The 144,179-nt window shown below is 40.0% G+C and overlaps 5 protein-coding genes across 11 annotated transcripts in view; 2 read left to right on the top strand and 3 right to left on the bottom strand.

Moving 5' to 3' along the window:
- Window positions 1-22,442: 22,442 nt before the first annotated feature.
- Window positions 22,443-31,902, bottom strand: sirt5 (sirtuin 5). 3 transcript variants are annotated; one of them, XM_012872162.3, is made up of 9 exons: window positions 31,796-31,902; window positions 29,941-30,052; window positions 29,724-29,857; window positions 26,809-27,034; window positions 26,542-26,629; window positions 25,708-25,761; window positions 25,485-25,608; window positions 23,052-23,167; window positions 22,443-22,947 (listed from the first exon to the last, which is right to left on the bottom strand). In XM_012872162.3, exons 2-9 carry the CDS (start codon window positions 30,038-30,040, stop codon window positions 22,875-22,877), a joined length of 915 nt encoding a protein of 304 aa, XP_012727616.2. In that variant the 5' UTR covers window positions 30,041-30,052; window positions 31,796-31,902; the 3' UTR covers window positions 22,443-22,874. The 3 variants fall into 3 exon arrangements, with proteins under 3 accessions (XP_012727616.2, XP_035990135.1, XP_021176980.2); XM_036134242.1 differs by lacking the exon at window positions 31,796-31,902 and adding an exon at window positions 31,503-31,736; XM_021321305.2 differs by lacking the exons at window positions 25,485-25,608; window positions 25,708-25,761.
- A 4,737-nt stretch (window positions 31,903-36,639) lies between these two features.
- Window positions 36,640-80,427, top strand: phactr1 (phosphatase and actin regulator 1). 2 transcript variants are annotated; one of them, XM_012872160.3, is made up of 13 exons: window positions 36,640-36,891; window positions 65,409-65,573; window positions 69,383-69,463; window positions 70,297-70,422; window positions 70,509-70,715; window positions 70,810-71,071; window positions 71,435-71,652; window positions 71,976-72,132; window positions 73,985-74,040; window positions 74,117-74,178; window positions 75,854-75,994; window positions 77,167-77,243; window positions 79,519-80,427. In XM_012872160.3, exons 1-13 carry the CDS (start codon window positions 36,780-36,782, stop codon window positions 79,532-79,534), a joined length of 1,680 nt encoding a protein of 559 aa, XP_012727614.2. In that variant the 5' UTR covers window positions 36,640-36,779; the 3' UTR covers window positions 79,535-80,427. The 2 variants fall into 2 exon arrangements, with proteins under 2 accessions (XP_012727614.2, XP_012727613.2); XM_012872159.3 differs by lacking the exon at window positions 36,640-36,891 and adding an exon at window positions 59,837-60,152.
- Window positions 80,428-80,456: 29 nt separating this feature from the next.
- On the bottom strand, window positions 80,457-89,907 carry tbc1d7 (TBC1 domain family, member 7). Of its 2 annotated transcripts, none has more exons than XM_012872163.3 (8): window positions 89,575-89,907; window positions 88,108-88,227; window positions 85,879-85,959; window positions 85,314-85,504; window positions 82,577-82,714; window positions 82,091-82,236; window positions 81,219-81,348; window positions 80,457-80,828 (listed from the first exon to the last, which is right to left on the bottom strand). In XM_012872163.3, exons 2-8 carry the CDS (start codon window positions 88,217-88,219, stop codon window positions 80,742-80,744), a joined length of 885 nt encoding a protein of 294 aa, XP_012727617.1. In that variant the 5' UTR covers window positions 88,220-88,227; window positions 89,575-89,907; the 3' UTR covers window positions 80,457-80,741. The 2 variants fall into 2 exon arrangements, with proteins under 2 accessions (XP_012727617.1, XP_021176979.1); XM_021321304.2 differs by lacking the exon at window positions 89,575-89,907 and adding an exon at window positions 89,113-89,551.
- Window positions 89,908-92,025: 2,118 nt separating this feature from the next.
- LOC105932861 (desmoplakin) lies at window positions 92,026-121,362 on the bottom strand. Of its 2 annotated transcripts, none has more exons than XM_021321307.2 (24): window positions 121,009-121,362; window positions 117,182-117,269; window positions 116,678-116,793; window positions 116,440-116,593; window positions 114,780-114,905; window positions 114,532-114,591; window positions 114,244-114,411; window positions 113,881-113,985; window positions 113,692-113,787; window positions 111,675-111,800; window positions 111,368-111,520; window positions 111,019-111,173; window positions 110,773-110,899; window positions 109,861-110,047; window positions 108,972-109,660; window positions 108,688-108,866; window positions 107,257-107,395; window positions 106,509-106,702; window positions 106,238-106,400; window positions 106,050-106,133; window positions 105,869-105,976; window positions 105,679-105,777; window positions 105,090-105,587; window positions 92,026-102,621 (listed from the first exon to the last, which is right to left on the bottom strand). In XM_021321307.2, the coding sequence occupies exons 1-24, from the start codon at window positions 121,242-121,244 to the stop codon at window positions 92,644-92,646; spliced, it is 14,028 nt and encodes a 4,675-aa protein (XP_021176982.2). In that variant the 5' UTR covers window positions 121,245-121,362; the 3' UTR covers window positions 92,026-92,643. The 2 variants fall into 2 exon arrangements, with proteins under 2 accessions (XP_021176982.2, XP_021176981.2); XM_021321306.2 differs by having other exon boundaries at window positions 103,761-105,587.
- Window positions 121,363-140,171: 18,809 nt separating this feature from the next.
- LOC105932854 (solute carrier family 22 member 23) overlaps window positions 140,172-144,179 on the top strand; it is a 49,445-nt gene continuing 45,437 nt past the window's right edge. For both annotated transcript variants that reach the window (XR_004930415.1, XM_036134249.1), the window contains exons 1-2: window positions 140,172-140,750; window positions 143,104-143,207. Coding sequence is in view for 1 of the 2 variants with exons in the window: in XM_036134249.1 (XP_035990142.1) it covers window positions 140,331-140,750; window positions 143,104-143,207 (524 nt within the window). In the remaining variant the exon portion in view is untranslated. The remainder of the gene's footprint in view (window positions 140,751-143,103; window positions 143,208-144,179) is intronic.

Below are 144,179 nucleotides of genomic sequence, written 5' to 3' on the forward strand. Positions count from 1 at the left end.
CGCTTACTACCAGGTTTATTTTACCCTAAAGCACTTTAGTAATGAAACAAAATGCTGTGTTTCCATAAGCCCAAAGTAGCCGCTTGTATAATTAAAAAAGAAGATGAACAACAACGAAGCCTTGTTGAATGCCTCAGGTGACCAGAGGTGGAGATATTTCAAAATCGATGAGGTGTAATGAAATAATTTCCTAGACAGGCATTTATTGAACCATAAATTTATTTATCTGCCCCTCCCTCCTCAGACTTTCCAGAAAACACAAGTGTTTATTGATTTGTGTTTAAGCGTCTCTTTTATCTGCCTTTTAGGCCTTGGAGTCTAAGTCAGATCATATTCTCTGAAAGATCACAATTACCTTGACCATTAAATAAACAAATTATAAATCATGGAGCTGTATTTCAACTGTCACCCAGAGACATGTTAAGAAAAATAAGTCCTTTAGTGGCTTTTGCTCTGTAAAGTCATCTGTGTAGTCAGATGATAGAAGAACCCTCCATCAACACATACTTTAAAATGTATTCAACCATCAGATCAGACATAAGGGAAATCAAAGGTTTTAAAAATCTACAAATCTCTCATCTTTCCAAGACAAATGTAGCGGTTTCGATGGCCACACTATTGACCTTGTTTACCTTTGCACATGTGCTTTAGATTGCTTGGATGGCTGAAGAAATCAATGAGCAGCCTCATTGATGCTTCCAGTGAGTCGATGCAAGGCATTCTGGGACTGCTGTGATGAAACATCTCGTCATGCACACACTCAATTACTACATGGTCAATATCCAATATTTTTCCGCTCACCTTCAATGACTGTGAAGCAAACTTCAAAATCAATAGATCAGAGACAATTTGACATCTAACTGAACAGGCCTAATTGCATTTAGTCACGTTATTACCCCTTTTAAACTCATTTAAAATGTATAAAATGTCCAAATTCTATCACAAACACACAGTATTTCCGATAAATGGTGCCTTTTTGCTGCACAACAAGGCATCCGGCGCTAAAGTTGCAACAAATGTCCATGGTAAAACTTATCATTAATAAATGACATGAAGGTAAAAACAAAAAGCCTAATTTGCAAAGCATATTATTAACGCTGAAAGGCAACTTAAACCGGGAGCAAAATAGAAATAAATCGAATGATTAAAATGTTCTGCTGAAGAGATGGAAAAAAGGCTGCAGACTACACTTCAGATCTCCAGAGATGATTTACTGATGAAGTCACATGCAGGAAATAAAAAAAACAACATTGCTGCACATCATTGATTGTATATTTAGATTACAGTGTATGGAGTTGCTTTTTCATTGTAATGTGTTCATGATTGCAACAAAGCTCAGTGATGCTTTTTGCTTTAATTATATCAGAATGTCTGGAGTACTGTCTGGGAAAGCCAGGAAAACTTTGGCAGCAGAATCTGGGTTTCACTTCTGCAACCAAGTTTTCCGAAAACATGTGATGCTCCATTCTTGACAATCCGTCTGTGCTCTTCTCTGCTGTGAAAGATTTTTTTTTTTTTTGCAACAAACTGTATCAATGATTGTCAAGACAGGGAATGTTTTAAAAGTTCCTGTGTTCAGCTCTCCTCTATTAATTTTTGTCCCATAAATACAGTTACCCCACACACACACACACACACACACACACACACACACACACACACACACACACACACACACACACACACACACACACACACACACACACACATACAATGAAACACTGGCAGGGTTATACACAATACATGTTTTAGAAATGAAACATGAAAGAAAATCTTTAGAAAAGCAAAACCAGATATTTTGTTTTCATAGAAAAATTGTTCAGAAGAAAAAGTGAAAAGACCAAAATACAACCAGATATTCTTTTGATAAGCTGCTACTACAGTGGTGCAAGACCCGCCAGGATCAGGTTTCTTCAGCGCAGCTCTTTAACCTAGCAGGGTTGCTTCCAGATCAATTCTTCCCTCCATCCCCTTCAAAGCGTCTCCCTTACCCGTGAAGGTGACTACGCGTCAGGCCGGTTTCTCTTTAAGTTTTAGATTGGCTTCATTTCTGTCTCTGCAAAAGTGACAGATGCAGATTTATTTATTTATTTATTTTGATTTTTTTTTTTTTTTGGGAGCACCCCTCCCTTCAGGATGCCTGACAATCCCCCCATTACCATGGCAACAGAGGCAGTAAGTTGAGGCTGATACGCTGCTGAGGTGTTTCCCAATCTGACAGCCCAGCTCTCAGTCTCTGTTGCTGTTACTGCTTCTCCCCTCGCTCTGTCTCGCTTTCTCTCTCTCTCTCCCTTTCAGGTGGATTTTTAATTTTTTTTTTTTTTATTCTTTGGGAGGAGATGAGTGATTGTATCTGTCATTGGTGCCACAGAGACACGGGCACCCTGCCCGGCCCTGCTGCCTCATTGTGCTCACTGACATTTTCTCCAAATTGAGCCTCTGACATGAAGGAAAGCGAAGTGAAGATGATGCTTTCGGAGGTGACCAGACCACACAAACCCTCTCATGTTCACTAGCAGGCGGAAAGCGGGGTGTGGGCGAGCAAATCTATGAGTTCACACAACGAGCTTGGACTTGTGTTGTCCACTCAACCACAGTCCTCAATAAATAACTTTTTGTATTTTTTTGTATTTTTTTGTATAATCTTTTATTAATACACACTAGACTAAAAACCCCTTAAGTGACTCATCCATTCTCCGCTGTACCAGCCAACCAACACATTAGGAAAACTGAACGAAAACCTTATTTAAAACTACTACTTTTCAAGATGTCAAATTTCGTTTGTAAGTTATACAGCACAAGAAGGAAGCTGCAATATTTATCGTGCTAAAGCCAGAATATGATGCCAAGAATCTGCATTAGCTGGACTTTTGAACTCGACCTTTTCAACAGGTGAGGGCAGAGGTTTATACTGGTAAGATTAAGCGTTGCTTTGAGCTGCCGCCACATGCTCTGAATGAGGGATTGCTGCAAATATGAGCCGATGCAGCAAATTGTTCACCGGTTCTCTATAGAGGGGTTGACTCAAAGCAATCGAAAACATAACAACTGGCATTAGAAACAGATAGAGTGTATCTAAACGAATTTGAATATGTGAAAATTATTTGAGCATATATTTTGTACATGAATTGTTTTGTTTTTGTCAAGTACCTTAATGTGACAGTTGTTGTCAATTGCTGCTTCACAAATACTCTCACCCGAACTGAACTGTGACAACATTTCTTGTGTGTTAAGTATTCCTGCTTGCGTGTGTTCTTTTATTTTGTATTTTATTGCAGAACTGATAGAAACCAAGCTAAACAACACAAAATTTCACACGCACTACTGATACACGTAAAAAATAAAAAAATAAAAATGTGATTGATGAAACCCGCCGCCTCAAACCATGCAACCTAGTGATTGCGCCTCTGATTAATCAGCAGAGTTATTGCAGTCGGGTGATTTCCTGGCCGTGGACCCCGTAACGTGCATTTGGTGTGCAACGTGAGCCAGCTGGCGGAGAGATAAATGGAAACTGGTCTCTTCAGTACATTCATGAATAAAAGCTCTCCAACAGAGCTAAGGATGCTGCTGCAGCCGCGCTGTTGTTTGCATTCATGAATAAACCTGCTCCTTGCCATTCATGCACACACAATTAGCTCCATGCTTCACCTGTGAGAAACTGAAACAGATGAACACAGAAACCTCCTCGTATATGCATAAATGCTAATGCGATCCCCTCTGAAAACCCTCATTAACTCTATTGTGTTCATAACTGCTCTGAAACACCAATTGCATTTATTGTCTTTATAGTTGGAGAAAAATACACTTTACATAAAAGCAAAATCGGAAAAGTTTTGAAATAATCGAACTTGAGAACTCTATCCATCATTGTTTATTATATCTCTTTAAAGCATCACATCTGCAGGCAGATTATATGTTTATTCTGATGCACAGGAAGGGGGATAAAAAAAAACATGGAGAAAATGAACTCAGCAGTTTCAACTTCAACAATGCTGAAGTATGAAGCAGACTTGAAGTATGTCTTTTTGAGCGTTGAAGTATGTCTTTTTGAGCGTGTGTGTGTGTGTGTTTGTGTGTAGAGGGGGGGGTTCTTGGGTTGCAGTGTGTGTGTGGGAGTGCTATTGAGAGATATTTTTAATTCTGTATGTCAGCGCCTCTCATCTCCCTTAGCTAAAGACGTCGACGTCGGAAGGAAGCTGGAAACCTTTCCACCGCTGCTATTATTTAAATACACACACACACACACACAAATCTAATCGTGTGCACATACACACATTTGCACACATTACACACAGTTTCAGGGGCCTTTCATATGACACCAGTTGCGTCTTTGAAAGTAAAAAAAGAAAAGAAAAAAAGCCAGTTGGATTGTCTGCGGTATTTTCGGTGTCTTTTGGAATCTGGAGTGCTTGAGAGTGAAGTTCCACTTGACGAAAACCTGAACGTGATCCTGAATTGATATAATTACAGGTTAATTCACTTTTCTTAAAAAATCAATTCACCGCGAAACACAAAAATCGAGATAATTGTCCCCATCCAAACAAAATGAAATGGAAGCGTTTTAGCTCTACTGACACTGCCAAGTCACATTGACCGAATTATACCAAACCACAAGGTAGAGAATGACAATATGAATTCCCTGTGGAGCAACTGTCGTCAATCTAATGACTTTCTATTATCCTGTTGCTTTTAGGAGTCTGCAGAGTCACTGTGGACTACAAAGCACGATTACTTTTTTTCTCTCAAGAGGCAGGTAAATGGATTTAGCTTTCAGTCGTCTTCACAGTGAAGTCTGTGGCGAGCACAAATGTCTCAATCACGTCCCACAGCACATATACGATGATGTTCTGTACCCTCACCATCAAGCTGAAAAACACAGTCAGCTGGCTGCGACTATCCTGATAAACTATCAAATTTACAGAAATATGCCGATGCTGAAAGACAACAGAATAGACGTTTTCTTGGTCTTTATACTAAGGCAAAAATAACAGAAAATATGTTTGGTCTGACCATTTGCTATAAGATCATCCTGAGAGTATATGTTTAGAGAGTATCTGTTTAGACTCCCTTGTCATTTTGAATGTACACAGCGGGGGGAAAAAATATTTGTCCCTTTAAATGTTGTCTCTGTTTCAGTTTTTGTTTTTGTTTGTTTGTTTTTTTGGTCAGATTTAAATGTCTCAGATAATGACACAAATTTTAATAACTTACAAAGGTATCAAGAATCATTACAAAGTGCAAACGATAAGAATTAGTTTATTGTCCCACAACGGGGAAATATAATATTTGAATTAATGAAAGCATTAATTTAGCGCATAAAACTTGAAAAAAGTATGCCCTATGTGAAAAACATTATTTCTCTGCTTGCTGAACCTTATATTACTGTGTTATTAACCACATTTATTTGGTTAAATTCCCCAGGCCATATTCAGTATTGCCAGACCTGTAGAATTAGGAAATGACTGAAAATAGATCCAACATAAAGCAGGCTAACCGATCCCAAAAACCAACATCATGTTGTAATCTAAACAAATTCAAGAACAGATGAAAAACAATTAGAAAGCAATTTCTATGCCTTTGTGACTCCAACTAACCACAGTGAGAGTCATCATCTGCAAATGGAGAAAACCTGGACCAGTGGGAAACCTTCTCAGGAGTTACTCAAGCAGCACTGCCACAAACTACTATTACAAATAGTCATTATTAGCAGGAGCTTTCTGCGCCTCAACCTAAATGGTAGCTCTTATACTTGACAGTCTGTAGCTCCACTGATCAAATATTAAAGAGGTGGTGTGAATTATTGATCCCAATCAATGGCTGCAGATCAGAGCTCACAGTAGAAGAACTAATGTGTGGGCGTACACGAACAGCTCAGCTAAACTGTTGTTTTCCAGGTAAACTACAACTCTGCAGCGGTGGATAATCAGACAACTATGATTACAAGGAAATGCCGCTGATATGTGTGTCCTTACAGATGTCAGATTTTCTATATTCATATCACTGTTTCCGCATATGAAGCTTTTAAATCATGAAGGAAGTTGCTATTTCCCCTAATGTTAAATTCACTAGATTAAATTATTTGAGGATTAGAGGTGAACATTTTAAAAGGGTAAATCTCACTTATCGCAAAATAACTTTTCCAGATCATACACTTCAAGTTTTAGCTGAAACTCTGAAAACTAACCTGTAAGCTCTGGGAACATCACCAGCGCATTTTGCAAAGTAACAGGTGAAATGTCGCCTCAAAGTGTTTCTGTCAGGATTTTGGCTCCATCCGAATACCTCTCTATGTGGCCCACTTTAGCATAGGAACCTCGCGATGTCCCTTACCGGAGCTATGGAGCTAAATTGTGCTTCTGGACACGTGGTCTTGTTAAGGTAACTGTGCACAATAGTGTGTTGTTTACTAACACATAGAGCAGAAACAAAGTGTAAAACACACAAAAATAAAATATAATAAGCCAACAGGGCGCAATAATTTGATTGAAAAACCTTTGTATGCGACCAGAGGGAAATACTGGCGTAGAGATTCATAAAGTCATAGTATGTGACAAGGCCCCTTTGAAGTTTAACAAAACAAACTATTTTTTTTTGTCCATTCCCTATTGATTGAAATTAAGTAAGTTGCCATCCAGGTCAACCTATTACAATTAATTTCTGATGTATGCTCTGAATTAGTTATATATTGTAGTTATGAGGTTTCCTGCAAAAAAAGTATAGAACATAACAGCAACATGCCGGTGGTGTGGAACGGAGATAACAGAAGGACATTCAGTACTGTAATAAATATGATATAACAGAATGTTTTGTCCGGTAAATAGACTGATCAGCCGACTAGAGGACTCTATACTTTATCTGAACCTCTCTCAAGGAAGTCAGTGATGATTAGTGGCCTTTCTTTTGGGTGGCCACAATTTCCCTTAAGACTGTCGGAACAAGAAACCAACTCGTCAAGTCTGTAATTAACGATGGGGGAGAGACTCATTGTTTCAAAAAGCAGATTACGGCGGACTGGAGATGATGTTATACTAAATACTAAATAAACTGATGTGTGCTATAAGCTTCACTCAAAAACAAGATTTAGGGGAGTCCTAATCAATGTCGTTCTTAGTAATCTATAAAAACCTTATTACATTCAAAGATTAAAGGGTTTATTTTTAAATGCTTTATGCTGATGAGGTTCTTTTTTTCCCACCTGGAACATACACAAGTAGACGGAGAAATGCTTGCAGGTAGAGCAGCTGTGAACACCACATCTGATTATGTTATTGACACCGGGCAGGAAGCACAAGTGGAAACGTGCCTCGGCTGAGAGGGAAAATACACGGAGGACAAGACTGCTCCATCACGTTTAATGACATTACTAGTTTACATGGCTGCTGCTTTACTACATGCTGCAAAAAATAAAACTATTTAGAAATGTGCATCATCCCAGCCCATTAATCAGTTTATGTATTAGAATTGTTAATTCTGCTCACTGCTTTGCTTTGCCAGCCTTGGTTATGTCTGAGCGCCTCCAAAGCCCCCGGGTCTGTGCTACAACTAATGATTAGCATTTACATAATGAGCTAAATGTTAGCTGCTGCCTCAAAGTGCTGCTCCTCAGCTGAAAGGGGCAAGCTGACCTCCACACGAGCGAAAAACCCACAAGCTCTGGAAGAAGCAAAGACATAATGTACAGCATGCTGTTACTCAGGTTTTGAGCTGGTGTGTTTCCTGAGGGTATTCTATTTTTAGCTTCAACTTTTGAGGGGATTTCTAATACTGATTTAACAGGACTGTGAACAAATCACAATAAGTGCAAACATCCAAATCCCAATATTTAGCAGCGAGAAACAGGTTGTCTGTTTTATTATGATGACAAAGACAGTTTTAGAATACAGCATTAAAACCCATTGAAACAGCATGCCATGATTTCCATTTTGTTTTTTTTTATTACTGACTTGCATTCTCCTTTATACTGTATATTTCAAAAGGAAAATGTCCCTGCTTTTAAACCTAGAAGTTACTGTTTTAGAAAAGAACAGAATTGCATCAGATCTATTCAAGAATGCATGGCATTTGTCTAATGTGAGATTATATATGTTTGTTTTTTTGTGTTTTGTTTTAGAGAAACGCTGATCAAGCAAGTTAATTCTGCAATAAGCTTGCAATTATTGTTGTCAGACACATTAACTCTCATGTTTCAGTACAGGGTTGCTGACGTTTGTTTGAAAAACTTAAAAAAGATAGGTGGCACCAGTATCCAAGTCTTAAATGAGAAGGGATTTTATTTAAAGTGAGAGCAGTTCTACTTTTCCTGAAACTTACAGGTTACTTTTAAAAAAAACTTGCAGACTATAAGTCAGAGCAGAAAAAACTTATCTGAAGAGTGCTAGTAATTTCCAGGTGTTTTGGAGGATTCTGAAGTTCCTGCCCTACAGAGTTATGGGTTAGTCTGTGAAATTTAAGGGTTGCTTTTCAGGAATTCACAAAATTCTCTGTAATATTCTGGAACTACAGGTAACATCCTGAAATTCAAGTGATAATTCATAGTGTGTTGTTGAATTATGAGGTAATTTACCCAGGACCTTACAGGTTACTTTTCCTGGAAGATACAGGTTCATTTGCCAGGGTAATTTACAAGTAACATTCATCTAAATTACAGGTTACAGTTACAACTACTACCTTGCTACTACTTCATGCTTCCAGAAAGTTCTGACACAGGTAAATTCTAGACATGTAGGTTATGTGTGCATTAGAAAAGTTCAAGGAAGTGAACTGCAATTTCCTGAAACCTATGAAATCTGCAAAAATCAGATTTGACACTGAAATGTACGATTCCACGGAAAGTAACCTGTGTGTTTTCATGGAAATAAGCTGTGAGGCCTGCACAATTCTTGAAAGCAAACTTTAAATCGGAGAAAGTGTCCTGTAAGTTCGAAAGAGAGTAGACTATAAGCTTCAGGGAACGCTCTGCAAGTTATGTGAAAGTAACCTTTAACTTCCAAGAAAAGTAACCCGCAGGAATGAGAGAGCAGATACAGTACATTTCCAGAGAACCCAGAATATCTAAAGAAGTAACCTGGAAGCTTCAGGAATTGGACTCTTGCATGTAAAAAAAGAAGAAGAAATGTATACCAGTGAGAATTGTATGATGCCCTTTTTGAAAAGTTTGAGTTACCGGACAACATTTACTGACTTTTATATTGCTAATGAAAAACTGTTTCAGTTTTGTGATTTCGTATTTTTGTTACCGGCAATTGTCTTCATTGTCATGTAAGTTGGACAATGGGGCAACGTGGCACAGAGGTTAGGGAGTTTGTCTTGCAATTGGAGGGTTGCCGGTTTGATCCCCTGCACTGACTGTCTCTGTCATTGTGTCCTTAGGCAAGACACTTCACCCGCATTGCCTGCTGACGCTGGTCAGAGGGGCCCGGTGGCGCCAGTGTCTGGCAGCCTCGCCTCTGTCAGTCTGCCCCAGGGCAGCTGTAGCTACTAACATAGCTCACCACCGTCAGGGTGTGAATGTGTGTGAATGGGTGAATGACTGAACTGTAGTGTAAAGCGCTTTGGAGGTTGTCAAGACTAGTTAAAGCGCTATACAAGTACAAGCCATTTACCATTTGGATCAGTGATGTTTTAACTATTTTCTCTGAAGCAAGAAAAACATATAAATCATTGCTCCCCAACCATAGTCGTTAGGGCAAAGTATCCATGCCCCAATACGCCTGACTTAAAATATTTATTAACCTCCTCAATGTGTCTTAAGGTTTTGCAGAGGCCTTTTGATGATAATGTTTTTATTATTATTATTTCAGTGAGCTTAAACGGTAATCATCTGAATCATGGAGTGGAACTGGAGAATTCAATTCAATTAAATTTTATTTATATAGCGCCAAATCATGAAACATGTCATCTCAAGGCACTTTACAAAGTCAAGTTCAATCATATTATACAGATTGGGTCAGATTATATAGATTGGTCAAAAATGTCCTATATAAGGAAACCAGTTGATTGCATCAAAGTCCCGACAAGCAGCATTCACTCCTGGGGAACCATAGAGCCACGGGGAGAGTCGTCTGCATTGTACATGGCTTTGCAGCAATCCCTGATACTGAGCAAGCATGAAGCGACAGTGGGAAGAAAAACTCCCCATCAACAGGAAGGAAAAACCTCCGGCAGAACCGGGCTCAGTATGAACGGTCATCTGCCTCGACCGACTGGGGTTACAGAAGACAGAGCAGAGACACAACAAGACAGACAAAAAAAGCACAGAAGCACACATTGATCTAGTAATCTGTTCTACATTAGATGGTAATAGCGGGTGAGCCGTCTTCTCTGGATGATGTCACAGTGACAGAACGCCAGACCAGGTGTACCTACTATGAAGAAAAAGAGATAGAACAGAGAGTTAAAGCAGAAATGACAACACATAATGCATAATTGAAGAACAGTAGAACTCTATAGAGTGAGAAAACTAGTCTAAGTTTCTGTGACTTAAGCTACAACTTTCTGTGAAAAATCAAGATATCAGAGGTCATGTTGAACTTTTAAATTCTATTTGAAATACACGACATTTTGTAATATTCTGAGTTCTGTTATGGTTTGTTAGTTTTAGTTTTCCTTCTCTTTCCTGTCTTTTATTATCTGGCTGTTTTGAGTTCTGTCTAGTCTGGATTCTTGTTTAGGTTCGTGCTTACTGTTTTAGTTATGTCTTCAGAAGCTTCTTAGTTTTGGTTTTGAATTTGTGATCTGTTCCTGTTTTTAACCTCAGCACTGATGTCTGGTCTAATTACTTACTCTGCACACCTGCCTAACTCCACCCCTGCTGCAATCACCTTTCACCGGTTTCACCTGATTCCACCTCCATATAAACTGCTGAGACCAGACATCAGTGCCAGGTTGTCTTGTTGAGTTATGGGTGAGTCTCCTTCTGCAAGATTCTGTTTTTGAGTTGCTTTTGGATTTTTGACCCCCTTTGTCTCCAGTTACCTGAGCCATCCTGTTCTGTCTGTTCCTGCCCTGCCCTGCCTGCACAACTGGACTGTTTGTTTTTCTGCCATTTTTGTTACAACAGGTTTTTTTGGATTTTGTCTTTGTTTTTTGATTTCTGTTATTAAAATCCTTCGTTTTAAAGAAACCTCTGCTGGTCTGGCTGGATTCTGGGTCCCCTGCCTCTGATCATTACACATTTGCATCATGATAAACCTGTTTTGCCAAACTTCTCTGCACCCCTTTTGCCATTCAAACCTCTTTCTATTACGGTCTGTTTTTTTTATACAGACAGCATGCCTGAGTGCCTGGAATAGTCATTTGGATCTGCTTGTCACTTCAAATATTTCTTGTCTTTGTCTGTCTTCCACTTTCTTTCACTTCCACTTACCTCTACCCGTTCACTTCGTCCTCCACCGTGTGATCACCATGTTTGTCGGTCTTTACCTCATGTGTGAGCATGCCATTGTCTAGAGGTATCTCAGTTTTTATCCTTTTTTTAGGAAAACTAAAGGGTAGTTGGAAGTGAAAAGATGTGGTGAAAGGGAGGGCTTGGGGGTCTAAACCTAAAGACTGGAGGGGTTCTAAATGTAAACTGTGGAACGCAGATCAGCTTAAGAGGGCTATAAATAGAGCGATGGAGCATGAGAGGAAGCAAGAGAGAGAGAGAGAGAGAGAGATAGAGATGGAGAGCGAAAGCTTTGCTTACGGAATAGAAATTGCTCCCGACAGTCGGGGATTAGTGCTTCCCTGGAGGATTTTCACTCCAAAAACCCAATCTGGGGCGATTGGGAAGAGCACCAGCCTCAGTCATCTTAATTCAGTTAAACCCTGCCGAGCACACAGAAATAGCATATATCTATATGTGTTTGCACGCAAATACATTCAGCAGACATAAATGCGCGCACCACGGCAGAAGGTACGGGAATATTAATAGAAATGAAATGAAAATGAGAACACAAACAGAACACAAACACACCACTGAGAGCCTGATTACCAACATATTACTCAGCACCAATCAGTGACATGCCTGCTGTGTGGTGAATCTTAAAAAAAAAATAGCTAAAAATGTCGAGAACTCTTCACACGTCCTGGTTCTGATGCCGTTTTATACAGCAAGCAGAAATCAAGGGACTACAACATTGCACTGCTAGTGGTGTCAGCTTCAGTATCCCCCCACCTTTTACACTTTACTTCATCTAGACTTCTGATATTTAAAGCAAACAGCATTAAGGATACCCCGGTACTTACAAGCCCTTCATCTTTTTGGTGTCACATCCCAATTCTTATATACTGTTCTTCACATGTTTGTCTTAGTATATGAGAGAAACGTGGGATGCACAAAAGTGACAGAAAGAAATAGAAAAATGTTTATTCAGTGTGCACCTGGCCTTTGTGGATGATGTGCTGAAGACTTCATCTATAGTGTAGGTATAGTATAGTTTATATTGTTCCCCTGTCAGTAAGGGAACAGCAGCTCGGGGGGGCAGAGATTCCTCAGTGGATGCAAGATGGGTTACAGGGTGATGATAAATCTTACAACACTACCGGTAATCATGTCATTTAGGTTAGGTTCACTGACCACTGCGAAGGCCTGTCTGTCATCACATTCTACCGCCATAAGGTTTGCATTTTGTACATAAAACAGCAACAGCGGATTTTGGCAAAAAAAAAAAAAAAAAAAAAAAACGTTTTTCAATGATTTTGAATTTATTTGTGGTTTCACGATTTAAAAATTCAACTAACGTAAAATCTACATTATCAGGATTTACTTAAACTTTCTGGAGACGATAAAACCATTTCAGCCAAACCGTGTCTCACAAGAAGCACGGTTGTTTGACAATTGAAGGTCTTCTGCCACCGCTGTGATTTTCATAAACAATCAAAATGGCAGATTTATTTTCCACGAATACATCCATGATGTATCATTTTAATATAGACAATGGGTGACTTGCATTGATAGCACAATCTGAGGATGTGACATGGATTATAATTTATTAATTTGAAATACATGAGCAATAATGCTGTGAAAAGATGTTCATTCACATGGCTTCCCTCAGCATCTGCACGAGTTTTCTAATAATTTAATCAAAGGTTTGTGACCTAGTCTCCAGGGAATACATGTTGATGGGCAGGAGGTGCTTCAATTCAAAGACAAGTAACAGCTTTGTTGTAAAATGTTTGTGAACACATTATTGTACGTTCATATTTTAGGGATAAATTTACAGCTTGATCCATAAAATATGCATATCTGCACTGTAAGATTGCTGATTTAAAAAAGAGATTTGGTAATGTGATGCTACTCCAACGACCTTCTGACAACAATATAGAAATTGAAGTTAGACAAATTCAAATTTAGGTGAGGAATTCCTCCAATAATGTGGGAAGAAAGTAACTGCGCTCACATCCTTAATCTGAGTTTAAAAATGAAGAAAAAAAACTCAGGTTACTCAAAGAAAACCTGTTACATAGCATGCTATCTTTTCAGACTCTAGAGACCTACCTGGATATATCTGGAAACAAAAACTTAAAGTTTTCCAAACTCAAGGTTTTCTTACTCAAGAGTTTTCAGACAAACCACTTCTCTGAAATCCAGATAAGACTTTTCAACACAGCTTCAGATCCTGTTAATGCAGGTAAAATAACAGTATTGTAACAAAACTTAAAAACGATATATGGGATTTTAACTATTTTTTACAAAACTTAAAAACGATATATGGGATTTTAACTATTTTTTACAAAACTGATGACCTTTGAGTTTGTCGAATGACTTTCAAAGAATCTGAAGTTAGACCACAAAAACTCAGTTTAGGTTTGACTTCTTGAAATTTTGCAATTTTCAAGCAACATCCTATCTAACAGGGTCCTGATGCAAAAATTGGACATGGTTGTGACTTTGCTTTCACAAATGTAATAAAAGTTACACAGATCATAAAATGATAAATTGTGCCGCAAAGTCCTTGGAAAGCATGGAAATTGCACTTGAGTCTTGAGTTCAGTTGAAAGCTGTAATTCAATTCAACAATCAAAATGTAAATGTCATTAAACTGAATTGAATTTATGCATTTTTTGCTGTTAAATGCAATTTATCAGACCAATAAAATCACATTTGTCATCCAGAAATGGATGAAAAGCATGTAATACTGGCATAAAAGGTTTTTTTTTTTTTCCCAAAGGTTCTTTTATTCTGACAAACAAGCCTCTTAGAAATGCATATTCTAATTTATTCAATATGATTATACATGACCCTTGGGTAAAGTTAAGTGAAATTTAAGTGTGGTTTATCAAAGTAGTTATCAACAGTTGGTCTCTAAATGTTTTAGGATTACTATTTGTCTAAAAGGCTCAACAGTAACCGGTTTTCAACCAAATGCCTGCAGATGTTACTTTTAAATGCCCCAGTGTTTTAAAAAGTATATGATGCTATGCACGATAATTAGGCCTAAAGGACCTTTGGAAGAAAAACAGTCCCACAGCATCACAAGTCCTCAGCCACACCAAGGAGTGAGGCGCATAAGGTGAGTTTCTACTAATTCATCCCTTTGTTTTATGTCAGACCCAGCAGAAGTGTTTTGTTACAGAAAAGCTCAGTATTTTCCCTTCTGACCAAAGCACACCAGTTTAAGTTCAAGCGGAGCTGAGCACACCTCCCATACTTTTGTGAAAGTAGAACAGAATTTTTAATTTTTTTTTTTATTGCATCCCTTATCAAATAAACCGGTCGCGATGTAGAAACTGTCTGATGGTTGTTATGGAGACTTGCTTACCATCCTCCTCAACGTGTATGGAGGCGAGATAAACCTCAGTCCTCATCAAGCCTTTTTCAGCCTCTTCAAGCCCCTCAAAATGTAATTGGCAATTTAACCCGGTGTTGTGTTATAAAAAAAAAAAAAAACTTTTACTTTTTTTTTATTATCTAACCTTTATTTAACCAGGAAAATATCTCATTGAGATTAAAAACCTCTTTTTCAAGTGAGTCCTGGCCAAAAGGCAGCAAAGTTACATATTAAACAGAGATGCAATAAATTAAATGACAGGGCAAAAGAGGCCATGTTTTTTTTTTTTTTGAGAATGTTGTGTTTTACCTCATTGGATTTACAATGTAATTTCTATGTATAAAATTTTCACAATGAGATAAACTCAGATTGGGTTAAAATATGTGGCTGTGATTCATGCGATTTAAACATTAACAAACATAAAAATAACCATGCTATAATGATAATCTTTATTATGTTTAAATACAACATTTAAAGGAAACAGAGCTATCTGCCTTAATGACTTGATTACACGTTCTATGTGCACACCTCCAGGGTCCTCATAGAAATATGCGGGAAACAACTCCTCCTCTGTACCTACATTAGTCTGAATAAATCCTGCACGTAAGACCACAGGCGATCTTGCTTTCGTTTTGTTTTCGGCACAGAATGAATAAAGTATATGTCCTTCTGGGTGTGAATGAAAAATCGATGGCACTGAGAGCAGCAGGTATGTTTGCTGAAGCTGGAGCAGGCAAGTTTGGACTCTGGGCTCAAAGTAAATTCACTTTCACACTTTGCCAAATGGATAAATAAAATATGCGGCCCAAGTTTGCACGGAAAACAGTCTCTAATTGGAATTGCTGTTGGCTTGCAGAGAATTTACAGGGAGACAAATTATTTATACGCACAATCATGGACACTGTGCATTTAATGTAGCCAGACTATTCGGTCAACCTGAGATGTTTGCATTAGCTTCATCCTTTGGGAAGTTGTAAAACCGGGATCTGCACTGATCAAAATAGCACAAACAATCCTTGTAAAGTTATTTGCTTTAATGATTGTATTTTATATCTCCGCAACGTAATTCTTGGTCTATGACTAGTGTGCATCCTATTTATTCTTCTCCTAATGGCAATTACATCTACATGAATACAGAAAGTCAAACATGCATCTCCAGGTGATAATCCTAAACAAACACTTATTTATTATTTGCAAATGTTTGTGCAAAATGAAGCAGACACACTTCTGGGAAAAAAGCCATACCCGCGTCCTTCTCATAAGACCCACCACCACCCAGACATACGTAAGCCTGTGTCTATTAGAAGTAACATGTGGGTGCACGGATCATAAAACTGGAGTCGAAGACGGGCTGCAGCAGGGAAGAATATAATCATACCGCCGCTGTGGCTGGAGACACGGTGACACTGACGGGGATATTTACTGCAACCTTGATCCAGCCTTGGCCCAGGAGGACAAGGTTCTGTAATCCTTCTTTTCACTGCGACACTTGTTCAGCTCTCAGCGCCTTTAACTTCCATCTCTGACTGCATGAACTGTGAAGGAGCAATTTTAGAGTTTGTATTTGTCCTTTTTTGCATCATGTACATATATACAATATTGTATATCGGATCTGGATTGTTTGGTTCCAAACAACCAGGTTTTTTTTTTGTTGTTGTTGGATTTTAAGGTGGCCTTAAGCAGTGAATATAGAGTAATAGAGTAAGTAACACAATTCTACTGAATACACCATTCTCGTAGTTCTGGCTACATCATGCTGTGGAGTACGAATGTTTCACTGTTTGTTCCAATGATTTTTATTTTTTTTACTGATAGTGTTTGAGTGTCAATAATTTGATTTTACTTTTCACATAGACAAGGGCCTCAAGACATATCTTCAAAATATTCCATAACCCAATTTTAAAAATGTACAAACACGCTTGAAGAAACACTTGTTGACCACTGTTTAACACTTTTGGCAGTTTTCCATGTACTAAATCTGATTTACCATGCAGAGCTGTTCTGCGCTCTCTTGTTGGAACATAAAATACTCATACACATCTAAGCTGAGATTTAAATACAGTGGCAGTACAATTAAACTGGAATTAGAAAAAGCACAGCAGAACAGACAAGTGCACCCTGTGGCTCTTTCAGTTCAGCCACATTTGCTTGCGCTATGTTGCAAAATTGGGTCAATTGCATCAACTTAGCATCGTGATGTGACAGCCTCCCGACCCAACGGTGCGCTACCAGCGTGAGCTGACACCCGTCAAATGATAAGAAAGTGCATGTGTGTCTGGTTAGAGTTCAGAATTTGTGTAGCTATGCAACGCTATTCATAAACATTTTGCTGCCATCCTTGCATTTACTGCTGCAAAAAATAGCATCTTTTCACGTATGTTCTACATTAGCTCAGAAAGACTCCGTTTACTCCTACTTTCTCAGTTTAAAATACCAAACAACTATATCAGTCTAATGCGGCACTGCTAGCTCCCCCTACTGAGGTATTCAGAACAGCTAAAGGACTTCAGCTGTAGCCTTCTAACATCTGGGAAGCATATTTTAGCAGCTTCTTCCTACTTTACACCTACTGAACTGCCTTATTTTTAAAAAACACAAGAGAAACATGTCTAACTAATTCTAAGTCTTCAGGTCTTAAGGTCACCAACAGGAGTAGGACAGTATAGGTGGTTGAAATTAACCAGCATGAAATTGTTTTGACTTTTTTCCCCAACGTACTGTTCTTCAGTCTACTGTTCTCCAGTTTTGCATTGTATTATATTGCATTGTATTACATTGAAATGACTGTCGTCATTTCAGCTTTTACCTTTTTGCTCTCTCTCTTTTTCTTCATAGTAGGTACACCTGGTCTGGCGTTCTGTTAACTGTGACATCATTCAGAGAAGACGGCTCACCCGCTACTACCATCTAATGTAGAACAGATTACTAGATCAATGTGTGCTTCTGTGCTTTTTTGTCTCTCTTGTTGTGTCTCTGTTCTGTCTTCTGTAACCCCCAGTCGGTCGAGGCAGTTAACCGTTCATACTGAGCCCGGTTCTGCTGGAGGTTTTCCTTCCCGTTAATGGGTGGTTTTTCTTCCCACTGTCGCTTCATGCTTGCTCAGTATGAGGGATTGCAGCAAAGCCATGTACAATGCAGACGACTCTCCCTGTGGCTCTACGGTTCCCCAGGAGTGAATGCTGCTTGTCGGGACTTTGATGCAATCAACTGGTTTCCTTATATAGGAAATTTTTGACCAATCTGTATAATCTGACCCAATCTGTATAATATGATTGAACTTGACTTTGTAAAGTGCCTTGAGATGACATGTTTCATGATTTGGCGCTATATAAATAACATTGAATTGAATTGAATTGAACGTTAAAACCCAAAACACACAAAAGATTACACTACTTAAGACCTCAAGTAATTTCCAACTTGGAATGGGCAGTACCCTGACTGACGACCATAGTCCTGTGGTACCAAACCAGAAGGACCCCCACCCATTGACTGAAGATAGTTGAAATAGTTGGGGCCTGCATAACAAAAACTGTTACTGGTCTGAATGTACAGTTGTATCTAGACTAATATATATATATATATATATATATATATATATATATATATATATATATATATATATATATATATATATATATATATGTGTGTGTGTGTGTGTGTTTGGGTGTGTGTATGTGTGTGTATGTGTGTGCGTGAAGTGCAAGTGGCAACATCAAGATGTCAGATAACGTTTGATCCAATACATATCGTTTGGTTCTACCAAGTAAAGAAAAAGTATGTAAACTTGTGAATTTGAAGAAAGTGAAAGCAAAACCTTCTCTCAGTATTGTGGCATATAGCGTGAGAAAATAACATGAGTGATTCTAACTGACCTAAACAGGTGATGTTCAATCTGATTTAATTTGAGACAGGAGAAAGACAAGCGTATATATTTATCCAAGGTAAACTTCTGGGTTCACCTCGATGTATGATGATGACTTTGTAAAATGTTGACTTACAAGTTCTTCAATGTTGTGCAGTGATTGATGGAAATTTACTGACAAAGGCAACGTGTTAATAGAACGAAGAGCTTGTTTGGGTATGACCCGTGTTTTTGCCTGCCCTTGCTTTCTTTACTTTTGCACCTTTTTTTTCTTTTTCGTCTCTGACAGGCCATGCTGGGCAGTACATCTCAGATTGGTGTGAAATCGCCGCCTAACAGGCGGGAAATTGGCTCTGTTATTTTTGGAGCGGAGTCATGGGGGACCATCGGACCATCATCCTCTCTCTAATGAGCAGGTGATGGAGGCGTAGCTAGAGAGGGAGGGAGGGATGATTGGTGTCTCAAACACAGCGCTCTGGCAGATGTACAGATGAGAGGGAACACAGCACTGTGAGAGCTAGGCAAGTAAAAGCAGTGGAAAAACAACACAGTGAGAGTTATAGAAACTGCCTGGAATACCACAATAACGATAAGGCAGATTTGAATAATATCCGTTGTCAGTGCTGAACTCAGCCTGAGCTTTGTGCTCATGTTCACATTGTGAACCTGGAAGTGAAGCGGAGTGCATTGTTTGTGCCCACACACAGAAGTGCCACAAATAATCAGAATTTTACTTAGAAACCAAGAATCTATCTGATATTCTCCCCTCAGCACTGACGCAACGCTCCACAAAAGTATGGCATGATTTCTCAGAGAGGATGCTTAGTCAGTCTGCTTTGTGGAAAAATAAATACTAATATAATGCAATAGATAGTACACCTAGTACTGTTGCATAAATGTCACAAATTAAAAACAGGATTTTTTAACGTTGTTTTGCAGATGACAGATCAGCTCTTAAGGAATGGAGCCTTGAAATGCATCATTTTCTAAACCATTTTATTATCTACAATTTTCAGCTGTATTGAGATCTAGAATGTTTGCTATATATATATATATATATATATATATATATATATATATATATATATATATATATATATATATATATATATAAACTTTAAGGCTGTCTGTGGAGCCCTCAGGTGGTCGTGCAAAACGCTGCAGAGAAGATCCGGTCACTCATCGTCTGTAATGAAGTGAGAGGTGGGTGGAGAAGGTTGACGTTGAGTGAAGAGGGAGAGCGGATCGATGAGTGGGGTATGAGGGGGTCCTTTACATATTCTGGAGCATTGCCATGAGTTCACTAGTGGGTGGTGAGAGCAATTTTGTAATGGATTCTGTAGGAAATGGGGAGCCAGTGAAGTTTATAGAGAATCGGAGTGATGTGTTCTGCAAACTTTCATCAGGATTCTTGCTGCAGGATTCTGGGTGTATTGCAGCCTCTGAATATTCTTTTCAGGAATCCCCAAGAACAAGGCTTTACAGAAAGCCTGGAGTAGACAAAGGCATGTGCCAGTTTTTCAGCATTAGTGAAGATGAGAGAAGGACGAGGTTTGGAGATTTCCTTAAGGTGGAAGAAATACGTTTTAAACAGATCATTGGTGTGATTACAAAACTGTCATTGAGAGAGTGATGACTTGACCAGAAAAAAGAGATGGTGGTTATGGACCGTGAGCTGACATAATGAGGAGTGTCAACCAATATAGCTTTGGTTTCGGAGAAGTTCTGGCATCCATACCCCCCCCCCCCCCCCCCTCCTTTTTATGGCAGGTGATGAGGGTGGTGGATAAGGATGAAGATATAAGTCCTGATGAAGATCCTGAAGAAAGAGGTTTGGATCTGTCTTTAAGTATAGCTGAGTGTCATCAGCATATGGAAGTAGAGCCTATGCCAACTAATGGCATGGCCCAGAGGAAGCATGTATACAATGAAGAGAAGAGGCCTGAGGACAGAATCTTGTGGAACACCACAGGTTACAGGGATTTGGTATTGCCAAGGCTGACAAAAGTATTTACAGAACAGTATCAGTCAGTCTAATCAGTGTGAAGGCTGTTGAATTGGATGTTGTAGTTAAAAGCTGTATGTCAAAAGCTGCTGTTGGATCAGGGCTAATGAGCAGGGTGGGGAAGCCAGTGTCAGCTGTTATACAGAGGTCATAGCAGCTGAGCAGCAGGAACTTTTCCAGCCCCTTGGACAAAAACAGGAAGTGGGAGATGGGCTGATAGTTGGAATGCAGTTTACCTTTTTCAGAAGGGGTTTGATGATGGTGGTTTCAAGTGAGAATGAGAAGAGAAGAACACCCGTCTCAATTTGAGAGGGGCGAAATAACCCAGAAGGCAGCGAAGAGAACACCTTTTGCGAAAGGCTGTAGAAGCTGCAGCGACACTAAAGTGAGAGGCACCTTGGTCTTCGTCAGCATGAAGACCAAGGACCTCACCTAACAAGTCAGGGATAAAGTTGCAGAGAAGTCAAAGTGAGGTTACAAAAAGTATAAAAATCTTTGATGTTCCCAAGAGCACCATCAAATCCATCATTTTCAAATGAAAAACACATGGTACCGCAACAAACAAAGGAGGGCATTAATCAGAGAGGTAGCACAGGGACCAAAGGTAACCCTGAGGGAGCTGCAGAGCTCCACAACAGAGGTAGCTCGGTCCATAGGACCACAATAAGCTGTACTCACCATAGAGATGGGCTTTATGGAAGAGTGGCCAGAAAAAGAATAAAAAAACATTATTTGTGCTAAAAATAAGAAGGACTGTTTCAAGTTTGCCAAAAACCTCATGGGAGTGGCTGATTTGACTCATGGGTGATTACCCAAATGTACAAAGGAAGGTGTTCAGGTCAAGTGAAACTTAAAATTTAACTTTTCAGCCACCAAGGAAATAGCAATGTGTGGCGCAAACCCAACACATCCCATCTCCCTAAGAACATTGTCCCCACAGTTAAACATGATGTTGGCAGCATCGTCCTGTGAGGATATTTCTCAGCAGCATGGATTGGGAAACTGGTCTGAGTCGAGGAAAAGGCGGACGATGCTTTATACAGGGATATTTTTGTGCAAAACCTATGCGGTCTACCTGTGACTTGATACTGGGACAGAGGTTCACCCTTCCAGCAGGACAATGACCCGAAGCATACTGCTAAACCATAACTCAAGTGGTTTAAGGAGAAACATTTAAATGTGTGGAAATGGCCTAGTCAAAGCCCCAGCCTCAATCCAATTGAGATTCTGTGGTTAGACTTGAATTTTACTGTTCAAAAGCGAAAAGCATCTTACCTGAAGGAGTTGAAGCAGTCTTGCCTTGAGGAACGGGCAAAAAAAATCCCAGTGGTCAGATCGGAGACTTATCCAGTGACTCGCAGCTTCAAAAAGTGCCGCCTTAAGCAGGGTGAATAATTATGTACACTAAAGCTTTTTGTTATTTTTTATCCTATTTGTCGCATTTGTCACAATAAAAAAAAAAAAAAAAAAACATCTTCAAAGTTGTAGGCATGTTCTGTAAATGAAACTCTCAAACAATCCGTTTTAAATCCAGGTTGTCAGTCAACAAAACATGAAAAATGCCAAGAGGGTAAATATTTTTGTAAGACACTATATGAACTCCACAGTTCAGCTCTGGACTTGGCTACTCTACAATGTATTCATGCTCAGATTATAGAAGAGAGTGGCACCAGTTGAGGCCCAGCAGTGAAGTGTCAGGGCGGATATCATCTTCAGTAAGCAGAACATTGCCTATAACAGAGACCCTCTACAGGTGTTTGCTTGCACCGGAGCCTACTGCTTTTTCTTCAGCTTGTTCACACATATGCACAGGCACGTTAAAGACGTTCAGCAATTTTTTATTAAATATTCTTCATTTAGTAACTCTACAGAAAAAATAAACAGGACACGTGGAAATCCAAATCTAAACATTCAGAAAACAGTCTCTGCACGTTTAGCAGTCACACGGACCTCTAAAAGGCAGCAGCAAGCTAAACACTGCCACCTGCTGTCACAAAAGCAAGAGTCATTGCTCTTGAATGAGGTTTTTGACTTGAATCCACTTAAAAACCTGTTTCACAAGTCAGAGCCGACAAGGCAGAGGTGTAATGCAGCTTTACAAAACAATATTTTTTTAAAAACAGCGCTCCACAGTGAAGTTCACTGATCAGTGTGCACACCGCTTCTGCTATTAAGACTCCCTTTTTGTCCTGCTCCAGATTCTTCCCATCACCACCGTTATGTCCGAGTATTTTGGCGATACAGTTCTGTGTTTTCAGTTCGGCTCGCTCTCGTGGCGGGCCAGCGCAGGCGGTAAGGTGGTCCCACACGGGCCGTGAAAGTGGAACCTGCAACCAGAAGGAAACATCAGCGGCAGGCCGCTGTTCATTGTGATGCACATGAAGGGAAATAAAGCATGCGATTGGTGCGAAAGTGTAAAATAAAAACTTGCTTGAAGCGCTCGGTGGCTGGGGTGTTCTCCATGTTGAATTCAGCCACAGGAACACCTCTGGCTGCCACCTGAGGAGCAAACATGGCTGCAGGATACACGACTGACGAGGTGCCCACCTGCAGGAATAGATAAAAAAAATAAATGTAAAAGGCTTTGTGGAAAACTTTTAAGTTGCTTTCCAATTTCTTTATGCAGTGGAACCTAAACATAGCGGCACCTAAAACTTTTTTTTGTTCCAAATAAGAAAGATAAATGTCCCAAGTAGGAATTTTCTTCCATACAGAAATGCGGTAATCTTGCTATCCTGGCTTTGTTTTGCTAACAGGCTCAACCTGTTGCTGCCATACACACCGTGACTCCAATGGTATGTTTTTTTTTTCCTGCTTTTCCTCTGCATTCTCCAACCGTAGCAACCCTCAGTGGCAGTTTTTGATACGGGCCATATGGCTCACCGCCCAGGGCTGCACAAGTAACCAAATAAAGAAACTCTCTGTCAGTAATACGCCGGAACAATGTTTTATTTATCGCTTATGACATCCGTACAGGATTCCCAAGAATGAAAAAGTCAAGAAAGGTTTGTTATTTGATGGAAGTCTGTTCCAGATCAGGATAAGTATGTACAAAAAAAAAAGAAAAGATAAAACCATGGAAAAGATTTGTATTTCCAAATTTGCTGGCCCATTCTCACACCCATCCATCCCTGACATTTTTTTTTAATATGCTTAATAGATTCATTGTAATATTTTGTAGTTAAACCTTTAAAACTGTCTAAGCAAGGCACTGATAAATCTGGGAATTGAGTCTGAAGAAGGAACTCAGACTCCATTTGATCTTCTCTGGTTCATTATCTAAAGTACTTAGGCTGGACAAACAAGGACTGACTTGTTCTACACCAAAAGGATTATTAAAAAAAAAAAAAGAACAGCTTGAAATAACAAAGAAGGGCAGGGCAGGATATTGGGGCTGGGATGGTGAACAAGTTGGGGAACACCCAGAACCCCATTCAACTAAGAACTGCTTCCTCCAGAGCTGCTAAAGAGAAGCATTGTAATTCTGTATGTTATGGTGCTTCTCCTGACATTTTGAACATAGAGAGGCTAAGGTGCAATTACTTTTTAATCCCAAGTTTGGTGGCAATAATACTCATTTAAAAATTTTAAAATAATAGATGCCTGTTTAAATTAACCAATTTGGCATTCAGGTGTTCATCTTATGCTAAGCAGCCATTTCTCAAATCCTTCCAAAGTGATCTTTACCTATAATTCGCTAGGTAATCTAACACAGACACTAAGTTTTCTTTTTTTTTTTTAGTCCTTAAACTTTGGCTGCAACTAAAAATAAAAATACAAAAAAAAACATCTGGCTCCTTGGACACAACATGTAAATAAAAGCATTGAGGAAACGTATGTTTTTCCACAATTATGTACAGATGTGTCTTTTAATATTATTTTGCATAAAGTAACAACTGGGACCCTTTGTGCTCAAATTAATATTGAGGTGTAGAATATAAAAAGTCTAATAGAGAAAAAAAAGCTTTCCAAACTTGTTCGTGGTGATAAAATGTAACCTAACCTTGCTGGTTTGGTTGTGGCAGCTGCACGGAAACAGATTTTAGTTGATTTTGTGACTAAGTTCAACAACGTGTAAATATCTTTTAACCAAATAAAACAGGATGTTCTCTGACCCTCAGGTGTAATATACCTAACTTTCTGGTCATCTGTAATTTTGGTATTAGAAGTATTGCTGAAGTTTCTGCAAATCAGGACAGACAATAGATGCAGCCCACTCCACATTCACTGCATTTAACTGGCATCACAGTTGTTGTTAAACTATCTTTAATGGCAGATAGGAGGAAATAGTTTCATGAATCTGCAGCTTTACCCACACATTTCTATTTTTTGTTCCCCCTTGAGAATGAGTAGACTTGTAGGGGAAAACTTGATTCTGACCAAACATAATGATTTTTACTTAACCTTAAAATTACTGAAATTATGTCAAACCGGACAATAATAATCACTGACATTTAATCAGCATCTAAATTTGCTAAACTGCTACCAGGGATGGTATTGATTTCTTCATGGTTGCTCATTAATTTGTTGTTTTGTTGATTTCCATCCGTGTCTTCTAAATCACTTATAGAGTCTGGCATCAGCACCACTTTCAGACTGATTTTTCAATCTGGGATAAAAAACAACAAGTTGAACTTCTTACATATAATTCATTTTAAGGGTCTAAAAAGAAACTTTGAAGTCCAGTATATGTTATACTGAAAAATCAGTCCCTTTTGGCTTTGATTAATGATATTCAAAATGTATTGTAGGTGAACAAAGCTGAATAGGATTTTCGTTCTTGCTTTAAAAAAAAATACTGATAAAATAAAGTTAAAATGTTTAGAAGAAATTATTTACAGGACAAAACATCTCAAACACCTACCACGAGACATAAGTCACAACTGTCCAATGCTTTCTCTGCGTGAGTGAGGATGTCTGAGTCCAGGGTCTCTCCGAACCAAACCACAGCCGGTCTCAGAAGGCCGTTACAGCCCCTGTGCTCACATCTGGGGAAAAAAAAAGAAAAATCAAGCACAGTTTTTATCAAAACAACACTCGTATTGAAGAAAAATCAACCGAGGTAGACGTGTCTGAGTGTGTTGTACCGAGGAAGCTGCTCAACAGGGATCTGGGCGTCATGCGTTTCTGGGTCAGGAGCTCTGAGGAGACAGGAAGATTGCTCTCAGAACCTGGACTATATTACAGATCACTGGGCATTAACATTAACAAGCCTCTTGAAGCAAAAACTAATAATTATCTATCTATATCTATATAAATATAAATATATATCTATATGTGTGTGTGTGTGTGTCAGACAACACCGTGTCTGACACTTGCTTTGATGTGTTTGTTCCGAAATGTTGTTTTTTTCAAACATGATACATTAGTCTAAAAGACAATGTTCCAGAAGTCTTGTGCTTAATTCATAGTGAGCTTTATAAACCTTTAGCTGCTTTTTTTTATTTTCAGTGAGAGGGGAGTTTCACCTTTAGCTCTTTCAAACAAGCAGTACTGGTTTAGTCTTTTTTTCCGACAGTCCTGTCATGAGCTTCAACATCTTAACATGCCAACTTAGGCCTGTAGAGCTTGTCCTAAAATAAGTCATTTCTGGTATTAGTCGTGGCAACACGGTGCGATTCTGCAGCCGAGAAGGAATTTTCACAATAGGGATCATGTTTGCAATCACAGACATCCATTTTAAAATGTCAGATAAAAAGGACAAAGTGGCTTTCAGAGTGACATTTGTTTTGAGTCAAATTTCTGCTTTCCACCGTGTCATCGGGCGTTATTTAGCTCGCTGACATTCGACCGACTGAGACGGCCCCGTTTTCTCTGGCATTTCAAGCTCAAACGACCGCGATCGATATCTCTTAAAAGACATTTTCACACCGTCTGGGAAAACGGTCGAGATTACCAAACAAGACCAGATGAGCACTTACCCTCTGCCCTCTAGAGCGGCACAAATGGGGCTCTTGTAATTGGCCTCCTCGTGACCGCACATCATGCAGCGGGTTTTAAACAAGCTGCCTGCGTTCACACAGAGAGAGACAAATGCTGATTAACACCAGGAAGATAACCGTCAGGCCATTTAAGCTTAAGATCACCAAGTTATTCAATCCAGTTTGGTCTAAAAGAAGCCGATCGCTGAGGGTCGTTGCACGTGCTAAATAAAACACAAAAGGTTTAAAAACAAAAAGACCTCACACCGTGGATTTCCAGCAGGTTTTTGGACCCAGCGCGGCGGTGCAGCTCGTCGATGTTCTGCGTGATGACGGTAACTTTCCGGCCCTGCTTGCCAAGACGTTCCTCGCACTCTGCGAGGGCCAGGTGGGCCGGGTTGGGGTTCTTGGTGAGCATGACCTCGCGGCGGTAGTGGTAGAACTCCCAAACACGAGAGGGATTGTGGGCGAAGGCCGTCGGAGTGGCCAGATCCTGAAAGCCAGCGAACAGAATAGTTCTGTCTTCAGCACCGTCATAAACACAACCAAAACTGAACCGAACTATAACAGCGTTAAGAAGGGAAGCCCTTCCAAACAGATCCTATAACTAAATATGTTTCTCAGACGCTGGAAACATATTTGTTGCATGAAACATGATCCATACGCAGTACCAACTTTTATTCAAATAAATGAAACTAAACAATTTGAACACAAAATTTTAGTTGTACTATTTAGTAGGACTGCAAAGTATATGGTGACTGTACCGTAATCCCAATATTAGAGTGTACAGTATTAATAACGCAGAGGATCGTATGGACAATTCTTGGTCATTTATATTTCAAGCATATATTTTTTTGCTTTTATTTTATTACCTGACTTATGTCTTTGATTCTGTGTTTTAGTTTGTATTATTTTCACCCTGTCGTTTACTGTACAGCACTTTGGTCCTTGGGAAATGTTAAAGTGCTTTACACATAAAGTTGGATTGGATTGGATAATATCACAAAGTCTTCATACTTTGTGTTTGCAAATATGTCATATAAATCATTTAAGGTCATTTGATATGAATGTTTCCAAAAAAAACCTACTTTTCAAATGGCTTTTAAAGAAAACTAAAAACAAGCACATCACATTGTTATTTTAAAACTTTACATCGTATGTCTCCTGCCTTTGCCTGTTTTGTTTGTTTTATTTATCCTTACTAGGACTGCAGACTTGAATCAGTTGGGGGGGAAAAAATGAAATCCGAACAACCGCAGCTATAATAAGGCAACAACTATTTCAGAATGTATTTCAGGTTGTTATTAAAAGCACAAAAAATTGACTTAATGAGGAAAGACTGTGCGAAAAAAAAAAAGAAGGAAGCCGATACATTTTTTTTATTTTCAAATTAAACTACTCTATTAAAACATCCTAAATGGGGCGCGTAACCCATATGTACACAGGCCTCAGTCCTCGACGCGGCTGTCCGGGGTCCACTCCCGGCCCGTAGACCTTTGCTATAAGTCTTCCCTTTCTCTCTCTCGCTCTCTTCACTCTGTTTCCTGTCAGTCTGCTTTGAAATAAAGACCATTAGTGCAACGAAAGTGAAGAAAAAATAAAATACTTTCTAAGTTAAAGTTGAAACCAGACTTTAACCTATATCCAATTAAGACGCAATCTTTTTTTTTCTCCCAGTCTGCCACTAAATCACACACAACATTCCCTTGTGTGACGTGATAGGAAACCAAATCTAAAGCGCTGCAGTGCAGTAAGAGAAGACACGAAGACAACTGTGAACCGACACAAGTCTGGTTCATCCTTGGGTGCAATTTCCAGATGCTAAAAGAGGTAATGTTGATCTGTTCAAACAATTATAAGCATGTACAAATGCTGTAGGAACCTTTAACCGTCACACGAACATTAAAACAATAGCTCAATACATCAGCCAGAGCGACGCAGGGAAAACCAAAACAGAACAGCTGGCATCTTGTATATAGCGCGATGTCAGTAAATGACTGATGACGGTGTTCTTTTTAAAAAATTACACCTGTTTTTCAGACAATAAGGTGCACCGGATTATAAGGCACATTAAATATTCTCCCTCTATCACTCCACCCCTCATTCACACACGTACTACCAGATATGAATAGGAGAGCTATCCGTCTCTGTCGGGAGGACAGAGTTGTTGGACTACACTGCCCTGTTTCTAACATAAGGCCAAAATAAACTTAACTTCTATATTGAATTAACTTACTAAGTTTATTGTTGCTAGCGTGTACCCTGGATGCAGGCTGCCTTACATGAACGCACTTCTAGTTTAGACATTACAGTCAGGCAGTCTTTGTAGACACCTCAGGGGGTCCTGTTACAGGGCCAATTAGGTAGCACAGTGTACCATAGTGCTCTGAATATCCATTGAGCAGAGCGACGTTGTTGCTTACCAAAGTTGTAGTTACACATTTTAACAGATTTTTGAGCGCATTGTACCACATAAAATCGGTCAGTAAGCACAACTGTAATCATATAGAAGGCGCACCACCAGTTTTTGAGAAAATGTAAGGATTTTATGTGCACTTTATAGTACGAAGAATACAGTAAGCAGCAAGCCACCATTGTTGTCTGAATCCAAACAGTTGCTTCTTTGATACGTCACATCTATAAAAATCCCACCCGGCGATCCTGATTGGCTCGCCCATTTTATGTGGTATTGAAATCCCCCCCAATGGCAGCGATTCCAGGTGGATGTGTGGAGCCGTGTGGAGTTCGGCAGAACCACATCCGTCTGGACTTGCAGCCTTATTCTGGTTCAGTCTCTCCAGCTGATTCGTCACCTGACTGCTAGAGACAGAAAAGTGGAAGAGGAGGGGGAGCCAAAGGGAGCAGCACCATCTTCTGATTTGAAGATGATCTTCTGATTTAAGCACACACTCCGCAGTACAGTATTATGGCCAGACATGAGAACTAAACAGAAAAGTATTTAAATTAGCAGTAGAAGTCCAAAAAAAACCACAGGTAGACCTTGAAAAAGCCTTAAACTATTGTTCAAAATACACTGATCAAAAATGCAGATGGAAAATCTATGTGTAGAATAGATGCTTGGCCAACACTCCTAACATAAATGATTAAAAAATGGGTTTAAGGAGTTAAAAACCACCCCTTGACTTAGTTCTGTAGAAGTAGACGCACTAATAAGTGCCCACCTGTGATTGCCATTTTCTCCAGTAGCCTCCTGCTCCTCTGAAAGTTGGGACTCCACTCTCAGCACTCACTCCTGCTCCTGTGATGATGGCGATGTTGTTGGACTTGGAGAAAATCTCCCTGAACGCTGCCAGGTCTGAATATGAACACAAAAACGACAACCAAGTTTCAAAAAGAGAATATGCAGTTACTCAAAATGAAAATAACAACGAGGTTTACCTGAACTGGGTCTGGTCATGGCCTTGATTCTCCACGGCTTTCTCAGCCAGGCAAAAAGGTGAGTGTTTGTGACGCCACAGGTCAAACGGTGTCCAATCATCAGGTTTTAGATCTAGTGGGGAAGAAAAACATCACAATACTCACTGCCTGGACATTGTCATGGGCTGGAAGTCCACTCCAGAGCATAACCCACACCTCTTGCCTACTGACCTCCACCCAATATTCCTGAAGGATAGGTTGTCCCTTTTCTGTGCAGTAAGGGGACTTTGTAGCCCTTGAAAACTCAAATTTTAAGGGACACCAACGCAAATAAAGAAGTAGGTGTAGTGCCAGCAAACTAGGGCTGGGCTTTATCGAGATTTTTTAAATATTGAGATTTTTTTTAAAAGAGATATGAGATGAAACTATATTGTTTATATCGAGACGATCTATGTTGTGTTTTAATTTTACTTTTATGTATTCCAGCAGGTTATTTTTCAGCTCATATTTAGCTACAGCGGTTTGTAAAAAAAAAAAAAAAAAAAAAAAAAAAAAAAACACCCCTGTGAGACATTTGGGATAAAGCTTTGATTCAAAGATGCCTTTTTATAATTCCTTTATAAAAAGAAAAAACATATGGAGATATATATCGTATATCTGTATTCGGTCTAAAAATATTGAGATATTTTTTTTGCTCCTCATCGCCCAGCCCTACTGCAAACACTGACAAATGTAAATATTTTTCCTCATTTAACATACTTTGAACAGCATAATAATTGTTAATTAATTTAATATCCCTGTTATTCCATTTTAAATGAAGGAACAATCAAATATTTTCGATTTTAATTTTTTTTTTTTTACTGAAATCATAATTAGAATGTCTAGTTTATGCATTAATGCGATACGTTCATAACATTTTGACAAACCGTAGGGTAATTGCATTCACACTAATCTGGTGGGCATGTTTGGAAATGTGTACATTTGACCTAATCTGCTTTTTCAGAACATATGTATACCATTTAGAAATCTAAACAAACTTCAGGTAAATTATAAGTAGATTTATTTGTTAATGCTCTACATTTGGCAATGTATGTTATCCTTTTTATTAATCATGTGGGTGGGTGTTTATGCACATATGATAATAACACTATATGGCGTAGGGATGACAGGAAATTTTAATTCAACTTTGTGTCTGTTCTGGACTACAGGAAGCTAGTGTGCAGAAATGGAATGCAGCCCTGTTAAGCACGACCTAGTCCTACTAGTTTTTTTTATCCAAACGCTGTGATGACTAAGGTCTGTTAACTGCTCACTAGCTAAAAGTTATGCTGCGTTCAAAACCACCTCGTAACTGGGAATGTTGGGCTTCAAACAAGAAAAATCGACCTAAACATATGCAGAAGTAGAACATCGTAGTCACAAACGTGTTAACCCGAAATATACCGTTTTGTCTCAGTTTCCGGTATCATGTGTTACGCTTTAATTACGTCAAATATATATTTTTTTTCTTTTCACCGTTACAAAACTACCTTATGTACCCACCTTAGATATTTTGACTAAAACAAGTACACGATTTAAATTACCCATGAAGATTTGTTGTTCAATACACCGGAGGAACGTCTTTTCTCTCGCACAACAAAGAAAGATCCAAAGTTGTCGCCATTCCGAGACCTGAAGTTTCCTTTTCTCGCTACACCAAATGCAGCATAGACCTGCGCTAGCTAAGCTAACAACCTTGGAGTCGGCACGAGAACAAAACAAAACCCGTAACCAAGGCAACCGCTAACAGCGTAGCGTAAGGAAGAGCGCTGATTCTAGTCTCACAGGAATACAACGAGTCTTTTATCAGACGTGGAGTTTACAGCTGCTGACCTACCTGTCAGACCGAAATCAGGACAACCATTCGTATTCAGCCCCGGAAGTCAGTATACGTCTTTCCTCCTCTGTTTTGGATTGGATCAGCTGGGAGGACATGAACCCAGTACCGTGAACCTATCATGGTACAAATCAAGTGACCAGCAGAGGGCGCGGTTACACTACTTATCCACTGAGCAATTTCTGCGTCCACAGTCATCGAGCGGGGAAAAAAAATCGCCTCATTGGTATTAACCTCTCGGTATTGATCTTGGCGCACTGCAGTTCGTCTTGTTTGACAGCACTCACTCGGTTGGCCAATAGACAGAAGAATTGGGAAACTCGGCGAAGGTCTAAGAAGAAGATGCAGAAATGTACAATTTAGGAAAGATAGTTTGACTGCCAGATCATTTTTACTTTGAAACTAAATGACCATGCACATTATAGACATCCACTTTTCAGAATACAGTTGACTATATTTATTGGTATTGGTAGCCAATCATATCAATGTATAGACATATCCTATAAGTAAATTGAGAAAAAAATAATTGGACCTATTACTGGAACCGAAAGTGTAAATATTCCAAAATGCATAGAACTCAGAGATTGTTAAAAAAAAATGGCTTTGTGAGCGAAAGCCTAAGGAGGTTTTCAAATGTTTGATCCAACTGGCTTGTCTTTGAAGCCTTTGGCCTGTCGTGTACGCACATACAAATTATTCAGGTGTGTTACATGTTTACCAAGGTCTAGAAGAATACCTATCCTGCAACACCCTTATGAAAGAATAAGATGGCTAGGATGTGCAGAAACAACCAGGGAATCCCCAAGGCTCAAACACAGTAGTGGCTTAACAATCCTGGAGGGATTTCGCTTCCAGTGGTATTAGGCAGAATAATAAAGGAGGACTACCCTCATGATCTTCCACCTCACCTGCACATCTAGATGGTTGTAATATGGACACAGTTGGTTGTTGCAACAGGAACATTATATATATATACATATATATATATATATATATATATATATATATATATATATATATATATATATATATATATATATAACCATTGCCATGCTCAGTTCCTTTCTGAAATCGTCTGTATATTCTAAATGCAGGATTTAACCAACAACAGAGTTTAAATCAACTAAAACTACTCAGAAAACACAACTGTTATGATTCTTGTAACTATATTCATAATTTTTGTTGGTAGTAGTAGTTGTTAAAGTAGTAGTTTTTTTTAGCTCTAGACAGAAACAGTGATGTGCTTGTGGTCTATTAAATGGTGACAGTGTACTTCTCAAACCGTTACATCACTGAAGGGCATCACAATAATGTCCACAATAACTAAAAGTCAGATTAAAACACAGCCATTATTGGTGAAAGCTATTTTTAAGCTTGTAAAAAGTCATGTGACTGACAAGATTCACCAGGGGACTCATGGATGCAATTTTACTTATAATGAAAACCAAGTGAGCATTATAACGAATGTAAATTTTTTACTAAGTCTTGTTGTTATCTTGGAAGACAACAGGTTTTTTTTTTATATACCCATGTGTTTCTCTGAATTACAGAAGTATCAGATTGATCAGTAAAGCATATAAAATGTATTCTTTAACGCTTAATCAAAGATTAGTTAGTAATTTATAGAGATACAAAGTACTGGTGGTTGAGCAGAATGCAGCCTGTATTGATCACATTTATGTGTTGGCCACGGTAATCACTTTTATGTTTACAGTTAAATCACTTTGCCATGGGGTTTCTGTTCCTTTGGTGGAACAGAAACAGAAAATGTACTTTCCTCAACATTATTTCCTCTTTGTATCGGTGGCCTAGCAGAAGTTAAGCAGGCTAATTTAGGCATTTGTAATGATGGTTTTAATTTTAAGATTTTTTGTTATATGCTGATGATACAGGGTGGGTTGTAGCAAATTAGATTAAGTTACAGAAAATGTTAGACATTTTGAGTTTATGGTGCTCTAAATGGGACTTGACAGTTTATAGTGATAAAACCCAGGTATACATTTTAGGAGGTGCAAGAATGTTATACATGTAAGTTTGTATCAGTGGCTTTATGTTTCACTTATATCTTGGTTTTATTTTTAATTAAAATATTTACTAAGAGAATGAAAGTTAATTCAGACACAGCAGGAAGTGTCAGGAACCCCAGAGGTATGATTTCTTATTGTAGCTCCCCGGGGATCCTGTAGTCTGTTTACACTTTTAGTATTGTTCATCCTTAGAGCCTTGTTCCTGTCATTAGTTTGGTTTTCTGTTCAGTATTAATACTGTATTCTGGTATCTGTTAGATCCAGTTCCTGTTTTAGCTAGATCCTTATTTTCTGCTTCCTAAGTTTAGTTAGGGGTTTTCCTGATGTCTGGCTATTCTGATGTATCCCTGTTAGATTTTGTTATCCCGTTACATTGCCAGCTCATTGCCATCCTTTTCCTCGCGCTTAAATGCCCTTTACTCATCTCACCTGTGTAATTGGCTTCACCTGCTGCTCCTCCCGTCTCCCTTCCTACATATATTGTCAGCTCAGCCATCTCTAGCGGTTAGGTCCTCTGTCTATGTACTTTGTTCTGAGTGTATCCTTCCTTATTCCTTCCCCTGTCGTCCTGTAAGGTCTGTTTCTTTATTTAATAAACACTACTATTCAACGTGCAAATGCCAAGATCTTGTCTGTGCTTTGGTCCATGTCTAACAAATTTAACAGGAATAGCTTTGGGACCCAAGCTGAACATAATGAAATTAGGTCTTGACCTAAGTTTTTAACTTTAAACTGGTTGACTGTATGGTATGTCTAGTTTCACTATATGCTGCATGGGTGTGGGGTTTTCAGGATGGTGATGATGCTTTCCTCTTTCGACCTATGAGGTGTTGTTTTGCTGTTGTTTTTGTTTTGTTTTGGGGTTTGTTTGTTTTTGGGGTTTGGGGGGGGACACAACTTTGCTACTAAGTGAGCTGTAGAATGGGAATATGTGTTGGGAGCCATGTCTTATAAAACAAAGATGTGAAATAGCGAGATTATGGAATTGTCTTGTATGCTAGAGGAAAGTAACCTGACAACAGCCAGCTGTATGTATCGCTCCGCCTAGCTCCACTCACATACATCTGGGACACGGCTCATTGAAAATGATTTCCCCAACCAAATTTTTGGTCTGGCCAATCAGGACGCAGGGCGGGTGTTTCATGGATGTGACGTAGTGGAGAAGCCACCGTGAGATTCCAACAACAATGGCGGCTCGCATCGAGGAAGCAAGCGTTAGCATTGATGCTGCTATTTCCTCCGTGTTGTCCAATCTATCTGATATTGTTTCATTAAAAGAACATCAGAGAACGGCTCTGAAGGCTTTTGTTGGTGGAAACCATGTTTTCGCCCTTCTCCCGACCGGATTTGGCAAGTTTTGTTTTCCGGGGCGCGTACGCGGACGCGCCCCGGAGCGGTTAGCGGCTAGCGCTAACCATATTGGGAGGCCTATTAGTCCTCGACGCGGTCGGCCCGGGATCGACTCCGACCCGCGGCGCTTTGCCGCCTGTCTTCCCCCCTCTTCCTGTCAGCTCACTGTCAATAAAAGGTGTGCCACTACAGTGTTTCCCGCATGGATTTGCTTATGCGAGGCGGATCGACTCGCGGACCGGGGGTGGGGGGGGGGGGGTGGTTGACTTTTTCTCCGCGGGGTGGACGACACGTTTTCCGCGGCCGCCTCGCCAAGATAGCGCTGCGGGAAACCCTGCACTAGAGCCGCAAACACATAAAAAAAAAAAAAAAAGTTTTTTTTTCCGGCGTCGGTCTCATCAGCGTCACGGGTTAGCTTCGGTGTGAGTGGTTGAAATAGCACGTTGATAAAGATGACAGACAAGTGGCTTATCCAATCATATGCAAGGAGTTTTGATAAGGCCCAGCCTTCAGTAAAGGCAATGCCTATGGCGGTGTCCCAGATGTATGTGAGTGGAGCTAGGCGGAGTGATACATACAGCTGGCTGTTGTCAGGTTAAGAGGAAAGACTCACTGGGAAGATTTTTAATTGGGTCTGAGTCCATAGTTACCCTTGGTCTGAAGAGGTTGCTACAATATTTTATCTTTGTGAATTAGATATTGCTTGCAGGTGTAATTTATTTTTTGATCCAAATGCAGTTAAATATGTTTAAGAAGTAAACATTTCAGTGGTTGCAGGAAATTTGTAGCACACCCAAACTTAGAACCTTTGTTGAAATGTACATCTTCCAAATCAGGTTATTAGTAAAATGGAATATGACAAAAGTCACTGTGTTCACAGGTACCCCTCCTTTAGCAGTTGAAGTTGTCAGATTCAAAGAGGGTTCCTGAAGACCAACAACATTTAGTTTAGTTGTGTGAATGTAGTGTGGTTGAGGATAACTTTCCTCTCACATTCCACTGTCCTATATATTGCGATCTGAGAACCAATTTGTTCAAAAAGATGCAAAAGAAAAATCTTGATTTGTTTTGGTTGATTGAAGCAGATATGTTAAGTTGGGATGGTAATGAAGAGACATTGATTTTAGCAAATATTTCAATAAATAAATTATTGTTGAATGGTCATAAAATGTGATATTTTTTAAATGACAACAAAGAGACTTGGAAGCAATGAGATTATTTAGGCTATCAGTTACTCCCACTATAAATCAGTTTTTGGATCATGTAAATGAATTGCTAATTTTGCTCCTCTGGAGGTCTTTCCGGTGTGTTAATTATATCACTTTAAGGTCCACAGGACCCTCACAGGCCAGTTCCCGTGATGTGATTGTAGTGAGTCGCTGATTTGTCGGAACCTGAGCTGAACTACAAGGGAAAGAAATATCCCATCAAGCCTCTCGTTTATTCCTCATCTCTCTACCCCCCTCTTTACGCCCCCCCCCCCTCCCCGCCGTCTCTCCGGTCGGGCGCACTGCTGGCTGCTGCTACCGCTGCGGCACCGACTCTCTGCCTCTCTCCTTCTGCCAGCCCCGCCGGTCGCCTGTGGACTCTAGCCGGCTCGGCCGAACATGGCGGCGGCGCCGGACGAGGAGGTAGACCGCAGACCGATCCGGAGGGTCCGGTCCAAGAGCGACACGCCTTACATCAACGAGGCGCGGATCTCGCTGCACCTGGAGACAGGTAGGCAGCCACCATGTCCATGCAGTCGGGGACACTGGGTGGTTTGCCAGCTCGGCACGCTGGTTCTGATGGGAGATTAATTGCTGTATTGGTTCGTGGCGGTTCCCACGGACGCACCGTGACTTGGGGGTTTTCATTGTGCAGGGTGGACTGTAATCCACGGTGCAGCAGCACACAGGGCTGGCTGTCATTTTAACAGTATACCGCTACATGTGAGGTGCGGGAGAGCCAATTGTCCGCGGAAGACGGCGGAATTGTCTCTGCTGGCAGCATGACTCCGCCTTCATTGTTGGCAGCAGTGACATTTTGGTGAACTTGACAGACACGGGTTTGCTAATTTTACAAATAAGACAATTTCATACATTTATACCGGAATTCGGCGAAAGCGGGGGATCTAGCCTCCCGTGTTGTTTCCTTTGTTACCATGGTCACTATACTGTTTTTTTTCTGCGTCTCCATACTGGTTTCTGCTCATCTTCCTCATGTAAAAGCACGCGTGGCTGAGGTTCTGTGGGCGGCTGTAGTGTCACAGCGGAGCGGAGCTGTCCACTGCCCCATGGTGCTGAAACGGCCACGAATGGCCGCGGTATCATTTTCCACAAAATACACATATTGTTATTTATCCTAACTGGACCTCAGTGTGTTCCACATTCCCTTCCCCCCCAAATCGGCTGCCGATGAGACAAATCTCACTCACATGGCATGTAAAGGCCAGTCCATACTTTCCATTTCAGACGAAACTCTGGAAATGTCCCTGCTCCTGGCTGTTGACTAGAACAGGCACTGCCACTCTAATAGATGCAGCTTTAATGAGAAATAAACCCAGAGGAATGCTTTGAAGTAATTATGAATTAGTCAGATTATGGTTCTGTTATGTGCCCCCTCTTGGCTTGCTCAGACCTTCATGACTCATGATGTCCAGGCATACCTACTCGTGATCTCTCCCTACGGTCCTCTCTCTGGCCCATAACAGCCTCTCTCCATTGTATGCCCTATTAAAAGCAGTGCCTCCTCTCAGGCAAATTAGTCGAGCCTCTACAGTTTAAATTACGGCATATTTCTTTCCTTGGAGGCCTGTGTCAGACGTTCTATAGGCTTAAATATGTCCTGAAGGGACAGAGAGAGGCCACTGTATCTTCTCCAGGGTGTGAAGCGGGCTGCAGCTGCATGAGGAAATATGTCTATATAGGAACATTCTATATTCTTCGAGTCTAATTGTATTTATTTAGTATAATCACTTAAGCCAACTGCACACCCACTCGTATGATTTCCAGCTATGCTTTTTTGGCTGCTGTCGTCCAAAATCCAGCCCACTCCTCCCTTTGATGTGTGTCACCCTTCACATGTGACAAATTTTCATCAAGCAAGTGTGTCTTTGTTTGCACACTCCTCTTGTGTGTGTGGGAGGGTGGGTGTATCTGTGAGTAATTCAGTGTAGTAAACAACAGTTTATCCCCAGACGATTTGTTGTTGCTCTCTTAAGTTCAGCTGTCTTCTGCTTCATTAGGCTTTTTAGCAACCAGATATGTTTATTAAAGGAAGCTTTTGGAGATCAGTTTAATTTTTACTGTTTAAACTCATCTGGTATGTCACTGAACATTATATAAAGCAAGTCTGATAGTAGTTTTATTCATTAACATCTTTAAGTATTGTACCTTGAAGAAATACTCACACCGAATTAACTTTTTCTTTCAGATTTTGCTATATCACAATTAGAAATTTTGTGTATCCTAATTTTCATGTGATATACTTGATAAGAGTGATAAGAAGTTGATACGTGCTTTTCAAGTGTTTTTTTTTTAGTTAAAACTGGCTTCCAGAGCTCTGCTAACTCTAAATAAAATACAATACCTCTAATTAATTTCAGAGGTCAACCAATTAGTAAATAGAGTTTACCCATTCATAATTTAACCTCAGTATACTGAGATTAAACTGAATAAAACTGCTCAGTTTTGGTCCACATAGGTTGGTTAGAGAACATTATGGAACAAACATCATCACTAAGACCAAAGAACATGACATTCAGGTCAATGACTAAGTTGTGTAGCAATTCAGGGCATGTTTAGGTTAGAACAGAGTGTTTTATGGAGCACTGTTAAACCCATCATCTAAAAATGTAAAGTGTATGCCACAACCTAAAACTTAATAAGAAATAGCTGTCAACCTAAACTGACCAACTGGGCAAGAGGAGCACCATTTAAAGAAGCAGCATTGATTATCATGGTCACAGAGGAGGAACTCAGGAAAGGGCGTCTGTTGACAGGACAACTGTTGGTCAAGCACTCCCCAAATCTGTCCTCTAGAGCGCCAAGAAGAAAGCTATTGTTAAAAGGAAGCCACAAGACATGTATATGGCATGGCAAATATATGGAAGAAAGTGCTGTGGACAGACGAGGCCAACAATACACTTTTCCACATGCAAAATGTCATCAGGTGAAAAAGAGAGACTACATGTAACTTGAACACATTATTCCCACAGTGAAACATGTCAGTGGCAGCATCATGCTGTGGGAATGCTTTAAATCAACATGGACTGGGAAGCTTATCAGAGCTAAAAGGAAGAGGGATGAAGCTAAATACAGAGCGATCCTGGAAGAAAACTTTTAGAGGCTACAAAAGACGTAAGTCTGGAGCAGAATTTTAATGTTCAGCAGGACATAGACCCTAAATATGCTGCCCTATGCTGAGCCTCCTGTCTCTGGCTCTCATTCAGTTTTAAGATCAGCATATATATTAAAGTCTCTTTTTTTTACCTCTCAGCATGTTTTTATTTGACTTTAGTATCATAGAAACATGCACTGTTACTGGAGACCAATTATTTAGTTAATCCTTTATACTAAAAAAAAATTCTGGTTGATCAAACATTGAACAAATAATTAAATTCTGCTCCAGTTTATGGGTATCTACGTATATTTTCAGTCTGGTATTTTAGGATTCTGGCTCATTTCAGTCACATGAAGTCACTCCAGGTTGTACACAGAGCCCATGGGAATTCAGGGCATCTCAGTTGGAGCTCAGAAAGAGATGCTGGCATTATTGTACTCCTATTCAAAGCACTAACACCATCCTGAAAGAGGAGCGAAGACAGAGAGTCTTTAAATAAGAGGCGGTAGAGGAGAGGGAGAAGCTTTGAGGATGAGAACGGAATGAAGCCTTTCACATTGTAAAACCATGAATACCGACAGATTAAAAAAAGGAGAAACCAAGCTGGCTGCCATCCATAGAATACTGTGAGAAAAGGGCTTGTGTCTTTTATCATCAGCTGTCTATGAACATCAGGCAGTCCTGGATCAACACAGAGCTAAACATACCTAAGCAAGAATAAAAAATAAAAAAAACACACCCAAGCCAGGAGTGTGAGAGGTTTGAAATCAAAACAGTGCCTCCCCTCCTTTCCTCTGAGTCTTTCCATTCAGCTCACACAAGCCGGCCTTTGTGCTGAGTTAGGAATCCTGAGCCGAGGAAGGCAAATGAGTCAAAGCTGAGCTCTTACCGAAGACAGTAAGAATTATGTCTCCCATCTGGATGATGTCAGAGTGCAGGAACAAATAAGAGGTGTGTCATAACAGAAAATACCCTGGAGTAGAATACAGTCGGTGGTGCTATGCATAATAGTGTGACTAATGTAAAAGTCTGGACCCTGGGACTTACAGCCATTCAAAGAACATGACAAAAAGACCACTGCTTAAATTTCACAAAGTAAAGAGAAAAATAATTTAATTTGCCTTTTTCTTTTTTGGCTCCTCATTGATCAGTCATATTGGCATGGGGATTTATCTAAGGGCATTTATGATTTGCTTTGATATTTTTGTTATTGTATAGTTCCTCGTAAATAATTTAGGGTTAGACTCATTATTTTTAAGAGTGGCTACAAATCTTTTATAAATCACCCATAAACAATTAATGGGCTCAACTGTTCACTTGGCATCAGTAAGTGTCATTTAAAAGGCTGCAAAAATGTACTCAAGTTGCAGTTTATACAATAATTATGAGCTGCATATGATCCACTTCATCTGAATTTAACAGAAACCTTCACTTACATTCGGGGAAATAAGTATTTTATCTTCTAGTAATTTTGCATATTTGCTCTCTTAATTAAATGTACATAGTGAAACAGTGTCTTTTGTGGTAGTACAACTTTAATGTGTAGAAGCAGAAAACTGGTCAGAAAAGAAGAATAAAATGCATTAAAGAGAAACTACAAATAGATTAGCATAGCACTGACTAGAACACATGTTTGCTCTTCAAAAAAGCACTTGGAACTTGTTGGAAACGTCTTTGATAGAAAGAACAGTGCTAAGACATTTCCTGTCGTTGCTCACAATGTTGACACACATCTCAGAGGAGGTTTTGTCCAGCTTCGCTGCACATAAAATCTCAGAGTCCTTTAGGTTTCTTGGCTTCCATGTTGTACATCAAAGTTGAGCCTTTTCACAGATTTGCACTAGGATTGGGACCTTATATGGGTTTTCTTTAGCCAGTCTTTTGTTGCCTAAGTGTTTGTCTCGAGTTGTTATATTGAGAGACCCATTAAGGTCAACATTCAATTTTCTGACTGGAGGGAAAACGTTTTTTGTCAAAAAGTTCATGGCACATGGCCCCACCTATGGTCCTCTTAGAAATTATGCTTTAAACAAACTCCTCAAAGCATAATGTTTTCTACTCTGTACTTTACTGTGGAGATGGTGTAGCTGTAGACTGATCCCGCACCTTTCTCGTGGGTATCGTCACCTAATAACGTAAGATCTGTCATGGAGCTCCAGCTGACTAGTGGTTATTTAATATTTCTTTCATTTCCCAACAACCACATCTGTCTCCAACTCAGCAAGCTTCTTGCTGATGATCTTGTTGTCCACTCCAGACTTATTCAACAATAAGGTATATTTACTGTCACCATGCGTTACATGTTACCGTAGCAAATTTTTTAAGACATACACCAGGGCAGGATTCACACAGATCGCATATAACACACAGACACAACACATAATATTTCCACACATTTCTTTGTTATATAAATGAAATCAGTTGATTGCACTGGCCAACATTCTTCCTGAGAAGCAGTGTGAAAATAGTCTTTAGGGTCTGATAAGATAAGATAACTCTGATATTAGTCCCCTTTCGAACAGTATGAATTACTGTGTTGTTTGCTGAATTAATCACTCAATGCTCCTGCGATGATGCCCGCAGTGAATACTTTGCAATAATTTTCAGTCTTCATTTACAAGACTGTGCAATCAGACATTCCCTGATAAATTAGAGTGTGCAAATAGGCATTATCAGTGGTCTGAAACGTTTACCTGCTATAAATGGGTCAAACTGTGCACTGTGCAGGTGGGTGGGATCAGTGGCAATGCCACAGATCTATGGGCTTGTTTCTGACAGCTCCTTGGTCTTGAACGTGGTGATAAAGGTGGTGGTGAAAAAGAGCATGGAATAAATGATTCTGCGGATATGTGTGCCTTTTTACACACAATGAGTTACTTCCAGGAGTATCTGCATTTAATAATTTAATTGCACCACACAGAGATTTAAGATGGAGATCTAAGGGAGTTAGAATTCTGGCTGGGCTGTCGGGGGATAAAGCACGGAAATAAATGTGAACCTATATATGTAAACGTGTCTGCCCTCAAGAATTTTAAAAACACTAACATAAAAATTAAAGGCAGTTAATTTCTTTGTAAACGAGCAAATCTAAACAATACATATCTACTTTTCCCACTGCATGTCAACTGTGTGTAGTTGTGATGCGTCATTAAAACAAACTTATCAACTTTTTGCTTGTGTCCTCAGTTGTTTCTTGTAGGACCTATACCTGTATGCATTTCCAATTTACTCCTTCCTTCTCCTTGCACATCAGCAATAAACCTCAGCAAATGAGAAATGTGAGAAGCCATGCAGTCACTCTGCCTCCCATTTGTTTCACTGATGATGTCACCGACTGGATTCGAGACTTGTTCCAAGCTCTCTCAATCAGCATGTCTGTCAGCAGGTCTCTGCTCACCATGGACTTGTTTGTCGAAAAAGGTGTTGCTGGAGGCTTTGGGCCAATTTTACTGCAAATGCTTTTAAGTCTTTGCTTGACAGTAGTGGTGTGCTCCTGAGGATGTTTAGTGTGCTTAGCTTTTGCGTGGATGATGATCCTGTAATAATATTTACTGCTGCTGTCTTCTGCTGGTGCGTGCCCTTTTATTTTGCTGTGACCACGAAGTATTTTCCTCAAAATGTTAAATTACCCACCTCTGATAGTCCCTTTAAATGTTTGCTTTGCTTTTTGTAGGCCAAGAACTATTTGTCTTGCAATGAACATCGCTTTTAATTTATTTAATGCTTTCAACGCAGCAGTTCCCAAAGCCAAATTAAACACCTGGAAGTTACTTTAAACCCACTTTCTACCTGGTTTACTGAAGACGTTTTTAGCCTTTGATTTGTTTACTTGTCCAATCAGAGTTGGATCAAAACGGGCTTCTATATATATGAGGCACTTTGGATCTGAATGTCTTTGGCACCTTAAGCCCTTATGTACACTCAGAAAAGTGGATCAGGGTAGTTGTCCACTTTATGTTAAAATTTAACTTCCTGTTAACACATTAAAAAAGTGTTTGATCTGTTTAAATAGATTTTTTTATAGTAAACATCACATAATTGTTTGTTTTTAATCCAACAAACACCTTTTTAATGTGTTAACTGGTACTGAAATATTTACATAACGTGGGAAAACTGCCCAGGTTCACCTTTTTCAGTGTGCTTCTGAAATTATTTCAGTTTTATCTGTCTGTGGATGTACTGCCTTTGATTTTATTCACCCTAAAATCTTCCTTGACAACCTTCAGACTGCATGTCTAAACTAACGCATCAGTGAGGATGAAGCCTGCGGCACATTGCAGCAAAAGAGGTGGACGTGTTTGGAGTCAAAGCAGAAGGTGTCAAACACAATGTTGGGTTGTGGACACATTTTTAAACTTGGTACAACAATGCAGGCCCCTTCTAAATTGCATGATCTTTATTGCATGTAGCAGCAAAAAAGGTTGGTGTCTCACTGCACTGAAATTTATGGCTATGTAATGTAGAGGACTTTGGATTTAGAGTGGTGTTGCCCTAAAGATAAACTGGCAACCTGTCCAGAGAGAAACCCTCGTCTTGCTTAAATTTAAATAATAAGCAGATAAGACATGAAAACCAAACACCATCACAGCCAGTAAAAGGCTGACTGGTGCAACTCTGATTTTCTGCAGATGTTCAGGGACCCTACCATCTTAGAGATGGCTCTGTTTCCTATGAGGGGACTCCATCTGTGCTGACCAGGCCAATACATCATCAGTAGCAGACCGTGATATTTAGAGGTCCAGACGGATATTCCCGGATGGACACGAGCTGTAGATGTAACTTGTTCCGATGGAGGCCCATCACTGTTTGCTTGGTCTTGTAAGAATATAACTTGGAAAATGTACCTGCACCGTGTTACAGAGTTCTCAAACAGGATTCCTGTCAGTCCCTGTCCTCAAGAATTATACTGGAAGTCAAAAATGTTCTAGGTAAACAAGACTGTCCCCGGTGGTGTTCGGATACGAGATGTCTGGTGTCTACCGTCCCCGATTATACCGGGCACTTTCTGGCACAGGTAACAGGTCAGAAAATCCAGACATTTTATCTTGTAGTGATTCCTGCCATCTCCTCATGTAGGATCCTTGAAGGTCATAACAGACATCTAAAGCCCTCCAGGAAGATTAGGGTCTACTCTTGGGTCTACAGTTGAAGAGATGTGTCCAAAAACCTTTATTATGGAGGTGACTAAATCATATAGCTGAGCCACTTGTCATTTAAAGATGTCTTTAACTAGAACATCATATACTGTGAAAATTCCAATAGTTTTTGCCGGTTTTAACTGTCCAAACTCACTCTAGGATTACGTTTACATAATTCTATGACAGAAATACCGGATATTTTTAGTGGGGTCGGCTCATGGCCTCCTCACATCCGGATGCGCCGTGAATTCAGACAAGTCTGTTGTGGGTCTTCATCCCTCATCGCCTGCCTGCTGTGATGAACACCTCCTGCTCTGCAGTCTCTCTGTATTGTTCTCTTTCATATCCCCACTCCCTGTAGCAGATAGATGGGCAGCCCCACTAAGCTACTGTAAGAAGAACACACATCTAACCGTTTGTTTTTTTCTGTCTGTATTCACGAAGGCCACAGATCATGCAGGAGACAAAGAGGATGAAGAAAGGGATGACTCATATATCTGTGATATGCCAAGTCGTCACACATTTACAGTGATATTCACACATAAACAGAAAAGCACGCACACTCTCCTAGAGGCCCTGCCGAACTGTCACTTTATATTAGTTCAGCGCAGAGAGGGGAGGAGGGGTGTTTAAGGCTGTTGAACGGTGAATGGCAGTGAGCGAGAAGAATAAAGAAAATGTAAAACCCAAAAGGAAACCCTGAACTTTGGGTTGCCTTTGAACTTGCAGACTTATTTTGTTCTTCTCTATCTTCTCTATCATCACACCTCATTTAAGACTGCTCCCATTGTTCAGTGGCTTAACATGTTTCTACTTATTTGGACAAAAATAAAATCAGACACAAGAAAATCTAAAACTGTGCATTTAAACAATTCAGTAGTAAGGTTACAGAAATTGTTTTATCTAACTAATTACCCGATCTGACAGTTCAGTTCATTTATTTTTTTTAATTCAGTCTATCTATATAAAGGCAAGCCACATGAAACGTCATCTCAGGACACTACAAGACAAACAGGCCTGTCTATACTAATATCACCCAATCGCAATTTCAGTTTAAGAATTATAATATAAAAAGATGTAAGAGCAGCTAGAAATACATACACACACACACCATATATATATATCACCTGGCATATATATATAGCATATACCTACTAGAAGTCTATATAATATAATAATATATAATATATCTAATCCTTATATATCTTATATAAGATTATATGTCATGTATGATTTATGTATGATGTAGATAGCTATATATCTATATATTATAGTATATATATATCATCTCCTATGGTATATATATCTCTCTATATATATCTGTATCTATCATTGTGTGTATATCTTATTCTCCTCTCTATATATTATCTATTCTCTATATATCTCTCCTTATATCTCTCACTCGTCTATATCTCTCTCTCTATCTATATATCTATATCTGCACCCTACGGCATTACATGCTTTATAAGAAATGTGCCGGTTGAATCTCCAAGGCAATAAGGATAATGGCAAAAAAGATATTTCCTGCTTAATGATTTCTCACAAGCTTTGCTATTCTGCCAAGGAATCAAATTCACATAAAGTTAGAGAGAAGAAATGTTAAGCTAATATTTCAAAGCTGTTTAAAAGATTTACAAAGAAACCTTTTGTGGTTCAGTAAATTAATTTTGGTGTAGTATGTTTTCTTATTGTGGGCTACGACACCAGCTGGCATTAATAGATTCAGCCAATAGCCACAGATCTGTTCTGACACTTTAGACGTGCTTTAAAGGTATAATTTGACACACACGAGGGAAAAATGTGGATGTGCATTCCCCTTTACTCTTGCTCTCTCCCAACTTGATCCTGAACTTGAAATTGTCACAGCATGCTTAAGAACATAGTTTGTTTTTACATGGTTTCTTACATCTCTGTGCTTCCTCTGACTTTACATTCAAAACACCTCACTGGTACTAAAAAAAAAAAACCTGACATTTTGTCTTCTTCCCACTAAGGGAACTTCAACACAGAAGAGTGTTTTTAGTGATTAAATACATTTAATTTTACTGATCAGGAAATATTGTATTTTGGGGTTTGCAATTGGCCAATACATTTGTACACAGTGTACAGAGCTGATAGCAGCAATAGTCTTGTCAGTATATTTTTTTCCATTAAAGGTATGGAACTAAACAAACCTATGGGGAACACAAAGCTAATGTCATGATTAAACAAGTTATTTATTTTGAGAGAACTTTGTTAAAACAAAAATCCATTCAGATTATCAATGTTCTTCCTTCTTAAGATTATTGCAGTCTTGCTTTATGATGGCTTATTTTCCATTTAAAGCCTCTTCATTGTTATTTGTATCTTTTTATGTCCGGTACATATTGTCTATATAGTGATTATTTATCCTATTATTCAATATTTCTGTATATCTCTTCTTGTAAATTGTAGAGATATACAATTGTATATTGTACAATATTGTAAATTCTTTGAATAACAATATTGTAAAACATTTTAATTTCTGCATTATTTAACTGGACGGTTCACATTTAATACAACTACATATGATATAACCCACAACTGTGACTATAACAGGTGTTAGCAACTGAGCGGCCTTTTGTAATACATTCCTTTTCTTTTCCTTTTGTTGTTTGTCACTGATATTTCTGTTTGCATTTTTTTCAATGTATGTAAACATCTAAGGCTTGGAGAGACAGAAAATTTCTGCTATTTGAGCCTGCTTGACAAAAAAATGCTTTCTTATTTGTATTCTTATACACCAAAAAAAAAAATTTAAATTCAACATTTTTATTTTCATAAAGGTTGTTTTTTTTTACTGAATATATTATGATGATATATTCTAATATACACGTATAATTCTATTCACAAATAAATTCCCCTATTCTCTTTATTGTTTCTATATTTGCGCTGAGTGTAGCATTGGGCAGTATCTATTGTTTATTAAACCTTCGAATTAAACCACAGCATACATTATTACTGTCTACTAGGAAAGCCGTGGGATATTGTTGTCTCGGGAGAGGTAATTACAGGCATTTTAATTGTTTGTAAGATATTCCTAAGCCTGCCCTCTAATATTAAAGGTGGAAGTGATCATTGTTTTGTGATCTGAAACCAATAGAAAGAATAATGCATGTGATTAAAAAAATAACTGCATGAATAAGAAGGTCGATTGTGTTATAGGATACTTACACACTCAGGATGTCATCTTTAAAGAGCTTTTGTTGAAATAAGTTGATCAGAATACTTGCCTTGTTGGAGCAAGCTGTGGCATCAAATCTTGAATCGTTTTTAAATAGACTGTGCTCCCTGCGATTACCGCCTGAAACTGCAGTTTGGCAAACATATCAAATGTATGTGTCAGTATCTGAAGTGTTGATAACTTCTGTAATTCCCTCTGGTGTGCTGGATGCTGGATGTCAACGTCTGGGTCAAATTCTGACTGATTATTGCTCGGAGTTGATTCTGGTTTGTTGTCTTCTGTTCATCCACCTACTTTTTAAAAACATATCACAGAATCTCAACGGGGTTAAGATCTAGAGAGTTTCTTAACTGCACCATTAGTTTTTGAGCTGCTTTTTTTTTTTAGACTGGGCTTTTTTTAACCAGCAGCCTGTCACAATTTGTTTCATTTTGTTAGCTTTCAATAAAAAGACACTAAAACTAACAGACTTGATAAAAAGGAAACTGGAATTTTAAATTCAACGAGATGATTCCCAAAGCACTATGAGCTGAAATCTTGGCATATAGTGGAGGGGTTATGCGTCTCTCAGGATCTTTGCTTGATTTCTTTTGCTGTTTCTCTAGATCTATAGTTTCATACAGGCCCGTATTAAGACAATGTGGTGCCCCAGGGCACTATACCTCAAACCCCCCCCCCCCCCCCCCCCCTTACCCGTGCTACTACATGTAGGCATCTGAGCAGTGAGCTATATTCAAATATCTCATTTTAAAATGTTGAAATCAAAAAAATCTTGATTTATTTATCATTTATTATTATTGTGACATCAGTGTTCACAAAACGAATAATGCATGGTCTTTCAACAATTTCAAGTAAATAATATAACAATTTATGAAAAATATATTTTTAAAGCATATGTCATGTGGTGCCCCCCCCCCTCCCCCTCCCCATGTTTGGTGCCCATGGGCACTGGCCCACTGGCCCTTATGGATAATCCGGTCCTGGTTTCATATATGGTTGCAGTTTTTATGACAAAAACTCACATGACAAAAGGTTCACCTTTTGTCCTCGATTGGTCACAGTAAAGTCCAATGGCTGAACATAAAAAAGGTCACAAATACCTAAGGAAAAAAATTGAAAGATCTATTGAAAACCAGGAATACTTTGGACGATCAAAGTTACATAAAAGTGTGGCTGCTCGGATGGAAGATCTCAAGATTTTAGACGTGATTGAAATTTTTGCACAGCACAACTCAGTTACACTTATTTTACATATGTTGCTACCAGTAATGTATGACCTCAGTCTGATTTTCCAGTCTAGAGTATAATAAAACTGACCTATGAGTGCTGCGCTACACCAGGAGTAAAGCTGTGAAGTTTAGCCGAGCAGTGCATCGTACCTCTCCTGCTGTGAAGCCAATTATCTGCAAAACATAGCACATTAAACTGCTGTCGGCGTGCGTCCAGACAACACACCCAGAGAGTTGTGTACCTGTGTTCTAACGCTACAACACTTCAGCCGCCCTTCAGCCAGCAAACATCTTAATCAGGGATGGAGCTGCTGGTGAAAGGGAGATGGAGAGCGATGCAGATTAAAGTCAGAAGGACTGCACCCTACAGTCTATCGGGGCACAGCAGCACATTAATCTTGCTTACATTGCAAGGATCTTAGTCGCAGATTGAAACCCAAAGTGAGAAACAGCGCCATCAAAGGCTGCAAGATGATTACTTTTATTAATTTATTAATTGATTTATTTATTTGTTTGTTTTTGCTTGTTGGAGACAGATGCTCTGATTGGATTTGAGGATATGTAAGGTAATTATTAATTATCATCCTAAACAGTGGCGAGGGGGCGGGAGGAGTTCGGTTTATGGGTCATGTCAGTAAAACGATGCCAGAAGGTTTAGAAACTTTAGATGTTTATAGTTCTGTTTATGATACAGCACTGTCAGGAAAAAAGGTATCTGATTGTTCTGAATACAAATTGCATCATGATAACAAACCCAGACAGAGAAAGGAAGAAAAAAAATAGCAGGGATCCACTGAACTGGTGTCTGTACAAACACTTGTGGTGTAGAGTTTGTAAAGTTGGTGCCTTTGACAGGGGGGACCTGGGTTTGAATCCCGGTTGTGTCAGGAAAGGCAGCCGGTGTAAAAACTCTGTCAAGTCTGTATGCATGTTTCTGAATAAGCTGCCAATGACTATCTCAGCTGTAGTATTCCGTGTCCTTTGTTTCTGTTGTGCACACAACACAATTGCCTTGCAGCAAGAAAGTCCAGGGGTTCGAATCCTGACCTGGGGTCTCTCTGTATGGAGTTTGCATGTTCTCTCTGTGCATGCGTGAGTTCTCTAACGGTACTCTGGCTTCCTAAGCACTTTACGTTGTCCTTACACTGAAACGTGCTATACAAATAATTTTGCCTTGCCTTACCTCCTCCCACAGTCCAAAACCATGACTCTGAGGTTAATTGGTCTCTCTTAATTGCCTTTATTAGTGTGTGTGTGTGTGTATGTGTGTGTGTGTGTGTGTGTGTGTGTGTGTGTGTGTGTGTGTGTGTGTGTGTGTTTGTTTAACATGCTTTAAGAAGGGGGCAATCTTTGGTTATGTTTTATTTTGTGGTGTTCAATTAAGACCAATTAAGACAAAAGGTCTAAAATAAATGAAAACTATAAATGGCCAAAATAGATATTAGCATGAAAATATGTGGTTTACATCAACTAATTATAATAATTTGCTGAAATTGTACAAATAATACTGATATTATATTAATACTGATATTAATACTTATATTAATGATACTGAATTTTTTTTTACAAAAGTAAGTGACATATGTATCTGAATGTTGCGTCAACAAATACAAAAGCTTGGCAAATAATCCATTTTTTTTCAATTCAATTTTATTTATATAGCGCCAATTCATGGACCATGTCATCTCAAGGCGTTTTCCAAAGTCAAATTCATTCAGATTATACAGACTGGGTCAGATTATACAGATTGGTCAAAAATTTACTATATAAGGGAACCAGTTCATTGCATCAAAGACGCAGAATGAATGCTGCTTGACAGGCAGCATTCACTCCTCCTGAAGAAGCGTAGAGCCACAGGGACAGTCGTCTACTCTGCATTGTCCATGGCTTTGCAGCAATCCCTCATACCGAGCAAGCATGAAGCGATAGTTGAAAGAAAAACTCCCCATTAACGGGAAGGAAAAACCTCCCATTAAGGAGAAAGAAAAACGGTCATCTGCCTCGACTGACTGGGGGTTAGAGAACATAGAGCAGAGACAGAGACAAAAAAGCACAGAAGCACACATTGATCCAGGAATCTGTTCTACGTTAGATGGTAGTAGCGGGTGATCTGCCTCTCCTAAATGATATCACAGCTAACAGAATGCCAGACTAGGTGTACCTACTATGAAGAAAAAAAGGAGAGAGAACAAAAAGTTAAAAGCTGAAATGATGACAAGCAATGCATAATTGGAGAACAGTAGAGCTTAGTAGAGTGAGAAAAATAGACCCTGATGTCCTCCAGTAGCCGATTCCTTTTTTTTTTTTTTTACTCTAAGCAGTGTTTTATTTGCAACCTTTCCTAAGCCTTTTTTTCCCGTTGCATCAAGAACAACAAAAATTTATCAAGTTCAAAAAGACTAACGTTGTAGCTTGAAAAGGGGGATTTTCAAAGACCTGCTGTCTGAAGCTATCACACAATGCTTTGCAAACTGTTAGTAATTACAGTGCCTGGACCATTTTAGGAGGAAAGAAAATCTCCGTCTTTTTTTAAGTGGTTAGTATCTCAGGCCATACCCTTTACTGAAATGATCCACATTTGATGAGACTATGTTGGAGGAAAGAAGGCTGGGTAAATTAAGAGCTTTGCATTTTGGCTCAGCTCTATTCTGTGACACGAGAGAGTGGAGTCACACCTTTCTTACTGCAGATAATCTCCAGCTCCATGCTCCCACATATGTAAACAAGATATCAAGATACTTAAACGGCTCCTTTTTTGCCTTTTTTACCAGACAATGAAAAAGTAACAGATCTCTACTGTAAATCAGGTCATTGATAGCTACACAGCTTTAAACCAGTGTATGGAGAAAAACATATTTAAACCTATTTTTTTTTTAGAATCTCAATTTAAATTTATATCAATCGTTTTAAAAAGCTTGCTCAGATCGCAAGTTTATTTCTGAGGGTTTTCTACTTTAAATCCCTGTCTTCAACTCAAGGGATGCCCTCAAAAATCAAGATGTTTCTATGAGGAACAATAAATGAAGCTGAATCTAGATTGGAGACTGATGTTAACTGTTTTAAATCAGAAGACACAAAGGAAAATTACAGCATATCAACATCTGAATGCCATCTACAGAGGGCTTTATGTGAAACATGATGCAACTCTCTCAGTTTTATCAATTTGTATCAGATTATACTTAGTAAAAAAAAAAAAAAAAGCTATATTACACTCTGTTAAAGTTGGCAGTGTTTACCTTAAAGGCTTTGGTTAAACCGTCTGACCTGATGTCATTTAGGGTCGGAGTCCGTCTGATTGGTAACCGCGCCATTATTGATCGGGGCATTTTCATCTGGCAGTAAGTGCATAGCTTGTCACAGCCAGATTCATGCCTTCTCATCAATAACCTTTTTGATTGTTTTGCTTTTTAAACACACTTTCCAATAAATGTCTCCAAGGTTTTTCCATTGCATCATGAAACAACGCCTGCACTTCAACTTTTTTTTACCACTCTGTGCTCTTCTGCTCACCTAACCGATTCTCTACTCATGTTGACATTGGGGGTGGGCTGCGCCGGGTGCCCCCTTTCAGCCACCCCAGTTTTAAATGCATTTGAGAACAACATGCAACAACACTATATTTGAGCAGAAAAAGGCAGGCTTGGGGTCTTTTCACAGCCATGGTCTCCGATTGCCATCCGGAGTTTGAGGCCAGGATGAGGAGCGGGCCACCTAGCGGAGGGCTGGTCTGGGCGTTGGGTCCTGGGGGTTGGCCGGGGCTGGCACTTCTGCTCTCCCCGGGAACAGGGTGTGGGGTTGTGGCATGGAGGGTTGGATTGGGTGGCGTGAGGTCTTGGTGGGGACGCTTTCGTGCTGTGTGGAGGCGGCATAACCGGCTGGTCTAGGCACCTCTGGATTCATAGGCTGGGCTGTGGTTGGTTGGCTCATTCGTTTGTGTTGGCTCCATCATCAGATGGATGGGCTCAGGGGTCGTTGGGGCTTGGATCGCGGCGGGGGGGTGGTAGCTGGAGTATGGACCGGGTATGCCCAGGTTGGGGCGGTCCTCTGCCCTGCTCCCCCTCACCCTCATGATAGGGATCGCCTCCCTGGTCTGGGGGCTAGATGCCCATCTGGGAGCTGGAAATAGGCCCTAGTCCCCCACATGTCCATACGTGGATGGATGGATAGATGGATGGATGGATGGATGGATGGATGGATGGATGGATGGATGGATGGATGGATGGATGGATACTTCTAAAAACAACATCGAGAAGAATATCAATGACTGTAGCTGCAGCCCTTCCAAGACATTTAGCAGAGATAGTCCACAATGCTTTAAAACTTATAACCTATAGTATATTAATTATGGCTCAATTCAAAACCTTACCAAGTTATAAACAACATAATTAATCTCTTTAAGAAAGTTCAGCCATATATTCACAGGTATCTTAAACTGTTCATCAAAACAGCTCTGGGGTCATCAACATTGCGTTTTCTGACTCTCAGGCACACAACAGGGGATGAATTTGCCTGAGTCAATATGTATGACGAAGTTATACTTCTGATTCCCCATAACACTGGCAATAAATTATGATTCTTGTTTGATTTTGGATAACCAGTTAAACTGATTAATTTATGGACAAAAATATTTAAAAAGACTAACAACTAGATTCACATAGTAAGAAGATGGTTTATGAAACTGAGCTGAATCAAAGCCAGAGCAAGAGAGGAAACAAAAAAACATGTTTTTAGGATGTTTGATTAGTATTTCTCACAGCTGGATGCTGTTGACAGAAATTATTCAAACATGACAAAACCTGGACAGAAAACCTAGAAACAGCAATGAGATGAAGAAAACTTAGACAGCAATTATTCTCTGCGGCAGCGTTAAAAACAAAACACATGCAAAATTCTGACATGCCAACGGCCTGTCAGTGACAATGACAATCAGACATCCTTTGAGCTATTTTTACACCCTTTATGCTCTCAGACGTCGTTAAAAGGCCTCGATCTCTGAGTCTCGTTAGAGTTGTCAAGGCTGACGCAGCTCCGTGGAAATCAGAGCTCAGGCAGGTCAAGGTGAGATTGATCTGGCTAATGTGGATCTCTAATGCAGCACAGAGATGTGAGAGGCTTCAGAGGGAGGATCGGGTACGCTGCCAGCTGGTAAAGTTAGAAAACCTATTCTGGGTTGAAATAGATGCTGTTGGACGGGAGGGTTTACAATCTGACAGACGTGGCAAGCTCAGTGTCTCACAGACGGCAGTTGAACTGACGGCTCTGAGGTGACAGGAACACCTGTGGTCTGAGAGCAAAGACTGCTGTGGTTCGGAGAAATGTCTGAATATCTGAAAGCTCCTCATTACTCTATTAGTGCCTGCAGCATATTGAACCGCAACCTGCCAAACATTTGAGTCCCCTCTGATTGGTGGCCTGTCAGAGGCCTCGAGCAGATTTACAACACCTACACAATTCTCTGCTGCAGCCCAGCTTTCCCAAATTGGAAAGAAACTGGATGTGCCAAAGGGATTGTAAAAGAAAAAGAAAAGATTGTGGTTAAAAATAAGAGGTCATTCCACTAACGTAGCAACACAGAGGGCTTTGTAAATATTCCCCGACGATGGAGCTGGGATATTCCTTTCAGGATGCAAGTAAACACGCTGTTACCTCACTTCCAGTTGCAGACTGCTGCTTATGTCAGAGGTGCTTATTTACAGCTGCCAATAACTTAAACTGCATTGGTAAAGAATTATTTCTGTCTATGTGGCAAATAAGGAGTACTTTTGTTTTTACTTAACATGTTTACACTTAAATACTATATTTATGTTTTACATATACATATTTCATCAGTAAAAGAAAAACTATGACATGGTTTACCAGTTATTGGTTTAGGTGTCATTTCTTTTCTGATGAAAAACAAACTGGAAAAAAAACAAAAAACTTTTCCACTACATTTTATATCTCCTCATGTTGGAGCAGCATGATTTTTTGTTTGACTGATAATGTAAAAATATATTAGTTTGTGTACATAATGATGTCATCAGCCGACTCCTTTATACAACGAAGGTTCCAGGTAAAAATATAAAAAATGCTTGAAAATAATAACAATCCAAAATGACAAATCCAACCTGACAATTCCAAAAATTAAATCTGACAAAAGCAATTTTGTAATTTCTGCTTTACTTATTGATGATCAGAGTTTGTAGGGACTATGTTCTCAGTAATCAGTTAGCAACCAATGACATCGTTGTTCCACTCACATGCTGTGGCACAGAGGTCCATTTCTAGCTCTCTAATAAATGGAGACCAAAATGCCATTCAAGTAATGCAGATGTATGCTGAGAAAAGGAAAGTCAGGAAATGGCTACAAGAAAACAGCTACCAGCCTACCCTTTCTCATCTCTACAGTCATAAAAAATTATTTATGAAAAAGTTTAAAGTTTAAAGACACGACAATGACCCAGGTCTATCTTGTGATTACGTACACTGAGCAGGATGATGAAAGACACACAAAAATGTCCAAAGCTGCAGCATAGAATGAGACCTTGAAGCTAGGAGGTGGCTATAGAAACATTAGACGATACCTATATATGCCAGCTGGTTGATTGGGAGACATCCTGGGAGAAATGATTTGGTAGCATCTGCAGCCCACTGTTAGGTATGGTGAAGAATCTGATGAGGTGGGCCAGTTTCACTTCCAGCTTTTCAGGGAACCTTCTCAGATCGCATGGCATTCATCTGCTGTTTCTCTTCTTTTTTAACGTGAGAATTTTATTATTATCTGAATATGCCCTGTTATCTATTAATATTTGCACAGTATGTTTCCCCTTCTGATAAGTCTCTCTTCTGCTGCACAGCTGAACTTTAAATATAGCTATTTTCATATTGTGTATTGTCTTTTTTTTGAAGATCTTCTCTAGTAATGTGTTATGTGTGGATTTTGAGCCGACATCTCACCAATGTTTCATTATGGTGACCTAATGGCAATAAAGACTCTTGATTCTTAATCGTTTGTTAAATTATAGATGCCAGAATATTTTAAATATAAATCTGACACTTCTACCTGAAAACTGAAGAGGAGCCATCACTGGGACTTTCAAGAAAAGAATAAGCCAAAGCACATATTCAAATCAACACAGAAATAGTCAACCAGTCACAACTCACTCTTTTTCCATGACTCTGCAGATTTAATTGCAGTTGAAAATATGTAGTGTCAGCTAAAGACAAGAGAGCACAGATTTTATGAACAAATACTCATAGACAATAATACATTTTCTTTAAATCACCCTACAGAGTATGCTATTTTAATAACTGTACAATATTATTTTTCTTATAGTGTAAATTTCTGAATAGTTTCTTACATGTATTTTTTGTTTTGAGATTTTTTACTTCTGTATGTGTCTGCATGCTTCCATTTGTCTTTCACTTTGCCTTAGCTCCAATTGAATTTTCCCCACTGTGGGACAATAAGGGATATTTATATTCAATTTATTTTTCGCTTAATGGTTGTAATAATTTGCATCTTAAGGTTTACAGTATAAATTACACTCACACAGTGTAATTTATGTTTTGGACTATATTGTTCTGCGGTTTGGTCTTTGGTTGGGTCTCCTGTGGAAAGCTGGCCTCAAGGCAGGAGTCATATAAGAATGATTTAAAGATCAATGAACCAAGACACCAGTGATAGGCAGAGTTGACCTGGAGAAAAAAGTGGGATCAGAAAAGGGTGGACTGCTTTCACCAGGTTGGGTGTCAATGTCTTTCCTAACTTGAGGAGATCAAGTATATAGCGCTCCTGTTCTACAACAAAGGTCGGTTAGAGCAGGTGATGGATTGACAGATTAGGGCCTCTTCTGTAGTAATGTGACCGCTGTTCTGGTCTGTTGTGACGAAGAAGGAGCTGAATCAACAACAGCAGCAGTCAAAATAAAATTCTATCCACATTCATACACTCGCCCATGATCAAGACATGGATCACACCAAAGTGAAAGAGATCCAAGATAAAGTGGATGAAATTAGCTTGGACTGGGTGGCCGGCTCAGTCTTAAAGGAAGGGTGAGGAATTCTGGTTTAGATAGAGCCACTGCTCTGCTGTATCAAAGGGAGGAATTTATTATATTATTATGAAAGAAAACTAAAATCTCCAACCTGTAGTTTGAAAACTCCTGGCAAACCTTTACTATAAGCACAGCTTTCTGTGCCAGGTAAGACTTTTAGCAACGCTCAGCTGAAGTCATCATCGGATCTGATTTGACAGAAAAACAAGGACCAAATAAGAGGAACCATAATGGGTCCTTATCGCTCAGAGTCTCTTAGGTCTCTTCAGAGTGTTGTTCTGATGACTTGCGTGATTTATTTCCAGCAGCTCTCACGCAACTCTAATTCAAGTGTGATTCACATGAGATACAGCAGTGTCAGTCTTTCTATGCAGAATATATACCCTGCTGGTGCGCAGGTGAGACTAGGTCTTTATTTATCAAGATCAAGGGATCCGTTGCTTGGGTTTCCAATTTCCTTCTGGCTGGATGAGCTGAATTTTGCATCAAAATGAGACATTTGAATAAGTAGCCATGTAGTTGCTCTTACCTGGTCCTCGTTTCTCATGAGTTCAGGCCTCATTCACTTCAGTCAAGCACTCTGAAGTGTCTCTCTCTCTCTCAGGAAAATCCTTCCCTCTGCATTCCTGTCTGAATCTTAACGCCTGATATTACTCTAACCTGCAGCAGTTTTCTTTGAGTACAAACTGCAAAGCCGAATATTTTACTGGTTTTCTTTATATAAAACACATAATGTGCTAGTTTACACAGGAATTAATCAGCATGAAGTGGCAACAAAACAACATCCCTTTTGCATATTTGTGATGTTTTTTCCCCATATACATGACAGCCTGTCACTAAAATATGACAGGTAGGGAAGATGATTGGAAATTGTCTGCAGTCTAGCGGCTCAGTTTCACAGCAAAACACTGGAAATTAGTTTTTCCTATTTACTCTCACTGAGCTCCACCTGCTGGCAGAGAATTGCGTCTATATTTTACAGACCTTTCATTGTTGGCAGATTTCTGACTTCAACTTGCTTGTTTAAATATATATATATATATATATATATATATATATATATATATATATATATATATATATATATATATATATATATATATATATGGATGGATGGATGGATGGATGGATGGATGGATATTTATAAAAATATATCATAACACAACCAGTTATTCTGGATTATAGGACAGTCGTTGGACTGCAGGAATTTCTAAAAGAGATGACCTCCATCCCATGAAAAAAAAAAAATCAGGTTTGCTCTGAGAAGTTTTACTTAGATCCATACAATATTTGCATCTGTTCTAAATGTAGATCTACACACATCCTAAAACCTTTTTTGTCCCCATGTGTGGGACTGTGTGGTTGACTTTGTAATTAAATTGGTGAATAAACTAAATAATACTGCCATATTTTCATTTTCTCAGTGTGCGTCATTGCTGTATGTTTAAGCTGGGTTCTAGGATCTTACATATTAAAAAGTGGGATTTTTTTGTCATTTTGATTTAAGAGCTTAAGAAATTTCAAACAAGACAGGTTTTCCCTAACCTGACTCCGCCAGATAGATTTGCTCCGCGATCTGCGAGTGAAACCTTGAAAGCTCGCGAGATCAGGATGGTCTCACGAGGCTAGGTTTTCCCATACAAAGTCTTAAATTATATCTAGTCTTAAAGTTTTATATTTGTTGGTCCATTGTGTCTTTCATTATAAAGGTTAGGCATTTTGGTAGTTACCTAAACTCATCAATAATAACAGTCATTCTGAAGCTTACTTTATGCCATGTCTGGAGGCACTGAAGCTTGCTAACCTCGTAAAGGTCTGGGGTCATATGCTGCAACTATCTGTGGATAAAATCATATTTAACATGATTACATTGTTAAATAGGTTAAATATAAGCTACTAGGTAAGTTATTAATTGAGCTTAGCTTACTTAGGTGATTTTGCAAAATTATAATAGGTACATTTTAATTCATAACGGTCTTAAATATTTCTTAAATAATCTCCCATTTAAATAGCTGGAACTAGCAGAAACCTTGTAAAATATGTTACTTCTTATGACAATAGAAATTATGTAAACAAATAAATACATCATACGAAACACAATAAGATATTGACGCAGTTTCGTACTAATTATCTGAAGCTTTTGTTTGTTTGTTTGTTTTTGTTTGTTTTAAAGGTTTTGATTTTAAACTTTAATACTATTCAGATCCTTGTCCTTTATTGGTTAAAGCTACTTGACCCTTCCGTGTAACTACTCTGCGATTGGCTGATTGCGTGGGGGGATGGCGATGGACGCTGCAATATTCCCCAAAGTTGTAGCGAAAACGGAAATATAAGACTATCAAAATAAAGCTCCGAGCACGCTACATATTGGCTGTAGAAAATAACCAAATTTCACTAGAATTCAAGAACATGTAAAATGTATTAAAGGATGGGAAGCCACTTAAGGCTTTTAGATATTACCGTCCAGCCATTTCATTGGTGGAATAACGTTGTGGTTTTATTGTTTTTTTAAAAGATATAATTTAGTCCATTCTGGCTACAAATTAATTATTTCTCTAATGTCATTGTTATTCTAAGTTTCTTTATATGTTTTTTTAATCATTATTTTTATTTTATTGTTTTTTGTGTGGTTTTGCTAACGGAAAAAAAAGTATAACCTCATGGGCTTTTATTTTGTAGTAAAACTGAGCGGAAGAAACCCTATATAACTGCTGACTTAATTTGGGGTTTGAAGCTGCAGACCGTTTAAAATCTCCCTCGGCTCGACTTTCCTACTGTTCGGGCATCGAAGGCAGCATGATACCTTCACGGTCCCGACTCGGTTCGCAGACCGGCGCCCCGTGCCCAGCTGCTCCCGGTGACGAGGCGCAGGAGCAGGGCCAGAGGAAGAGAACCTTCTGCCTGGACAAGACGAAGACCCGCAGGCTCCGCAGGGAGCGAACCGAAGCCGCCGCGAAGAACAACAACATCTCTCCGTTTGTGATCCGCTGCCAGATCGGAAAAGAGATCAAACACATCTGCAGCAACTGTCGAGGAGCCGAGCCTCTGGATGGTGAGGAATGGCTCAGCTTTTACAGTCTTAGGCGCTTTGATCTATATTCCTTAGTTTTTTTTTCCCCCCTACTTTAACTTTTGCTTATCTCCTGTTTACAGTAACACCTAGTCAAAGATTCTGGTTTTATGTTCACTTTTGTTTCCCACTTTCTGTTCCCCTGGCCCACCTCTAAAAGCAGAACAGTGGAACTTTATCACATCCAGAGCTTCTCTGTTTCTGTTTAAAGTTGCTACTAATCAAGTGCGTGGGACTTTTCCTTGTGCTGCTGTTCATAATTGGCTGCTTAGTCCTGAATCGCATAGATCAAAAACTATTTAGTTTTTATTCTTCCTATTCTTTTTTTCCCCCAGTGCCCATTAGGACATTTTTTAACAGTCTGAAATACAAACTATGCCTATATGTATAAACATTATAATCAATATTCTAGATACTTAAATCCTTCTCATAAATTAAGTGTTTAAGATTCGGGCTCTCTGTGTCAGTAATGTACATATGGTGATGTTGGTGGTATAATGCAACAGGAGGACACATGTTGCTGTATCATGATGTTCTGATAAGATGTAACTTAATTAAAAAACTTTGCCAAAGACACCAGGCAGATGCAACTTTTCAAACAAAATCATCTCGCTGACATGGAAATGGTGAAATTGATTTATATTTCCGTGCAGCTGGATAGACGTCCCGTTAACTGGGGTTTATGTTTGCAATGAGACAGAAGCAGAAAGATATGAACACAGTTTATATTTTTATTACATGTCATATTGTCATTGTGTGACATTTACCAATATTACTGCCTGTATTTATTTATTTTTCTTCCTGATACAGTGCAGCCCTGTTTTCCATCAGATGTTACAAAAACACACCTTTTGAAGAAGTTCTTCTTTTGTGTTTTCAGTCCACTGAATATTTCCCCAAACATGCAGGGGATCATCGGGATTCCTGGAACTGAAATGTGAGGGGGGCCTTTCGTGTTTGCAGTGGTTTTTAGCCTTAGCAGCTGAAGGCTGCAGTGCTTTAAAGGACCTAGTGAGTTCTTTTGTGACTTTCTGGATGAGTTGCTGATGTGCTCTTGGAGGGATATTGGCATGTTGACTCTCTTACCAAGATTTTATGCTTTTTTCTGTGATTTTTATTTTGTTTGTTTGTGTGTTTTTTCCATTTGTGGACAATGGCTCTCAACGTGGTTCATCAGAGTCCTCAGATAAGGCTCTGTAAACTAGTGCTGGGTAATATATTGAGATTTAAAGCATGTTTTGTGTGTGTGTGTGTGTGTTTTTTTTTTTTTTTTAAGAGATATAAGATGATACTATACCGTTTATATCGGGATGGTCTATGTTGTGTTGTGATTATACTTTTATGTATTCCAGTAGGTGTGTTTTTTTTTTTTTTGTTTTTTTTTGTTTTTTGTTTTTTTTTTTTTTGTTTCTCATATTTATCTACAGGTATTTGTTAAAAAAATTGCCCGTGAGGCCTTTGGGATGAACCTTTGATTCAGAAATTCCTTTTTATAATAACTATACAGTATATTCTGTCACTATTTTTATGCTAAATTGGCATTCAGCATAAAAATATCAAAATATTTTTGGTTCATATTGCCGAGCCCTACTGTGAACCCTTCCAGGCTGATGGGTGTCAATTACACCCCCCCCCCCCCCCCCCCTATTAGTTCTTTATTTTCTTTATTTTTTTATTTTAAGATTGGGACATTTGAAAACTGCATTTTGTATTTATGGAGGCTGTCTTTGTGTGACATTAGAATGAATTTAATGATCTGAAAAAAGAGTTTTTCACGCTTTTTTATTATCTCCTTCATTAGGTCCTTAAAAGAACATGTGGTCCTTAAAAGAACATGTGACATTGTGTGAGCAATGATAAAATATAACATTTAACATGCTAATTAATTGTACCAAACAAAGGGATTCCCTAGAAATCTTGGCTTATTCAGGCAAATAGTGCAATTTGCCAATAAAGCGAATGAGGGATTTGTCAACCTTCAGTTGAAAGTTTTTAAAAAATCCTCTATCCTCTCATCTGATGATTCTCAAACAATTAATTTAATTTGCTATTCCCTTCAGGCTTTTACTGATGGATACTAATTAATCCTCTTAAGGTTGGACCTGCAGATTCAAATGTTGTTGTTTTTTTCCCCCTATAAACTTTATACAATGTGTAGTAAACTACACCAGGCACCAAATAAGCACACTGTTTGTTGGTGCATTTTACATACAGAAAAAATAGAGTTTTCAGTTTGATGCATTTAATGAACAAGGAAAAAAATAACTTTTTTTTTTCTTTTTTTGTATTTGACCTGCTGATTACCGGTCAGGTGGATTATGGGAACATTGGCCTAATTTAGTCACTATGCAAGTGATTGGGGCACCAGTGATGTTTTTTTTTTAACTAAAGAAATTGGAACAAGTTGTGTCTGTGACATTACCGTGTGAAACAAAGTGCCCTAGAGATCCAACTGGCTAGCTAGTGAAGTGGTTGAAGAACAAACAAAAACATTGCTCTCTAAACGAGAAGGGGGGAGTGCAAAGGAAAAATTTCCAAAAACCTCCAAAAATCCTTGAGAAATGTTGATCCAAAACCACTTTGAAAAATGCATTTTGTGTTTCCCGACTGGAAGCAAAATGTGAACAAACAGAAAGCTGCTCAGAGCTTCAGTTGCAGCACGTTTGCAGTTTGGTAAACCTTACATGCAGTCCGTCAGCTTATGTCTTCACTGCTGGTGCTTTTATTTACCATAAGTGAATCATGAGCAGTGACCCTAAAACAAGAAGTCCAGTGAGACCCGCTGTGATCTCTGCTGGAGCTGAATCGACTCGTCTGGCATGACCTTGCCAGTCATGAGGCGACCGTCTACATCAAGCTGAGAGAACGCTGCCCTGCAGGGAAAAACTCTGAAGCCCCTCACTCGATGTTGGTATTAGGAGAAACAGAGCTGCACTGGAGTTTAGAAGGCTGCATATTGTTATCTGGTGTCTGCAGAGCTGTTCTGATGGGAACTTTTTCGTTAAGCTGCTGCAAAGACTCAGAGCCCTGTCTGCAGACCGCTTTAGGTGCTCTTGTAGATGTCGGCTATGCCGCTCCAGAACCAGATCTGAACTGACGTCCCTCTTGTAACACGCCGGCCCCGGGGGGGTTGAGTCCCCTCCCGCCTCGTCTGCAGCTGCTTGCTGGTTTACAGTCACTTTGCTTTCCCGTCACCCACACGTTCTGCAGACTTTAGTTACTTTAGCTCTGCTGTCATCTCACAGGAAATCTGCTGGAAAAAAACGTCAGAATTCAGGAAGCATCCCGGGGAACATTTTGATCGAAACGTTTTAGGGTCTCATGGCGCTTTTTCACAGTCATCGATTAGGCTTCAGAAATCAGAAGCACGGCCTTGAGTGACGTTTGAGTGAGAGCTGGCGGGAATAAACCCACTCCACACATTTCAGTGCGTCTTAGCGCGACGCAGGACTGGGTTATCAGATTCCAGTCCACACAACCAGCATTGGTTCTGTTGGCAATATCAATTTGACTGTCATTTCTTGTCTCTGATAAATGGTCGGGATGGTTTGTGGAAGGATGGGTCAGGATCAGCATCTAAACTGTCAGGGGTTTATTTCTGTCTGCATCTCCGTGTTTCTGACGGCCACTCTCGCCCCCTCAAACATTTCTGTTGCCACTCATCGCTCGCAGCTCCCGGGTCATGTCCTTTCTCGGCAGAGGCTGTTGTATCTAATGGGAAATGTCCGCCTGCTGTATACAAATACCTTCCTGGAGGGATTGCAGCCCAAGCAGCTAACTGAGATTTTATTTTATTTTTTTCCCCCTCTGCACAGAAAAGATCATTTAAGGACCTTTTCTCGTTCTTGGGTATAGTTTCTGCAGATGAAGTCAGCTGAAACCTTAATAGTCATTAGCAATGAGCCAAATGATGTTTAGTTGACTTGAGTATAGCGTTTCCAGGCAGAGAATGTCCCTTGGCTCCTCGTATTATCTGGTTTTCCTAACTGTGGATAAAAAAAAAAGATCATTACTAGATTAAGGAAGCAAAATGATGTGTTTTTTATTATTCTTTATTACATGTAATTACCCTTTAGCTAAAGGGAGGATAATCTGAGATTCATGAGAGCAGGTGAAGACCACATTGGTGGGTGGGTCTAATAGTTCTGCTTTTATAAGGCTGATGTTTGCATTTTTGTATGTTTTTGTTTTTGTTTATCACGACCAAAAGGATGAGATCCGGATACAGGCGACCGAACTGAGCTTCCTCTGGAGGGTAGCCGGGCTCAGCCTTAGAAATAGGATGAGGAGCTCTGTTATCTGGGCGGAGCTCAAACTACAGCCGCTGCTTCTCCGCATCGAAAGGAGTCAGTTGAGGTAGTTTGGCTATCTGGTCAGGATGGCCCCTTAGGCACCTCTCTTTGGGGGATTTCTGGGCATATCACACTGGGAGGAGACCCAGAACCCACTGGAGGGACTATAAATGCCGTCTGGCCAGGGAACACCTTGGGATCCCCCAGAATGAGATGGAGGATGTTGCTGGGAAGAGGGATGTCTGGGTTTCTCTCCTGGACGTGGAATCCAGATCTTGGATAAGCGTAAGACAATGGATGGATGTTTACTTCTAGTTTTGGGTTTTGGCAAGAATGTCAAAAAAGAAAGTACCTTCTGAAACTAGGTTATGTACTATTTAGAACTTTATTTTTGAGAAAAATCTACACAAATTGTTTTTGACCTGTTTCACCTAATGGAAATGATCAGTCAATTCTTACTTCCTTTCTTCCTACCTTTCTGCCTTCCATCCATCATCTATACATGAGTGTGTGTGTGTGTGTGTGTGGGGGGGGGGGGGGGGGGTCAGCTGCATTGTACTAAAGCAAAGGAATCTTTAATGAACTTTATCTCTGACCTTTGTCTCTATATTCTCAGTTTAATGTTTATTCTTTCCATCTTCTCCTTAATAGGACTATTCCACGTTTTTTACTTTTTACATTTTAATTTACCTTAATCTTTTCCCAGGTATCTGCTTCTTGGACAGATGGTTTATATATTCATACTATTTATTTCAAATGCCCTGCGGGGGTTTTAGTGGCCTCTCAAACTCGGCTAACTAATTTCTCCTTTGACTGTTACGAACTTAATTTGGAGTAGAGTCGGCGTGTGAATCTTATGTCGTCGTGTCCTTGTGGAAGAGCTTATAATCAGCGGGTATTGTCCATCAGTTTGTTCATGACTGTCTTTTTGTTTTAACTCTTTCAGCGGAGGATGTGGAGCGGCTGGCGTCGATGCGCTCTGATTCGCTGGTACCCGGAACCCACACGCCTCCCATCCGCCGGCGGAGCAAATTTGCCACTCTGGGACGCCTGTTTAAACCCTGGAAATGGAGGAAGAAGAAGAGCGAGAAGTTCAAGCAGACCTCTGCAGGTGAGAGCAGAAACAAACTGAACGGCAGACGTATTAGCTGCCAACTATGCATCTTTTTTCCTCTCTTGTGTACTGACAAATGATGAGTATCTACACGGAGCAAGTGGCAACAGAGCCGGGGAGCTCTGTGGAGTGATTTTTGAGGTTAGTGATGCAGAGGAGCTCTGCTGATGTAACATGGTGGTTGTGTAAACTTTCAAAGCACTAAGGTCAGGTCAGCTGCTCGTGCTTTATGCAGCAAACCATTAGTACCACTAAGCTCTAAAAAAATATTTTTTCCTAGTCTTTTATTTAGACCTCACACTTAAAGTGGACAATGAAATGCTATAATGCGTAAACAGTAACATAAGGAATGTGTGGAAACACCAAACCCATATAACCACTCCTCCAGCACTTTACTTTGCAGTTTGTAAAAGTTGCATGTTCTTATATTTGGGTTTCCTCCGAACACAGGAGGCTTACATGTTAGGAGATGTTTCATCTCTGCTACAATAATCCACCCCAGGGGGAACCAACGAAAAAATAATTTATACTCAGGAACAGCCACTGTTGCTGCTTCTCAGCTGGATGGATCAGTTTACATCCTGTTCTCAGCGAGAGACACAGACCTGCTGCAGAGAGGCTTCCTGCAGTCAAGCTGGTCCCCCAGCTGTCGCCGCAGATCAGCTCTATTTTATTTATTTTCTACCTGCTCCTCTGCTTTTAAACACAGATTGTGCATCTAATTAACCGCATATGTATACAGACGGGTCACTCACTGCATGTTGTGTTCACCATGTGCTTTATCTGGATTCAAGACTTTCAGGTGCATTCAATTGTTGCAGTATTCAATAACAGCACAGCCTGATATGTGTGTGTGTGTATATATCTGGAATTGTGGAAAAATCACTTCATGAGAAGAACTAAGCATCTGAATAAATCTCCCCTCGAACCTCTTTGAGTATGGCACTGAAACTAAAAGATAATGTCTATTTAATGTAATAGTTTATTGACAATATATTATACATGTTGCAAGTTTGTGTCACATTTTCGAGGACTCACCACTTCTTTTCTGAAAATTTAGTCTGTATTTGGAACTGGAACAAGTTCCGTTGAGACATAAAATGGCTTTTATTAAAAACTACATTTCCCTATCTGAATCATAGCAGGTGTAAAGTGTAGAGTAACGCAGGAATTCACCATTTATTTAATGTAAGCTCAACACTGAAAAAAGGGAACTAAGCATAGGTATATTTTTTCTTAAAATGAGCGTATTGGTCCTTGATTTGAGCAGGCCAGTTTAAATGAACTGCCAGTGTAATAGGATTATTGCACTTAAAGTAGGAACAACTCATCTCCATCATCTTATTTCAAGTGCAGTATACCCAATTATCTTTTTTTAGGGATCAAATCTTATTTACCTGTTCAAATCGAGGACAAATACGCTCATTTCAAGAACATTTTACTTACTTTTAGCAGTGAAGGGTTTGGCACACACATTATTTTGTGAGCAGAGGATCAAATAAAAGCAGACTGGCTGATCAAAGGTCACATACCACTTTAAGAATCTACTTTTTCTGGTCACTAGTAAGTACTCCATTGAGGACACAGAGTCTGCAGACAGGTGCAGCAGCAGGTGGAGAGACTCCATCACCGTGGCAAAGATGGATGATGAGGTAGTTCAATAGGTTGACTGGGACTGAGCTTCAGGAGATGTCAACGTTTTTTGATATGCTGACTAAGGCTGCAGAATATTTCTCATAAATATCATTATCTCAGTATCAGTGTGTCTAATATGAATATTGATATGATAAAGGAGTTTTTGAAGTGCAGTAATTGCTGGCTAATATATTCCAAGTGAAATTAACTAGCTTTTTTTCATACAATTGTAATGTTTAGCCAGTTGGATGGAGCATCACGGCAGAAGATTCTCTCACAGGACACATATTAAATCGGACAAAATGCTGCATGTCACCTGCGTTTGAAGCACAGATGAGAAAGGGGGGTAAAAATGAAAATCACAACATTTACCAGTTTTAATACAGTTGCAAGGTTTTCTGGTATCAGGCTGCCCTAGTTGAGGCACCAATTGTGGAGTAGCAGACTGGGGTGATTTTCCCAGTTTTCGAAAAAAAGGGACCCAGAGAGTGTTTGCCAGCTATTAAGACGTCACCTTTCTGGGAAAGTTTACTCTAGGGTGTTTGGAAAGAAGGCAGCCAAAAGGAGACTAGTTTTACAGTTTTCTGTTAAGTAGAAGCATTGTGGCCACTTTCACTGTGCAGATGGAACAGAAGATGTTTGGCTTTGCAAAGTTGCTGAGGGATCATGGGAGTTTTTCCAAGTCTGAATGTATGTTGTGGGCCTGGAGAAGGCTTAGAACTGTGTCCCTGCTTATGCAGACTATCCAGTTGTGATATAACATAGTAAGATCTGTCCAGATCTGGGACAGGGAGAACAGATGGTTTGAAAGAGGGATGAAAGAAGCCATCTTGGTCAAAAGAGAAAAGCCATCACTAAACAAAGGGGGAGGATTGAGCTTCTAACTCCAGCTCTATCCTCCAACACATTCCAAAGAGATTACATCAGCAGTCTCATGATCCAGGTGACCAAGTACTCACAGCAAGCAATAGCTTCTAACGACCCAGTACAGTGACGGCCGGGAGGGTCATTGCATCTGACTTAGACTCCATGTTGTTTAAAAACAGCAGAGCACCAACTACAGGTTGCTCAAGTAAAAGCCACCAGGACTGACAAAAACTCCTTGATAGGTGTCGAAACGTTTTCAGAAAGAACTGAACGAACGTCCAGTTATAATAACTGAGGATTTGACAGACATACTTCCTGTCCTTGAGCAGAGGGCATGAATGTTTGTGTCTTTGTAAGGATGAATGGTTGGATGGACGCTAAGTTAAACATACAGATCAGTGCTTTGTCACAGTAATGCAGGTGCTGCTCAGGTCTTGTTTCACTTTCGGTTGTTTTTGTTCTAGTTTCCCTCCTGGAAGCTTCCCTTTTCAGATCGACCGCGGGAACAGGCTCAGGACTTCCATTGCAATCACAATCGTTTAACGCAATTTCATCCTCTAGACTTAAAAACTGCCTCAGAGCATATCTGCTTTGCTGTGTTTCTCTCCTAGATGAAGCCACTAAAGGAGCTAGTACTGCCATTACCTTATTTCTTTTCTTTCACGTAGAAAGTAGTGACGGATCAGTGCTTCTATGCTCTTTGTGTGTCTCTGCTCTGTCGTCTCAAACCCCCAGTCAGTCGTGGCAGATGGCCGGTCTCACTGAACCTGGTTCTGCTGGAGGTTTCTTCCTGTTAAAGGGGAGTTTTCCTCCCTACTGTCGCTACATGCATGCGTAGTATGAGGGATTGCTGCAAAGTTAATGACACAGAGCACGCGACTGTCCACTGTCCCTGCGCGCTCATCCAAGTTAATGCTGCAATCTGCCGGCTTAAATATCAGACTGAACTTGATTACATGTTTGATTAGGATCAATTGGAATGTATGTACTTGACTTGGAATCTGACCATATGATTCAATTAAAATTACTTTTTTTTTTCTTTTTTTTTTTAGAAGTTCCCGCATTATAAATAAACTGAATCGAAAGCCGAATTACTTGCAGTTTCGAATCCATTGCATTTATTTTGTGTAACGCTGCACAGTCCTTGTCTGACGTCTGCTGCAGATTATGCCTGCGTTAATGAAATAAGTTACGTTAATTGAAACATCAGGTTGTCACGACGGGCTGGTCAGGGCGATGAAAGCTGCTACATTGACCAGTAGCATCATTTAGTTTTATTCTTTTTGGCTGTTTTCCCCCCTTAGTGCTGGAGAGGAAGATGTCTACTCGCCAAAGCAGAGAGGAGCTGATCAAGAAAGGGTTCTTAAAGGAGGTTTATGAGAAAGGTAAGAATAGAAAATGTTTTTGAGGTTCCTCCGTTGACACTTTGCTCTCTTGGTTTTCTTTTAAAATATGTTTTATATGAAGTAATTAGTTTTTGTTTTTTGTTTTTTTTTCTAAATCAGTCTGACCACACTACCTTATATAAATATTAGGGATGGGGAAAGGTTGGGAAGAAATAAAGCCTTCTAAAAACCAACTATACAGAATAAATACATCTATTTCATGAGTGCTTATGTGTCAGGAGAGATATACCTACTGAACCTTAACCAGGTTGACAAATTAGATGAATACAGAATCAATTGTGGCATTCAGTGAGTCTACACTGCTACTCAGCCTTCAGCAATCAGAGATTTACATTCACATTCGACTCAAGAATCACTCCTACCACCGCTGTGCTTGATCGTTACAAATGTTCAATCCTAGTAGCTGCTTCAGGTCAGTAAAGGGCCAAGTTTGCAGCCTTCATAAAGCAATTTACACTTGCTAAAGATCAGTTGATTAATGGGTTTGTTTAGAAATATTTGGACAACAAACATTTATCCCATCATCTTTTGTTAGGATAAAAATGTTAAAAAAACAGCTGCGAAAAAGGGGGTTTGCTTAGAGTTGAAACAGTTTTTTTGATTTCCTTTGTACAAATTTTTCCTTTAAATTTTGAATGAACTTTATTTTATTTTTATATTAACAAATAATAGTTCATAAGGTTTAAAAGTGACCTCATTTCAATGCATAAAAAATAATTAAGCAAATAAAAAGTAGGCCTCTTCACGCTTTTCCTTACTAATTTGTCAGTTGCATTTTTCTTGCACCTTTTATGGTATCGCCTTCTCTGTAGATGGAACATCCTCTCCGGGTCTTAGGGAGGAGGTGAAGATGGAGAACGGTCGCACCCCCGTGCTCGGCGCAATCCCATCTGAACCCGAAGGTCCTGAACTGATGGAAGGAGCGACGGCCGCTGTAGGTAGGAATCAAAACCTCGGCTCTTCTTAACCACTTTGTTTATGTCCAACCTTCCGCACTCTGACTCCTCGTTGTTCCCGTTCACAGCCGGCAGTCTGGAGATTCAGATGCAAAGTGAGGGCACGGGTCAACAGGACCTGGCCCACAACTCCAGCCCGACTCCGGCCGCAAAGTCCTCCGCGGCGTTTCCCGCGGACGGGTCAGAATCTCCCCTCTCAAGGCCTCCGACGTTGCACAAACAGCCGCCTGCTCTTCCGCCCAAACCTTTCGGCCGACTTCCCAATCACATCACAGGTCAGCTCGTCTCCGTGCACGCTGGCGAGCAAGTCTGCCTCCATGTTTCTCTTTCCAACACTTCCTCCCCTATCTCTCCCTCTCTCTCTTGCAGACGGCACCCCCGTGAAGCTGCCGTGCATGTCGACCAAGCTGTCTCCTCCTCTACCTCCGAAGAAGCTCCTGATAGCGGTTCCCGCGGGGAGCTTGGAGCCCTCTCCGCTCGCCTTCCAGAAGTGCCCGGCTCAACCCAGCCACGCCGCGCTGGGCGGACACTCGCTGCAGTACGGGGCCCTGCCGGTAGCCATGCACCCGCCCAGCCGGATCATAGAGGAACTCAACAAGACGCTCGCCCTCACCATGCAGAGGTTTGAGAGGTGAGAACCGAGTGGTGATCGGAAAAGAAATGGAACCGAACTGTCTTAGTGTATGTAATCTGTTCATCATATCCATTTCGGTTTCATCGGTTTGATAGATTTTATGCCTCAGAAATATATTAATGCTGATCTTGCACTTTTATCCAAATGTCTTTTTTTTTGTCCCCTTCTAATTCAAAACTGTTGCAGCTCTTGTTCCTACTTAAACTGAAAGAGTTGGATGTTCTGTTGCTCTTTCTGTTAGATCTGCTGAAGAAACTTCAGTCTGATCTTTGCCTGTAGCTGAGCTGTTCTCTCATTATTTTTAGAGCATTAATCTACTCCACTGCACGCTGACCTCTGACCCTTTCACTTTTACCGCAGTTCCATGATGCACGCTGTCCCCACCATGATGATCGACTGCGACGATGATAAAGAAAATCTCCCGAATGAGGCGGACTACGAGGAGCTGCCTGGCATGTACAGGGACGAGGAAGAAGAGGAGGAGGAGGAGGATGAAGAAGAAGAAGAAGAGGAGGAGGAGGAAGAAGATGATGACGAAGAAGAGGATGATGAGGAAGACGATGATACACTGCTTACAAGTAAGCTGCTTTCTTTTCACTCTCTGATTAAATTAAATGCTGATCCTTCATAGCGCACACCTTAATTTAGAAATCAAAACGGATTGATTATTAATATATTTGCATTTAAAATTTCACAGGAAAGTTGGGCTTTTCAAAAGTAAAGTAATATATATATAAAGACATGCATTTTTGCATGGTGATTACCCAGGCAGGCAAAGTAAACTGTAGGTTTTCCTGTCTCCCGGTAATGTTAAAAATGGAGCAAAAAAAAAAAAAGAATATAAAAGCCTTGTATGAATCTGCACACCTGAAATGACGCCTAAGCTTCATTTCTCTTCAAGGCACGCTGGCCATGAAGGTTTTACGAAAAGACTCTCTGGCCATCAAGCTCAGTAACCGTCCGTCACAGAGGGAGCTGCAAGAGAAGAACATCCTGCCGATGCAGTCGGACCAGGAGCGTCTGGAATTCCGGCAACAAACCGCCACCAAACTCACCAGGTGAGGATCAGACTCAGCAAGAGCCATTTTTCACTCAGACGCTCTTTACTGAAAGAGATGCGCTATCAAAGGAGAAGAGTTGGATAGTCAACATAGAGAGTGAATGTCGGAGGTGGGGTTCAGTGTGGTTTACTGACATCTAGTGGTCCAGTTGGAGGTTGCAACCATTCCTAATGATGCATCCCTCCTTTACTAAACGGGAAAAATAAAGATACCTGCAAGTATATTGCTAAAAATCTATCTTTTTTTTTTTCCTTTCTGGGTAACAAGATCAGAGTTGATTCCTTTCTGCTTTCACCTCATTCCAAAATCTTTTTTTTTTCCATCAATGTATATTCATCTACAAGTACCGTATCTGTTTTTTTGCATTACATTAAAGGAATTTCCTTTCAATCCTAATAAAAAAAAAAAAAAGTTAAATCAGACAATGTTCTCTTATGTTACTTCTTCTTCTCCACAACAAGACTTAACATACTCTTGAGCCTAAGATTATTGTCACCCTGGCAGATTTAAATGTAAAGTTATTTTCATTCTTCCAAGAAGTTTCTTGTAGGAAATGACAGGTCTCGCAATAGATTATTTTTTTAAATTATTATTTCAAAGATAAGACCCCTTGTAATTCAGTTATCATCTTATTTACATCTTAATTAAAAAAAAAAAAAACAGTCAATGTATTTTAACACGTACTGGCTAGCAAAAATCACTGCGGCAATCAAATTGTGTTTCTCAGTTACACAAAATTAGAAAATGTATGGAGAAAAAAAAACCAAGTAGTGTTATTGTGAAGTGGAAGACAAATGATCCTTGGTTTTCTACAATGTTACATTTGTATGTCTGTATTAGCTCTGTGCATCTTCTCATTAACTGTGAACAGCTTCCGTATCCTAAAGAGAAGCATACCCCAAAGCATGATGCTGCCAACACCTTGCTTCCCAGAGGGGATGGTGTGTTCAAAGTGTTGGAATATTCTTGCAAACCACTATAGGTGCCACTAAGTGTGGTACATTTTCTATACATTTATTATCCAGACTGTAACGTCATGAAAACATAAATTTAGCATAGAGTTAAAAAAAAAAACAACTGAAACATAGGATTTGTCTTTTTTTTTTTTTTCTTTTTTTTTTTTTTACATAGACCTGATCCTACACTTTGTTAGTTAAACACTAAAATAACTCTAGCACTGTTTTGTGCAGGAAGGTTCAGATGGATGGATGGCAGAACTCTGCCACCTGCTGATATAAATTGGTACCTGTAGTGCATCTTCAAATGCAATGTTGTAAAATTACCTGTATCTATAGTGTTACAATTATCTGTAATTATAAAACTGCTAGATAGCACTTTTTTTGGTACCTAAAAACATTTTAGGATCTATTTGATTCTCTTGCGCTATTGGAGTAGATGCCATTATGTCTAAAAGTACTAATGTTGCAAGCTTTAAGTTAACGGTGTAATATGCTACCAATGTGTTTGTTCTCTGCTTACATTTTCTATACATTTATTATCCAGACTGTAACATCATGAAAACATTATAAATTTAGCATAGAGTTAAAAAAGCAAACTGATTTGTCTTTTTTTTCCATAGACCTGATCCTACATCCTGTTACTTAAACACTAGAATAACCACTTTAACAACTTCTGCTGGAATGTAAATATTCTTAGATTTGGTTAAAAAAAACACACACGATGAAGTGATTTATTAATGATTTAATATCTATTCTGGTTTTGCTCCTCCTCCATGTACCATAGATCAAATGGTGCAAAACAATCTTTGCTTGAAACCTCCTATGATGTTTTACTGTATGCCAGCATGCGCACACGATTAATGTGTAGATCTTATTTTCTTCCTTTTCAGGCGGTTGAGTCAGAGGCCGACGGCAGAAGAGCTGGAACAAAGAAACATTCTCAAACGTAAGTTTTGTGCCGTTACAGTGAATGGATATTTGTTGCTAGTGAGTGATGGCTGTCGATCTGCTGTTACTTTCAGCTCGAAATGATCTGGAGGAGCAGGAGGAGAAAAGGGAGATCAAGAGACATTTATCCAAAAAGGTAAGAAAGACATAAAAATCTTTAAATTAATCTGCAAACCTACTAAGATATATTCAATTTAAGCAATTTCAAATGTAAAAAAGTTAAATGATCAATCGATTGATTTATCTCTCTGGCTGAAGTAGTTTTCAAAGTTTTCAATGTTTAAAGTTGCACAGATATCAATATTTAATATTTTATTGCTTAATACTTTCTTAGTTAATATTTTAGGAAGTGGATATTTTTGTAACTTGTTACTGGGCTGAAAAAAATGGATAAAAAGATGTTTATTATTTGCTATAAATATTTCAGGCTGAAGTAGTTTTAAAAGATTAACATGTCTGAAGTAGAAAAAAGCAGTGAATAATAAATATCCTTACAGCATTACATGAGAAGCTGACAATTTTTGCTTTTATTGACAGATGCATTAAGCAAGTTTATTTATAAAGCACTTTTCAGTAACGAGATGATGCTGTGCATGAACGAAACCATAACAAAAATGATTTTAGGATTTTAAAGGACCTTAAGGTATTATCTCCCTCTTTAAAGAGACTTTTGACGGCTGTTTGTTTTAATATATTTATAATAAAAGCCGCACTCACCTCTAACCTGTTGTCTAGCAGCTTTCATTTTAGGCTGGATAAAGTAAAATCTTTTGGATCCATGGTTGTCAAACTGTATTACAGTTATTCAGATGAAATGGAGGGCAAAATAACTGAGATGTAGAGCTAAACTGCCAAAAAAAAAAAGAGTAATTCAAGCACAATAATCTTTGCTTCAAGCAGATATTCTTCAAAGGTGAAGTGCAGCAGAGAAAAATATGAGGTCCTTTTAGAAAGTGAACCAAGAACAAGTGCTCATGGCTGAAGATGGAAGTTGGCTCAAGAAATAACATCAAACCCAACTTGGCTGCTTTCTGATTTCACGTCAGAAAACCGACAGGATTCACCAGTTGTTCTCCGTGACCAGGCCAAATATAATAAAAATAAATAAATAAAAAACTAAGTTAGGTACTACTCAGCATTTTATTCATTCAACAATTAAGTACAATTTTTCTAAAAAGAGGTTGTATTTTCTTTTCTGGCCTTTTATTTTGTTACAGCTGGAACAAAATTTAGCTTGAGGCGATTTAAACTTTAGTTCAGGATGGATGGATGGTTAGACAGATTGATGGCATAACTGGTTGGATGGATGGATGTTAGGAGGAATTGATGGATGTGTTCATAAAAGGTTAAATAAACTGATGAAAAACATATTACTATAAAGAATTACCTGTTAATTTTATATGTGGAGGAAAAATACAAAACAAAGTAGATATATGTGCAAATTTTGATTATGGTAACTGGTAACTGTTTTTTTGAAGAAAAGTCATTTTAAAGAAGCTGAAAAACAAATGTATGTATTTTTGTGATCATTTAGTTATGAAATGTTCTTTCCTGATCTGGAAAATACTGGAATTCAAATGTAGACTTTTCCAGGTAGTGCAGGAACCCTGTTTTTTTTTTTTTTTGTTTGTTTGTTTTTTTTAAATAGATAAATTCTTTCAATCTTCTCCCGTTTCTCATGCTAAAACAAGAAACAGGAGAAGATTGAAGTTTTTAGAGGATGGCTTTCACTGTTGAAATGAGGGCGCAGTGGTGGAGCTTCATTTCTGCTGCAGGGTATTTCAGCGTTTGTCTTTTCTCCCATCTTCCAGCTCAGCAACAGGCCCACAGTTGAGGAGCTGAGGGAGGCCAAGATCCTCATCCGATTCAGCGACTACGTGGAAGTCGCTGAGGCTCAGGACTACGACAGGAGAGCAGACAAGCCATGGACCCGGCTGACGGCAGCCGATAAGGTCCGTTTGAAGCAGAAACTCAAAACAGAACTGAAGGATTTATCCCGTTCCAAAAATCTTCTGTTTGCTTTTTTTTTTTTTTTTTTTGTAACACTTCAAATTAAAGTCATTTAGATAACGGACAAAGATCATCTGAGTAAATGCAAAAAGCAGTTTTTCTAAAACGATTTCATTCATTAGGTGAAACCGCTACCCATAACCACCTGGTGCCTTATGAATTAGAAGTAATTGGTTTCCCAAACTTGGTCGGCAAAACCCGCTATTTAGTGTTTGCAAAAATCTTGTATTGTTTTACATTGTTGCGTAGGTATTCCGCCCCCCATCTTCTTTGCAGAGCTGGTCATTGTAACACATCAGAGGGAACTGGAACATGAACAGCCTGTTTAAATTCATGCTAGACAACCTCTAGACTTTGACTAGGTCACTTCGTAACTTTAATTTTGGTTTCTGTGAGCCATTCAGAAGTGGACATGCTGGTTAACTTGTCCGTCGCATAAACCAAGTGCTCCTGATCTCAATCTCACAAACTGATGGTTCGCTCTTCACCTCCTGGATGAGTCAGTGCCCGAGTAAATAAACTTTGGTAGACCAGCAGTTCTTAAGGAGGTTCATCCCTGTTCTATGTTTTCTGTGGTCAGTTGTGCTCCCAAAGCCGTAGAAATTGTAACATTTGTTACCTTTCCAGACTGATGCATGCCTGACCTTTTCTCATCTGTTCTTGAATCTCTTTAGATTGGGGTTTTGATGCATTGCTTTTTTTATATGTTTTTGCCTATTTACTGATGTCACACTGGTTCTGTTTTAAATAATTTCTTGATCCTACAGGTCAGGCAGTAAAATCAGGCTTGGGGGAAATTGAACTCAGTAAAAAACCCTGTGGTTAATCACAATTGATTTGCAATTAAAAAAGGAAACAATTACTTCTTCACACAGACTCTTCACACAGGTTGGTTTGGATACTTTATTCCCTCATTATGAAATAAATCAAGCCTTTGAACTAAGCTGCTTTTTGTATTTACTCAGGTTACATCCATTTATTAGTTTGATCTGAAACATTCGTTACAAAAAAAATCCAACCAGAGCCGATCTGTAAGGGTACCAATACTTTGCAGCACTGTTTAATTAAACCTGTATTGATTGTACTGCATTTATTACTTTTGTCTTTTCCTCAGGCTGCCATCAGAAAAGAGCTTAATGAGTTTAAAAGCACAGAGATGGAGGTGCACGAGTCGAGCCGCCATCTGACCAGGTTTGTGAAACAAATGAAACGGTTCCAACGCGCGGCCGCTGTTGCCACGCTCGGCTTTTATCAGTTCGCGTTTCACCTCGTCAGCCTCTAGCTGCTGACTCTGGGCTCGATTGGGAAACCATAATTAAAGGCAGCCAAGCATTAAACGTTTCAATCATCTTCCCAACTGGAATGTCCTACCCAGACACGCCGAAAGCTAAATTATGTTCTGCTGTGGGAGAGGAGCGGCAGGATTTGCCAGTACACAGACGCCTCTGCTAACCCAAAAATGCAGATCAGGCCGCAGGAATTTTAGGCAGTTTGAGAGGAATGCTGCTATAATTTCAACTGGATATTTGCTTCGGGACCCGTTCCCAGAAGTAAACCGAGTATTCTGAGCCCACGGTCAACAAAGATTGCTGACTTGGGGCCTTAACGGCGTCCCGTTTCATTTCTGTGATGGAGATAAAAAAATAAAAAAACTCTTTCCTTCTGCTACTTCTCGATTTTGATTTCCTTCTTTCAAATTTAACAGTTGATAACAAGTGACTTTGGTTGAAATATTCCCCAACAAAGTAGGCTGCCCCTTTAAAAAGCCAATGTCTTTTTTCTTTGGGGGGGTTGCTAAAAGGAATAGTTTTCTAAAGTTTTAATACTTTGTTTTCTTGAACTGTGGATTTTTAGTTGTGATACAAAAAAAAATATCTTAGAACTTTGGATAAAATATATGCAGCAAAAAATGGAAAATGTATAGTTAAAAAAAAAAGTATTAATAAAGATCTTAAGCTCTATTGAGTTGTAAGCCACACAGCAGAGCTGTCTTTAAAAGTGGCTCTAGACTATGAGAAGCGCCATATCCATATTATTGGTTTATCCAATTATTCCATCAGTTTTTATGTTGGGGTTTTTTTTGTTTTTGTTTTTTTGCATTGCACCACACCTGGATTTCTGTTTGGACTCCAGAAATGTCTAACACGCAGTTGTCCAACGTGCGGCCCGCGGGCCATTAGGGACCACCAGGGTGGTTCTAGCCAACCTACGACAGCAGTTTAATAATCGTAGAGCAGGTGGTTGATGCATGGAATCTTTTTATGCTTTCCATTTAATAACAAAAACATTTAAGGATATCTTATGCTTCAGTAGTTTATTTCATAAAAATATTTTAAGTTTATTGTTGAGCAGTTTTAAAAAATATTTTTACATTGTTAATCTAAAAAAAATAATTACTTTCAACCTGCATACATTGACCAGGTGCAAACAAATTTTTGGACACTTAGTTATTTAACCCGACTGTTCTCATAGATGTATATTAATATATGGGCAGGAGCCTTAGAAAAACCTTAAAACCCAACATTTTAAATTAGATCCTGTAAGGAACAGGAAGACTGGAGTCAAGCCAGGACTGCAGCTAGTTCATGTTTTTTAATTAACTTTGATCTAAACACATTGCTATTAAAACATGGGTCAGTCTTTAGGAGGAACATAAACCTATGCCTTGGCCGGAAGTTGTACTTGAACAAACTAAATCTTTACATCTGGTGGATTTGCTTTGTGAACTTCAAGGAGCGGTCAAACTTCCCGCTAGGATTTCTGATGAAAGAACTATTGAGAGAGGCTGAAAAGGCGCGTTGGAAAAGTCTCAAGGTGTCTGGCACGGTGGGGTTGAGGCGGGGATGCTGCTGCAGCCGCCACTGAGGCGGGGCCTGCTCTGGCTACCATTAGGGGGTCTGTCAGTTCGCCCAGTGGGGGTGCGTTCACAGCGTCCCTAATCCGACAGGTGGGCTTGGGGTGTGGGGTGGCACAGGTCCCTATATGATATCCATGAAACGCCAAGAAAGGAATGCACAAAGAAAAGAAAAAAAAAATCATGCATCACTGCTCTGTTAAAAAAAAAAAAGTCCCATGATGATAGCATCATTGGAGGAAATTTGTCCCTCTGGATTCACACGATGGACCTGAAACTGTATATTAAGGCAATTTATACAAAAACAGCGTTGCTTTATTTACAAGCAACTCCTTCAGTGTGGAAAAGTGTCTATGGTATTTAACATTATGGCGTCTTGAACTCTGGCTAAAACCAGAGACTTCTCAACTATTTACATGCAAGCCAAGTATAAGGGAATCCTATTTCTCAGGGGAACATTTCAACTCTTTGTCTTAGAATTAAGAACGAGATAACAGGAAAACTAGTAGTTACAGATGAAAAAACATAATTTACACACTGTTAATGCAACATAATAAAGCAGCAATGTGTTTTTTCCCCCTCTCTAAACCATGTTTACATTTCCTCTTGCAGGTTTCATCGGCCGTAATCAGCACAGTTCCACTCCAGCCATGTTTTTATACCGTTACCTGCTGATCGGCATCAACCCATTTGAGTCAGGAGACGGGGGGGGGCAAAAACTTTCAGATAGGAGAGTGTGGGGGCAAAAAACACAAACAAACTCAAAACTGTTGTTTTCCCTCAGCGGGAATTTTAATGACTTCTTGATATTCAAAAGCTTTTAACTGTCATTTTTTATGATGAAAAGAAGGAAGTATTTTATTTAGCCACATTTCTGATGTTTGGAGATCCGTGACAAGTTTGTGGAAGAAAACAGGGATTTTGTTTTTGTTTTTAATTTTTTTTGTTCACTCAATCCTGAAACTTGAGCCAAACTGAAATCAGAATTGAAAACCAAAAGTAATCCCAGATATCTGATTTTTTTTTTTTTTTTTAACACATCACAGAGTTCAGTCATCTGCTGTGTCACTGTGCCTACAGTGTTGTTTACAAATCATTTTGAGTTGCCAAATGACATTTTAAAATTGAATATTAGATATTGACACAGTAAAGAGTCCCTGAACTCTGCCACACGTTTAACTGGCTGGGACCGGCCTTTTTAGAGAACAAAACCCAGGAAACCTGCCACCTTACAGCTCAAACTGAATCCACAAATTTGTACTTCTGACTGTATTATTGAGGATTTATTTAACTGTGTGTGTGTGAGTACAAGTGCGAGAGTCGGTATTCCTGCTGCCTCTTATGTTTTGAAACTGTTGTGAGAGGAAAATATTCTCAGACTTTAAAGAGGATGTATATAAAATGAAAGGATTTTCAAATGTTCCTTTTTGTAAATGGAGAACTGCATGTTGATACTAATTTATTGTGAGTCTTCGATGATGTATGGCATTTTTTAAACAAAAGGAAACTTATTAAAAAAAATCGTAAGTTCGTGTGTCTTTTGTGATTTGTACGAGTAAGAAATCCGCATCCCGAGTGTCGTGTCTGGCCGCCGTTTGCGGCCTTCGTCCCAACTTCACGGTCCTTCCCGCCAAAGTTGGCCCCGTTCTCCGAATCGGGTTCTGATATCCTTATCAAAAAAAGGCCCCTGATGAGTTTTTTTTTTTAAATTGAGTCCAGCAGAAATCCTCCCAGAGTGCATATAATCCTTCAGTCTCTTGGTAAGAGGAGGTAGGATTCCTGGTGGATCCGGTAGAGCATCTCGCCTCCAGCTGCTGTTCTCTGGCTCCTCACAGCTACACGGCATGATTCGGGTTGCCGCAGTATTTTTGCCACAAATCGATGGCTTTGGTGACGATGGCGTCTGTGTTTTCCTGAGGTATCTACAACAGACAGATTGGATCTTACTTAGAGGCAAGGTAAGTTTATTTCTGTAGCACATTTCATACACAATCATAAGTCAATGTGTTTACTGGAAAATAAAAAGAACAGTAAAACAAGTATAGCAACTTATTGCCTGAACTGTGTAAATTTACACAATTTAAAAGGTCTGATTTAGGCATTTAGTGCTTGTCTATTTTTATCAATAGTTTTGACAACATTCAGTAGCTAAATTGTGATATATGTAGTCCTTATAAACTGAATATAAATTCTTCTAAACCAGCTGATTTTTTTCCCCCTCTGATCATATTTTCTTCCTGTCAAACTAGTCTATCCACATATTCTGCTTCACAGATTATCGGCAGCAAAGTATAGAAGATTGTTGTACTCACGTCACACAGGAACTTAACCACACCCTCTGGCCTGGTGTTGCCCATCAACATGATCTTATAACTGAGCAAGATCTCAAGGGCAACAAAAACCAGGATCTTACAGGAGCCACTGATCACTTTGTCCCACACCCTTAAACAAAAAAAAAAACATTTAAAAGATCTCAGAAATAATAGCAGGCAAAAACGTCCAACACAAGCGACTATTCTGGGTATCTTTAAAGGGACAGTGATTAACTTGGCTTTTTATTAGCAAAAATCAACTAATGCTTTCATAAATACGTATTCTGCCAAAGTCTACCAACAATCGCATCAAAAAGGAAGGCGTTCTCATAGCTTAGAATGAGTAGTTTTATAAATACATAGGTGGCGCTGCACCGTGTTGTCAGTGGAGGAGGAGTACAAAAAAGAAATTAACCAAGCAAAGAAAAAGAAGTTTATAGGCTATGTCGGCGTAGCTATTATTACCAGGTGGAGATAATTCATGAGGGACTGAGGTTTCAATACGGATGCGGAGGTTTGCAGGCTTTCTGCTGGACAGCGGGTAAGTAAATTCAATGTAACAGTGAGGTTTATTTTGTCACATTTATGACACTCCTGTAGTTGCTATTAAAAGCTTAACAGTCGTTTGTAATTCATTTAGCGGACCACTAGATGCTAGATAACTTTAAGCATAAACATCTTTTTTTTCCCTAAACTGGTAAAAAATAAATAAATAAATAATTGGACTGATATCTGGTTCTTGAATATTCCTGAATATTCCCATTTCCGGACGTTTCTTGGTTTGCAACTAGACCACTTTGATCGTTTTGTCTAAACCATGCTGGTAGATTCCTGCACCGTCTCATTTCTGCAGCACTCGTGTGTAAACTGACCTCTGCAGGCTGGATTCAGGCAGGCAGCCGGCGAAGCAGCGCTTGAACCACAGGCTGTAAGGCAGCTGAGGCAGCGCGCCGATGCTCCTCAGATGGTTGAGCAGCCGAGGTTCCTCCTGACTCAGATAATGCTCCAGGCTCTTTGGCTGCAAGAGAACGCCGCCGAAAGATAAAAGGAAAACTTAATACCGACGCTACAGAAATCAAACCCTCCTTGTAATTTGTAATCAAATGGTAAAAAAAAAAAAAAGTGAACAATATTACTACCAGCATGTTGATAAAATTCAAAGACTCCTTTAAATAAAAATCTGCCATCTGCGGCCGGGCTTTATTTTAACGCATCTCAGAAATAATCAGTGGATCATGATTCATTTTTAAAAAACAACCAAAGTCATGTTTCAGAGAGATATTTCTAATTTTGACACAGCTTTAAAACTTTTTTTTTTTTTTTTTTTAGCATTTCTTTGATCGGCTAATAACACTTACAAGGTGAGGAAGTGAGTCTCCAAACTTGGCGTGGAACTGATTGATGAAACACTTGATCAGCCAATAGCAGTCGACGGGATCGTCTACAATCTCCTCCATGGCTCTGCCGATGGCCAGGAAGTCTTCATTCTCGTCGTCCTCAAAATAAAAAAGGCAGAAACACTTAAAACAAACCTTTAGAGAAGCAGAAATATCCCCTCCCCTAGTTGGAATTTACTATTCATACAATTATCTTTCTTTACAGGCTTTACTTTGCAATTTATACAATTAAAACCATGTTTAACATTTCCCTTCTCTGTTAGACATCCACTCAGGCCAAGCTCTTCCTGTTTAACATCAGTATTACCGAAATTATTTCTATCTGCTTACTGCCAGAATAATTTGAGAGAATTTATCTAGATAATATTACATTACTTGTATTATTTCATGACAAATTCAGGAGTTTGCACACATTTCCTTAGTATTTACTCTTCGACTCTGTCTACAAGGTTTCTTTGGCACTACTGGAATGATGGAGGTGATGTTTTCACTAAAACCAATACACATTTCATTCATCTTATGCACATTTATGTCTAAAAGGGAAGCTTTGCACTAGTTTGACCATATTCCAGGTCCTCACAACTTTAAAATCGACACAATGACAGAATCATCTCCAAACTTGGTAATGGTGCCCAGTGTAAAGACGTCTGGTCGTCATAATGGTGTTTAAGACAAATAAAAAGAGGGAGAGGACACAACCCTGGGGAGACCCAGTTGATGAAGAGAGAAGCTCAGATAAAAACACTATGTACTCTCACTCATTGTGTCCTCACTGTTACAAAATGCATCAGATAAAACTAGAGTCAATATTATAAAAGCTCTTAAACCTGTTTGCTAAAGTAGAATTGAAGGCATAAAAATAAAAATGAGTTTTAGATCTCTCCATACATTTAAAATCCACGTTTAAAAGTGTCCCTATTGTATCAGCTAATTCTCTCTTAGTCCCATAAAAAAGCTGGAGATGTTTGATTCTGTCTTGTACCATGTCCAACATCACCATAATGTTTTTACCTCATGATGCTGTCTATTTTGTGAAGTCTCTCCTGCAGCAAAACCTCCCAACAACATGACTCTGCAAGATTGCCTGTTTTTCCTCCAACTCTAACACTGATCCTTTTTGGACAAACACTTTAAATTTGGTTTCATCAGTCTTTGCCCCCTGAATGCATTTGCAAACTGTAACCTTGCATTTTATGTTGATTTTAAAGTAGTTGCGTCTTCCTCGCTGAGTGGCTTTTCAGCACATGTCGGTACAGGACTCGTTTTACTGCATAGTCACTCTCTCGCCAGCCCCGGCCACCATCTTCAAAGGGTGTTTTGCTTTTATTCTGGGGTTGATGCATGCACTTTGCACCAAACCATGTTCCCCTCTGAGATGCGGAGCCTATCTCCATCCTAAAAAGGCATTATAGCTGGACATTCACAGATGTTTATACCTGCATGTAAGTGTTTGAATAGAAGAACGCGGCAACTTCAGGCATCTGGAAAAGGATGACTCAGGCCTGAGGAGGTTCACAGTTCTCATCCAGATAGCCAATAAAAATTATTCTGGTCACCCTTACCGACAAGAAATGTCAAACAGTGAGGAAAATATGGTTATTCATCTTATGAAGTGTATTTAAATCATTGGTTTTAACTATAACTACTTGTCAAAGTCATTTGGACAGCTGCCACTGACTTGTGATTATACTTAGTGTTTCAACCACATTCTGGCTTACTGGTATAAAATCCGGAGTGATCACCTGTGGAGTATTAAACCCCACTCCCATGACAAATCCAATTACGTGGGCTTTCCTTTTACAGCTACAGGCCCAAATGGATCTAATTAGTCGCTTAATGCTGTCTTGATGGCTTTGAGAAATAAATCTTTGAAATAAGTGCCTTCAGCAGGGAATAACTCAACATGCAGGTAATAAAGAAAGCTCCAAGCATGCGAGCGGGCAGCTTTAATTGCGTGAAAACTAGAACACAACCGAGATTCAAGGAATCCTCTCCAGAGGACATTCTTACTGTGGCCGATGCTTCTACCAGCACCACCAAGTGTTAGTATAGTTTTTCATAGTTTACATTTATTGGTTCCAGATTACACGATACATAAATTAAGCTTGTTATTTTGTTTAAAATATATATTATAATGGGTGCACACTTTAATACCTGTCTAAATGGTTTACTTACACTTGTTCTTTTTTTTTTAGGTTCAGCAAACACAAATCTGCTGGAGGGGGAAGCCAGGAACATACCACTACCCCTAAAAGTTGGAGTTGACCTTAGCTATTTTATTTTAATATTCTCTTATACTTAAAGATGATTTTGTTTGTTTGCTGGTTTTCGTGTTTATATTTTTGGCTTGTTGTTCCTCTGTTATGTTGTGCCTCCCTCATTTGGTCTCTATTTAAGCATCCGTTGTTCTTTATCTAGAGGTCAGTTTTCTTTGCGTTTTGTTATTGTTTAGTTGACCTCAGTTGAGTTGGGCCTAAATCCATGTTACTTATTATTTGAGTTATTTTGTGTTGAAGTTTGACCCTTTTGTTAACCATTTTTGACATTATTAATTGAAGTTTTTCCAATTTTTGGAACACCTTTTGCCCTCGTTTGTCTGGTCCCTTACACTTACAATACACAATGCTCAAACTATCACCTAAACATATCGGGTAGAAGTATTCCAGGTGCAAGATTTATCAGTTATGCTTCCTCTTACCGGCGGCAACGTTTCAGAGCATCGCGGGAGCACCTGGCTCTCCAGCTGGAACATGCGCAGATAGACGTGGGTGGCAGGTGTAGATGGGTTGATGTACCTCATCACCTCCAGAGCCTCCACAATGTCCTGGTACTGCTCCCTCCTGTAGCCTCCAACCAAGGAGTGAGAGTCACTGTGGGGAGGGAGGATACCTGCAGGAACAGTGGCAATCAGAGAGTGGGAGCACTGGATGGACGGAACCTCACCAAACTGCTGCTCTTTACGGAAGGTAAGAAGCTAGCCGCTTTTAATACCTCCGCGTAACTATAAATTCAGGAAGACAAGAACAGGAACTGCAGTCATGAGACAAATCTAGCTTGTAGGATCACTCAAAGCAGCAGACCGCAGCCAAACATGGTAAACATGGAGTGGCTCTTTCATAATAAAAAAAAATGGACACCTTTTTGTTTTGTTTGAGATTAGTTGCTGCGTGTTTAAAATGTTTTCTGTTTATTTCATTTTTTTCCATTTAATGAGTGATCATTCTTAGAAAGGTGTTAGGGTGAATGCGTGTGTGGTTTCGTACCCAGCAGCACCTTCCAGACATGGATCCTATACATGGAGGGGAGCGGGAACCTCTGACTGAAGGTGCTCAGTTTCTCTAGATCTGTAGGGGAGTAAAGCCGGTCAGTTGCTTTGGTGAGTTAATCACTGCTGACGGACACAAAATGCATCATCATTCTATATTATTTCCATTAGTGCTACAGAGGGTTCCCTAATAGAAAATCCTGTTTTATCCATTCATTCAAGGAGCATTTACACTGTTAGCTTTAAATTAAGCTGCAGCTCAAAGGAAGCGTAAAACACTGCAGGATCTAGAAGGTACCATTAGCAGCTGAATGCATGCCAGCAAAGTGAATCTGCACCAAATTTAACCAGCGTTTAAATTGGAGATGCACCGATCCAGTTTTTTCCAATCCGATATGATATCTGGGCCGAGATTATCAGCCTATACCCGATAGCGATACTACTTTAGCTTGAATGAACCCTATACCTTGCCATGTGACCGAAGGCATCAGGCTTGACATAAACATTGATTAAAAAAAAGGTCCATGTGCTCTTTAGCGTGGTGCTTTTTTGTGGTGTTGAATTTACCAACTTTATCACCACTGCTCGCAATTTTTTTTTCGTAGCAGATATTGCAGTCAGACTATCAAGTCTAAAATGTCTCCAAATAGCAGAGTTGGCTCGGTTCAGGTGCTACATGATGCTCTGTGTTTGCTCATCACTAGCTGCTGTGTGTGATGACATAACCGGCGTTGCAAACATGGAATCAAAGTGACTAGATTGCTGTTACTGTATTGCTGTGTATGATATTAATAAAAAAAAAATATTAAATGACAGGATCAGAATGCTGGATCGGTGTCATTCATCCGATCCAGCTAACTGGACAATATCGGGTCTGATATCCAATCCAGGTATCGGATCGGTGCATCTCTACTTTCAATCAGCTCATGGATCTTATGGCTTGGTTGATTTTTATATTGCAATTAGCATTTACTCTCTGTTTACAATAGTTGTAATATGGTGCGTTACCTTTTTTTTTTTTTTCTCGCAATATGTTATTATTGTAGAATAATACTATTCCTAAAATCATACGTTGGTATGTATTATAAACGGTAGCCATCTTTTTATCTTTTTTTTTTTTTTTTCTTTTGCTTTCTAGTCCAATGTAAATTTGCTTTGCAGGGTGGGCATTATAAGCTTATTGCTTCTGCCAATACACCCTTTTTCAGACTGTTTTCATTTATGTTAAATGGACATATATTGTCGTTATTATATACTTGTGTGTCTGAAGTAAATAAATAAATAAATTGTCCGAGCCAGGGTTTTGGAATCAGGCACATAAATACGTCACTGAATTTGTGAATAATAAATATACGTTTCATTCTACATGGGTGATTGATGATTTTTTTTTTTTCTTTTTACTCTCCAGTGTTTTCATCTTGTCACAGATTTAGCAATCGGAATAAATCATTCGGGTTGTGGTCAAAATCTGCCCGTTTTTTTCCTTGATCTGCTCCGATTGGCAGGAAACATATTGAAAATTTTCATTTTTTAAAGTTCATTAAAAAGTGAATTTCACACTTTATTCTGTAAGCGCATCAACGTACAGCATACCCTTCAATGCAATTTGAGCAAGCATGCAAATTGCATGCTTGCTCAGTATGAGGGATTGCAGCAAAGCCATGTACAATGCAGACGACTCTCCCTGTGGCTCTACGCTTCCCCAGGAGTGAATGCTGCTTGTCGGGACTTTGATGCAATCAACTGGTTTCCTTATATAGGACATTTTTGACCAATCTGTATAATCTGACCCAATCTGTATAATATGATTGAACTTGACTTTGTAAAGTGCCTTGAGATGACATGTTTCATGATTTGGCGCTATATAAATAAAATTGAATTGAATTGAATTTGTTTACAGTTCAGTAAAAATCCCACTGACAGGTTACAGACATGCTTTGATGCGTGATGAGGTTGATCTTGTAATATCTTAATTTTCTGTTAGATTTAAAACTATTGCCTCCTTTTTGGCCAATGTTACGTTTTTATTGCAGAGTTAAAATTACGTTTTACAAGAGAATTATTCTAACAGAATACCACAGAGAAGTAATGCTAGTTGTGGATTAGTCTTATGTTACATTACAATGAGGCTAAGCACAAATACCACTGCCACTCCCATCTTGCATGGTGGTTTTATGGTCTGTGTTTTTGTTTTTTGCCGTGGATGTTGTTGAAAGGTGTTTCCTACCCAGTGGATTGTCCTTGAGGAGTATTTCCAGCGACTTCTTCTCCTCCACTCCTCTGAAGCCCACTTTTTCATAATACGCAGAGCGGAAGTTTCTCTGGGGGTCATCGGCCATGATGTCACCTGCACAATGAGACCCAACAGCGCACATCTTTATTTGCTCCGTGAATTTACATGAGATGGAAGCCATGATGGCAATTCAGAGTTTTTACATTATTGCTGAGAGTGACTGGTTCCTTGCGAGAAGTATTCTTAGAATAAAAACTTGAACCATACCACAAAACGATTAAAATCGGATCCCCCATCCCCCTATTATTTCAAAGGATAAAAATCTAGGAAGCCTACAAACGCATCGTGTACTTAGATGCTCTATTAGAGAATTAATAAAAGTTAGATAAAGGTTAGGGACATACTTTAGGACTCTATCCAGCAAACACCAGGAGCGTATCCTACGAAGGAGGGCACTATAAAAGATGTTCATCGCCACCAGTGCAGAGCTTGCTCAACAATGGCACCTGACTTTCAGGTGAGTTTTAAGTGTCAAAGAAAAACAAACAGCAGGCTGAAATTTGGCAGAAAGTAGCAGAACAGACAGAGAAAGACTGGTACAAGAGAACTGGCTTTCTCCCCCAAATCTGCCTGACATCTAGAGTCGCCTTCTGTCGGCTTTTCGCCACAGCGAGTCATCTCGCTCCATCCAACCCCGTCTTCTGCATCCTCTTCTCTCAAACCAACTACCTTCATGTCCTCTTCATGTCCCAGACGACTGCAAAGGTGCTGAAACCCCGAGTTCCTTTAACTCAAGCTTAAAAACCCAATTGTTTAGAGTCGCCTGTGAATGTTAACGTCGAGGTTTGTATCGGTTTGTTCGTCTTATATCTTGGCCTGCTGCTACTGTTCCCCTGCTATGTGCTTTCCTCTGTATGTTTTCTTGTTTTCTCATGTTCAGTTCACGTACAGCACTTGGAATTGTCCTCTTACTGAAACGTCCTATATGTATAAACTCACCTTGCCTCTTTAACTCCACCCATAAAGCTCCTCTTGTCTGCATCTCGGCCTCCAGCCTGGCAGTTCCAGCCACAGCATCCTCCTCCCCTGTTGTTGTTGTTGTCCCCACACCGGTCTCATCACTGTCTTCTACACTTTTCCTTTCATTCTCGCTGATACTTTTATCACATTTCCTCCAGCCTTCTTGGACCTGCAACTCCCCGTTGCTCTGGACTGCTGACACCAACTTAAAAATCCTCCACCTTCCTTTTTTACCTCTGCTCCCTGTGACCTGAACGCAACACCTTGAACCTGTTGTCAGTGAACTGCCCACATCGTAACCCCACTAAAAACCCCGTAGTCACTCAATGAAAAAATAAGGGGAAACACCTTGACACATTTGTAACATGGCTCTTGTGATGTGCAAGAATCACGGGAAACGGCATGACGTTGCCTGACAGGGCAACAGCATACCCTCCTCACCTTCAGCGCGTCTCCAGCTCGTTGTTATCCTCGGAGTCTACATCAGTCGGCCGCGGTCGTTAGAGCCGTTAGCTACAACGCGTCATTTCCAAAAAACCAACGTCTCGTGTTTAACTTTTGTTGTTTAAATTATCTGCTTCAGACAACTGCACCAGGCCCATCTGGACGCCGTCGATGTAGCACCAGTCGCTACATTTAAAATACCACAAGCCTTGACGGCACAGTAACAACTTCCGGGTGATACTGTCAAAATAAAAGCCTCCCCAAGTAAAATGTATTTAATCTATATTTTCTGATAAAGGGAGACGTAAATAATGAACATAGTATAAAGTTCAGTCAGCTTACGTGTGAGATTTTGCTTACATATATTTTTTCTGTCGCAAATTGCAAGACGTGCTCTTATTTAGAAGATTCGTGACTAAACGTAATGATAGTGCGTTCCATTTGTTCCCGGTAGTCGGGATTCACGCTCTCCGAGTCGGATATATTAACTGGAACGGCCTCTAGATGTGTCGAAAAGTCGGTGCGTCAGGATGGAACTCGACGTCGGCTTTCATGATGGCTGATACTCACAGCAACATTGATTGAAACCTCATACTTTGACTGTTTGCAGCAGCCCTCTATTATTTATGTAAGATTTAGTCAGCCGCAGGTGCTACCTTTGTGTGTTCATCAGACGGGATGTTTCAGCTCTGTTTTTCTGCACAAAATACCGCCTGGTACAGCTGTTATTGTCATTGTTATTGTTCTAACAGCATTGCGAGTGGAGTCTCCATGTTTTCCTACTGTCCGACGGAGGGAAACCGGGACGCAAAATAGCAGAGACGACGTAATCTGCGACTCGTGAGTTCCGACCTCCAAAGCAAAAAGGAACGCACCGTATGTGTGGGTTTGATATGATGCGTTCAAATTACCTCGGATGTTGCAGTGCTGAGGTGGGAAATTTCTAGCAACTTGCTAGGCTTCAAATTTTATCCAAATTTACCTTGTTGCAGTAAGTACAATTGCATGTTTCATTAACCAGATAACTCTGTATCTTGAAGAGAAAAAAAATTATTAATATGTTCCATTTGCTTTATTAATTTAATTCATTAAATATGCCTGGCTTAAGGGGCTGGACAGGGGCACAGATGGTAGCACTATTTGCCTTTTAGTAAGAAGGTCCTGAGTTCGACCTGGGGAGTTTATTGCATGGAGTTTGTATATTCTTCCGTGCATGTGTAGGTTATCTGGCTTCCTCACACAGTCCAAAAACATCACTGTTAAGTATTTACTCTAAATATTTGGGTATTTTGTTCAATTCTTTTTATTGTACTTTTTACCATTTGTTTAATATAGTTAAAAACATAAATCTACCTGTTCTCTAGGCGATGCTCGACATAAAGCTATACTGGCCAAATAGCCTAATCTATCCTTGTCTAACCATAAAACATTTTGTTTTTGTTTTTCAGAAGGCGTTTGGCAATTCCATATAGGTAACAGCAAATTATTAATGTCAAGGGCCTTTTTCTCGTTCACCCCTCTCCAGCCCATTCTGATGTAAAACTCACTTATGTAATGGACAGTGATGCTGTTGTTCCAGCATGAAAACATTGTGATTCCAAGACTGTTCTTAAGCATCCTAACTATTTCCCTGGCATTTGAGGGAGACCGTATCTTCTTCCAAAACTTGGCAAAATTGTGTAACATGCATTTGCATACAGTTGTTTGAACAGATAAGCTTGGATCGTGTAGGGTTTTTTTTTTTTTTTTTGTAGTAATGGATCCAAGAGACTATTCTAATTTTTATAAATGTACAATTCATCCTACATTGTCACTGAGTTCCTTGGACTTCCCCAAAGTGAGAAAATCAAACAATGGTGATGGAGCATCGACATGTCGAGTGTACCCTATCTCTGGCATACATAAAATGTATATGTTAAAAAAAAACATTTGATTTATGACTTAGTTTTTAATAGGTCTCAATTAAAGATTCCACTAAACATTTAAGTTGATGTTTCATACCTTGGAGTATCTTTACAGCAAATTTAGCTCTAACTGTCCCATGATTTGTACATAGTTCTGGGTTTCCAGACTTGCCAGAAACTGTATGAGCAATACAAAAAGCAAAACAAAAACCAAGTATTCAAAATTAAATTAGAAGAAATAAAACCAGATTTAAGGCCACTTAACAAAACATCTTAAAGATATTCTAATAATTTAATGAAATAAAACTGTCCTTGTTCATTCGTGTTTGCTTTGTCACATAATGGGTTGTTAATTTTGTTGTGGTTTTTCTTTTCTCAATAATAGTTTAGCTTATTTAATAGGGTTAGGGTTTAGATTGTTTACTTTGGTTAGTGCCTTTGGGTGTGCTAATAACAACAATATGATGAAAAAGTGGTAAGTTGCAAACAAAATAAGATAACACACACTTTATAGATAGTGTTTAAGAATAACAATGCACAAGAATAGTTTATAATCCACTAGAGTAAAAAAACTCTGTTTTTATTTAATGATGGAAACAAATTAAACAGTGTATATTGTACTAATCAGAAGAGAACCCTTTAAACACGTTGTTTAATGAAAAGGAACCATTTACCCAATAACATCACCCAACTAAGTACATATTCTCCAGGAAGCAAAAACAGATCATATTTTGATGATTGATGAAACAAAAGCCAACAAAGGCAATAAAACAAACTGAGAGTACAATTGTATTCTATTAAATTTTGTGAAAAATATTTTTTAAACGCTGCATGCAACACAAAGTTGACAATAATTTGAAGTATTATTTTAAGAATATGAATAATTACCATAAGAACTTTATTTTCTCTCTAAATACCTTAAGGTGTCTCTCAATACTTTTTAGTGTCACAAAACTATTCTTGTAAGTATTCTTCATATCTGTTTTACTTGAAGCACTTAAAGTAAAGCAAAATCAAAGCTAAAACTTTAAGAAATTTAACAACTTTTTTGGCACACAAAGAAAATGTTAAGCAAATTCCCACACAATGACAATATTCTGAAAATAATCTCTAGTTTCTAAGAAAAGCAGATGCAAGTAAAAGCCTTTTGCATTTTTTGGAGTTATTTAGTAGATGAAAAGCTGGTGAAGCTAGAAAAACTGTGTGGTGTTAATGAGGAGCCCAGGTCCAAGCTGCTTCTGCGCGAGCCCCTTTGTGAGCCACTCCTGGACCCCGTCTTGGATCCTGGGGCTGAAGCAACGTTGTATGGACTGCTGATACCTCTAGAAGATACAGATGATGCCTGAAGCATTTTCACCCCAGTTCCATCCTCAACAAGACAGTTATCAAGCGCCTCTTTGTAAGAAATTCTAAGTTTGCTTTTGGGACATGTCAGAATTTTTGTATGGAGTTTGATGTCCTGGAGCTTTTGTGCCGCTCTCACATCCAGCCAGCCCATTGTCAAAGCATCCTCGATGCTTCTTCTACAGCCCTTCTCTGGGTCATAAAGCCCACCTGTTGCAACCTGAAACTCCAGAAACCTCTGCCCTGCTTCATATGGCAACCACATTTCCTTCATGGCTTGAGCAGCGGACAACTTCCTATTGATTTTTATATCCTCAAATCCAAAATAGGCTTTCTGAGCAGGCTTGAGTTTGGTGACCATGTCGTTAGCTATTAAACCTACGCGGGAAGCCTCTTGGATGCTGAGTCTTTTGCCATTTGTGGGATTGACAATTCCTCCGGTGCAAGCTTGGGCCTCAAGCAATCTCTGTGCTGTGATAGAATCTACTAGACCCCGATTTAAAGCCTCTGTGACAGAAATCTTCTCTAATACCTCTGTGTCAAAAATGGCGCCTACCGGTTCCACCTCACCAACTGCTTGGAGAGGAGGGGACAGAGTGATAGATACGCTGGATAAACGCCTTTGGGAGTCTGACAAATCTTCAGCAACAGTGCTGGATGAGAAGCCTCTCTCTATAATTGTGGTAGTTTTTGTTGTAGTTGTTTTGGTGAAGGTAGGAGATAAAGGTCTCGATACACCAGCTGATGAAGAAGAGGATGAGAAAGATGATTGAAATGATGCCGGAGTAGAGTTTTCTGATATTATTGATGTTGACAATGTTCCTGAAGATGAGTTTAAAGATGTTGAAGTTCTTGAAGTTGATGTCATTGATGATGATGTAACTGATGATTTCCCTGATGGTTCTGGGATCAGTTTTGATGATGATAATGATGCTGAGTCATGTGCAGTCTTATTACTGATGATATCTGCAAATTGAGTGAGGGTGATGGAATGTGAACGATACTGCTCCAAGATAGATTGATCAATGATTTGATTTTCAAGCAAGTCATTGATGTCATACTGTCTTCCAGTTGACCTATCAATGATAACAAGTCGTATGGAACCATCTGGAGCGGTAATAGTGATCTCTTCCCACTCACACTCCTGCTCTGACAACTCCAGGTAGGTATCACGATCAATGTACCCTTTTTGGTACGCTTCACGTACTGTCATCTCTTTACCAGTCTCTGGATCCACAATTATTACTCTCCTCTTCCGTACAGTGTTCTTTTGGCTTGACTCCTGCTTGTTCTTGTCAATGATTGGTAACAGAACAAGTCCAGTTTTCTTATCTATGATGCAGCGTTTTTTAAGTTCCAGATAGGTTAGGTTTTCCTCCGTGTTGGGGTCAAAGAAACCTTTAGTGTCATCACTCTCATCAGTCAGGATCTTATTCATTTCCTCATTAAAATAGCCTCTCTTGTAGGCAACATTCACATCAATACGGTGGCTGTGCTGGGGATCGATGATGCCTCCGCTGGCAATCTGGGCCTCTAACAGACGAATACCATGACCCTTCTCCACTAGATTATTCTCTATGGCCTGAAAGAGGGATATTATCTTGTCTGTTCCAGGCATTTTGTAACCAGTGACAGCCTTTTCTGCTGAAAGCAGTTTCTCCTTAAATTCTGGCCCAAAAAGTCTCCTATTGTAGGCTTCAGCAACAGTCAGAAAGAGATTATTGATAGGATCAATCATAAAACCTGATGCGGCTTGGGCTTCGAGCAGTTCTAGAGTGGTACCACGTCGCAAAAGATTATTATCCATAGCCTGATAGATTGACATCACTTTATCACTGGCTTCATCATAAACTCCTGCTATGCAAGTGGAGCCTCCTAGGTATGACCGCAGGCGATTCTCAATGTCTTGGCTTGTAAGTTTACCTGCGTTAAGTTGGTCCACATCAGATCTGGTTAGCAGGTTTGCATTGACCAGATCTTTGACAGACACCTCGTTTCTAAGTCCCCTTATAGTTAGTGACTGTTTAGGTTTAGGGAGAAGCAAAAGACCAGTGCTGGGATCAGATTTGCATTTTTTCTTCAGTGATATATATGGAGTTGGTTGTTGAGTATCTGGGTCTAGATAACACTCAGGAGACTGATTCAATGCCTGATACAGGTCCTCATCAATAAGACCCCGTTTCCTTGCGATGTCTTTGGGTAGAAAAACACTGAGACTAGGGTCCAAAATTCCACCAACAGACTCTTGAGCCTGAAGGAGAGACAGTGCAGTATCTTTGTCAATTATTCCCTTTCTCATGGCTTGGGCAGCTGACAAAACCTTGCCAGTATCTGGATCTCGATACCCGATAGCAGCAGCTTCAGCTGCAAACAACATTGATTCATCTTCTTTATCGACTAATCCTCTGGCAAATGCTTCCTTTACTGTAAGTTTCTTATTTGTTCTAGGGTCAATGATGTGACCTGTGGCTGCCTGGGCAAGAAGAAGCTTGTTAGCACTGTCAGACGACATGATTTTCTGTTTCTTTGCTTCCGTGAATGACATTTTTTCAACAGACCCAGCAGCTACACCAGCAATTGGTCCTGTCCCTTTTAAAAATATCTTAATATCCACAGAAACCTCTGAGACAGTTTTCTTCCCTTTCATTAGTTGATCAAAAGTTTCCTTGTCCAGAACTCCACAATCCAGTAGCTGCTGTGCTGTGACTGTCTTGTGTACACCATCAAATAATATTTTAGAGGGGTCACACTTCTCTGATACTGGAAAAATATGTAAGCTTGTGTGAGTGTTTGTGTTACATTTTGCCTTCAGAGCCCCATAGCTGGCATTGTCCTCAGTTTCTGGGTTGAGATAACAAGCAGGATTCTGTTTTAGAGCATTGATTAGTTTTTCATCGAGCAGGTTGCGCTTGATAGCTGTGTCTTTTGGTAGAAAAACACTAAGATTGGGGTCTAGAATTCCTCCAACTGAATCTTGGGCTTGTAAAAGACGTAATCCAGTCTTTTCATTAATTATTCCTTTTTTCATGGCCTCAAACAATGAAATTATCTTTCCTGAACTAGGATCCTTATAGCCAACAGCAGCACTTTCAGCTGCTAAGAGTCTGCTTTGATCTTTAAAATCCACCACTCCTTTGATACATGCCACCTCTACTGTGAATTTCTGTTCAGTTTTAGGGTCAATGATGTGACCTGTGGCAGCCTGGGCTTCCAACAGTAAATCTGCACTGTCTTCTGAAATGATCTTCTGTTTCTTAGCTTCTGAAAAGGAAATCTTGCCTTGACGGCCAGCTAAAACTCCACCAATAGGCCCAGTCCCCTTCAAATAAACCTTCTTATCCACAGATACCTCTGAAACTGTTTTCTCTCCTTTGATCAACTTGTTAAATGTTGCTTGATCAATGACACCACATTCCAACAATTGCTGGGCTGAAACTGGCTTGCGGACACCATCAAATATTAGTTTAGAGGGATCGTTTCTCTCAGTAAATGGCAAAAGTACAAGAGCAGTGTGAGGTTCTATTTTGCATCTTTTCTTTAGTGATCCATAGCTGATATCACGCTCCGTGTCAGGGTCAAGGTAACAGTTTGGATTTTGGTTGAGTGCACGAAGAAGGTCTTCATCCAATAGGTTGCGTTTCAAAGCAGTTTCTTTAGGCAGGAAAACACTGAGGTTTGGGTCAAGAATACCTCCTGCAGACTCCTGAGCCTGAAGTAAACGTACTCCAGTCTTTTTGTCAATTAAACCCTTCTTTATTGCCTCAAACACTGATAAAGATTGACCTGTGTTTGGATCCCTGTATCCAATAGCAGCAGCTTCTGCTGCTAAGAGTTTATCTCGATCACTTCTGTCCACCACTCCCTTTGCACAGGCCTCTTCTACAGTCAATTTCTGATTGGACATTGGGTCAATTATCTTACCAGTGGCAGCCTGAGCTTCAAGAAGCAAATCTGCACTCTCTGGGGGCATAAGCATTTGTTTTTTGGCATTTGACAAAGATATTTTTCCTCGAGATCCCCCTGTGACTCCAGCAATTGATCCTGTTCCTTTTAGAAATACCTTTTTATCCACAGAAACCTCTGCAACAGTTTTCTCCCCTTTGATCAATTTGTTGAATGTTGGTTTGTCAAGGACACCACAGTCCAACAATTGTTGTGCAGAGACTGGCTTGCGCACACCATCAAACATCAGTTTGGACGGATCCTTCCTATCAGCAAGTGGCAGAAGAGCGAGACCAGTGTGAGGCTCATTTTTGCATTTTTTCTTTAAAGCACCATAGCTGGCATCACGCTCTGTGTCTGGATCAAGGTAACAGTTTGGATTCTGGTTGAGGACACGATAGAGGTCTTCGTCCAAAAGGTTGCGTTTCAGAGCAGTTTCTTTAGGCAGGAAAACACTGAGGTTTGGATCAAGAATACCCCCTGCAGATTCCTGGGCTTGCAACAAACGTACTCCAGTCTTTTTGTCAATTAATCCCTGTTTTACTGCCTCAAACACTGACAAAGTTTGACCTGTGTGAGGATCCTTGTATCCAACAGCGGCAGCTTCTGCTGCTAAGAGTTTATCTTGATCACTTTTGTCCACCACTCCCCTCGCACAGGCCTCTTCTACAGTCAATTTCTGATTGGACATTGGGTCAATAATGTGGCCTGTAGCAGCCTGGGCTTCAAGAAGCAAATATGCACTTGCTGCAGGCATAAGCATCTGTTTCTTGGCATTTGACAAAGACATTTTTCCTTGAGATCCAACTGTGACACCAGCAATTGATCCTGTTCCTTTTAGAAAGATCTTTTTATCCACAGAAACCTCTGGGACAGTTTTCTCCCCTTTGATCAACTTATTAAATGTTGGTTTGTCAAGGACACCACAGTCCAACAATTCCTGTGCAGAGACTGGCTTGCGAACACCATCAAAGATCAGTTTGGATGGATCCTTCCTATCAGCAAGTGGCAGAAGAGCGAGACCAGTTTGAGGCTCTGTTTTGCATTTCTTCTTAATGGCACCATAGCTGGCATCACGTTCTGTGTCTGGATCAAGGTAACACTCAGGATTCTGGCTGAGGGCACGGTATAGGTCTTCATCCAAAAGGTTGCGCTTCAGTGCTGTTTCTTTAGGCAGGAAAACACTGAGGTTTGGATCAAGAATACCCCCTGCAGATTCCTGGGCCTGAAGTAAACGTACCCCAGTCTTTTTGTCAATCAATCCCTTCTTTATTCCCTCAAACACTGATAAAGACTGACCTGTGTGAGGGTCCTTGTATCCAACAGCGGCAGCTTCTGCTGCTAAGAGTTTATCTTGATCACTTTTGTCCACTACTCTCCTTGCACAGGCCTCTTCTACAGTCAGTTTTTGATTGGCCATTGGATCAATGATATGACCTGTAGCAGCCTGAGCTTCCAGCAACAGATCTGCACTCTCTGAAGGCATGAGCATCTGTTTCTTGGCATTTGACAACGACATTTTCCCTAGAGATCCAACTGTGACACCAGCAATGGATCCTGTTCCTTTTAGAAAGATCTTTTTATCCACAGAAACCTCTGGGACAGTTTTCTCCCCTCTGATCAACTTATTAAATGTTGGTTTGTCAAGGACACCACAGTCCAACAATTGTTGTGCAGAGACTGGCTTGCGGACACCATCAAACATCAGTTTGGATGGATCCTTCCTATCAGCAAGTGGCAGAAGAGCGAGACCAGTGTGAGGCTCATTTTTGCATTTTTTCTTTAAAGCACCATAGCTGGCATCACGCTCTGTGTCTGGATCAAGGTAACAGTTTGGATTCTGGTTGAGGACACGATAGAGGTCTTCATCCAAAAGGTTGCGTTTCAGAGCAGTTTCTTTAGGCAAGAAAACACTGAGGTTTGGATCAAGAATACCCCCTGCAGATTCCTGGGCTTGCAACAAACGTACTCCAGTCTTTTTGTCAATTAATCCCTTTTTTACTGCCTCAAACACTGACAAAGATTGACCTGTGTGAGGATCCTTGTATCCAACAGCGGCAGCTTCTGCTGCTAAGAGTTTATCTTGATCACTTTTGTCCACCACTCCCCTCGCACAGGCCTCTTCTACGGTCAATTTCTGATTGGACATTGGGTCAATAATGTGGCCTGTAGCAGCCTGAGCTTCCAGCAACAGATCTGCACTCTCTGAAGGCATGAGCATCTGTTTCTTGGCATTTGACAAAGACATTTTTCCTTGAGATCCAACTGTGACACCAGCAATCGATCCTGTTCCTTTTAGAAATATCTTTTTATCCACAGAAACCTCTGGGACAGTTTTCTCCCCTTTGATCAACTTATTAAATGTTGGTTTGTCAAGGACACCACAGTCCAACAATTCCTGTGCAGAGACTGGCTTGCGAACACCATCAAAGATCAGTTTGGATGGATCCTTCCTATCAGCAAGTGGCAGAAGAGCGAGACCAGTTTGAGGCTCTGTTTTGCATTTCTTCTTAATGGCACCATAGCTGGCATCACGCTCTGTGTCTGGATCAAGGTAACACTCAGGATTCTGGCTGAGGGCACGGTATAGGTCTTCATCCAAAAGGTTGCGCTTCAGTGCTGTGTCTTTAGGCAGGAAAACACTGAGGTTTGGATCAAGAATACCCCCTGCAGATTCCTGGGCCTGAAGTAAACGTACTCCAGTCTTTTTGTCGATCAATCCCTTCTTTATTCCCTCAAACACTGATAAAGACTGACCTGTGTGAGGGTCCTTGTATCCAACAGCGGCAGCTTCTGCTGCTAAGAGTTTATCTTGATCACTTTTGTCCACTACTCTCCTTGCACAGGCCTCTTCTACAGTCAGTTTTTGATTGGCCATTGGATCAATGATATGACCTGTAGCAGCCTGAGCTTCCAGCAACAGATCTGCACTCTCTGAAGGCATGAGCATCTGTTTCTTGGCATTTGACAACGACATTTTCCCTAGAGATCCAACTGTGACACCAGCAATGGATCCTGTTCCTTTTAGAAAGATCTTTTTATCCACAGAAACCTCTGGGACAGTTTTCTCCCCTTTGATCAACTTATTAAATGTTGGTTTGTCAAGGACACCACAGTCCAACAATTGTTGTGCAGAGACTGGCTTGCGGACACCATCAAACATCAGTTTGGACGGATCCTTCCTATCAGCAAGTGGCAGAAAAGGGAGACCAGTGTGAGGCTCATTTTTGCATTTTTTCTTTAAAGCACCATAGCTGGCATCACGCTCTGTGTCTGGATCGAGGTAACACTCAGGATTCTGGCTGAGGACACGACAGAGGTCTTGATCCAAAAGGTTGCGCTTTATTGCTGTGTCTTTAGGCAGGAAAACACTGAGGTTTGGATCAAGAATACCTCCTGCAGATTCCTGGGCCTGCAGCAATCGCACCCCAGTCTTTTTGTCAATTAATCCTTTCTTTACTGCCTCAAATACTGATAGAGGTTGACCTGTGTGAGGATCCTTGTATCCAACAGCAGCAGCTTCTGCTGCTAAGAGTCTATCTCGATCACATCTGTCCACTACTCTCCTTGCACAGGCCTCGTCTACAGTCAGTTTTTGATTGGACATTGGGTCAATGATGTGACCGGTGGCAGCCTGAGCTTCCAGCAGCACATCTGCACTCTCTGGGGGCATTAGCATCTGTGTCTTGGCCTGTGACAAAGACATTTTCCCCAGAGATCCAACTGTGACACCAGCAATGGATCCTGTTCCTTTTAGAAATATCTTTTTTTCCAGCGACACCTCTGGAACAGTTTTATCTCCCTTTATTAGTTTGTTGTAAGTTGGTTTGTCCAGGACTCCACAATCAAACAACTGCTTTGCTGTGACAGGCTTTCTTACACCATCAAAGATCAATTTGGAAGGGTCTAACTTTTCATTGATGGGTAAAAGTAACAAACCTGTGTGGGGTTCTATCTTACAACTTTCTTTCAGTGCTTGATAGCTGATATGTTGCTCTGTCTCGGGGTCAATATAACATTCAGGACTCTGGTTTAAAGCTTGACACAGATTTTCATCTAAAAGTTTGCGCTTAATAGCTGTGTCTCTTGGTAGGAATACACTAAGAATAGGATCTAGGATTCCTCCGACTGACTCTTGAGCCTGCAGCAGTCGTAACCCATTCTCATTATCTATAAGTCCCTTCTTCATGGCCTGAAAAACTGAGATAGGCTTGGGTGTGCTAGGATCCTTATAGCCAATTGCTGCAGCTTCTGATGCCAATAATCTGTCCAGGTCATTACTGTCCACCAACCCTTTTGCAGAAGCCTCTTCAACTGTCAACTTTTTGTTGGCCTTTGGGTCAATTATGTGACCTGTAGCAGCTTGAGCTTCTAGTAGCAAATCTGCACATTCATCGGGCAGTAGCATTTGTTTTTTTGCTTCCGTTAAAGACATTTTACGGCGACCGCCTACTAAAACACCAGCTATGGGCCCAGTACCCTTTAGGTTAATATTTTTGTCCACAGATACCTCAGGTACTGTTTTCTTCCCATTTTCTAGGTCTTTAAATGTTTGCTTGTCAAGAACACCGCAATCAAGCAGATGCTTGGCAGTGACAGGTTTCCGAACGCCGTCAAACACGAGGTTAGAGGGATCCACTTTCTCAGGAATAGGGAGAAGAAGAAGACCTGTATGTGGCTCTATTTTACATCGGCGTTTCATCGCCATGTAGGTCACACCTTTTTCAGTTTCTGGGTCTAGGTAGACCTCCGGCCTCTGACTAAGAGCATAACAAATATCATCATTGATAAGATCACGCTCGGTGGCAGTGTCTCTAGGAAGAAACACACTGAGTATAGGATCTAAAATACCGCCAACAGACTCCTGGGCTTGTAGGAGACGCAGAGTTGTGGTTTTGTCAGTAAGTCCCTTTTTCATGGCCTGAAATACTGACAGTGGTTTGTTTGAACCAGGTCCACTGTATCCTACAGCTGCTGCTTCTGCTGCCAGCAACCTCTCTCTGTCCTCCTCATCAACTACTCCTTGATTATATGCTTCTTCAACTGTTAGCTTCTGATTGGTTCTTGGGTCAATGATGTGCCCTGTAGCAGCTTGCGCATCAAGAAGCAAGTCTATGCTATCTAGTGGTAAGAGATTTTCTTTCTTGGCTTCAGTAAATGTCAGTTTGCAAATTGGCTTTTTGTTAGACCCTGGACTCCTTGGACTTTCAATTATCACCCCAGCGATTGGCCCTGTGCCTTTAAGAGGGACTTTTTTCTCAGAGGACACTTCTGGAATGGTCTTATGTCCCTTCACAAGTTGGTTATATGTTGGTTTGTCTAAAATTCCACACTCAAGTAATTGCTTTGCTGTGACTGGCTTGCGGACTCCATCAAAAACCACAGCAGTATCTGGGGTTGGAGGCTCTCTAGTTTGTTTTATCTCTGTTTCCATGGTCTGTCTAACAACTGTCATGTCTTGCAGTTGCTTTTGAAGGAGTACCAGTCTGCTTTTATATTTCTCCTCAAGTTCCCTGAGTTCTTTCATCAACTTCTCTATCTCACTTTTTAAGGATTTCTTCTCCCTCTCAAGAATATCCTTGTCTGTGTCATATTGTCTAATCAAACTTTGTTTGCCATCACATTGATCCTTCCAATAACTCAAATCTCTCTTCACCCGCTCATTCTCCTCTTGTAGACGTTGCTTGTTGCGAAACTCGGACTCCAGAGACAGTTTTAAGCGGTTCAGTTCTTCCTCTTGTCTTTGCATTTGCTCCTTGTCCAATTCCAACCGCTGCAATTTCTGCAACAGAGAGTCTCTCTCACTTACAATCTCATTGTACTTGGACTGGAGGGACTGGATCGTTATTCTTGTCTGCAGAAAATAAATAAAACAATGAGAAAAAAAAATTACAAAATATTAGTTCATTCAGAAATGTTACAACATAGATAAAATAAATATTCTTTCCATTTTGGTGATAGAATCAGCAACATTGACACATGTCATGAAGAACAGCACACATACTTGCTTTTTTCATTCATTTCTAAAAAAAATAATGTATGCTTTCCTTACAAGAACACTGGGAAGAAATATAGTTCCAGATTTAAAATGTTTCATAACACTTTGGTCTCTAAAATGTGGGCTGTACCTTAATTAAATGTAACAGATTTTATACCACATTATACTTTTTTCTCGTTAAAGCCTTTTCTTATGGCTATTTATCAATTACGATCAGAAAAGTCCAAAGCACAAAATGATGCAATTAAATAAAAAGCAAGCATATGTGTGTGTTCTGCAAACCTTTTAGCTGTTTTGCTAAGATGGAAATGTAATAAAAGCAATGCTGCAGATTACCTTAGCAAGAATAAGAATGTAAAAACAAATCTGCCACAATATGACTACTTTTAAGTAAATGATCAAGAATAACATATTGAAACTACAAAGCATAGCAATTATCGCTTCATAAAACTAAAATAGAAAATGCATTTTCATTTGAATATTATTTGTAAATTTGCAAGACAGCATAGATAATAAACAAGTAGATTGATGATAGACAATGTGCCTGAAGCAGTTTAAAAATGTGTATTTTAAATGCATATCAGTGCTGTTTTGCAGGTTTTTTAGGACTATTTTTAGGCAGATGAGATTGCATACCAAGATCAACAGTAATCAACCTGAAGCAAAGCAGAGAACTGGTTGTAATGACAATCTGAGATCATTGAATACTCTTGGAAAATAGAATTAAAGACCACAAGCATGCGTGATTGCAACATGTGTTGAGAGAATACTGGCAGGCAGAGAAGCACAGATTGTTTGCATGCAAGTAAATTACATGCAACATATTTAAACACACACAGAAGTATGTGTTCAAATCAGCTACTTGGCATCTGGCAGGGAATCTAAGGAATTTTGCATGCAAGCAAAGGCTGCTAAGTGGTTGCTAAGTAGCTATTCCAGTAGAGAATTTGGAAAGATGAGACTAATCCAGGACGAAGAGGCAAGCTTCCATGTACCTCTGTGACCTGCTTTTCTATTTTTTCAGCCTCCAGCTTCAGTTTCTCACGCTCAGAGGACAGTTCTGACACCAGGTTGCGGTGCTCGGCATTGCTGCGCTCACTGGCTTGCAGCTGTAGTTCCAGGGCAGTAATTTGCGAGGAGAGCTCATCATCAATTCCCTTTTTGGATTTCAAGACTTCTTCTTTTTCCTGTCGCACTGCCCTTAGCTCCTCCTCCATCCTCAGCCGTTCTCTGGTCTGTGTTTCTATCACCTCCTTCAGCCTCTGTAGCTCAGCAGAGCTCTCGTTGAGTGCCTTAGTCTTCTCCCCGATAGTTTTGTAAAGAACCTCATTTCTCAGGTTTGCTTCCTTGGCTTGGGATTTTTCCTGCAGAAGTTGCTCCTTTAGGTTTTTCAGCTCAGCACTTAGCTGAGTGTTTCTGTCTGAGCAGATCTGGTTTTCTCTAATGGTTTTCTCAAGCTCAACTTTTAGCTGAAGGTGCTCTTCTTCACTTCTCTTTTGTGATGTGCTGGCCTGTTCTTGGCTCTGGAGCAGTGTAGTAATGGTGCTTGTGTACTCTGTCATGGTCACAGTGGTCTTTTCTAGTTCTCCTTCCACCAGCGTCCTCCTGCTCACCTCCTCTTGATGTGCTTTCCTCAGGTTCTCAACCTGACCTTCAAGGCTATCTCTCACAGCCTGCAGGTCTTTGATGCGTCCCTGCAACCTGCTCATGTTCTGCTCCATTCTGCATCGCTCCTTGTTCTCTCTTTCCAGCTGTGAGCGTGTCTGAAGAAGCTCCTCCTGGCACTCGCTCAGCTGAGTTGCAGCCATTGACGAACTGTTCAGCTTCACCTGGAGCTGGCCTAAAGACTGCTCAAGTACAACCTGCCCCTCTTCTGCTGTCTTTCTTCTGCGGGTCTCCTCCTCTAAACTGTGAGTAACATAAACCAATTGATCATTCTTCTCCTGTAGGGTATTCAAGACTTCAGCCAGCTCCTCTTTATGCTGATTCTTTTCCTCATCTCTCTGCTTCATTAGCAGCTCCATTTGACTTTCCATTTCTCTCCTCCTGTGCCCATCTTCTATGAGCATAGCCCGCTGATTGAAAGCTTCCTCTTCTGCTCTCTTCTTCTGCTCCTCAGTCTGACTGAAAAAAGTCCTAAGTCTCCTGAGTTCATCTTCCAGATTCCTCCTCTCTGCCTCCATCCTGTCATACTGCATCTGGAGTTGAGCTGTATCCTCGTCCCTCTGGGCTGAAAGCCTCTGGATGTCTGTGCGACTGATCTGGATCTGGGATTCGTAGCTGAGCTTTAAGCTATTGATCTCCGTATTGAAATGGCTCCTTACCTTTGACATCTCTTTTTGCTGCTCCATAAACCTGGCTGATTCCTCGGCCAGCTGCTGCCGCAGCTTCTCAATCTCATGCTCCTTATTTGTCAGGCTCTTCTCCACTTCCACCTTGGACCAGCTGACCGTCTCCAGCTCCTGCTGCCGCTTTCTCAGCACTGAATCATACTCTTCTTGCTGCTGAGTGTAGCGCTCCTCTGCCAGCTTTGTCTTCCTTTTCTCTTCACCAAGCAGGTATTTGAGACGCTCCACCTCGTTCTTGAGATCAGTCAGCTGGCTCTGAGTGCTGTCTAGACTGTCCTTAGTGGCACTGCACTGCAGCGCGGTTGTTTGCTTCACCTCCTCCAGTGACAGCAACTGCTCCTGCGAGCGTGAAAGCTGCAGTTTGAACTGAGCAACAGCGTCTTCCAGCGATTTGTTTTGGTCATTGCGCTCTTGCATATCATCTTTTAGCCTGCGGAGTTCCTCTTCGAGCAGATCTATCCGGGTGTTGCGTATCTGGACGTATGGAGAGGCAACAATTACACATAAAACTAATATTTCAATAATTTGTATGGGTGTACCACAAAATACAGTATGAACAAAGTACCTTAAGCTGCTCCATGTTTTTGAGTGACTCTCCCAGAAATTTGTAGTAGTCACCAGACAGAGTCAGCAGCTCCATGTAACGAGTTTGAAGGTGTATAGCCTGAAACCAAAAAAAAAAAAAAAAAAAGTCATTTAGAAGTGACTTCTCTTTATTCACCATGGAGCAAAATCATATTAGATCAAATTATTACCTCTTGGTTAAGCTCCATTGACGGTGACTTAAGCATTGTCCTCTTGATGGGGATACTGAGCAGTGTTTCCAACCCAGATGTGTAGGAGTTGAGGTCAGTTTCATAGTCCTGCAAGAAACACCACTATAAAACCAGCAAACAGGCATCTTTCATTGATATTATGCAGATGTACCTTACTTACCTTGATAGTATTCACACATGCCTCGTTGTCTTTCAGCACACTCTCTACCGTCTCCCGCTTTGCCTTGATTTCCATGTTCAGGGCCTTGATAAACCAATAAAACAAAGATATCACATAAAAATTACAGGAAGCTGGGCCCTCATTGCAAAAAGATGCCCACTAAAAGTAGAAAGGGTTGAAAAGAGGACCTTTTGGTTGTTAATGTGGTCGTTTAGTGCTTGAACGGTCTCTATCTTGGTGGCCTGCAGGGCGTCCTGTTTTCTACGTGTGGCATCAATCCATTCGATGATGGAAGTGCTGGTTTGCTTATAGTGCTGCAACTGAGGCAGATACTGCTGCAAGTCCTGCAGTCTGAGAAAGAAGAATGAAACATAACCTAACTGTAATGCCACGTCTTTAAGGCCAAAATTGTTTATTATACCGTGCTTGTCAATACAAGCTAAAGGGAACAAGTTCTACCTGGTGTCAATCTGTGCCTGGATTCGTCTCCAGCGGTCGGATAGCATGCCCACCTGCTCTGAGAACTTCGAGAGCATCAGGTCACACCTGTGGAAGGAGCCGCCCATCTGACTGTTCCAGTGGTTTGCCTTGGTCAGCTCTGACTCCATGGAGGTCAGAATATCTCTCTTCTGCACCAACTCTGCTCTCATATTCTACACGTTAACATAACATTGCAAGACAAGTCAAACAATACAATGTTGTACTGGGCCTCTGTCAGCAGTTGTAGTAATAGTTATAGTAATAACCAATTTAAAAGAATTAAACAAACAAGTAGCACTGCATACAGAAACACAGTGAGTACGCACAAACACACACACACACACACACACACGAAAATACTAAAACACACACACGCCGCCTCTACTGTGCTTTCTTCCCTTACTATGCTGCTTTCAGTTGTAGCTGTAGTGTCAGAAAGGTCAGATCAGAGACCTCAAGCTTTAGCTTTATGAATATAAACAATTAAACTTCGAATTTAATGTATAAAACAAGTCTAGTCAAGGGTTTACTTAGCTTACTCCTTTGTTTTTCCTATGTCTGTAACGTTTTTCTGTTCATTTACAGCACTTAGAATCATCTGTTTACTGAAAAGTGCTACATAAATAAACTTGTCTTACCTTGCCTCTTACAGTATTGCATAGAACAAAATAACTTTTTTATTATTATAAGTCTTTGAATACCGTATATTTAATATTCCCAACAATACCTTCAGGGTCTCCATGTATTCACTGACTTCAGCTGGAGATAGAGAAGTGGTCTCTTTTTCTGTCAGTCTTGCTTCATGAACTTTAACTATGTCCTCAGCTCGTGCTATGCTCTCCAGCATGTCCCTTAGAGCCCGCAGCCTAAAAACAGTCATATCACAAGCGTTTAATACCCTTAATGTAAAACCTTGCAGGTCATCTATATGCGGGAGTATATGTGTATTACTTCTCATTTATTTTCATATTTAAATTTGTGTTTAACTATATCTTTAAATTAGAGTTATAAGAACAAAGTTACGGTGATCTCTGATTTTAGCAAATTAATTATTTTAAAATATGATTTAATGTCAAAACTAGTGCATTTAGTTATAGTAACAATATACATAATGTGCCCCTTAGGTACATCAGGCAGGTTTTACACTTTCTAACTGAATGATAAACAACAGTAAGTGCCCTGCTCAATATCACCTAACCTTAATTCATTTAACTTATACAAGTTGCATTAATGAGTTTGATTAAACATACTGTGGTTGTAGGTGTCCCTTCAGGATTAGTATTTGGCCCTGTAATACTTAATTTGGATGTAAAACAAAAATCATTCCCCTCAAAATAGTAATAGTAATTTGTGCAACTTATATGTCATTTGCCTAAATGCTAAATGACTGTTTTCAGTCATTGAATAATTGATCAAGTTCAAATTGAGAAAAGTAACATGGACATTTGAGTCTGTGACATTTCAGTCAATCTCCCCGTTTGTCTTCTCCCTACAATCAGACTTGGATTCAATGCAAAAACTGACCTTGAATAACTAGAAATCTTCTGCAATACATTTTATAAATATTTCCGCTTTAGAACATGATCTAGGGTTTTAGCTGTTTTTAACTGACCAAATTCAATCCTCTTTTAAAAATGAAACGTTATTTTTACAAGAACTTGTGTCTAATGTTCTTTCTGCTCTTTATTCACTTTAGAAATGTTTCCAGTCAATCCCTCTACACTAATTACTCTTTCTTTAAATTCTAAACACTATTACTTTAGAAGTACTTTGTTAGCCTACAGATTTCAAGCTATTTATAACTCAGCATGTAGTTTAGATACCTGGTCCCCCCTTTTCTTTATATACGTTCCTTATACGTTCCTTTTTATCACTAAAACTGTTTTTGAAGATGTCACACAAACATTTCTTTTTCCAACTGAGGAGAACATGTCGTTTTAGGCTTATGACACTTTTCTGTATGTCTTCTTCTAAAATACAGCTGTCAAAGCAGGCCAGCAATAACCTAACAACCAACTTAGGGTTTTAGTTATGTATGGAGAGCCTTTGGTGATTTGGTGGCCTAACAAATACATTTTGTATTTATAAACATAATAAAGCCTTCGTTCTCATCTGATAAGCATTAATAGGATTTCTGGGATGTGTTTGTGTTGGCTACCTTAGTACATAAGCAGATGCGCTGCTCTCCAGGGTGCCCAGTCTTTGGTTGATCACTCCAACCTCACTGCGAAGGAACTGTGCTTTATCCACATCACTCATGTTTTCAGACTCCTTCAAGATACGCTCTCTTATACGTAGGTACTCATCGCGCATTAAGTCGATATCATCCTGTACTGTCTAAAACAAAACAAAATCAAAAATACAGTTGTATGAGTGAACCAGCTCCTTCATTCATCCATTCATTCATATTCCAAATTTATCTGATTCAGTGTTTGTGTTCACCTCTATCTGAGTGATCTTTAGACCACAGTCTTGAGCCCCATCCTCTCCGAAGCATATATGAACATACTGACCAAGCAAACCCTCGGCAGCATCCATCCTCAGTCTAAGGGCATGCAGCTCCGATAAGAGATGAGACGAGGAGAGTGCAGAGGAGGAAGAAGAGGAAACCTTTCTCTTTTGCTCGGTTTTCGTTACTTTCACCACTTCCTTCTTGATCGTGTGCTCCCTTTCTGCCATCTCTTTCTTCGCCTGCTTTCTAAGCTCTGCTTGACGTCTTTCTTCCTCCATCCTCCTGGCCTCTTCTTCTGCTACAGCCTGTTGTCGCTGTTTCTCTTGTTCCTGTTGTTGCTGTAGTAGTAAAAGTCGCTGTTGCTCTTGTTCCTGTTGTTGTTGCTGTAGCAGTAGAAGTCGCTGTTGCTCTTGTTCCTGTTGTTGTTGCTGTAGCAGTAGAAGTCGCTGTTGCTCTTGTTCCTGTTGCTGTAGAAGTAGTAGCCGCTGTTGCTCTTGTTGTTGTTGTTGTTGTAGTAGTAGTAGTTGTTGCTGTTGCGGGTTTTGTTGTAGCAGTAGTACTTGGTGGTGTTGTTGAGGCTGCTGTTGTATTATGTACATGTGCTGTTGAACTTGTTGCTCAGAAACTTGAACGTGTTGCTCAGAAACTTGCTGTACTTCTGTTTGCTCCTGATGTGAAACTGTAGAAAAGCGGAAGATTTTATTTGTCAAAGCTTTTAGAACTGAAGGGAGAAATTTTTTAAGAAAAATATGGAATTGTGAGCTGAACATTGTAACGTACTTACACCTAATCAAATAAAGATTTTCTGTTTTTTTTTTCATAATGGGAAATGTTAGGAATACAGAATAAAGTCCTGAGCACAATTTCTAAAACACTCACCGTGTGTAGGCAGCTCCACCACCAGCTTGTTGTAATGGTTGTGGGCCCCATTAACCTGGTCCTCCATGTTTCTCTTGTCCTCATCAGCAATCATCTCAGAGTCATGGCTGCTGACTTTGAAGTCCTCGTAGTGGGCCTCCAGCTTCCTCAAGATTTGACGATACTCCTCCGGACGCATTTTGGACAACTAAACAACAAACACGTGGGTCATGAGTGTGTTCCAAACCAACCAAAAGGAATCAGAAAACCTTTACTACAGCTGGAACACAGCTGGAGCCAGATAGGTGGCTTTGCTGAAGTAGATGGCTACATCCTTTAAACCATGTAGCAAATTCATGCCACATTATTTATAAAAATTTAATATTTTATAAGTTCCAAAATCATATCACGCCCATTTTTAGCTCCTAAACCCTATAGAAATACAAACAATAATTATGCATGGACAGAAATTGTTAAATTACTGCATAGTAAAGGATCCACGCGCCCATTACCTATGCCCGCTTATTTGTGTGAGGGGTGGGGTACCCATTTCCACTGGTCATTGGGCTAAAGGACAGGACACTGGTCCATCACAGGGCAACACAGAGACACATAGGATAAGCAACCATGTGCGAACATGCCTACACCTAAGAGACTAATCAACCTAACAGCCTCCAACAACTTTAATATGACCCTATGTAAATAACATTGCATAGGGATTTTCTGCTATTTTTACCTTGTAACTTTCATTTTGCATGATATCAGCAAGCCACAAAACTTACAATTAAAATCTGTGAACAAAAACTGTATAGAGGTTTTTTTTATATTATAAAAAAAAAAAACCTTTTGTATCACCACATAAATGCTTGTACGTTTTTTTTTTAAATCAAAATGTTCTATAATGCTAAACAAATGCATATTCTTAAATCTTACCATAGAGATGGTGAGGGAGTTGATGTACTTAATATCCATCAGACAGTATTGCCAGGCGATGAGACTCTTAACATTGATGTACAGCTGATGCCAGATAGACATGATGGCTTCGTAATACTGCTCATTCCTTCACACAGCACAGATACAAAAGTAAACTCTTAACACATGGTGAAAACTAGTTTCAAAGTTGCTGTTTTTTCCTGGTTTGGGAATTTTGTGTCTGAGTGAATTGTTTATGTGTCTTACTTGGCAGCGAGGCTGATACACAATGGATTGGGAGGTGGGATGATCAGGCACACGGAAGGTATCAACATATCGAGTCCTCCTGGGCCTATTACCTTCCATTTACTACGCTGACTGTTGTCTTTCAGGATGGCCTCGTTGCCTGTTAGGATCGCCTTCTGCAGGGACATAGAAAAATATATTTCTAATAATGATAACACAGTTGTCTACCTGGGGTCTAGAATTTATTATTTTTGTGCAAAATACCAAAATAAAAACAATGATCACTTCTTCCTGTAAAGTCTTACCACTGTAAGAACCCTTTTTTTATGTATCATATTTACAATCTACGATTAAGTATTGTAAAAGTAACCTGATCTTGTTTGTAGTCAGTCAGAGCTTTGACAAGGATGCCACTGCAGCCTTTCTCCTCTGGGTTGCGGGGTTTCAACCTCACGATACTCTTTGATTTGGCGGTCAGGTGTTGCACCTGCCGCTTATGGTCCATGAGCTTTTCCTTTTCCCTCTAGAAAAAAATAATAATAACTGTAAATCAATAATAGAATGGAAAACAGAGCTGCATTTTCCCTTTGCACTGATATGATCTCTCTAATCTTCTGAATGTAAAGGTCAAATCATTGGTTTATTTTTAACAGATATATAATAGAAAACAAACATGCCTCCAAGCCTTTAAGGAGCTCCTTTAGGTCATCCAGAGACGTGTTCTTGTTACAAACGAATGACTTTCGGATTAACTCGTGTTCCTCGTGCAAAGCCTTCATTGTTGCATTTGTCTCTTTGAAGAACTATTAAAACACAGATGTTTAGTGGATAAGCATCATGAAAGGAACAGTGTAATCACAATATGTGATCACAGTTAGGAGAAATTAGGAGAAAACGACTTTTTATTAGTACAAATCATAACAGAGAGAGATCTTCAATCACCTTTGAGTCTGTTGGTTCGATAAATTAAGGCAGAATCCAACAATAACGATGGTGCAATCCTTTAAAGATTACATTCATTCTCTGTCCCCTTAGAATGAAATCTAAGCCTGCAACCTTAACAGTACCTCGCCCTTGCTCATGAATAATACCATGAGTTATTTTCAGGTGTAAAGTGACTTTGTTTCTGTGCTAGGGCTTAGGTTTAGCACTAAGGTGTCAGTTAGGTTTAGGTCAGGCTTAGGGTTGGCTATATACTGGTAAAGCTTAGTGTTAGGGTTAGGCCATAAAAGGCTTTAAAATGAATGAAGGTCTGTTGAAGTCATGGCATGGTCGCCGCTTTGTACTTTAAACGAGGATGGGCGTGTGTTTGGTTTTTGTTTGCTTGTTTGAACTTCCTGTGGGCGGAGCCTGTGGCTTTAAAAGCAGGGCTCTGCTCCACATGGAGGCAGTCTGTGGTTAGACTCCGGAGATGTCACACTGAGGGTGAATGCCTGTAACATGGAAGTCATTTATGTTTGACCAAGCATAGAGGAACCCCGTCACAGTGGTTTTCTTTCTTCTTTGTTTTTCAACAAGATGGGTTTAGTACTGGTTCTTAACTTCCCCCTGATGTCAAATTCAGTCCCCTCAGATCTGTATGCAATTACCTGTAACGAATTTCAACAAATTCAGTCACTAAAGAAAAAAAAAACATGGTGGGGGATAAAAGTTTGTCTGCCATTGTTACAGGGGAAGTAGTCAATGAGCCAAGTTGGTGAGTGGGTGTAAAGTTGGAGATGTTAAGGCCAAGGGTTTAATATAACCAAGGTGGCTGCTGTCACTGGTTTTAAAATGATGACTATTAGATAAGTGGAAACCAAGGAGTTTCAAAGGCATTTAAAGTCCAATTGAATTTTTAGTCTCCTCCACAAGGAGGTCTATCCTGGGGTCTCTTCCCAGTGAGAGGTCAAGAAACCCTCCAATGAAAGGTGTCCAAATGTCATCCTGATAAGATGTACAGATCACCTTAACTGACTTTTCCCCAACTGAAGGAGTTCCTCCCTTTTTCATCTCTTGTCTCCAGGATATTGTTTCTGCGATGTTGCGGGCTGAGTCCTCGTTTTTTATACAGCGGACCTGGGTTTGAATCCCAGTTGCATCAGGAAGGGCACCCAGTGTACAAACCCTGTTAAGTCTTGGTGCAAGTTGTAATGACTTGCTGTGGTGAACCCTGAATAAAGGAGCAGCTGAGAGAACTCACAGGTCCTGCTACATATCTCATGACTACATGTAAGGCCCGTAACAAAATCAGAATGGCAAATAGCTCAATTCTTTCTTCTCCAAAACACATCAGAGCCATGCCAACATGGCTGCAGAAGAGATCGGTAGCTGTCTATCTATCTCCCACTCCACCCCATTACCATTTGTGAAAAACACAAGAAACTTCAACTCCCCTGCTTGAGGCAGAGATTGATAATCGACCCAGAGGGAACGGTCTACTTTTTTCGGCTTGATAACCCTAAGGTGGAACATACATCAAGAGTGTGGTGGTGTGTGGAGTCCACCAATGCGAGTCAGTCGGTGCCTTTAACACATGTTGGATGGATTGTGCCAAAGCATGCAGAGACAGAATGGCCAAGGACTTCACAGGCAGCATACTCAATAGAGCAGCTTTGAAAAGGATCACTGGACACTGTTTGATGTTTTTTTTTTTTTTTTTAATGGAGCCCTGTTATCAGCAGCATTGTTTTTTTTAGAGTGTGTCTGAGTTACCTGGCTGTAAGCCGCATTCTCCTTCAGATGAGTGTCAATGCATTTTGTAATTTGAAGAAGCCAGCTCCACTGAGTCTGAAGGGTTTCCATATAAGCCTGGCAAAACAAAACAAAAAAAAAGGTAATGAACCCATCATATTACAAAGTGCATAGATGCAAAATCAACAATTTCTAAATTAGTTTCCAGACCTCAATCTTGTCGGAGGCCGGGTGGTTGTTCTTTAAAAGCGCTTTTGTTGTAGCACCGATTTTATGCAGCTCCTTCTCTTTCTCCTCAAGGTCTTTCATCAGTCTCTGTTACATAAGGGGAAGTTTTATAATCATAAAGGACAAGATGCAGCTATAGGAAAAGCTCTGTGGTAGTTCTCCAACTGTAGGACAAGTGATGGCAACTGACAAAATCGTATCTGCTGGAGACGATTGCTTCCATACGAAGAGCAAATCATAAGAGACATCAGAAGTCATTTAGACTAAGAATTTTCCAAGAATGTTAATTGACTAAAGTCTCTTTAGCATTGAAACAAAAATATCGCTGTTGGTGGTTTCACTAACCGAGTAGCTCTCCTGCTTCTTGGGGATGTATTCTTCTATGTTCTTGTCCCCCCAGTCAAACATCAGCTCCTGTTCCTCCCTGTCGTTCACCCACATGATCTCGTCGCATATGTTGTTGACTATTTCTGATAACTCTCGCAGCTGATCAGTCCGCAAATTTGACATTTTCTAACACAGAAAAAGAAAGTGAGTATATTAAAGAAATATAAAAATTGGACACGGTTTTGCGAAAAGAAAAAAAAAAAGTTCAAACATCAGAGATAAAAATGGGTTTTTAGTTTCTTTTACCTTTAAACTATCCCACTCCTGTTCCAGGGTGTACTGGTTGGGTTTGTCGTTGCTTCTTTTCTAAGGGGATAATCACAAATCATTTAAACTTCATTAACACAACACTGACAAAACAAATTAAATATTTCCTCACCAAAGCTATTTGATAGAAATAGATAATATAGAAATGTAATAATATGTATTATGATGATACTACATATTTATGATCGAACTCCATCTAACTTATTCAATCACAAGACTGGACCCACCAACTCATCAATTGCCCGGAGCACCTCAGGGGCCCCCTGGATCGAGGCGTGTAACCTCTGGTGGTTGATGAGCTGCTGTTGGATGGCTGAAGGGTCATCGGCCCAAATAGTTGTTTCAATCATACGCTGGAAAATAAAACAATAAATATACATCTATTTCTGTATCTTAGCACAACCTTGTGTGTTTCTAAAATCACCATGAATATGCCGCAGTTTGAACTCCATTCTTTCCTGAGGTTGTAAACGTGCTGCATAGGCAGACCTTTTGAATGTTCTTTTAACTTTAAACATATTTTAATTTAAATGAGTTCTGATTATTTGGTCAATCTAAATGAGCTTGTTAATCAGTTAATTCAAACAAATTTTCAACTAATCAATTAATCTATTCATCCATTTTCTAACACGTCTATCCCTAGTGGGGTCGCAAGGGGTTCTGGTGCCTATCTCCAGCTGTCGTTTAATCTAAATGGCAAAAAAAATTTAACAAACACAATAGAAAAGATTAATATTGTTTTAATAAACTGAATTACATTTTTGAAACTAATTTGTTGAAATAACAAGCTGTCCAAAACTCGGACCCAGTATGAACTTCCAGGTGTAAGATGGGAATCTGGAATGAGCGTGACCTAACTGACATGATACGAAAAGTTGAGACGGTTGCAGAAGCAGCCAGTTCTGCGACGCACAGTGAGAGCAGACACACTGCATGGCAAGATCTGTTTGAGCTGAGAAATGTGTTGCTCGACAGAGTCTGATGCAGATAGCTATATGTTGAAGACACAGCAAAAAAAATTGCTTGAATTTACCTAATTCAATAGACTTTTTTTTGCCTGCAATAAACTAAGTCCTTTAAACTTGCCTCTGGCATTGCTTAAGTGAATGCTCTAAGTTGTAAGCCCCGCCCCTTTGGTTCCACAGTCTTAACTACATGCTGTATAGGAACACAGGGCCTGTGCTCTGTAGGGTGGGGGGGGGGGGTGGCTGTGTGTTTATAAAAGAAATGTGATCTGACTGTCTAACTTCAGTAGCTTCAAAACATTTTTTAATGGCTTTGTTTTTGTTTTTGCTTATTAAAATTAACCTTCTGTAGTCTCTTTCAGCCTTTAAAAACTGTCATAATACTTTTATGAACGGTTGCAATCCAGCTACAGAAGCACAGACCTCAGCCAGCATCTTTATTTTAAGTACAGGTAAATACAACAGAGTAGATTACCAACAGGAGAGATCTTATTGGATATGTCTCTTTAAACCTAAGCTTTAAATAAGTTACTGTCCGATTTTTGCTAACTAGTACAGTTCCAGACCTGCTAACAAAATCTCAGCCCACAACATATAGGCTGCCTTTTGCGTTTCACCTATTTTTTTTCGCTGTGTGCAGAACAGCTAGTATGGTGAGCTCACAACTTCTCCTGAAGGTCTCCGTGTGTTTTTCATGTTGGTGCAGAGCAAGTACCTAAAAACTACTGCATCTGTAAGGAGTTCATTTAGTTTTAATTTAGTTTTATAGCCGCGTGTAGTGAAGGGGTAGTTAAAAAAAAATCTACACTTTTCAGGGAATCAGGGAAACAATTTAAATCAACGAGACATGGTTTGGGTTTGGCTTGATGTTTTGATTTTGGCTCGGTCGTGCGGCTCTATGTATGTTTGAGTTTGTCCCTGCCTTTTGTGTAGCAATCCAAGCTAGAGCCTCATTCATCAAGATCCTTGCCCGTTCTTCTCCTCCTCCAGAGCTCTTTCTGGTGGACTTCCTTCTCCCCATGGTGTTAGACATGGCACCGTAGAGCTCCTTCAAATGCCCATTGAGGAGGTCAACGCTGTAAATCGAGAAGAAAGTGTTTGGGTTGTGCTTTGGTGGATATTGTCAGAACATGCCACAGGTTATTAAAAGGCTGTTTTACCTCCTCAGTGCATTGTCATTGGACAGTCCCAATTGACCCATCTCGACTGCGCTGGTGTTTAGCCTCTCGAGTGCATCTCTTGCCATGCCCAGGAAGTACTCTGAATCACCAGAGCCCTGCAAGATATGTCCACAAAATATGCTCACGGTCACAGTTCGCAAGGCTGATGGTTACATAGAAAACAGTCTTTTTTTACTGGAAGAAAACCAAAAGTAATTATTAAAACCAAGCTTTGATGAACAAGTGGAGACTACTGACAAAAAAAAACAAAAAACAACTTAGCATGTCTTAGTGCTTATCTTCCAAAATCTCAGTCAGACTATACAGATGAGCTATATGCTAAGCAGATCCTGCTGAGAGCTAAGGAATCACTTTCACACAAACAACACCCCCCCTCCTTTCATAATAAAAGCATCAGTAAGAGTTCAAAATTAGCCGGCGTTACTTTTCATTCATTTAAGCAGGAAAAGCACAGGTTAAGAGCAGAAAACAAACACCACTCACGGCCTGCAGGGATTGTTCAGCCTTCATCAGGTACTCCTGGCAGAGGCCTTGCTGCTGTTTGGCTTTGTTGGTGACGTTCATGGCGTAACTGCAGGGGGCAGCAAAAGAGATCCATAAAGATTGTTTCTGTAATCGGCTTTAGATGTATTACAGGCAGATTCAACACAGTATCGCCATTCAGACCAAATGATTGTCCCTGGTAAAACTAGTCAACTTGTGTTCTAATATTTTTACCAACTTCAAAAAATGAAATGATGCGGTTTAAAGTTGCAATTAATTTCTATATGTATATAATCCTAACCTGCTTCTTTGTCATTTAGAAACTGGCTGTAGTCCCTTGAAAATGCATTTATCCACTCTACATTATTTTCTGCGTTAGACATTCTTTATAATATGCTTACAGGTCAAAAACTAATTCATGTTTACAAAGGAGTTATGACACTGTACCCACTATTACAATTTTTTTTTTATGTTTCCGAATTTGTTTTCCCTGCGTTCAGAATATTTTTAAAGACTAAATTTCAGAAAGAAAAGGTTTGCTGGTCAATGAAAGTTATTATGACATACGTTTTAGCAAGACTTGTAATCTGTTGTCAACTGACTAAATAGATTAAGGATTCAGCGATTATAACCCTGGCATATTTATTTTTTTAAAGTAATCTTCTAATTTCATCAACATTTTTCTTCTGACTGGAAGTAACATTTAACTATTTTGGCGCGGCCTAGCCTGAGTCCTTACTTCTGTTACGGGACCTAAAGACCTAAAGGCCTTCCGATCTCAAAGACTATGAGCTCATCATTAAAGGATAAATTAAAATACCATTAAAAAAAAAAGTGTTGAGTATAAAGAATTTTAGATATGCCATTTTTTACATTAAATCTAAATTTTATTTTGTTTTTTCAATATTTATACTACTTTTACACGTTGCTTTACTAAATATTGTTGTTCTTTACATACATGCTTGTCTAATGTCCTGTCAGACTCAGACTCATAGTTTGAATCAAAATATTTTAAAATCTAAATTTTACAGGCAATGGCCGTGATTTATCTCTCCTTTAGTTATGTGGTTTTGTTTGAGCTTTCTGGAATGAAAAAAAATACTTTTCTTCAGCTTTTTCATTTGTTTTGCCCCAGCACATGACAATTTCCAAATACATGTTTTCTATTTAGTCACTTAATTGTAACCAGCATACATTTTTCGCCGGTTATGGGACAACTCAACACTTTCCAGTTTGTACCCAGATTTTGCACTCAGAGCCGTTACCATTTCATACACATGTATGTAACTAATGTATATTGGTTTATTTCTCTTGGCAGGTAAATATTTAATTATTTATCATATCTAATTAATTAAAAAAGACTCAAATCTCAAATACCAGTTAATTTTTTTAAAGGTTTTATACAATATCATATATCCACTGATCCTAGTTTGGCCACCCAACTAATTTCAGAATGAGCTGTTTTAGGACTGTCAATTATAGCTTTAGCTGGTTACGCCCTACGCTTGCATTATATACACATGAAAATGGCTGCAAAGAGGCACAACCGTACCAAGTCAGACCCAAAAGCTGAGGAAGCGGGGCCCCCTCCACAACCAGCAAGAATCTAGCAAGTGGTTTCTAAATGGACACAGGGCTATCAGTAGCCGATTGTTAGCGTTAGCTTGTGCTAAATGACAAATCATGTTCATGCCCAACAGCCTTTTGTACAGTGCAGCAAATTCAGCCCATGAAGCGGGCGGAGCTCCACTTAGGTTGCTAGGTGAGCAGCAGTCCCCACCAACAATCAAGAGGCTTCTGACAACAAGAAATATTTACTAAATGCCAAAAAACGACTGGATGTTTTTTTTTTCCAATGCTTTGACTGTTTCTAGAACCAGTAAAGACCCAGTTGGAAGTACAAAAAGCTGCATTTTGCATAATCGGCCCCCTTTTAAACCTGTTTCTGTTAAGGAATGTGTTCTTATTACATATGACTAATTGTAGTCACATAACCATATTACATGACAATATATGCATCACCAAGTGTGGTGTCCCAGAACAAATTTGAAAAATATTATAGGAAAAATTGCAGTCATTTATTTTCAAAGCTTGTACAAAACCTCAGAAGTACCAACTGTTCAATAATACTGACTGGCATACAAAGATACAAGCATAAAAAGGCTCCTAAATATAAGGGAGGACCCACTTTTATCCACCATAAAAGCTGAATAAGGCAGGGACAATAGCAGAAGTGCATAACCTTCATGCCAAATACAGAAGCAGAGTGGTATTGAAACTGAACAATGACCTGAAACAACACCCGAGAGCTGCATCATCAACAACTGTTTATCTGTTAAATTAGTATCTATTCACATGCAGGTAAGCGTTAAGGAGGTGTACAAGGTGTACGAAAGTTTACTTTAAAGCTCTCTAAACAACCAGAACTGCCGATCAAGGCCACTTCTTCACACTAGGCAACTGTATGAAACTCTGGCACGTAACATGACCCCAACCACACCAGACTAAAGACCAACCAGCACATTCAGGTCACGAACTTGAATAAATGTGCAAATTAAGTTTCCCTTGCATTTTCCTCCTATTAGCCAGGACAGCTGGTGGCTTGCGCAAACATGACAGGATATACAGAACTGATCAGGGATGAACATTAAAACAAGAATGTCAAATTGCTGCAGAAGCCATTGAAGAGGCATCGGTTAAGCACAAACAACTTCCGAAAAACCTGTAGCTTTCCTCTTTTTTTTTTGAGTGGAGCCAAAAAGCTGCTGGATGGCAGCAGTAAAGGCTGATTAAAAAGATTATAAAGGTAAATAAGCATCCAATTAAGTAAAAATCACTTAAGCAAAAAATATCTTGTGAACGTAAAGAGACAACTTGATCTACAGACATTGTTTACTATTGACATAGTGTGGGTTTTTTTTTCTGCTGTCACAATGGTTATAGGTCATTCACAATTTTATAATCATAGAGCTACAACTTATTAATACCTCCCAAAACACAATATGATTCATGCCTATTTTTTCTGCTTATACTTGATATATTTGGTGACCATTTATTTACAGAAAGCTTGCATAAACATTAGAAACATTGAAAAACGCATAATAAAACTGCAACAACAACAAAAACGGAACAGCTCACATGCATTTTTTTATGCATAGTTTCATGCATAGTCAGAAGTACTGTAGAAGTCGTATTACAAAGCGAAGAAGTGACAGATTTACAGTCTGTGCTTTTTTGGAGGCTCTGAAACTGAACATGTCTGGAATGAAGATTGTTGAAGATGTTGCAACACAGCGAACTCAAAAGTTCAGTGTGAGTCATAAATCAAGCGTCCCTGGGGCCTAAAGGAGCTGCTGTGCAAAGAAGATTTATAATGATAGTAGTTTAGATTTAAGGGGGCTGAAATGTTTATGGCTGCAGATTTGCTTCATTATAAGGGTGTGGGATTAATTATCCTTATTACATGACGTGAGAATACCCTGATGATAAGCACTTTTTCTTACCTGCTTAAATTTAAAGCAACCATAACTGTACTCTTGTGAATAATTTGCAAGAATATTTCATTTAAGAAGAAAAAAAACATCAAATTTAGAAGTCTGATTTTCAGATCCCAAATATTTGTTTACTTCTGCCTGCTAATCGAGTCTTTTTCTTTCTTTTACTCAGTTTTGTCCAGGGTTTGCAGTGTCAGCGTTGGGTAGAGGAACTAAAGAGTATTTCAACATAAATATTTAATGCCTTCTAGATTTTCACCAATAGGTGCGCAACAGTTTGCAAAAAAAAAAAAAGAAAGAAAGAAAACAAGGAATGAAACAAATATCTGGCACCTTGCTCCGCTCATCGAGGCGCTCCCCAGGGTGCTGCTCATCCTCCCTCCCCCCTTCACCGACTTCGTTATTAGGGTCTTGCTTCTGAATCCTTCGCCGAAGGCATGTCCATTACCGGGGCCTCCGCTCGCCACGTCGCTCCGTGCGTAATGGAAGGTCCCCCCGCCGACGAGGTCGCTCCTGGAGCCGACCCTCTGGCCCGAGTTGAGCCCATGCTGGGACCCGAAAGCGTTCATGGTGCCCGGGAAAAGGCAGCCAGGGAACCGGGCAAAGCGGACAGCAGAGTCGTTCCTTCTCCACTTGTCCTCCTCCGGTCACTTTGCTGCTGCAGACTGCGAGCGGCGCACAGAGCAGGCGCGTTTTAGGAGGTGGAAGACCACACCTCTGAGACTGCGCTATCCAAAAACAAAAGTTTTCATATCTCTGCTGCCACGCCTTTGAAACTCAGCTGGAGGCAGGCCTGTGTTTGTATTGCATTCCTATACTTTGACTTTCAGAGTTATGGTGAAATGAGGACACTTTCCAAGTTGAGGGGTTCAGAAAAGTTTTTTTTTTTTTAACCACACGTTAAAGTTTTTTTTTTTTTTTAACAGGAAGGACATGCTTTCCAAAAATAATACAAAAAATATTAGACTCACTTAAAAACCGACAGACGCCTTATAAAACTATTATAAGATTTACAAAACAATAACCCAGCAAACTGCGAGGAACTCTTTACACTTTATTCAGGTGGACTTTTTTCCTCTACAGGCCTTCATTAAGATGTAGGTATACTTTCACATAGCAGTACAGGAAAGTCTGATCTTTCTGATAAAGAGCCATTACATTCCTGACAAAACCAGTGCCAATATTTCTGCTATGTTAGTGCTGAACAAAATCATTTGAGGCTCTATAATTTTAAGGATATTCCTGAAAGTTTTCTAGAGGTCATTATAGGTCATCCAGGTCCCACACATTACCTAAATCAAGCAAAAAATGGTTTTGCCTGCTAAAAACATTGTTTTTTTTTTGCTGGGTGAGGTTTCTGTTAACACAAGCTTCTAACTTCTAACTTCACACTTGAATGCGTTTAGCTCTAAGCTGCTTACTGTCCCTGTTGAAGAAAAGTAAGCCTTCCCACCCTTTCTTCCATGTGTTTGCCGTGTTCCATACATAGCTTGTGGTAAACAGTAAACGTGGCTTCTTCCGGTTTTCTTTCAACAATGTTTACTGTTGCTGCTCCGCCATGAAGACCAGAGTTTTGGAGAGTTTCTAATATAATAACTGTCCTGTCAACAGATTCTCCTGAGCTGTGGATCTCTACAGCTCCTCCAGAGTCACCTTTGGCCTGTTCTTGGCTGCTGTTCTGATTAAGTTTTAAGCTTTAAGTTGAGTTTAGATAAAGATAGTGATGTTTTGAAGGTTTCCATTTTCAGAGGATGGACTGAAGAGTGCTCTGTGAAATATTCATAGCTTAGGGAATTAATTTATAACCCAACTCTGCTTTGACATTCTATCCCTGACCTGTGTGCTGTGTTCTTGGTCTTCGTCATTACATTATTTTTTTTTAAATCTAAACTATTAAACATGATTTTTAGTAGTCAGAATGGTACATAAATGTTATATTGTGGGTGTGACTGATAACTACAACTACCTTTCACGTTTTAGTCACCGGTTCATTTAGTATAGTAATAGCTCTGGAACCAAATATGACGGGCAAGAGTGAGGATGAAAGCTCTTACAACAAATCAAACAGCCTAAATTGGTGCAATTTCTCCACAGAAAGTAATTATAAGAATGTCAATAAGGGCTCTCATGCTGTGTAGAGCGCAACAGACTGCTGGACTGTTTGTCAGCTACCCTAGGCCAGTCTCCTCTGTGGAATGAAGCATCAGAGACACATCAATCAGAGTCAATGAGCATGACAGAAACAACATGCACAGGGTGTGTGCAGAAGCTAGTCTCTTGTGACCATCAGGTATTATCCTGAAGATACACAGACATCATTCCAATCCTGCTGGGGCATCCAGCTTCTGGGAATATTCAGGAGTAAGTCAAGCACTGTTTTCTAGCCTAAGCCTGCAGAACATTATCACAAATCTTTACTTAATATATATTCTCAGCATCATATCTTTGCCATCTCCATTTAAACTCATCTGCAGCTCACATTTTTTCCTAACTTTACCTGTGATCCACGTCAGAGTGTTGTCAGAGTGATATCTTTTAAATTTTTTATTTTAAAATGCTTCCCGGCATTTCAGTGTCCTCTCCAGAGATTAACAAAGCAGTATAAATGTTCTGGGTGCTAACAACTGAAAGTTAATCAGTCAACGGGATGTAAATGACTTCTAGTCGATGCAGAGTGCTTATTACTCCTATAAGTTGTCTGTTCAAAGCAGCAGCCCCTTTACTCATTTATCAGTGTAGCTAGAGATGCTAATCTTTGAGAATGCATTGCATTTACCACAAAAAGCACAATAAGATGGAAAAATATGATGAAATTCGATACGAATTGTAAATTCTCGGTTCACTAAAACGGACAACAAGCTTCTGTTTTTGCCAGCTTCTGAAAAATCTGGACTCTCTTTGTGATCTGATGCAGAACAGCTGTGATAAAGTGCTGCAATGGCTGCAGAGCTTCAAGGCAAACTGCTGAAAGGGCGGGTGATGAACGCACTCACTAAACGCCTGCAGCCAGTGGGTGGGACTCAGGAAAAACAAGTTTGACAGCCAAATTATAAATGACAGCTTTCTGTTTTCCTTTTCCAAAATGCTCTAAATCTCACAGGTTGACCTCGAAGAACTATCTTTTTTTGCCTTCTGGACAGAAACCAGCTGCTGGTTCCCTCCCTGATCCAGTCTTTTTTTTTTGTGTGCTGAGCGCAGACTCACTCAGCTCACAGTTCAAAGAGTTTCAACAGAAAGACAACTCATCTGTTTTTTTTCTTTTTAAGCTAACTTCATTGTTTGCCGTACAGTAGAGTCTTTGTCCGCTTGCAGGTGGTCCGACCCTCCTGCGAAGGCTGCGATTTACTGGCATGGTAGAGACTGTCAGGGAAACATTGCTGGGGTTTAAGACCGAGCTCCAGAGTCATGGGGAATGTGTGTTTAAAGGCGTTCACACACTAATTCAAGCCTCCTTTTGGTTTGAATTCAGTAGAGGAGACAGTTTATTGTGGAGTTTATTTGAAGTTGGTGCACAGAGGCCTTTTTAAATCCACCTCGGCTGTTCCAGTAGCACAGTGTCACATAAAGAGAACAAGACTCCCACTGAAATGCAAACGTATCTGTTGATCACTTGTTTTGGAATTTGTTTGAAAAATTGATAACTATCGGATCCGTATTGTTATTGGGTTCCTGCCAAGCAGCAGAAAAGAAAAATCTGGACAGGATCAATGAAAGGTGCAAATTGTGTAACTCACTCCTCACAATTACCTACCATTAGCTGCAAACAAACAACAGAATCTGGACATTTAAATCTTATGATAGAAAACTGGAGAGGCGTCTGCTCTGGGAACCTCAGGGTTTCATCTTTGCTTTTCACAGATGAGTTATGATTACCTTCAGGGTGCACTGGAGCGGTTACACAATATGAGTGGGAAGGGGACAAGATGACAGTCAGCTCCTCGAAGCCAAGGTCCACACTGCAAAAAGGGAACTAAAAAGTAAGTAAAATTTTCTTGAAATGAATGTATTTTTTCTTGATTTAAGCAACTGAATAAGACTATTTGCCAATGGAATAATTTTCTTCCTCTTAAAATAGGAACATTTCATCTCTTTCATCTTATTTCAAGTGCAGTATATCTAATTATCTTATTTTAGGGGTAAAAATACTCACTCCATTGGCAAATAGTCTGATTTACCTGCTTATATCAAGGAAAAATACATCAATTTTAAGAAAACCTGACTTACTTTTTGTTCCCTTTTTGCAGTGCATGGTTGTCGGCTGGGAAAAGGTGGACTTCTTCCTCCGCTCCCAAGCGGAGCAGTTCAAGTTTCATAGCATCATCTGTTGGCAGAGCAGAGTGGGGCCACACCTGCAACAATGCAGATACTGCTTTGCTCTGTTGTGGTGATGTAGAGATGTCAAAGGTCAAACCCTCACATGTGGTCATGAGCAAGGGCAGGAATTTCCTTAATTTTTTGGGGGGGCCATTACCCAGGGAGATTCGTCAAGAGCAATGAAATATAATGTAAAATGTCCAGATGCAACCTTGTTAGGACTGTACACAGTATACTGGTATACTGGTAATTAACTAGGTTGAAATGGCATGGCCAAATGCATTTGATGATCACAATATTAATATTAACTATAACAATTTGGCTCTCGACAAACCACACGTCACCAGAGGGTAATTATTACCATCTGAATCAGAACGGTCATGTTGTTCAGCTGTAGTCAAAAGCTGTTTTGACGTTTTGTGTGCTTTTGCTGTTTTTCGTACTCTCTCTCTTTTTCTATATGGGCTGTCAGCTGGTGTTTGTTCTTTTTCACAGATGAGCGCAGGTTCACTCACGTGGCAGGCGTGAGAGGAATGGAAGCTGTGCTGCTACGCTACGCTGCCTGCAACGTTGTTCAGCATGATCGGTTCGGTGTCGGACCTGCACGCACAGACCTGCACAGGATAAACGATGGCACCCTGACTGCCATCAGGTAGAGGGAGGAAATCCTCAGACCCAGTGTTAGACCCCGTAGCATGAAGCATGGCCCAACGTTATCGGTATGCATGCAAGCATTTGCATCCCTTTGAGTCACTGCAATGAAATTTCAGCTGCATCAGTTTTTCAGTTTCCTCTGTGGGTCGATAATTTTCATTTTCATCATATTTTGTGGCATCGTTTTGTTCCTAACACATTACCCATTCCATATCAGTATGGATATCCAACATGATTCTTTTTTTTTAACAATTGAGATCTGCATGTTTTCCATGTGTTGCTTTACTTTTTTGAGCAGTATACATTTAAATAATTTTCTTTTTACTTTACAGCTATGTGCTACTCTTTGATAGCCTATCAGGTAAGATAATATCATTATACACTTTGGTTTGTAATGGGCCAAATTTTAAAAACGCCTGAGCTCTAACAAATTTTGAATCCCTTGATTGTGCACACAATCTTGGAGAGGAAAAACCTTGAACGCAGTGTTCAGAGCTCTGGGGATCTCCAGAAGACTAAATTGTTATGGAGTAACCAGGGTCTGACATGATTTAAAACGCTGTCTTTGTGGTCAAAACAGAATTAGGATATTATACTGTTGAACGTCACAACTAAAAGATCCCAAAATCCAGAGCTTTAAATTGAAGAGTTTTACACAAGTTCAAAATCAGGCATTAACCATTTAAGAATGTTATGATTCTCCAGGACTCTTAATCCACCTTCCAATTATTTTCTCAATCGAACTTATCTTTGGACTGCCTGCACCCCGGGTTTATTAAACTCTGCAGCGAATGAGGAATGTGGCATGTGTGTGTTTGTGTGTGTGTGTGACGTTTGTGTGTAAGCACGCACGACAGAAAGTTTAAGAAGCAGAAACTAAGAGCTACAGATAATTTGATGTTTTTCTTGGTATTTTGATTTATTACAAACATCTGTTTTTTGCTGTGCTTATTAAGCCTAATTAGACACTCTGTGCAGATGACTTGCTGTGGAAGAATCTTTGCAATAAGGCAGCAAAAGTGGCTGCTTGAACTTTTGGATCTCGCATGAGCCCAGATTTCTGTGAGTGATTCACATAGGTAATAAAATGCTCCAGTACTTTCCTCTGTGAGAAGAAAAAGGCAGATCCCGCATAACCATCATGTTCTTCCCCACGGCAAATGTCACTCAGGCGCACGCCTTTGCCTGCACACCAACTCTGAGACATGCTTTCGTCAGGGCTGCACTGCAGCAACGGCTTTTCTCTTCTGTTTCAAAGCTGCACCAGCGTTCAGCTCTGAAATCTCAGCCTGATGTCAGCTACCAAGGGTAAGATTTGAACCTGGAATCTGAGTGGATTCAATTCAGTTTATTTTTGCAGCGCCAGTTCACAACACATGTCATCTCAAAGCACTTTGGAAAGTCAATTCAATGAATCATGCAGACAGGCTGGTTAAAAAGTTCTCTATCTAAGGAGACCCAGCAGTCAAAGACTTGCAGCATTCGCTCCTCCTGGATGAGCGTCTGTACGTTTTCATCTCCGACATTTACCCCAGAAATAAAAAGTTGCATTTATTTAGAAGGAGTCTTTTGCATTTGTGGGTTTGTCCTTTGTTCAAAAGAGTTATAAACTTGAATGAACAGAATTTTCCACGCATACAGAGTTAAATAATTTAAGGGAGACTTTATGAGGGGAAAAAAGCCTCAAAGTTCCCACCCTCCTTTATCAACGTTCTTTCTGCAGACAGGACTGGGCTTGCAAACTTGGATTGGCTCCTACGATTTCCAGAGTAATATGAGTCATTACACTTAAAAAAGGTTTGGCATTATACTCATTAGAGCATTGAAATAAAATTCATTAAAAATTAGTTGAAAGTGATTGGCACTGTTTTGCACACTTTTATTTATTAAATCAAAGCGAGACTGCTCAAGTTCTTTCAAAGAAAAAAAAAACAAGATTCTGGTCTTGTTTTTGTTTTGGATTTCAAAACAGACCATATTTGCTTTTTAAAAAAGGGAGAGTCTTCTCTCTTGATTTTAGTGATTGTGCTACATGCAGCAGTGTCTGCACGTCGGGGAATTTTTCACTGTGTGTCATTGTTAGGTTTCTGTACCCAGGAGTGCACCGCTGATTCCACTTTGCCCTTGACAAGCAGAATTTAAAGCTGAGGAAGGAGCTGGTTTCATCGCCACAGCTGGTGAAGGTTTGCTTATTGCGTTGAGTGGCAACGTGAAGAAAGAAGTGTGTAGTTTAAGCTGTAGAAAATCTGGCCCTGGTGTTTCTGGTTGGTTTATGACTGGGCGGTGTGGCCCTGGAAAGGGAGGGGAAGTGTTTTTTTAAGAGCGTAGTCTATTCTGTTGCCAGGTACTGGGGACCGGTTTTCTTAAACCCTGATTTCTAAGTTAATTTATATTAACTTTGAAGTCCCTTATTTTGCAAGTAAAAGAACATTCTCCTTGTGTTGCTGTCGACTCTTCGTTCCTGGACAATTATTGCCCCCTTACAAAAAACACAAAAATACACTAGCTCAATAGACTTGCGTAACAGAGTGGAATCTAGTTTTTCAGAGCAAGATAACAATCTTCAACACCAATCTATCCGTTTTAATAGATGTCTCTAGGCCCTTTTCATGCTTAAGTTGTAGATTTAAATTAAAGTTTACTTCTGTTGTCAGTGAATTTGCATTGAATAAACAGGGGAACATGACAAGCGCACGCATCTCTGGTACTTTACCCGCAAATAAATACATAATTTGATCTCACCAGGGACATCAGCGATCCGCATTTTCCTTTGAAGCTTGCTGGGGTGTGACGCATTCTGAAACTATTTGCATCGAAGTAAACAATAATCCTGCAGTGCATATAAACCATTTAGTAATCTTTAGTAGGACAGAAAAGAAGAAATTTCCATTTCAACTAGCTGTACCCGCCCCTTCAACAAACAGCCTAAAAGTAATTCTGAAAGACCTTTAGAACTACTGTTCAGAACCCTTTTCAAGGACTGGATGGATTAAAATACACACTGTAGATACAATGGATGCATCAACAAGTTTGAATAATACTGAAAATAGTGAAAATGGTATACCTATCGGCAAACAACCGGACGTTCTTCATCAGGTTGACGGAAGTTATTCTAGTGATTCTGAACTCTCTTGGGTGAAACAGTGCTACTTCCTTACACTGTAAAAGAAGTAATTACAGCAAGATGGAGATCAATGAAATGGAAACCAGCTAAATTTGCTTCCATTTGGTGTAAAGCTCCCTCGTGTTTTGCTTTGTGTTGAATTTGACTTTTACATTCTTGCCTTTAGTTCTGTAGTAAACCTTCAGTTTTACAATTAAAGGTTTTACAGCTCATTGCACCAGATATCCCCCGGGCAGAAGTGTTTGCAGCAGATAAGCAAAGATTGATGCATAATGAAATTAATAACCACTTTTGTCAAATTAAAGTGCACCAGAGAGAGGGGAATCAAAGAAAACAGACCACCCAAACATAAATATGACGCGACTGCTCGATGAGAGATAAGAGAATACCCCAAGGTCAACCAAAACAAAGTCCTGAAAGCTGGAAAGAGAGAACTAATGAAAAACATATGGCGGAGTGATGATTGGAAAACTGAAACTAAGTTATTCTTTGCAAGCCGAACAATTTTCTTTTTATTTTAGTACAAGAACGGTTTGTCATAATTCAAAGACAGAATAGGAGAATGTGGTAGACATATGACAGTTTCACCCTGACCATCCTCTTCTTGACATTGTCTTGGGATAACAGAGTGTCTTCAGACAGAGGCTTCTTCAAATTTGCTGCAATTCAGACCGCTACAAGAGATCTTACCTGCAAACAGCCATCCCTGTCTACAATAACTGAAGAATTTGGATCAATAGGCGATACAACAACATTTAATTTCCCTTTGGGATCAATAAAACATATTTTAATTTAAATTTGAATTAATAAATCACTATCATTCTGTCTTGATGTAGCAGTTTTTACCCACTGTTCTTTGAATGCAGCGACCCCTCAGAAGCCATGGGACTTTGACTTGGCCATTCCAAAACTTGGACTTTTCTGTCATGAAGTTATAGTTTGGCTGATTTGTTAGAAGCTTTGGACTTGTTGCACTGCTGGCATGAAATGAAAAATCTCTTCTTTTTCAGGTGAATCGTTAAATATTTTAGAATCTTCTCCTGACTGATACATTTGTACAACAATGTTCTTTTTATCCTTTGTGAGCTCTCTCCAAACCATGGCTTTGGCTAAAGGATGCAAGCCAGAAAATCTCAGGAAGTCCTACTAAGATGGATATTTTTATCAAATTATCTACGATTGAAAGCCGAACACTGAAACTGAATCAAAAAGCAGATCAGCTTTTAAATGATTTATCGTAGAACCTCACAAAGAAACTGCCATTTTAGCAAGGGTGTGTCTATTTTCCGGAACCACCGTGTCTCAGCTTGACATCGTTACAATAAGCAGCATTAAAGCTGGAGTCGCTGAGGTCTGCTGAGGTCAGGTTCATGAAACCTGACTGCGATTAAAGTTAGCAATTGAGTAAATCTGTCCTCATCCTCTATGAGGTGTAATCATGTAGATTAACTTTGATAAAACCAAAACACGGAGATTATCTAAGGCTTGGTGTCATCCCACAGGTGATCTATGGGACGCTCCTGAAGTTCTTCCAGGAGCTCCACGCCCACGAAAACACCCACTCTCACACACACACAGGCAGAATCCACTCTTGATTTTCACACACTGTGATGATTCAGGACACATCACAACATGTTCAGGCGGCTCATTTTTCAAAAGGAGGGGCACATTTTTAATAATTTTCCCTTGTTTTTTTTTACAGTCTGAAGAGGCTGTCTCATCTTGTCAGGTCGTCTGCATTTGCAGCTTTTCCACTTGAAAGGGATCCAGTGTGTGCTGAGGGAAAGTTTTCACACATTAAAAGGAAGGATTAAAAGCAGAGATGAGTAATAGTGATATATGCTCATCTATAGGGCGTGTCTGCTTGCTTGACATTGTTCTCAGGAGTTACTACTGAAGAGAAAACATCAGGAAAAAGTGCTTTCATGACTGGATTTCATTGTTTAGCGGATAACAGGTGTCTGAACACGTAAATGCACAGCATAACCTCGACTTTTACGCTAACATCTCAGCTGGGTCTGTGAGAGAGCCCTTCTAGCTGCTCCTTCTTTCAGGGGTCACCAAAGCAGGCCATTACAACTTGCACACAGACTTTTTTACGCCAGATGCACTTCCTGGCACAACTTGGAGTCAAACCCAGGTCTCACGCATCAGAGACACAGACGTAGCTCGCTAGCTACGCCGACACAGAGGGACAAAAGCTCAAATCGAAAGACAGGCTTTGGGTGTTTTACGGCACATGCTCGAACAGTCTCAAATATCTTTGAATGCACCCTGATCAAATGGGCGTCAACACAATGACAGCATCTTCTTTAACAGACTAACACCAAGGCGTGGTCATGCAGTGTCTCTTCACCCTGAAGGAACATGGCATGCCATGCCAACGTCCTTGTCTGCACCTGCAAAGCCAGGTGGTGCCGCACAGACACGTGTTAATGTGAATGTAACGTGACGGGAAAACGGAAGGGCTGTGATGTGAGCCCAAGAGATATCCAACCAGAAAAAGACACAAGATAACCCAATCGTAGCACAAAAGAAAAAAAAAACAACTAAAAGATTTAAAGATTTAATTCTGATAAATGAAATACATGGTGGTACACAACAAGCAGAGCGAATGAACAAATGATGCTACAGGTATGAAGCCTGCTGAATGGGAACAGACTGCAGTTCAGAAGAGAAAGGGAAGTGTAATCCAAAACTCTGGGAGGAACCTGGATATCTAGGAAAACAAGCTGGATGTTAACCCACACAGGCTCGAGAGAAAATGACACGTAAAAGCCCAAACTTAGCTTAGTTTACCTTTACTTTGCTCATTTAATCTTTTAATCTTTTCTCAGTTTACTATATCTTAGTTTACTTTAACTTAGCTTGATTATTTTTAGCTTAGTTTAGCTTATCTTGGAATGTCAGATTTTATCTATTTGATTCAAACAAGTTTAACTTATTTCAGTAAGGCTTATCTTTTTTTAATGATTTACTAATTGTATATACCGTTATGTAAATTATTTTGCATATTTATCTTACCTTAAAAGTATTTATTTAAGCTTAGCTTAACATCAATTTTCTTATCTTTTGTAGATGGATTTGCTTGTTTTTTTTTTCCTCATTTTGCAGCTTTTGTTTCTTTGCTTTTATTTTTAAATATGACATGGCCTGTGTTAGCTTAGTCTAACTTTGGGACATGTAAGTAGGTTTTTTCTTCTGTAATTTTCTTTGAATTTTTATTATGACTTATCTTAACATATTATAGGCAAGTTTATCTTTCTTTATATATATATATATATATATATATATATATATATATATATATATATATAATTTTTTTTTTCATTTAGTGAGTTGAAATATGTTTTGTAATATCAAAAATAACCTTTATTCAGTTTACACACCAAATATAACACAATATTTAACTGTCCATTCCCACAAACAACCTCATGTCTGCTTGTAAAGAAAAACTTTAAAAAAGGGCTGGAGGAACAAACCCAATAATCTGACAGAGAGCCAAAGAAACTGAGCAGATTATATACTAACACTAAACCAAGAAATATATGGAATTACAGTGGTAACTTTTACTTGTGTGTGTTACTCATGTGGATATGATGCAGTTTGCCGAGTTGAGGAAAAATCCTGGTTTGTAGCATTTTGGAAGAGGTGTCCTACTTCCAGAAAAAAGTACAATATTGATCAAATTATGAAAATTAATGTACAGGACAATACATAAGGTAATGTATTCTAAGAATGAGAGGGAAAGGACCTACTCATGGTTTACTTTTTGTCTTTGTGTTAGGCACTAATCATTTAATTTGTTTATCATGCACAGAACTTGTTTGCACACACTTTGAATGTCCTGATAGACACTCGGTGCTGGAGGTTTGGGTGGAGCGGCAGCCACAGCCCAAAAGCTCACTGGCACACTCACACGGATATTGGAAGAGACCCAGTTTAATTTTAAAGACGCTAACAAAGGTTTCACAAGACACTGGCCTGGGAATGAAAATGAAGAGGTTTGAAAGAACAAGCTTTTAAACCTATTTTGCACCTGTTGCCCACACATGTCTAAAGGAATTTGAATCAACCTATCCTCCTAATTTAAGGTGAAATTTGATGCAGTTTTAAATATTCTGTAGACAAATGAGCTCTTCATGATTTGGCTATCTTTTGCAAGTTTATATAAAACTTCACACAGACGGACTGCAAGCTTCTGCACACCTCTGATCCTGTGACAGAGGCATGCCTGTGCTACAGGTGACATAGATATGCCTCCAGGGACTACACAGGCAGAACCAGGGAGTAGGAAGTGAATGGGAAAGAGTGGCCAATGCAGAGCTCTGATACCTGACCCTATCTGGGTCATGGGCCACACGATGCTGCTCCTGAAACACAGATACTCTTTGACTGCAGGTCTGCCAGCGGAGTCATTTTGGTATCAGTTTAACTGGAAGTCTTAAAGAAACACATCACATTTGACAAAATTGTGTTCAATAACATTTTTCCAACGGCCGTAGTTAGAGTTACTTGTTTCAAATTATACCAGACTTATTGATGATCTTGCTGATGATCCATTTTGGCTCATACTGATATGATAGTGGCACATAGTCGCTGGAGATCCATGATGCTAGTGATACATCTCTAAAGCAAGACCACCTCTTGGCAGATCAGATCACAATCTTGTTTATCTCTGCTCGGAGTATAAACCCTTTGTTTAGGGGGTACCTGTAATGAGGAGAACTGTGAGGAGATGGTCGCAGGATGCTGAAGAAGCCCTGCACGTTGCTTTTGAGGCTACAGACAGGGAAGCAGCGTGCCAATCGCACGGAGAGGACATTAATGTCATGACAGAGTGTCTGACCGACCGTGCAACCTTACAACTTCCCGTCCAAAACAATGAGATGCTTCCTCAATAACAAACCCTGAATCGCCACGGTCCTGAAGGGGCTGCTAAACAAGAAAAGAGAGCCTTCAGGGAGGGAGACGGGGGTTTATTGAGGAGTACCCAGCAGCAACTAGACTGAAGCCCAGAGGTGACAGAGCATTTGCTGTTGCCGCTCCTAAGTTATGGAATAACTTACCATTGAGAATCAGACAGGCTTCCTCTTTTCCCGTTTTTTAAATCTCTTTTAAAAACGCACTTTTATTTCCTTGCTTTTAATACACTTTGATCTTGTCGTGTATGGCATTTTAAAATACTCTTGCTGTGAACCTAGTTTTTAGCTTTTGATGCTGCGTATGCATGTTTTTTACGTTTTTAACTTGTTTTTTAACCTTTCCTTGTTTAATGTACAGCAGGTTGGTCACCCATGTGTTTTTTAAACTGTGCTGTAGAAATAAAGCTGATTGATTGATTGATTGATCAAGATAAAGTTAAGATGGGGGACAAAGAGGGGACAGGACGAAGCTGGAGAGTAAGCTGCACCCGAACAATATGAAAGATGTGGGTTCAAGGTTGAAGAAGATCACTGCTTTCAAGCAGGAGGAGGATCGGACAGATGGTTGTCTGGAAGGGGCACATGAGATGATTTAGGAATAAGCTCAGCATCCTCCTTTCCTGCCTACAGGCGTCCTGCCCTCAGTTGATCCAAAGCTTTCTTCTGACACCTCAAATGTTTTATCTTCCACCTCAACCATGGACCAGTCTGATTTTTTTTATGTTTGTCTTTAGTCAAATCCAAAGATGCTGATGCTTCCTTAACCTCCCCTTCCACTTCTCTGTCTCCAAAAGTCAGGTGAAGAAGGAGCTGGAGGGACTGAAACAGAATAAGATCAAAGGCACAGATAAAGTCCTGAAGGCCTGTGCAGAGCAGCGCTGTAGGATTTTACGTTACCTCTTCAACCTTAGATTGACCCAGGAGACAGTGCCAGTGTTTTCAAAGCCCTGGTTCTGGTACCAAAGAAAACTCATCCATCAGTCCTCAGTGACTCTAAACCTGTTGACCTGACATCCCACATCATGAAGGTTCTAGGGAGACTCCCGTCGGCCCACCTGAGTAAGCTAACAATCAGCTATCAGGACACCCTGTAGTTTGCTTATCGCCGAGTTGGAGTTGAAGATGCCTTCATACACCTGTGTCAACAAACCCACTGCGAGGATCTTGTTCTTTGATTTCTCCAATGCAGCATCAATACTCAGCCTCATTTTTTATAGTCAGAAACTCCGGAAGACTCAAGTGCAGGCCTCAACAATCAGAGCCTTCAGACCACAGTTTGTGAGACTGAAGGGTTGTGTGTCTAACCAGGTAGTCAGCGGTACAGGAGCTCCACAGGGGACTGTACTCTCACCATTCCATTTCACGCTTTACACCTCGGACTTCCAACAAAAGACAGACTCCTGTTATCTGCATAAATACTCAGATGACTCTGCCGTCATGGGTTGTGTCAGATCGACAAGAAACTGAATACAGCGAGCTGGTGGACCGCTTTGTGGCATGGTGTGGAAGCGGTCATCTCATCCCTAATATGAATAACAACAAGGGAGACGGTTGTAGATTCCAGGAGAAACAGGAATTAGTCCAACACTATTATTCAATTCAATTCAATTCAATTTTATTTATATAGCGCCAAATCATGAAACATGTCATCTCAAGGCACTTTACAAAGTCAAGTTCAATCATATTATACAGATTGGGTCAGATTATACAGATTGGTCAAAAATGTCCTATATAAGGAAACCAGTTGATTGCATCAAAGTCCCGACAAGCAGCATTCACTCCTGGAGAAGCGTAGAGCCACAGGAAGAGTCATCTGCATTGTACATGGCTTTGCTGCAATCCCTCATACTGAGCAAGCATGAAGCGACAGTGGGAAGAAAAACCACCCATTAACGGGAAGGAAAAACCTCCGGCAGAACCGGGCTCAGTATGAACGGTGATCTGCCTCGACCGACTGGGGTTACAGAAGACAGAACAGAGACACAACAAGAGAAACAAAAAAGCACAGAAGCACACATTGATCTAGTAATCTGTTCTACATTAGATGGAAGTAGCGGGTGAGCCGTCTTCTCTGGATGATGTCACAGTTAACAGAACGCCAGACCAGGTGTACCTACTATGAAGAAAAAGAGAGAGAGCAAAAAGTTAAAAGCTGAAATGACGACAGTCATTTCAATGTAATACAATGCAAAACTGGAGAACAGTAGACTGAAGAACAGTAGAAATCAGTAGAGTGAGAAAATTAGACCCTGATGTCCTCCAGCAGCCTAGGCCTATCACAGCACAACTATAGAGATAGCTCAGGGTATGAGCCACTCTAACTATAAGCTTTGTCAAAAAGGAAAGTTTTAACATTAGTCTTAAAAATAGACATGGTGACTGCCTCACGGAACAAAACTGGGAGTTGGTTCCACAGGAGAGGAGCCTGATAGCTAAAGGATCTGCCTCCCATTCTACTTTTAGAGACTCTAGGAACCACCAGCAGACCTGCAGTCTGAGAGCGAAGTGCTCTGTTAGGAACATACGGGGTAATCAGAGCTCTGATATATGATGGAGCTTGATTATTAAGGGCTTTATACGTTAGAAGGAGAATTTTAAATTCTATTCTTGATTTAACAGGAAGCCAATGAAGGGCTTCATAGGAAAAATATCATCATAGGAAAATAAGTGGAGGTGTCTGAGTTCACCTGGACAACAGACTGGACTGGAGACGCAACAGTGAAGCTGTCTACAAGAAAGGACAGAGCAGACTGTGCTTCCTGCGGAAGCTTAGGTCCTTCAGGGTTTGCAGCAAGATGTCGCAGATCTTCTATAAGTCTGTTGTGGAGAGTGTGATCTCGTGTGCCATCATCTGTCAGAGTAGCAGCATCAAAGCAAAGAAGCTCAATAAGCTGATAAAGAAGGCTGGCTCTGTTCTAGAGACCCATCTAGAACCTCTGGAGATGATTTTGCAAAGAATGATTCTTCATAAAATGAAGAGCATTTACAAACAACCTTAAGCATCCTCTTCACAAAGGAGTGTCTTCAGTCAGACGCTGTTACAATACCAGCACCAGCCAGAATCACATATATTCTCTTTTTCAGAATCTTCTCTATAAACTTGAGAGATGGTTGTGAATGAAAATCAACATTTTATGAAACACTTTGAGAGCATGTCACTCTCAAAGTCAGTCTAAACGAGTTTCTTTCCCGTTTTGACAGATCAGTCCGAGCTTCAGGAAGTGGTTATCCACATTCCATTCATTTAGTGGCTATAACACTGGCTCTTTTTGTGTTGCATCAAATGTGTTGAGTTGCTCGAGAAGATCACAAGTTGCAGTTTTTTACTGAGATCATATTGTCTAGCTTTTTAGAAACATACATTTAGGTGTACATAGAGAAAAGCTATTTAATTGAATTTTTGCCGTGTCTATTTACATCTGCATGTTTGGCTGGGTTTACCCTAGGTCTCTGGGAAATGACAGAGACAGCTCTGGTATGTTCTGAAGATGGGTGTGGTTGGCACACTGTGTTCACACTGTGTTCACAGTTACTTCTGAGTCTCCTCCTCTCCAGCAAAGGAGGAAGTGGAATTAGGAGGAGAAAGGAGATGAGCTGGTTGTCATCGCCCTGCTCAACCATCGGGCATGCCCTGAATGTCCGCTCCGTGTCGCTCAGAGAGGACCAAGCTGTTTGCCAACAGCTCCACTCTCTCTAACACATATTTTCTCACGTTCTTCTGGACTGCGATCTCTGACACCTCTCAGATGATGTTGAAGTTTGTATCTGATTCAAAGCTTGACTGGAGGGCAATTCCACTGCTTTAAATCAATCTGGACTACATTTGGGTCGTACTAGTTAGAAAACATAACTTACTTAGAATGGTCAAACTTGAACTGGACTATTTTTGTATTCATGGCAGATTTAACAAAAGAAAAACTGTTTGATGTCTCTGCAAGCTTTAGTTAGTCTGCTGTTTTTTCTTTGGTCTTTCACAACGTCATTCAGCTTGAAAAGTATAATACCCAGACAGGTCACACCCAAATAGGATCATTCGTCAACAATCATGGATTCTAGAAAACTCAAGTTGCCTCCAATATAAGCTTGTCTGCTGTTGCCATGACCTGGATGATTGAGAATTTAAATGGAATTTATGAAACCTTTAATTTTGATTAATTAAGATAAGATAAGATAAGATAGGCTTTATTAATCTCATATTGGAGAAATTCACACGTCACATCGGCTCAGTAATCAGTAATCAGAAGAAGATGCCAAAAGTAGGACAAGGTGCATCGGTTATATACAGTGTGTCCTCGTTTATACAGTGGATCAAAAAGAAGTAGATAAGAAAATAAGAATAAAAAATACAAAATAGAAATAAGGCAGCGGATATCTATGTACATTTACGGTGACTTATAAACATATGTGTTGACATATATTCAGGTGTAATAGCAGCAGAAGTCACTTCTTTCAGGATTATTGCACAATGTATTAAATCGAATTGCACATTAGATATTGCACGTAGGTTATTACACAGTTATAGTTAGTTGTGGTTACAGTTATAATTACAGTTATTGTTACAGTTATTGTGCATCACTGTATAATCTGATGGCAGCAGGCATTAATGACCTGCGGTAGCGCTCCTTTTTACAGACAGGATGTCTAAGTCTGGCACTAAAGGAGCTGCTCAGCTCCTCTACAGTCTGGTGCAGGGGGTGGAAGGTGTTGTCCATGATGGATGTGAGCTTGGACAGCACCCTCCTCTCTGCTACTTCCTCCACAGAGTCCAGAGTGCAGCCCAGGACAGAAGTGGCCTTCCTCACCAGCTTATTTAGCCGCTTTCTGTCCCACTCTGCGCTGCCTGGGGCCCAGCAGACGACAGCGTAGAGGAGGGCTGAGGCCACAACAGAGTCATAAAAGGTCTTAAGCAGAGGCCTGCTCACTTCAAGGGATCTCAGTCTCCTCAGGAGGTGGAGGCGGCTCTGGCCCTTCTTGTACAGAGCATCGGTGTTATGAGTCCAGTCGAGTTTATTGTTGATGTGAACACCCAGGTATTTGAAACTCTCCACAGTTTATATGTCCTGCCCCTGGATGTTCACAGGTGAGTGAGGTGGGGATCTTCTCCTGAAGTCGATCACCATCGTCTTCGTCTTACTGGTGTTTAGACACAGGTGGTTCTTCTCACACCAGTCCACAAAGTCCATGGTGACTTTGAATTTTAGATGATGAAGATTGAGGTTTCAGTCTATAAAAATACAATAACAAGACAGGCATATATATATATATATATATATATATATATATATATATATATAGACACACAGTAAAATCACATATTATAAATATCACAGTTGGTGTATTATAAAACCTTTCTTAGATTTGTGAAAACTCAAGTAAACCAGTTGAAGTTATGTTTATAATTTTTTATTTTTTATTTGCTTCGTCACCACATCACACAGGGTCCAGCTCAGAAAAACTACAATATAGGTTCAGCCTGTTTTGAAATATTCTATATTATAGGGGCACTGGACTAGCTAAACACAAACACGTCACTGATTTTAAAACGTTTAAAGCCCATCCTCCCTTGCAACTATTTCACGCTTTGGAATCTCAAGTAAAAAAAGGCTAATTCTACAATTCTGATTAAGATATGTATTGATGACAGGACCCAAAATCTGATGAAATGTCGCCCTCTGGTGGCTATGAAGCTGCACAGCATTCAAAAACCAGCCACCCTTCTATTGTCTCCCCAAACCACTTATCTATTTATATGAAGGTTATGAAAGGAGCATATGACGCATTACTGAATCCGTAGGATGCAGCGGGACAACCCATCTAAAAGTACGCACAAACAAGAAACAAAAGCACCGAACGCGGAGGCTCTGCGCGCATTAAATCATCCCGCTTCGTTGGGAAACATGAATGACTGAGTGATCCTAACAGCTTTAATACTCAGAGGCTGCACAAAGGGCACTATTGTTGGCTGCAGATGCCCATCAGTGGTGCACTCGCTCTTTGAGGCCCCTCCAATCGCTGCGAATAGCGCCACCGAGGGAGGGCGGGGTTTGCACACCCCCCTCGCCGTATCCGCTCCAAACCCCGCTTTGGCACAGGCGGGCAGCGTCCCATTGATTTACGCAGAGAGGAGCCGAGCGGCGGGTTACACGGATCTCGCTGTAGATCGACCGGATACCTGGGGGACGTGAATGATGCGCAGCTGCAGGAGGGCACGGTTCGGACAGGTGTGAGACTTGTGGCGCTCGGAGATGAAGGTCACGCTGGTGTGTTAATCAGGCCGCCTTTCGATGCCCCAGGCCTGGCACGGCTGAGCCCCACATGGATGGATCCTGCATTAGGAGCTGTACTCATGGAATACAAAGCCTGGCTGAGTCCGCCCCTCTCCGGAAGCCTCCCTGCAGCCCTCTCCTCCTGACACAGCCTCTCCTGGTCCCTCTCGACATGAGGGTGTCTGCTCGGTGATTCGTTGGAGCCTGCTTTTAATCGGGTTCTTGCTCTTGTAGGTAACTTACGGGGTTTGTCCGCGCTCTGGGATTTCCTTTGTGTCAAAGGGTTTAGCACAGAGTGCCCAAAAGGCGGCGGAGTGGCGAAGCGGGGGCTTCGGTTGCGCACAGCTTCTGTGTTTTTGTGCCCGGGTCGTGATGGCGGGCAGCCGGCCGGAGGCACAGGACCATCCGCCCGAGAACGGCTTCACCCCGCAGGAGCGCCCGGCGCCCCGGCTGCTGCCGCACATCGACGGGTGCGTGCTGCCGTCTCTGGGGGGCTTCGGGAGACACCAGAAGCAGCTGGTGGTCCTGACCTGGATACCTGCGCTGTTCATCGGCTTCAGCCAGTTCTCGGATCACTTCCTCCTGGCGCAGCCTAACGGGACGTGCGTTTCGCCCGCGGGCAACCTCAGCAACTGGACCGGGTCACCTCTGCTGGCCGTCGGCGCGCCCGCGCTGAAGCTGGAGGCCAACGGCACCGCGGAGGGACCCGGGGATGGCGCCGGGCTGCTGTGCGCCTGCGAGGAGCGGAGGCTGGAGCTGCAGACGGGACTCCTCCAGAATGTGGTTACCAAGGTAACAGATAGATCCACGGCGCAGAGAAAGCGCTCTGCTCCCCATCATTATGCTCTCCATGAGCGAGCATCGGTGCTGAGTGTGGAAACAAACAGCTGACTGGCAGCTTACCCACTGACCTCAATATGAGGAGCTGCAGCTGAAGGTTAGGAGTGTAGCTGAGGGCTTTTACCGCATCAATTAAATAAACAAAGGCACATTGGTTGGGTAACGACCACATAAACACTAAACTAAAGCTTTGCTGCCATCAACACCGAGTCATGGTGTTCTGAAAAAAAAATGTGCAGGACACTGAACCTTCGATTTATCAGTTTCTGTGTTGTTAGAATCACAGATGTCAGCATATTTTCTTTGGGTTTTCTGTGATAAACCAACACGAAGGCACATATTATGTAGAAGAAGCGAAACAATACACATTTTCAAAGTTATTCATGAATAAAATGTGAAAAGTCAGTCATATTAAGCATCTCTTACTCTGATACACAATTTGACTTCAGCATAAATACAGCTGTTCTCTAAAGGCCTCAGAGGTTTAGAGAACATTGCTCAAGCAGCACGCCAGACAGGCCAGTGATGACGCTGTGGAGAAGTTTAAAGCAGGCTACAGGAGTAAAACAAAACCCCCAGTTTTGGACTTGGTTCTGTCCATCATATAAAAATGAAAATAGTGTAGCACAAAAGCTACTAAAATATGGGGGGCCACCTAAACTTGCAGACCGGGCAAGGAGCGGATTATTCAACAGGCAAGAGGCCATGGTAACTCTGGAGGAACTGCAGGGAACCACAGCTCAGGTGGGAAGATCTGTTGACAGGAAAACTAGTCACACGCTCCACAAGTCTAACCTTCTTAAAATAGTGAGAATAATATATATATATATATATATATATATATATATATATATATATATATATATATATATATAAAGATAGATAGATAGATAGATAGATAGATAGATAGATAGATAGATAGATAGATAGATAGATAGATAGATAGATAGATAGATAGATAGATAGATATTTCTATTCTGTTCTAAGAAAGCATATCATTGAACAAAGGTCATTTGAAGCACCATGAGCTGTTAGCCTCAATCCATGTATGGGACTCAGCTAACATGTGGTAGAAGGTGCTCTGGTCAGATGAGACCAAACGCCTACATGCAAATTGCACAACCTAGTGGAAAACTAACTAACTACTTAACAAAACACCTTCAACAGGGTTAAACATGGTGTTGGTAGGTGTTGCGGTACTGTGTGTTGACAATGTTTGGAGCTAAATACTTGAAAATCCTAGAATAACCACCTGGTTAGGGGCTGAGAAAGTCTCTGGGCTCGGTTACCTTCTGGAGGCTGCTTTCAATTTTATTGTGTGGTGTCGGAGTAAAGGGGGATGAATGTAGGTCACAGTTTTCAGAGCTTTATTTGTTAAAAAAATAAATAAAAAATAATAATAATAATAATTAATTGTCAAAAACCTTCCACTTTATAATTACATGCTACTTTATAGAAATAAAATATGCAATGTTATTTTTTTATACATTGTGCTACTTGGGGAGGACTTTTGCAAACAACGACATGACAGTTTAATCCAACAGGAAGTTAAACCAAACTCAGTGCAGCGAATGGAAAGAAAGGAGTCGGTTGATTCCTGACAAATGTTTTCATAAAACATCCATCATAAATAACGCTGTTTTTTTAATAATGATTATTTATAACTAATACAAGTGATTTCTGCCTGGCATGTATCAACAGTATCAGTTTCCTTGGGCAGCAATGTGGCTAATAACCTATAAATAACAAAAACACGTGTCGGAGGCGCGCTCCACATCTGCACCAGAGGCCATTTCATTTCTAAAATAATCGTGCAAAGACAGTAATTATCCAATCCTTCCTCCCCTGCGCGGGCGGCAGCTCAGCGGGGAGTTTTCTGAATTATTACCAAACAGTTTGTACGCGCCGCCGACTCTGACTGCAGGGTTGCTGGTTTCAGAGTTGTACACAGATGAAGAGCAAGTGGTGCCTCCACATTTGAGTCTTTGGCTGCCTTTCAGATGGAGGGAGCTGCAGTGGTGTGTTCACTGACCCATGAGAGAAAAACTATTGATTTCTGTCAGAGTGGAGAAGCTCACACATTCCCGTGTTTTTTTTTTCTTCCTCTCACCCTGACTCAAACACGTGCTTGTGTTTTCTCACAATTTTACAGCTATAAATGTGAGCATTTCAGACTTGTGGACAGATTTAACAGGATTGTTTTGGTTAATTCCCGAAGTGTTTCATGTCCCGATGTTAATTTCCCTTTCCCTGGAGGGTTTAAACCTGACTAAAGCTGTTGTTCTCTCTGTTTCCTATGTTTTAGTGGCACCTGGTGTGTGACTCGGCGTGGAAGGTCCACATAGCCAAGTTCTCCTTGCTGGTGGGCTCAATATTTGGCTACCTGGTGATGGGTGTCATGGCTGACTGGTATGCTCTTCCTTCTCAGTTTAATCCAGAAATCTTAAACAATAAGATCAAACCTTTATGGATCAAGTCATGTTTTTAATAGGATTGTGATTCTGAATGTTTAGGACCCATTTCCTTTGTTCCAAAATCCGCATCAGCTAATCTGGAGAAGAAAGTGTTGCTATGAACAATAATATTAGCTTCAAAATCTTTTCCTTCAAGTAACAAGGTTGATTTACTCCACACTTATCAAGTTGTATCTAGTAAAAAGACGCTTCTATGTTTAATCCAGTTGCAAAAATGGGTTTTACTGCAAAATAAAACGTGGGAAACTGGATTTCCAAACATGCGCTTTTCTGATTACAGGTGGCCAGCGTTTCAATTTACACCCGCAATTAAATTCTCTACAATAATGTATTTCAGCTGCTGTATAATAAAAAAAAATTAAAACATGCAGCCAAGGTTGCTCAAAGTCAGGCAAAGGTAACATTTGTAGAACGTACAATTAGCATTTTTTTACTATCCAAAATATTGTGACACAAGCATTACTTAATATACAGTTAACCAGATATTTAAATAAAATGTATAAAAAGACTCATAACCTTTTCATAGTCTGACTCAAACCAAACTTTTCCTGTTTCAGGGCAGTTAGGATTATGTAAAAAAAATTTTTGGTTTTCTAAATGCCAGAATATTAAGAGAACATGTTTTCTTTAGTTTTTCTACATTTGCTAGGTACAGTTGGGAAATATTACCACGTCCTGTTCCTACCAAAGAAAACTGAATGATAAACTTGAATCAACAGATGCTTCATCATTTTATTAGTTTAAGAGTGTGCAGAATTATGCAGCCATGCACTTTAAATATATTGTTTTAATGAATCGCTTCAATCGGTAACAACTAATTGAATTAAGTTTATTTAACTTATTAATTTGTTGTCAAGTTAAAATATAATAAATCACTTAATTTAGGTAAACTTTAATTGAGTTACTT

Source organism: Fundulus heteroclitus, unplaced genomic scaffold, assembly GCF_011125445.2.
Source record: "Fundulus heteroclitus isolate FHET01 unplaced genomic scaffold, MU-UCD_Fhet_4.1 scaffold_78, whole genome shotgun sequence".
Taxonomy (NCBI): Eukaryota; Metazoa; Chordata; class Actinopteri; order Cyprinodontiformes; family Fundulidae; genus Fundulus; species Fundulus heteroclitus.

What these genes read in the sequence shown, in the direction of transcription:
- sirt5 (XM_012872162.3), bottom strand. Translation starts at nt 30,040, where the DNA reads ATGATTGGACACCGTTTGACCTGTGGCGTCACAAACACTCACCTTTTT. An exon ending in GGAGAAAATGGCAATCACAG is followed by an intron (nt 27,035 to 29,723) that starts GTGGGCACTTAT and finishes GCTGGCTTTCAG; the next exon opens with GATCTGGCCACTCCGACGGC. An exon ending in CCTGTTGAGCAGCTTCCTCG is followed by an intron (nt 25,609 to 25,707) that starts GTACAACACACT and finishes TTTTTTCCCCAG; the next exon opens with ATGTGAGCACAGGGGCTGTA.
- phactr1 (XM_012872159.3), top strand. Translation starts at nt 59,897, where the DNA reads ATGATACCTTCACGGTCCCGACTCGGTTCGCAGACCGGCGCCCCGTGC. An exon ending in AGGAGCGACGGCCGCTGTAG is followed by an intron (nt 70,423 to 70,508) that starts GTAGGAATCAAA and finishes TCCCGTTCACAG; the next exon opens with CCGGCAGTCTGGAGATTCAG. An exon ending in ACAAAGAAACATTCTCAAAC is followed by an intron (nt 74,041 to 74,116) that starts GTAAGTTTTGTG and finishes TGTTACTTTCAG; the next exon opens with CTCGAAATGATCTGGAGGAG.
- tbc1d7 (XM_021321304.2), bottom strand. Translation starts at nt 89,155, where the DNA reads ATGCAGACAAGAGGAGCTTTATGGGTGGAGTTAAAGAGGCAAG. An exon ending in TGTCTGGAAGGTGCTGCTGG is followed by an intron (nt 85,505 to 85,878) that starts GTACGAAACCAC and finishes CTGTTCCTGCAG; the next exon opens with GTATCCTCCCTCCCCACAGT. An exon ending in GCTCTGAAACGTTGCCGCCG is followed by an intron (nt 82,715 to 85,313) that starts GTAAGAGGAAGC and finishes TTTTATTTTGAG; the next exon opens with GACGACGAGAATGAAGACTT.
- LOC105932861 (XM_021321306.2), bottom strand. Translation starts at nt 121,244, where the DNA reads ATGAACGCTTTCGGGTCCCAGCATGGGCTCAACTCGGGCCAGAGGGTC. An exon ending in CAGGCACAGATTGACACCAG is followed by an intron (nt 106,401 to 106,508) that starts GTAGAACTTGTT and finishes CTTCTTTCTCAG; the next exon opens with ACTGCAGGACTTGCAGCAGT. An exon ending in CAATGGAGCTTAACCAAGAG is followed by an intron (nt 105,778 to 105,868) that starts GTAATAATTTGA and finishes TTTTGGTTTCAG; the next exon opens with GCTATACACCTTCAAACTCG.